The sequence below is a fragment of the Rousettus aegyptiacus genome, unplaced genomic scaffold (genome assembly GCF_014176215.1).
Source record: "Rousettus aegyptiacus isolate mRouAeg1 unplaced genomic scaffold, mRouAeg1.p scaffold_m13_p_15, whole genome shotgun sequence".
Taxonomy (NCBI): Eukaryota; Metazoa; Chordata; class Mammalia; order Chiroptera; family Pteropodidae; genus Rousettus; species Rousettus aegyptiacus.
In genome coordinates this window covers 24,286,997-24,413,306 of record NW_023416290.1, presented here as the reverse complement: position 1 = coordinate 24,413,306, position 126,310 = coordinate 24,286,997, and the positions used below count along the sequence as shown (strand labels likewise).

The following is a 126,310-nucleotide window of genomic DNA, read 5'->3' as shown; positions in this document are numbered from 1 at the left end:
CTTCTGGTCCTTTTTTTATGTTATGTACTTCAATTCTGAATCTTTGGCATATGGTTACCATTACAAATATGTAGAGGTTAGTTATATATATATATATATATATATATACACAAACACGCACACACACACACATACATATACATATGTATACATATGCATATGTATATATAGTAGTTCATTTTCTTCTGCACACGCCTTATCTCCATTTCGCTTTTGCTAATTTGCATCTTTGATTCCTCCCCTTTTCAGTTATTGTTGTTTCAGTTTGTCCCTTTGTATACTGAATGTTCATTACTCTCTTGCTATAGCAATTCTCTCCTTATTGATTAAGATTACAATGCCCTGTTCTTAGTAAGGGTTACACTCCTCTGCTTCTATGTGCCTGCTAGTCACTTTACTCCTAGTTACTCCTAGTATATTTTTGTCTTTTTTTTTTTTTTTAAAAATCTGAGCTGCCCTCTTTCAGTATTTCCTGTAGTGCAGGCCTCATACTGGAGAATTTCCTCAATTTTTATATATCTGGAAAGGTCTGTATTTCTCCTTCATATCTAAAAGAGAGCTTTTCTGGATACATTGTTCTTGCCTGGTAGTTCCTTTCATTTAATACTTTGAAATTGGATTCCACTCCCTTCTGGCTTGTAAGATTTGCACTGAGAAGTCCGAGGATAATCTAATGGGTTTTTCTTTATAGGTTACCATCTTTTTTTCCCTGGCTGCTCTGAGAATTCTGTCTTTGTTGTTGATTTTTGATAATTTTAGTACAATGTGTCTTGGCGAAGGCCTTTTTGGGTTGTGCTAATTGGGTGTTCTGTTGACTTCTTGAATTCCAAGCTCCAGCTCATTCTTTAGAATTTCTTTGGGAAATTCTTGTCAACTATTGTCTGAAAATACTTTCTAGTCCCTGCTCCTTTTCCTCCCCTTTGAGAATACCCATGATTCTTATGTCTCTCCTCTCCTGATGGTATTAGATCGTTCTTGTATTTCTTTCATTATTGTTAATTTTTTGGTTTCTCTCTTCTTCCTTCTGATTTATTTCTAGATTTCTGTCTTCAATACCACTGGATCCTTTCCTCCATTTGGTCGACTCTATTTCCCAAATAGTTTGCTATTTTATTTTTCAACTCTTGCAGCCTATTATTATTATTATTATTAATCTCCAGAAGAGCTATCCTGTTCTTTTTGAGGGTTTCAACTTCTTGCTAAAGAACTCACTGTGCTCATCTAGTTCTTTTTTCAATTCCTGAAATTGTTGATATAACTTATTTTGGAACTCATTGAGTTTTTTCAGAACTGCAATCCAGAATTCTCTGTCATTTAAGTCGTATATTTCTATGTCTGTAAGGTTATTTTCTCTTTTTCTCTTTCTTTCTGAGCTGCCTTGTCACCTTGGTTGTTCATGGTGTTTAGTGGGCTATTTCTCCTCCTGGGCTGTAACAGAAGTATATTCTTCTTTTTTTTCCCCCCAGAAATATTTATTAAATAAAGGTGTCTCTTTAGTGTGTTGCAAAGAAGGTACTTTTCTTTTGGTTTTCAGTAGGTGACATCTAAGCCTCTTGGATCCCTGCTTTATATAAAGATTTTTAGTGCCTTTTTCTTTCTTATAGATGTTTCATCATGCTCACTACTTTCAGTCTCAGTCCCTGTCAATGTTAGTGAAAGTTTTGGTAGCATTTGCTCAGATTCCCCTGGGGCACTGCAGTGTTCAGTCTTGGAGGATATTGGTGGAGGAGCCCTCTTGTTTGGGGGTTGGGAGCTGCTGCTCAGCCTTGGATTTTCAACTGCAATTGTTAAAAATCAACTGTTGTTTTCCTCCTGTCCTACTTTTCTGCTCTCTGCCCTGATGACTGGGACCGGCTGCCAGCTGCAGAGTTCACAGCACTCCCAGGCAGGAATGCTCAAGGAACTCATTGAACCTTCTCCCCTCCCCCTCCTCCTACAGGGTGTTCCAGTGGCTGTGAGAGGCAGCTTTTATATTTCTCTCATTGCAACAGCCAACACCAGGGTTCTACCTTTGATAGCTCTTATGCACAGATCCCATGTTCAGACATGCTGGTGTGCTGTTTGGGTGTTTTTTGTTTAGTTTTAGACGTTCAGCTTATTATTGTTTCAAGGGGAGAAATCTGGGGATGTTTCTCACCCCGACATGTTTCTCCAAACTTCAGGTCTAACATTTAAGTCTTTAATTCATTTTAAGTTTATATTTGATGTAAGAAAATCGTTTAATTTTATTTTTCATATATCTGTCTAGTATTGCCAACACCACTTATTGAAGAGACTGTCTTTATCCCATTGTATATCCTTACCTGTTTTGTCATAGATTGATTGACCATATAAAAAAATGTATTTCTGGGCTCTCTATTCTATTTCATATATCTATTTTATGCTAGTATCATACTGTTTTGATTTTTGTAATTTCGTGATATACTTTGATACCAGCAAGTGTGATACCTGCCCGTGACTTTGTTTTTTCTCTTGATTTGTTTAGCCGTTTGGGGTCTTTTGTTGTTTCATATAAATTTTAGGATTAATTGCTCTAATTATGAGAAAATGCCCTTAGTATTTTAATTGGGATTGCATTGAATCTGTACAGAATCTCTGCCTGTTGTTTGAGAGTTTAATTCATTTATATTTAAAGTTATTCCTGATGAGGAAAAACTTGTGCAATTTTCCTATTTTTTGTCTTATAGTTTTTGCATTTAATTTCTTCATTAGTGCCTTCTTTTCATATTTTTTGGTGTACATTATATATTTTCTTTTTGCTATCGTGGGGATTACATATACCATCCTAAATTTATAATATTTATAAAATGACACCAACTTAACTTCAGTCACATGAACTCCCCTCCTACACATCTCAATTTTCTTTTTTATATTATTAATGTCAAATTGTATCTTTATGTGTTATGTGTGCAAAACATAGATTTATAATTATATTTATACATTTCCAAATTCTGTAGAAAATGGACAGTGGAGTTACAAACTAAAATTTAAGCAATATTTTTATGTTTTCCCATGTAGTTACCTTTAGCAGAGAGTTTTATATTTTTATATAGCTTCTAATTACTGCCTGGAATCCTTTCATTTTAAACTAAAGGACTCCCTTTAGCTTTTCTTGTAGGATATGTCTAGTGGTAACAAACTTCCTCACTTTTATTTATTTGGGAATATCTTAATTTCTCCCTCATTCCTGAAGGATAGCTCTACTACATATAGAATTCTTGCTTGACTGTTTTTCCCTTTATCACTCCAAAGTTTCTGATGATAAATTAGTTGATATTGTTATTGAGGTTCCCTTTATGTAATAAGTTGCTTTCAAGATTCTCTCTTTGTCTATGTTTTTTGAAATTTTGATTATAGTGTGCATCAGTGGGTTTATCCTATTTGGAATTTGTTGAGCATCTTGGATTTGTAGATTCACATATTTCATAAATGTTAGGGAGTTTTTGGTCACTATTCAAATTTTTTCTGCATCTTTCTATTTCTCGTCTTCTGGAACTCCCATAATGTGTAGGTTTGCCCACTTTTTGCTGTCTATATTAGTTAGCTGGAGCTGTTATAACAAAATACCATAGAATGGATAGCTTAAGCAACAAAAATTAATTTTCTCAAAGTTTTGCAGGCTAGTAGCATTAGATTGCGGTCCAGTAGTGTTAGTTACTGGTGAGGAATCTCTTCCTGGATTTCTTTCAGCTATCTTCTGGTGTAGCTTTTCCTTGGTACATGAGAATGGAGAGACAAAAAGACCAAGTTCTTTGGTATCACTTCTCATTAGGACACTACCCATATCAGATTAGGCCTCACCTTTATGACTGCCTTTAACCTAATTACTTTCTTACTCCAAATACAGCCACAGGTTAGGATTTTGATGTGTAAATTAGAGGTCTACACAAGTATTACGTTCATAACCATGCCCCATATGTCCCTTATGGTTTTAAATTTTTTCATTCATTTCTATTCTGCTTCTCAGATTAAAAAATAATTAATCATCCTATATTTAGTTTGCTGTTTTTCTTCTGCTTGCTCAAATCTGCTATTGAACTTCTCTAGTAATTTTTTTTTAATTTCAGTTATTGGATTAGTTACCTCCAGAATTTCTGTTTGGCTCCTTGTAATAACTTCTACCCTTTTTTAATAGTCTCATTTTGTTCATATTTTATTTCCTTAATCCCACTTAGGTGGTCATCTGTGTTTTCCCTTGGCTCTTTAAACATATTTAAAATAGTTGTTTAAAGTCTTTGTCTGTTAATTCAATAGCTGTGATTTCTTGAGGATGGTTTCTGTCCATTTATTTTGTATGTTTGATTGATCCATTTTTTTTCTTTGTTTGCATGCCTAGTGATTTTTCTCCCTGAAAATTAGGTATTTGACTATCAAAATTGGTAACTCTGAAAGTCAGATTCTCCCCTTTTACCAGGGTTCCTTTTTTCTTTGTTAATTATAAGAGACCGTAGTAGTTTTGGTTTGTTTGGAGACTTTTCTAAACAATTTTCACAGACTATTTTCTGTTGCGTGTGATACCTGGGATCTCTGTTTCTTTAGTTCATGATTAGCTAATATTTGACTGAGATTTCCTTGAATACTAGGAACTGAAACAAACAAATAAGAAACAACACACACACACACACACACACACACACACACACACACACAAGAAAACAAATTCCACTCTACTTTGCAGATTGGCCCTGCGGTAGGGCAATCCTTCACTACTTACCTAGCTTATTCTGAGTCTAGGGATCAGCCAGAGTTAAATGTCTAACATCTTATGAAGACTTTTTTGAGCATGCACCTTGCCTGGACTTTTAAATGACTTTCTAAATTTTCAGAAATGGAGAATTTTGTAAACTGACTTAAAAAAATTTGGTCATTCACAATATATTAGGTTTCTTTCTGTTGATATTGGCAGTTTCTAAAAAATGCCTTCTTTTCCCAATCTTGTTAGTGGATAATTTGTTATAATAAAAGCACATATCATGTTCAATTCTGTAGACATAAAATTCATAAGACAATTTTTTTTTTTAGCAAGTAGGCACAAGAGCAATTGATATAGTGTTCTCTAAGTTCAAAGGTCTCCTAGCTCTTCATTCTTTTAGATTCTTAGACCACACCTAACCAATAGAGCCACCTACAGACAGATGCAAGATTCAGGTAATATCCTCAGAAACCATGGCTGGGTCCACGGTCATTTCATCACTTAGCTCCATGGCCATCCTAAAAGATGGAGGACAAGAGCCTGCTGTATTCTAATGTCCCTCGTATGCAAGGGTGCAGAATATCTCTAAATTATTTTATCCAATTTCTGTATCTTAAATTCAACTAATTTCACCAATAAAATCCTATTTTAACATTTATTGTACTAAGTTAGCCACTAATTTCACCAAGTAAAGCTAATTTCTGACATTAATTGTGCTAATTAGTAGTTTCTAGTGTTAAGAAGAGGTTAAGACATACAGGGGCTTATAGGTCAGCCTCAATAAAGTGGCCTTTCTTATAAAATGTAAGGAAGCGTGAATTCCAGAAAAAAACATCCCTATAGACTGTCTTAAACAAAATAACTATCCATGTTGTAGCGTTTTAAAGTAAGTCAATGACATCAAATCAGAGAAAATGACATGAGGAAGGGCTTGGGAAAAAGATTCTTTAGGTGTGGAATCTAGAACCAAGTTGGAGCTCGGTGGCCAGCAGGAGGGTATAATGACTGCAAGATGGGCCAGTGGCAACCATTGTGATGAGATTATGCTTATTTTCCTCGATATATATGATGCACATGTGGTAAAATATAAATGTGTTCTCTTTTTTTATACACAAATGGTATCTGTGTTAGTCATGGTTCTCCAGAGACACAGAACAAATCCAATGTGCATGTGTGAGGGAGAGAGGAAAGGAAAGAGGTGGAGAACGAGAGAGAGAGAGAGAGAGAGAGAGAGAGAGAGAGAGAGAGAGAGAGAGAGAGAGAGAGAGAGAGACTGCTATAAGACATTTGCTCACTTTATGGTATAGGCCCAGAAGTCCAAAATCTTTATTGTGTGCTGGCAGCCTGGAAAACCTAGATTCAATTCCAGTCTGAAGGCTGGTAGCCTGGAGACTCAGAAGAGCCAAGAATGAAGATGCAGTCCAAAGCCCATGTGCTGGAGAATTCCCTCTTGCTCTGGGAGGCTGATTTTTGTTTCTATTTGGGCCTTTGACTGATTGGAGGAGACCCATGCACATTTTAAGAGCAATCTGTTTTACTTTAAGTTCACTGATTTGAATGTTAATCTTGTAAAATACCCTCCAAGTTGACATATAAAATTAAAGATCACAATAGTATACCATACACATTTCTGTGTCTTGCTTTTTAAAAAATTTTAGTAAAATACACATAACATAAACTTTACCATTTAAACCATATTTAAGTGTGCTTTTCAGTGGTATTAAGTACATCCATATTTTTGTGCCACCATCAACACCATCCATCTTCAGAACTCTTTTCATCTTATATAACTGAAACTCTGTACCCTTTAAACAATAACTCTCCCTATACTCTCCTGCCAGCCCATTGTAATCACCATTCTACTTTCTGTCTCTATGAATTTGACTATTCCAGATACCTCATATAAATGGAATTATACAGTATTTATCCATTATTTCACATAGCATAACGTTTTCTTTAAAAAAAATTTTGCGATTGTAGTTGACATACAATGTTATATTAGTTTCAGATGTACAACATAGTGATTAGACATTTGTATAACTTATGAAGTCAGCATCTCAATAAATGGGGTACCCACTGACACCCTGTGCTTCCTGGGCTTGTATGTCTATTTTGTCACCAGGTTAGGAAAGTTTTCAGTTATTATTTCCTCAAATAGGTTTCCAATTCCTTGTTCTCTCTTTCTTCTCCTGGTAATCCTCTGATGCAAATGTCCCAGAGGCTTCTTAAACTATCCTCACTTTTTGGATGTTTTTGTTTGTTTGTTTGTTTGTTTCTGCTGTTATGATTGGGTATTTTCTGCTACCCTAGCTTCCAAATCACTGATGTGATTCTCTGTTTCATCTAATCTACTGTCGATTCCTACTAAAGTATTCTTTACTTCAGTTATGATATTCTTCATTTCTGACTTTAAAAAACTATTTTCTATCTACATTTTTGTTTTCTATCTCTTTGTTGAAGTTCTCACTGAGATCATTGATCATTCTTATAACAAGAATTTTGGATCTGGTAGATTGCTTGTCACATTTTCTTTAGTTCTTTTTCTGGAGCTTTGTTCTGTTCTTTTGTTTGGGACATATTCTTTGTCTCCTCATTTTGGCTGCCTCTCTGTGTTTGTTTCTATGTATTAAGGAGAAGTGCTACATCTCCCAGTCTTAGTAGAGTGGCCTTATGTAGGGTATCCCGTGGTACCCAGTGTCTCAGTCTTTCCGATCACCTGAGCTGGGTGCTCCAAGTATGTCACTTGTGTGGGTTGTGTGTTATTTCCTGTTATAGTTATCCCTTGACTATTGTTTTCACATCAGTGGGAGGGATTGATTCTTGAGATAATTAGTTATGAAGACTAGCCATGACTACAGTGGAGAAGTTGTTGTGTAGATATTGACATTACAGAGCAGGATTTGATCCGCAGAGCTCTGGCGCCTTCCTAGTCTGTCCTTTGTATACGTCTTTTTAGGGTATGGTTGGGTGGTTTGCTGCTCTGTCTGAAGCTGGCCACCAGGTATGTTGGTTGGTTCCGGGGCCTCTGGAAAGGGACTCTTTTGCAGGCCAAGTTCAGCCACTGCCTATGCCCTGTGCAGGTCTGAGCTACAAAGTGATCTGCAGATGCTTAACACTTGTGCTGAGCTTGGAGGTGCCAGAAGAGTATAAGCTGTGAACCAAGGTTGGTCGTTGCTAGTACTGGGTTTGGGACTACTTAGTAAGAAGCACAGGGGATGCCAAGGCCAGATGCTGCTTGTTTGGGTTTTGTAAATCTTTCAGAGATTTTAAGAATAGCAACAGTATGACTGAAGACAAGCCATTTGTATGGACAAAACACTGGAAGCAGCTTTTGAGAAGAGGGGTCTCAGGGAGTCACCAGGGTGAGGTGAATGGTGTTAGCTAGGTTGATGGAGACTCAAATATGGTGCCCGCCTGTGGATGTGGGGTGAGTGAAGAGAAAGCTCAACAAAAGAACAATGCCATCTGCCAGCACTTCTGTCTGAAAGAAAGCCACCACTCCAGCTCTCACTCTGAATAATTCAGTTTCTCTCTCTATGCCCCTGGGGCCTTTTTAGCTGCTTCCCCAGAGTTGGAACTCAGAGTGAGTAATTCTGTCAGTGAGTAAGTTCATAGGTGGGCTTTTTAAGAGGAACATCTGGTATTCCAGCAGCCCTCTGTCTCACTCAGCCATAGTCTCCATCATTTTGGCACAACCAGAAGTTGTGAGGACTTCTCTCCTTGGCAATGGAACCCTGGGCTTAGGAGGCTGGTGTGGGGCTGAGTCTCATTGCTCCTCAGGGGGAACCTCTACAGTCGAGATGTCCTTCTTGATTCTTAAAAGCTATGTGTGTGTGCAGGACCAGCCTGTTTCACATCTCCGCTTCTACCAGGCTCAATGTGGTTTCTTCTGTATACTTTAAGTTGTAGGATTTTTTTTTTTTTCAGCTAGACTACAGGTGATTCTCAATAATGGTTGTTTTTAGTTTAGTTGTAATTTTGATGTGGTTTTTTACAGGAGGTAACAAAGCATTTATCTACTCTGCCATATCGACTGGAAATATCATAATGTTCTTAAGGTTCATCCATGTTGTAATGTATGTCATAACTTCTTTTCTTTTTAAGGCTGAATTATATTCCATTATATGTATATACTACATTTTGTTTATCCATTCATCCACTGATGGTAACTTGGGTTTCTTCCCCCACTCCCTGCCCCTTAGATACTGTGAATAGTGGTACACTAAACACGGATGAGCAAATATCTTTTTAAGTCTCTGCTTTCAATTATTTTGGGTATATATCCAGAAGTGGACTTGATGGATCACATAATAATTATATTTTTAATTTTTCAAAGAACTGCTATACTGTTTTCTATAATGGCCACACCATTCTCACCGATAGTGAACTTAGGTTTCAATTTTTCCACATCTTTGTCAATACTCGTTACTTTTTATGTTCTGATTTTTGAAAGTAGCCATTATAATGAGTATGAAGTGGCAACTCATTGCAGTTTTGATTTGCATTTACCTAATCATTAATGATGTTGAGCCTCTTTTCATGTGCTTGTTGGCCATTTGTTAACTTTTTTGGAGAAATGACTATTCAAGTCCTTTGCTCATTTTTAATTGGTTTGTTGGATGTTTTGTTTTTGAGTTGTAAGAGCTCTTAATATATTTCGGGTATAACCTCTATTAGATATATGATTTGCTAATATTTTCTCCCGTTCCATTGGCTGTCTTTGTGTACGTTGGTCGTGTTTTTTGTTTTTTTCATCTTTATTGAAATATAATAGACAATTAGTTGCTTGTATTTACATTGTATAATTCAATGGGGTTTTTTTTCACTTATAGTTGGCATACAATAATATACCAATTTCACTTGTATAGCATAGTAATCAGAGATCCACATAACTTGCAAAGAGATCACCTTACTAAATCTAGTAACCCTCTTCCCCCTCACATATTTATTACAACATTATTAACCATCTTCCCCTACATCTACACTCTACATCTCCATATCTATTCTGCAACTATCCATTTGTACCTCTTAATCCCTTTACATTTTTGTTCCCCCAACCTCCCTCCCATCCAGATGTAGCTTCTCTACATCTATGAATTTATTTTCACTTTCATTGTTATTGTTGTTGTTGTTGTTGATTTTGTTCTTTAGATTCCACATGTATGTGAAAACATGTGATATTTGTCTCTATCCTACCCATTTCATTCAGTGCAATGCCCTCTAGGTTCATCAAGGCAATATCTTTTCCCATCCCCTTCCTTTTAGTCTCTGTGTGTCTTTTAATCTGAAGCGAGTCGCTCATAGGCAGCATATGTAGGGGTCTTGTTTTCTTATCCATTCGGCCACTCTATCTTTTGGTTGGAGCACTTAATTCTTTTCCATTTGAGGTACTTGTTGATAGGAATGTAGCTATTATCATTCTTTATTCATTTTTAATACATGTATGTTCTTCTTAAACAAGTCCCTCCAACATTTCCTGTAATACTAGCATGGCGTTGATAAATTTCTTTAGCTTATTTTTGTCTGGGAAGCTTTTTATCTGTCCTTCAACTCAAAATCATAGCTTTGCTACATAAAGTATTCTTGGTTGTAGATCCTGGGTCTCATTGTGTTGAATATTTTGTTCCAAGCCTTTCTGTCCTGCATGATTTCTTTTGAGAAATCAGCTGCTAGTGTTATGGGTGTTTCCTTGTAGATGACTAACTGCTTTTCTCTTTCTGCTTTTAAGATTCTCTCCTTGTATTTAAACTTTGGCATTTTAATAATGATGTGTCTTGGTGTGGGCCTCTTTGGGTTCCTGGTTTTGGGGTTTCTGAGCTTCCTGGGGCTGTATGTTTATTTCTTTCACCAGGTGAGGGAAGTTTTCCATCATTATTTCTTCAAATAGCTCTTCAATGTCTTGTTTTCCTTCAGGTACTCCTATGACATGGATATTTTTACCTTTAATAGTGTCCCATAGGCTCCTTAAATTATTATAGTCTTGGCTCCTTTTTTCTTGCCAATCTGATTGAGTGTCCTTGGCTTTCCCATCTTCTATATAGATCGTTTGATCCTCTTTTTTATTCACTTTGTTTATTCCATTTAATATACTTCTCTTCTCAGATAACGTGTTCTTCATTTCTGACTAGTTTTCTTTATAATTTTCATTTCCATTTTTATGTCTTTTATCTTTTTGTTGTTGTTCTCACTGAATTCATCCACACTTCTCTTAAGTTCATTGAGCATCTTTATAACCAGTGTTTTGAACTCTGCATGTTATTTTTCTTGACTCCATTATTCTTGGATCTCTGTTCTGTTCTCTCATATAGTTTCTGCTTCTTTGTCTTCCCATTCGGTGCCTTTCTTTGTCTGTTTCTATGTACTAAGCAATGCTCCTAAGTCTCCCAGTCTTATTAGTGCAGCTTTGTGTGGTAGGTGTCCAGTGGCACAGACCTGAGAGAGTTTCGAATGAAGGCCAAATTTAGTCCCACCTAGCCTGTGCCCTCTGGGACCACCTGTTAAGATTCAGCAAGCAATCCACAGATGCTGTGCTTATAGTTGCCTCAAAAGGCCACACCAGGAACTGAGGCCAGCTGTCACCAGTGTGAGTTTAGGCGCTGCTCAGCAAGGGAAACCTAAGAGAGGACACACCTGGGTGTGGCTTGGGTGGGGTGGTGAGGCGGAGGAGGTGGAGTTTCAGGGAATTCTCTGGGTGGAGTGACCTCTGTTATCCAGTTTGATGATGTCACAGCTCTGGCAGCACTGTGTCCACACACTTGGGGGAGGGCTCAACAGAGGAAATAATGGATACTGCTGGCACTTCTGTACAGAGTGAGTCTTGCATGGACCCTTCCTCCAACAACTTAATGTCCCCCTGTACAGTGTGCTGGTGCCCCCAAACAGCCAACTTGGTGCTGGTGCTCAGAGCGATCAAGTCCATCACCACAAAAGTCTGCTTGCAGACTCAGCCACTTTAAGAGGTGTTTGCTGCTGCCACAGCCTCTGTCTCAGCCACTCAAGACTGGGCAGCCTTGTGTCCTTGCCCTGTCCTACCTTCTGCCATTGCAGAGTGATTTCTTAGATTTCTCTTTAGTTGTGTGGCTAGGTAATCTAGATCTCAGGCAATTTTTCCTTGCTGCTGCTCCTTGTTTCTGTCCCAACTTTGATTTGGTCGCCAGAGGGATGAACAGAGCCTCTATCACCCACATCATTTTTTCCCGCCCCCTTGTTGTGTTCTTTTTTGCACAGAAGTTTAATATAGTCCAATTTCTTTATTTTTTTGTTGCTTGTGGGTTTTGTGCTTTTATTTTTATTTTAACTTTATATATCTTTGAGATATTTCAATATTAGTATATAAGGAGTTTATTCTTTTTATAACTGCAAAGTATCTATTGTAAGAATGTACTATAATTTATTCGTCTGGTCACCTACTGATAGACATGTACTTTGTTTCCTATTTTTTTCTTCAATACGTTTAGGAGTAATTTTGCACATATATCCACACTTGTGTAACTACATCTACACCATAACTTTCTAGTAGTAAAATCACTCAATCAGGGATTATGAGCATTTATAATTTTTTTGGACATTGTCTAAATGATCTCTTTAGAAATTATTCCAATCCACACTCTCATTAGCATTATATAAAATTATTTTCTTCCTTTCCAATGTAGTGTGTTAACAAACCTTTGAATCTTAGTGAAAAATGGTATTTCAGCATAGTTTAATTTACATTTTTTATTATAAATAGCTGTCCATATCCTTTGCCTATTTATCTGTTAAAATAATGAGTTTTCAGATGAATTTGTAGAACACTTTCTCTCTCTCCATATATGTGTGTATGTATGCATGTATATATATATGTGTGTGTATATATATGGAAAATTAAATTTACTAATATATTTTGCAAATATTTTCTAGTTTTTCACTTATATTTTCTTTATGATAATAAAAAAGATAAAAATTTCTTTTTTTCATATTTATAATATATGCTTATTATTTTTTTCCCAATAATTAAAAATATTTATTTTGGAAACTTGTAAATAATAGAAAAGTGTGGGAACCAGGCACACCTGCTTCCCCACACTCCTGGGTAACATAGATCAGAGGAGTTTCATTGGCCCCTGAGAGAAGCCTGAGTGGCAGGCCCAAGCAAGGGGCCAAGGACTGAAATCCCAAAGTGTTAGGTTGGCAGGGGTCTGCCTGGAGGCCTCCCATCTCGATGTCAGAATCTGAACAAGAGCCTACCCTAAAGCCCCTGGGCCACAGCCCTAATCCGCCACCACCCTAATCCAGATGCTCAGCTGACATTCCCCTACCCCCACATAACTCTATAAAAACTACACCCTCCAGTCCCGGGATGCGACTTCTCTGGCCCCCCTCTCCTCTTGGACCAGAGAACCTCGCCCGGGAGTGTTCTCCCAATAAAGGCTTGCTTTTAAAACTTCTCTCAGTGTGTCAAGCGTTTACCTTACATTTGATGCCAAAACCCGGGAGGAGATTGTGTCCCTTGGCCTCCGGGAGGCCTTAAGGGGCCTCTCCTCTCTTTTCCTCCGGGACCTTCACTGCCCACCTCTTACTGTTGGATAGGGTAAGTTCCCTTTCGGTCTCCCCACCCTCTCCAGGCCTGGCCAGCCGGGGCCCCTGTCCGTAATCATGACCGCATCAGGGTCACCCCTCCGTCATATTTGACCTGGTAAGTTACAAGAGACATCTCTAACTTTCCACGGTCCTTTCTGCCATTGGGTTAAATCAGAGTCTCAGGGATGCCTGATCTCTGGTTTCACCAGTCTGGGTGGCTGAGACCATGGGAGCCTCTAGTTCAAAACCAGATCCCAAAACTCCGCTTGGGTGTCTCTTAACAAATTTTAGCCATCTAGGCCTCGATCAAGATTTAAGACATAAAAGACTGATCTTTTACTCTACTGTTGCCTGGCCTAGATATCCGTTAGACAATCAATCTAAGTGTCCTGCTGAGGGTACTTTTAACTTCCAAACTCTGACAGATCTAGACACTTACTGTCATAGGACAAAAAAGTGGGCTGAAATCCCATATGTGCAAACCTTTGTTGCGATCTACGCTCCCGTCCCTCCCTCTGCTCTCAATGCTCCACTGCTCAGGTCCTCTTAGCTTGGGAGGCCCGCCCTAAGCCTTCCACTTCACTGACCCCTGACATAGAAGGTGAAGCTGCAACCGACTCATCTGCCTCACCTCTCCACGATCCTCCAGAAATCTTTTCTCCCACTCCACTCCAGCCTACCCCGCCACCTCCCTACCCTAGCCCCTCAGCTCCTCCTCTGCTGCCTGTCTCGCTGGACTCCACCACTCACCTGATATACCCTTCTCCTCCTCCGCCGCCGCCTCTACTTGCTCCATCCCCCGTCTCGGCCCATACCCGCTCTTGCTCTGCTCCTGCTTCCAACTCTGGTCTCCTTTGCCCTCTTCGAGAGGTCGCCAGGACTGAAAGTGTCATCTGAATCCACGTTCCTTTCTCTTTACAGAATCTCTCTCAAATAGAAAAGCGGTTAGGGTCATTTTCTGAGGAGGGTCCTCAAACCCCTATACAGGAATTGGTGAAAATAGCCTTTAAAGTTTTCAATGCCTGAGACGGCCGAAACTCGCCGCCAGGCCCGTCTCCACCAGCAGGTGGCACTCCAGACCGAGACCTTGGTAGCTGCCTTAAGGCCGATGGGGCCCCAGGGGCCAAGGAGCTGGGGTCGACCCCAAATCAACCCCCTCTGGGGCATGCTTTAAATGCGGCCATGAAGGCCACTGGGCCCATCAGTGCCCTAACCCACGGGCTCCCATGAAGCCTGACCTGCAGGCAGACAAGCCACTGGAAATCTGATTGCCCAATGACCGGATTGTGGACGGCACCTCCACGTGGGGGATCATCCAGTCACAGGCAACACCATCACTGGAACTTCTTGGGTTAGCGGATGACTGACGAGGCCCAGACTCAGGGACCCAGTTCACTCTCGTGAGCCCAGGGTAACGCTCCAGGTAGCAGGTAAGTCCATCTCCTTTCTAGTGCACGTGGGGGCTACCTTCTCTGTTTTACCATCTCACTCAGGTCCTACAGTCCCCTCACCTATTTCAGTTATGGGGATTGATGGCACAGCCTCATGCCCACCTAAAAATCTTCCATTTATTCACTGATGAACATTACCATAATTCCCCCACCACTGATCTCTTATCTACCTTCTCTCTCTCTCTTCGGGAGCTTACTCAGGCAGCACATGAACTCATGCCTCCCAGCCCCTACAACAGACCCAGCTACCAGACCAGCTTCTTCAAATGGTGATCCGCTGTCTCTGGGGGACCAGGTCCTTCTCAAGGAGCTACAGCCTTGGTCACTAGAACCTCAGTGGTCAGGTCCACACACTGTCATCCTGACCACACCGACGGCTGCCAAACTCCTTGGGTCATCAGTGCTGGTACCACCTCACTCACCTGAGCATGCTCCACCCCATGATTCATGGTCTGTTGAACCCCTGGCGCCCACCAGGATCCGTCTCCACCGCCAACCTTCTGTCTCTCCTTCTTCTCCTAACCCTTCGCCTTTCTCCAAGTAACCTAGCCATTGCCCCTACACAACCACAAGCTGCTCCTCCCTTCCATTGGCACTTTTTCCTCCGCCAGTCCCACCGAGAGAGGAGGAGGCACTCCTCTCTTGGTGGAGATCCACTCTCATTACCTTAATTGCACCAATTCTAGGGCCTATCCTTCTCCTCTGTATACTACTAATAATAGCCTCATGTGTACTCCGATTCATTCAGTAACGCATCCGCGAAGTCTCCCGGATCACGGTCAACCAGCTACTTTTACATCCATCATCCATCTGCTCCACTCCCCACCTAAGTCCCGGCCTCAGACCCCCAACCTTTTTGCCCCCGGTCAGTAGGAAGTAGCCAGATTTGACTCAGCGCCCCTATACCAAAGATGTAGGGATGTTAGGTCAGCGGGGATCTGCCTGGGGGCTTCCCAGCTTGACGTCAGAATCTGGACAAGGGCCCACCCTAAAGTCCTGGTGCCACCATCCTAATCCAGATGCTCAGCTGACATTCTTCATTCTATACTCTACCCCCACATAACCCTATAAAAACTACGCCCTCCAGTCCCAGGACGCGACTTCTCTGGCCCCCCTCTCCTCTCAGGACCAGAGAACCTCGCCTGGGAGCCCTCTCCCAAAAAAGACTTGCTTTTAAAACTTCTCTCAGCGTGTCACACTTTTACCTTACACAGAGGGAGAAATGCAGCTTCCAAAGCAGTGGGAAGGGCAGGGGTTTGTGGAAGGAAAATGCAGAAAGAACATCAGAAAGGCATCCTGTCTTGAAGGCTACCAGATAATTAAGTTAGATAGTTTGAACCTCTGACCCTCCTTTAAAAAAATTATCGAGGTGAAATGTACATAAAATAAAAATAATTATTTTAAAGTGAACACTTTGGTGGCATTTAGTGCATTTGCAGTGTAGTGCAACTACCACTTCCAATTTCAAAGATTTTTTGTCACCCCTAAAGAAAACGTCAGGTCCATTATGCAACCACAACCCATTGCCGCCCCTCCTTGCCCCATTTACATGTATATTTCATGTAAATGAAGCTACATTAAGTGACCTTTTGTGTCTGACTTCTTTCACTTAGTAAAAGGTTTTCAAGATTTGTCCACTTGTATGTATCAGTACTTTATCCCTTTTTTTTTTTGAATGAGTAATATATCCTTCCTCTTTTTTTTTTCTTTTGAGACTTTTCCAATTATTTTAAAAGTTATTTTATTTGCTTCCATTGCATTCTGGTCTGCATTTGATTCCAGGAGACTTAGTGAAGCAATAAATAAATACTTGGCCAAAAGAAGACTGGCAGCAGCAAAGCTCTCTGTGTAAAAAGAATCAGAAAAAAATCATCTGAACATATCCCTGCAGAGGATGAAAATCTTTTTCTCTACCCTCATATATTCTGTACCTGAGAAACTGAATTATATTAACAAAAGACAGATTAACAGGAGAAAGGGCACATTTTAAAATTAATCTTTATGTATACAGGAGTTTATGTAAAACAAGTAGAACTCAAAGAAGTGGTTAAACATGGGACTTATGTCATTTTTTAACTAAGAAAAGAGAATTTTGGCTTCAAGGGATGATAAATTGAAGGGAGGTGACTAGGAAATATGTGTAACTGATAGCATTACCGTTGTGGATGATCTAAATCCACTGTTGCTCCAGTGGCACTGGGGAGGACCTCAGTCCTTTCTGCCAATGCAGTAAAGAATTACAGATCGGCAAGGTTTAGGACAAGTCAGATTTATTGAAGTACATTTCAAGAGCAAAATGGGCTACATAAGAGAGGTCTATATCCTAATAGAGGTGGAGAGATCTGTGTTATATCTGGGCTGTAATAGGATGGTACAAGGGTGATGCCAGCTGATTGGCCTGTGATGTGATTTTAATTGACGATTGGCTGCTATATACTCTATTGTTAACTGCACATAATCTAACCCAGAATTCAGTCTGTTATAATTAGATTCATGAACTTCAGGGCATATGTATGATATTACAATGAGGCTACGGTAAAAGAAGTTCAGAGTACTCCTTACTGCACAAGGGTTTGTGGCTGGCCTAAACTGGTTGCTGTGTTATGGACATTTATTTCCTTGTATTCTAGGATGTAAGGGTATTGTTAATTGAAAAAAATGAGTCTTTTCTGGAAGGTCCTAGGGGCTACCTTTAGGTTGGGTCATCATTGTTGATATTTCTATGGTTACAGAGCTAGACCTTCGTTGCTGTCACTCATGGCTACCTAACTACCCAAAAATAGTAAGGGTAATTTTAGTAAGATTAATTTATAAAAACTCATCTCAGTGTTGATTCTAGTCTCTAGTGAGAAGAGTTGCTCGTCTTTTTCAAATGTGGAGGAAGAAAACCTTCACAAAGAGAAATTTATACCCTGCTTTTAGGCAGATAAGGGGAGGGCAGAAGACTTTTACTGTGTCTGCTGATTCTCAGTTGCCTTCAACTCAATATAATTCTTATCCCAAAATGGCATATCTTGGAGTGGCATATTCTGCTCCTCTTCACCTCTTCACTCCTTTTACATCCAGGTTCCATACAAATATGGGGTTTCTATATTTATAGATAACAAAGACTTTTTCTTTTTTCAGTTGTTCAATTTTAAGTTTTCCTGAAATCCCTTGTACTTAATCGAAAGATTGTGGGAACTAATTCCATGAAAATTTGAGAAATGATTGATAATGACTTTCTAGTTGCTCAAGGAAAGGGTTTATCTACTCAATATTTCCCTCTTTCTTCATAGGACTTCAAGGCAATCTGTTTCAATTTAATTATTTAGCAGGGTTCCATCCTTCCCTTCTCAGGTGCTGGTAAAACCTAGAAAACCCATTCTATATCTTAAAACTTCTGTTAGTTTTATGAAAGGATGTAGTGTGATGGTTTTGATAATTTATTTAGAAATGGTGCTTATAGTGCTACATTATATTGAGGAAAAAGTAGTCTCTTTGATTTGCTTTGCCACAGTGTGCTCAAATTAGGTCATCTATACAGATACTCATGAAGAGGTGAGAAAGTCTGCCCCACTCTAATTCATCTATTTATTTTATTTTATTTTATTTTATTGTTTTTATTTATTTATTTATTTACATTACTGGTCACTGATTTTATTTTTTTATTTTTAGTATTTACATTTTTGAAAGTTAAGTTTATTAGGATAACACTGATTAATACAATTATATAATTTTCAAGTGTACATTGTAATTTGACATCAGAATATTCTATTGTGTGTTTGCCACCCAAAGTCCAGTTTCCTTCAGCTACCATGTATTTGATCCCTTTTACTCACTTCACTCTCTCCCCCTCTACCCCTCTGTATTTGACCCCTTGACTCCATCTACTTCTCCCTTCCTCCCCTATCCCTTACCCTCTGGTAACCACTAGCCTATCCATGAGTCTCTGTTTGTTTGTCCTGTTTATTTGTTGCTTTTAGGTTTATACCCCACATATAAATGATATCATGTGATTTTCAACTTTTTCTGTCTATATCCATCTATTTAAATCTATTTATATCCATCTATTAAATTGCCTTTTTAAAAAGCAATAGAAATTATCCATATCCTATGGACAGAAACACAGATAGGTATGTTGGTTCACAATAGAGTGTATTACTTTAAATATAGGCCTTCAGTTAGACAGGCCTGGGTTAAAGTCTGAAGTCTGGCTTTGCAACTCAAGAGCTATATGATCTTGGACAAATTATTTACTCTCTCTCTCTGCCCCAGTTTCCTCATGTGTAGAATAGAGGTAATATTACTGTGTTATATTTGAGGTGGCAAAAAAAAAAAAAAAACATCCTAGTACAAACTGGCTTTAAAAAAAAAAGGAAATACATGGTTGGCATAACTAGAATGTTTATAGGTATATGGATTTCAGTCTTGGCTGGGTGCAAAGGCCACTTGGTATAGTCAGCTTTTTTCTCCACTGCTCAGCTTTGCTTTTCTTGGTCTCCTCAGTTCAGGCAAGTTTTCTAGAGTAGAGTTCCAGTGGCTACCACAGAGCTCATCAACCCCAAAGACAGATTCCCTTTTATAGTAAGACCACTCTGCACTCATTCACTGTGGGCAGGTGTAACATGTTTGCTTTGGTCTTGGTGTGGGCAAGGCCTGCCTTGTATATTACTGACTAAGAGTGGGATAGGGACCTTTCTCCAAAGGAAAAGCAGGGTGCTGTGACCCAAAAGGAAAGAAATGCTTGAAGGAGAACCACTGCTGGTACCCATCTAAGGCCATGGGCAGGTCAGAAAGTTTACCTGAGGTAAGGTATATAAAGCATTGATAGAGTAAGAACTTATTAAATAATCACTATTTATTATTATCATTTCAGGAAGAGGATCTCCCAAATATATTCATTTTCACATAATAAAAATTATGCATCTTAAAATTAAAAACCAAATGTACAGTATGATTTCCTCTTTGAAAAAAATCACACAAATACTGAAAGGACATATTTAAAAATAACAGTGGTGATCTCTGAATGATAGAATTATAGACAGATTTTCTTTTAGCAACATAAACTTTATTTTTGAATAAGGGCTATAGTGCAAAGCCACTAAAGACATAAAATGATGCACAGTGGAAACTCTCTTATTCTTATTCCTCCAGCAACCTTCCTTGGAGGTGAGCAATGTTACTATATTCTTGTATATCCTTCTAGATATATTTATTATATGCAATTAGCTTTATGTTTAACCTTTCCACAATGAACTTCTTACATTTGTAGTAAGAAAAGTTCACAAAATAATGAATACATGTCATTGATTAGATTGTGTTCCCTAAAAGAATATGTCAAAATTTAAATCCCCAGTATTTGAGAATGTGACCTTATTTGGAAATAGGATCTTTGGAGGTGTAATCGAATTAAGATACTCTTGTTATATTGGGTTAGAGTGGGCCCTTAATCCAGCACAGCCTTTGGAATGGGAGAAAATATTTGCAAATCACATATCTAATAGGGGTTATACCCAAAATATATAAAGAACTCCTACAACTCAAAAACAAAATATCAAACAAACCAATTAAAAATGAGCAAAGGACTTGCTATTTGCACTTCTTCCTGTCTCGCTATGAAGTTCAAAATGCTCTGTTTCTACCCCCAAATGGGTGGACTGCAATTCAATTCTGACACTAACTACCCAGATTTAGCATGGATTCCACAAGTTAAGGGCAAAGTCTATTGCAAGACTGTCCCTGCATCAAATGCCAGCTGCTAGTCTCGGGTGTGGCCTGTACTTCTAACAATAATTCAGAGCTTCCCACAATCTTCTCAGGTTCAATAATTCACTAGAACTAATCATAGAACTCACTAAGAGTGCTATGCTTACGACGTCAGTTTTATTACAAAGAATACTATAATAGTTAATTTTATACATCAACTTAACAGTGTTCTAATATTTGGTCAAACATTATTCAGGATGTATTTGTGAGGGTGGTTCTGGATGAAATTAACATTTTAATTGTTAAATTGAGTAAAGCAGATTGTCCTTTCTAATGTAAGTTGGCCCCAGCCAATCAGTTTAAAGCCTGAATGGAACAAAAAAGTGAACTCTCCAATGAGTAAAAGGTAGCTCCTCTTGCCTGACTGCTTTGAGCAGGAGAACTTAAGTCTTTTCTTCCCTTTGCACTTGAACTGAAATATCAGCTCTTCTTGGGTTTCAAGCCTGCCAGACTGTTGCAGGATTCTCGAAAAGAGAGACAGGACACTGAGGCTATAAGCAGGAAGCAGTGTTTATTGATGCTGGCACTGGCTCCTCATAGTCTTATCCAAAGGCTGAGCCCCAGTTGTAACATTACAGGTAGTTTTATACAGTCTTGTCATTCCTACACAGCTACAGATATAAGGAAGAACATCGATTGGTTGGCAAATTATGAGAAAACTGACATCAATTGGAGAGTCCTTGGAAGGACGGAGGGCAGTCAGGAACGAACTTGTTTGAGCAGGAAATGGCCAGGCGGAGTCAGGCTGCCACAAGACTACACAATGGAACTTACACCATTGGTTCTCCTGGGTCTCCAGATTGCTGCCTGCAGATGTTGGGACTTCTCAGCCTCCATAACCATGTGAGCCAATGCCTTACAATAAATCTCTTTCTCTCTCTATATATATACATTGTTTAAAAAAAAAAACAAAATTCAATTGAATAAATTTAAAGATCAAATTGTCTTCACTTAATGATTTATGAATTGGGTAGCATCCCATTTAGCAAATAGAAAGGGGCTTTGGAAAGCTGTACAAAATGAGAGGTATTTGTAGGCAGAAGTAGGTGGGAAAAGGAGGTTTCTAACAAAGAAAGTATTCCGGGCAAGGTCACCTTCCTTTGGGGGAAGAATGGGGGTCTATTATGTAGATTACCCACTAGTGCTCATCAGGTAATTCAAGACTGACTGGTTAAAGGTCACATTCCTGGGAGAGGCTGAAATTGCAATTAGCTCAGATATTAGGTCTTGGTTTGCTGACTTGGAGCTTAGCACAAGCGACTCCCTTTAGGGCCTGTTGTTTCTTTTTATCTTTAATAACATCCTATTCGTCCTATTTTTCTGGAGAACTGACTAAAAATGATACAGGTAAGAATAGTAAAATATAGAGATACACAGGGAAAGGTCTGAAGAGGTAGGGAAGCAAAGCTTCCATGTCCTCTCATCATGGAATCAAAGCATGTCATTATCCCAGCACATCAATGTGTAAACTGACCGGGAATCTCCATAGTCTCTGTGTCTAAAGATTTTATCAAGGTTTTATTACATAGACATGATTAATTATGTAATTAGACATATGATTGAACTCAATATCCAGGTAATGATATCAGTTATAATAATAGTTATATTTGTTCTTTGGATTTCCCTATATAGTCTAACAGTTTATGATTACCGAACATGTATAAGATAACTGTTAATACTTTTCATGGATTATGTAAATGTTTTACTAGATGCAAAATATAGAAAAATTAGACAGAAGGCAAAGTTTGGATCATGATAGCTCACAGGATAGAAATGATGCAGAGTGATTTCCACAATGAAGGCCATAAGACCTGACTGCTTTCCATTTATCTGACTTTCCTTTTTGGGAAAATTCAGTCTTAAATCACATCTCATGTTATAATATTGCCCCATCCTCAATGGTCCACAATTTTGACAAAAAAATTAATACTGAGATTTCCAAGGAATGAACTTTCCTAGCACTGAGACCACACTGACCAAAAGGTTGGTTATCAATCCATTGTTCTGATTGGTTTATGACCAAGAGGGAGAATAATGGATGAAAAAGTGTTTTGCAATAAAATTGACAAGTCCAGTGATGGAAAGTAGCCCCAGGCATATAACTTTTCTAGTAAAATGTTTATCTTTCTTAAACTGGCCAATCAGTTTTGTTCTTGTGCATATGGGTTAGTGCACCTTTGAAATGCTAGAGTAATCCCCTTTTTCAGAAACCTTACCTCCAAGGGAGCACATAATTTTGTTAATTATCCTATAATCCAATCCCTACTTTGCTTTTTTCCACCTTCATTTGATCTTCCTTAGTTCCCTCCTTAATTCTAGACCTATAAAAGAAACTGCAAATGTATTTTAAGGAGCATTTGAGATCTTGCTTCCTGGCAATGTCATCAGTTTGGCTCGAATAAACTTGTAAAAATTCTCTATAGGTTTGGATATTTCTTACATCGATACCAAAAATAGGGAGAGTATTACTGTGTGCTTTGGGTTGTAAACCCCCAAAATTATGTACTTTAGATAAGAACCCTCAATATTTTTGAGCTGTATTATTAGTGTGTAAAAACTATTTTTTAATACATTCATATTCACGCCATCTGTTCTTTTATCAGAACTGGAATTTCCTGAGGCAAAAATATTTTCTTCTTATTCTTTCATTTTCTTTCCTATAACATTATTTATTAATAAAAATAGTAATTCAATAAATGCTTACAGAGCAAATATTAAATCAATGCTGAAAACTTAATATTCTATTAATAGGACAATGTTTTCTCTAGGATAGACCTAGATTAATTTACTCATAAGTATCTTGGATCAATACCTATCTAATTAAAGACAGATTAAACCTATGGCCAGAAGTCATTAAAGATTTGCTTTAAAAATTCTGTTATTGGGGGGAAAAGTAAAAATAATAAAATTATTTGTATTTCTGGATACACAACTGAGGATTCTCTAAGTGTTTGTGTGCACCTGAAATGATACCACTCAGATGTTGTGTAAAAAGTGCTACTACAGTCATCTGAAATGAAATACACTTGATTTTCTACTAAAATTTGAGGAGAATTTTCTGAACACAGCCAATCAGTTCTCTGATTTCCCCAATTGTGATTTTGCACACTACTCTGTGATTAACTTAGCTAGGTAGAAATGGAAGGAGCACTCATATTATGGTAAATGGAAGTCAACAAACACACTGAGTCTGCAGGATGTGTCATGATAAAAGGGTTGTACATATAAAATCTTACAAAATCTACACATAATAGGTATTACATGAACAAACATGTTCTGCTAGTTAAAACTAAAAAATTTTAAAGAAGGTAATAAAGACATAACATAATGCAGAGAAATAGAAATTTCATTGGGAATTACTGAGTCATCTTAAACGGTTATTTTTTCAAACCAATGTCTCCAACTATTGATTCCTTCAGATTATTTAAATGAGGGCAGTATTTAAAGCTCATTTATTGTAAATATTGGTACATTTTATTAGTCACAAATTAAAAATTAATAATTTAAACTATTTATTCTTTATAACATACTCAGAGACTTGAGATTCATGAATATGTAAGAGAAGTAAGGGAAATCTTACTTTTTACTAAAATGAGATATACTCATGAGATAATTCATTGTCAAACTCAATAAATTATTTCATTGACGACAATATATTGGCACAGCTCTTTGTAGCAAACATAGAAGTAAAATTTTAATATCTAGTAGAAATTATGTAGAAAGAGCTAAGTAAGTCATATCATTTGATTCAGCTATTTCATTACTAGTAATGTATCCTATTTAATGGTTCCATATAAACAATAGTATAGTTACTGTAGATTTGCAAACAATGATAAATATTGGAAGCAGTTGACAAATGTCCAAAATTAGGAGAAGGGCCTAGAGTTGTAATAACATTTTAAAGCCTTTAAAATTATGAAGACTAATTGGAAAAATGTTTTCCTGAAAGTAGCAAGTAATGTATAGAATATAAAAACAACTATAAGAAAATGTGTGTATGTGACAGGAATATAAGAACCTAAAACTAGATATATTAAAGTGGCAAAAGAACTGCTGTAAGCGCTGAGCTGATTGAGAAAGGTGGTGAGACACCCAGTTGGAAGATTGCACTAGGGACTGACATGAAAATGAAACAGCAAGCACCAACTTTATTGTGGGGAGTGAAGTTTTATTGTGGGGAACGTGCTTCTGCTTCTGCTCTTTTGCTCCCCTTTCTTGTGCTCCCCTTCTCTTCCACAGGGGATTGCATAGCTCCACATATATCAGAGTACGATAGTGGCATTCAGCCACACATGTGTGATAAACTGAAGGATGTTTACATATTTTAAGTGCAGGAGCCCTACTACACTAATGTAACATTCTAAATCTGAGGTCCTATTCCTAGCCACGAGCCTGGATCACAGCCAGACCTGGGACCCACAACTACACATATTGACTAAATATTAAGCCAGGTTGTAGTCTGAGCCTGGTACATGCTGCTAGATGCTGAAACCTGGCTGATCAGCCATACAGCCAAGCCGCAGCTAAAAAGCAGGAAGATTCCTGCTGAGATTACTAACAAGTATTTACCCATACCTTTAATGCATGCCATAGCATGAAGGGAAAACAGGAAAACAAAGACTTTAAGCTGTATCCTACACAAGTTAAAAATAAACCCAACTTCTATGGCCATGCCACCCTGAACATGCCTGATCTCATCCGATCTAGGAAGCTAAGCAGGGTTGGGCCTGGTTAGTACTTAGGTGGAAGACCACCTAGAAAGACCAGGTGCTATAGGCATTTAAAAAATAAAAATAAATTTAAAAAAATAAAAAATAAATTAACCCAACTGTTCATTTTACTCTTTATTCCCTATAATCAGTAATTTTTCATAGACACTAAGAAATGGATAAAACCCAATTCCTCAAACACTTGAGATCTTATTCTTTGACTTTGAGAGGAGACCATGTCACTGCCTGTGTTACTTTATTTCTTCTCTAATAAACTTTCCTTTGTTTCTAAACTTGACTTGCTCCTTAATTTTTTCCTGCATGAAGCCAAGGACCCTCTATCAGTGGGCATAGAGCTTGAGTTCCCACTCGGGAGGATTTGTCCTGTCATGCATCACCATGATAAATTATTATTGTAGAACTATTGTAGCCACCAGCCCCAAAAAGACACACAGACCACGAGAAATCATTGAGTTATAGGAAACACACTCAGCCAGCTGGGTCTGCCAGGGTAGGGTTATGCAGACCCCAAATTAAGCAGCCCCAAAATGTAGAGGTATGGAGTTTTTAAGCTCTAAACCCCATTTTTTATTCTGTCTGAATACAAAAGTCTATTTTTCTTTTATTTACTAACTGTCAACCCACAGGTCAGTTGTGCAAGTGGGAGTACAGAAGCAGAAAGCTTATTGTTAGAATGTTATGTTCCTATGAGTGACAGCCTATGTTCCCATGGGCGATAGCCAAGCAGTAATTGTCTAGCCAGCACATTCCCCACTGGCCTTAGTAGAAAACTGAATCCTTGATTCTTTATGTGGAATTTGTTCATGGTCTCTATTTTGTAATACTAAAAGTTTAATAGAATTAATTCTCTTCCTTATATATGCAAACAAGAAATTGAGGAAACATGGGCCAAAAGTTAATAAGAGGAGGAGGAGGATTAAAGGTCCAGCTATAGCAGATAGAAGGGTTGTTAGCCATGGTGACCAATTGAACATCCTGTGAAACCAGTTATTTGATTCTAGTCTTTGTTTTTCCCTGGCATCTAAATTTCTCTGTACCACTCGTAAGCTCTCTTTAATTATTCCCTAATTATGGGCATAGAAGCAACAGGTTTCACCTAGAGCTATACATAATCCATCTTGTTCTAAAAAGAATAAATCTAAACCTCTTTTATTTTGGAGGACTACTTCTGCTAGTGAATTGACTTGAAGTTCTAGCCTGCTGAGCTCAGTTAAATTTAGGGGAGTTCCTATCTTGACGTAGTAAGGGGGTTTTGAATTTAGGCACAACCAGCAATCTTGTCTTATGTCTGGGGTGGTCTTATTTAAGACCTTGTGTATTGCTGTTAGCAAAGTTATTAATGTTCCTGGTTCTGATTGTGGCTGGTTGAATGTCTGGGCTAAAGAGGGAAAAAAGGAAGAAGTAGAGGGTTAGACTTATGTATGCTTGAGTCTTAGTCTTAAGGGCCCATCTTCCTGAGCTGTCCACTCTCGTGCTGCCTTCACATGGGAGTGATGAATCTATGATGGGATGCCATCTACTTTAACTGCAGTGGGCGTCGTCAGGTAGACAGCGAAAGGTCCTTTCTCTTTGGGTTCTAGTCCTTTGGAAGTGAACTTCTGGATCCACACAGAGTCCCCAGGCTGAAGCTGATGGGGAAGATCATCCCCCGGGGCTAAGTGGTCAGCACGAACCCGGGACCAAATCTCCTTCTGTACACTTTGAAGGGCCTGTAAAGACTCAGTGAAATCTACTTCCCAGTGGTCCCCCAGATAAGTTCCTCTTTTTCTATGTCTCAGTCCTTCCATCTTCCCTTTCTTTGGATTAACTTGGGCACAAGCCAGGCATCATGAGGCAATCTCTTCTGCAGTTCTTCTCCCTCCTTCCTTCCTACATGAAGCTGCTCCCATCTGTGAACAGAACTTCATCGGCCTCAGGGGAGTCTTTGAGGTCTGGCCTTAAGGAACACACAGCGTCAGTGAAATCTGTGCAGGCACGAACGGGGGTCTTGGGGTCTGGGTCTAGCAACAGATTGGCTGGGTTGATGACAATAGTTTGGATTTTAGCCATATGTTTGGCGTCATCCGGTGCCTCCCTGTTGTTGAACACCTTCTGTGCTATCTCAACAAGTTGGGACAGGTTCATTCCTGCAAAACCTTCTAATTTTTGTAATTTATGCCAGATATCAGGGGCTGCCTGAGTAGGAAAGGCTATATTAATTGCCTGGTGGTTCTCAGGGGCCTCAGGATCAATGTGGGTGTATACCCAGTACGGCTTTTTCAAGAAACGCTCCAAAGGGATTCCTGAGGTCCCTCCCTGTATAACTTCAGTTACCTTAGAAAGTTTATTTGGCTGACGAGCAGCCATCGTAATTCCCCCAATTAGAATCTGGTGGTACCAATCTAATGCCATTTTCTCTGCTTGAGAATTGTGCCCCCAGTCTGGGTGGGTGGAGGGAAATTTCTCCTCAGTCTGTTCCCTTGCTTCCTCAGCTTTCCTCCCCCCCCCACAGCTATCTTTTATGTTTCAGTCTGAATGCACCTGTGTTCTTCCGTGGTGAAGAGGGTAATTTAAAGCTGTTGGGAATCATCCCAGGTTGGGCAGTGAGTCTGAAAGACACTTTCTAAGAGTTCCATTAAAGCCTAGGGTTTCTCAGAGAAAGGTGGATTCTGTGCCTTCCAGTTGTACAGGTCACTAGTTAAGAAAGGCACGTAAACCATAAAGGGCCTGATTGTGTGTTGCCCCTGGAGTGGTGCTTCTCGCAAGGGGAGGATGGCCCAGGGTAGTGGTATTGGCTGGTGCCCCACCCGGAGCAGGAACAGGAGGCCCATAGGAGTTACTTGCTGGCCATCGGAGGAGGTGAGGTGCTATTTTGGCTTCTGTTGTCCTGGATTATAGGGTGTGGGAAGGTCACTGTCCTCCGGTGGAGATTGGAGGACTGAGGGACTAGGCTGTCTTGGAGATTCAGCTGCTGCATGTTTCGGGGTGCCCATAACTAAAACTCGCACCTCTAGAGAAAGGGCACACTGGCGGGGCCAAGGAGAGGGTTTCTGAACAAGGTTTAACCATTGATTGATGTAGGGAAACTGATCGGGATGTCCCGGGTCTTCCGTGACAATCTTCCAAATATTCCTCACTAAATCTCTGTCAAAAGAACCCTCTGGAGGCCAGTTTAAATCAAAAGACAGCCACCCAACTTCACATAATGTTCTTAGTCTGCCTGGAGAAAACTTTATGCCATAATTGGCTCCCTCTACAAACCCTTTTTTGAAATGTTGCAGGAGAATCCCCAAGGATGTCTTCTGTGAACCTGGGCTTCCCCCCATCACTTGCACAGAAAACACAAAACAGACACTCAGATGAGAACAATTACTGTGGTGCAGGTGGACCCAGTGAAGTTTGCCACCTACAACCTAGATAAGACCAAAGACAATAGACAGAACCCGATAACAGGGCAAAGGAGGTGGTGTCCCATGGCCTGGCCACGGTCTAGGAGATATGACTGCGTCTAGTTTCTCCATGGATGCCCAATGACTGGTAAACAGAAACAGAAAGGTACATTTTATCTAGACATCGAGGTCTCGGAGGTTCCCGTCGGGAGCAGGAACAAAGAGTATGTCCTAAAGATTGCATCCTTGACGATTGCATTGACCCCATCATGGCATTCAAGGACCCTGGAACGTCTCAGGTTGGCCACCCCTTTGAATTCGTAACAGGGACAGCAACCACTTTGGAGGCCAGTCCGGTCTTAGATCCCAGGGCTGCTCCCTAAGATCTCGCTGGGGCCTCCAAATGTTGTAGCCGCCAGCTCCCGAAAGACACACGGATCACCAGAAATCAGTGAATTACAGGAAACACACTCTTTATTCAGCCAGCTGGGTCTGCAGGGATATGCAGACTCCAGATTAAGCAGCCCGAAAATGTAGAGGTCTAATAGGCTTTAATTAACAATTCATGAATTGGGCAGCATACCATCTAGTATATAGAAAGGTTTTCTGAGGAGTTCTGTCTGAACACAAAAGTCTATTTTTCTTTTATTTACTATCAACTCACAGATTGGTTGTGCAAGTGGGGGTATAGAAGCAGAAAGCTTATTGTTAGAATGTTATGTTCCTATGGGTGATAGCCTATGTTCCCACAGGCGATAGCCAAGCAGTAATTTTCTAGTCAGCATGAAACTATAAATAAAATATTTAATGTTGTTATTGCTATCTTCTAAAAAGAGAGAAAGGAACTTAGACATCTAGGAAGTTTATGACTTTACATTAGAACCTCCCTCTCAGTGAGCTCTATATAGCCTTCACTGTGTTGCAGGAAGCGACACCTGATGAGGAAATTAGACGCTTAGACAAATTTGTTAGAGGAAGGAGAATTTAATGCCAGCAGAGCAGGTGAGGCTTTAACCACACAAAAGCATGAGCTCCCCTTGGTTAGATTTCTTACAGCTTATATACCTCTGCAGTGTCGATGTAAGAGGCGCTTATATACCTCTGCAGTGTCCATGTAAGAGGCGCTTGATTCCTTTGTCTGAGGTTCTATGTGCACCTCCTGACTCAGGAAGGGAGGGGGAGTTTTGGGTGGGGGCTGCAAGAGAAGCAATTCCCAACCACCAGACCTATCTATTTACAGATCCTTTCTCTTGTCAGTGCGACAAGAGTTTCCAGAGGCCATTCAGAGGTCTATAGGATGTGGTTAATCTATAATAGGCTGAGTCAGTCATTTCTGTAAGCTCTTCCTTTTGCATTTCTCAGATGCCTTCGCTCTTAACTGAGTCATCCCCTACTTTTAGCATACTTAGTTTATGTTATTTCAGTAGTTATTTATTCTTCCAAGCTAAGGACTTGAAAACTTAAAAAACACCAATATTTCTAATAATCCTCCTATATAATGAAAGAAAGAGAGTAACAACAAATTCCAGTATTATTTTGGGTTTCATCATTTCTTGTTTATTAAATTTAAGAATACTTCAACTCCTTAATATGAGGAAGGGGAAGAATGGATCCACTGAATTTTAACTTTACACAGCGGCAATCAATCAATATTCTATCAAATGGGAGACAGGGAATTGAGAGTCCCAAACATTTTAACCTTGGCCTTGTGGTGAAAATGCTTATTTGCAGAGTTCCGGGCTTAAATAAGCAGCTCTCAGAAGGTGGTCAAGAATGACTCTCATTTCCCTCATTAAAAAGAAACAAAGATCTTAAAGGGAATCACTTATGGTAAGCACCCCACCCCTGCCAAGACTTAATACCTAACACAATTGCAGTTTTGGCATATCCCAGTAGTGAAATTTTAAAATAATCTCTCTGGAATTTCTTGGTCAGCACTAGTAAGACAATCTGCATAATAAGACCCTGCCCTCCCTTAAGGGAAGGTGACCTTGCCTGAAATAATTCGCTCTTTAACTTCCTTGTCCCACTCTATTTCTGCCTGCGAAAATCTTCCATTTTATACAACTCCTTGAAAACCTTTCTATTTACTAGATGGTATGCTGCCTAATTCATGAATTGTTCATTAAAGCTTATTAAACCTTGGGCCAGTCAGGCCTTGGATCAGCCAGGCCTTAGATAACAGCCAGACTTAAGGGTCAGCCAGGCCTGGCACTCACACTGACCTACATCAGCTAGTTCATATGCTTGTAGGTGAAGGCCATGCTTAGCAGTGGATAAAACCTGCCAGTTGGGATGGTCTTTGTTATGGGTAGACAATTTTCCAGTAAGCCAGTTTTAAATATTTACTTCTGATTCTATTAACCAGGGTGTGGTAATCTGACCAAGGAGATGCTAACGGCCAACTGTTAACCAGGGTGTGGTGATCTGCTCAGGGATGTGCTGGCGGCTATATAAACTGCCTCTTCTGGGAGCTCAGGGCTGATCTCTTCTAACCCTGCGTGGTGGAGAGTCAGTCGCCGGCCGGCTAATAAAGGCTCACAATTCATCTCGATTGGCTCCGTGGGTCTTGGATTTGAACACACCACAACAGTCCTGAAAGTCTTTAGAATTACAACATGGAACAAAGAAATCTCTTGTGGTTCCCTGACAGTTCTTATTTAAAAGGTAAAAATGGTAAATTCTGTTCTGGATGTGCAACATTATCTCCTTTTGAAGGAATTTAAGTGGGACCTTTGCCTTTGGCTACTTTGTTCCCATGGGCTGAATTATACACTCATATCAGGGCCTGCATTTTAGCCAAGAACAAAACTGATATTTACACTTACAGTATATATACTTTTGGAGTGATTCATGGTTTTGGCTTCCTTACTTCTAGCGGTGATAAAATTAAAAATGGTCCTTATATCCAGGAATTATTAGATATTCTTGCCAGCTGCATTGGCTATCATCAAGGTTCCTGGGCATTCTAAACTTAATTCCCTAGAAGCTAAAGGAAATCACCTCACTGATATTTCTGCCATGCATACTGCTCCCAAAGGGACCAATAACCAAATTTTTATCATGGTCCAAAGGGATGTTTCCCGAAATGATGATCTAGAAAAATTCACTACAGAGGCCAAACAATTGGCCCAAGAAAAGGAAAAACAGAATTGGAAGTCTAATACCAATTAGATAAAAAGAAAGAACTCTAGTTTAGGCCAAGTAATAACCTAGTCTGACAGAGATTCTATAATTTCCATATTGAGCATTGTACATGTATTAAATCAATGGTTTGTTGATAAAATGATAACCTTTGAATTGATACTGATGGGGAAATAGTAAGGCTGCAAAAAGTACCTACTTTGCTTGCCTCACATGCCTGAAATAAAGTCCTGGGAAACCTGTCTGCACCATTCCTGGACACTTTAAATCACCCAATGAACCATTCGAGGTTTGGCAAATGGATTTCATATAGCTATTCCTATCTCAAATAAATATGTTTTAGTCATGGTTTGTATTTTCTGACTGGATTGAAGCTTTTCCTTATAGAAGAGGCTACTGCCTCTTTTGTGGCTTCTATTAGAAAAAATCATTCCTACCTGAGGAACCCACCCGCTCCCTTGCAAATTTTATAGTAACCAAGGAACTCATTTCACCAGTCAGATGATTTGACAGGCCTGTGCTGCTTGGCCAGTTTTACAACACTTTCACTGTTCTTACCACCCTCAGTCCTCAAATTATAGTCAGTCAATCACAGTAATGGTATCATTAAGATTCAACTGGCAAAATTTGTAGAGACCCCTTCCAATACTCTGGCCAAAGGCACTGCCATTAGTCTTTTTAAATCTCAGGCTTACCCCTTTTGGGACTCTTGCTTCTTTTGATCCACAGGTAATGAAAGGGGATATGCTTCAATATTGCAAAAGCCTAATTGCTTCTGTTGAAAATAACATCGATTTAGTAGAACAATCTTTCCATGATATGCTCCTGGGAGAGAAATACCTCAAGCATCATTTATTGCAACCCAGAGATTTGATCCATGGGAAAACACATTTCTAGAAAGACTCTCTTCAACTTCATTCGAAAGGCCCCTAACAGGTATTATTAACCAACCCTCGGCTGCCAAACTCCAGAGAATAGACTCTTGGGTTCATGTGTCACAGCTAAAGAAAGCACCAAACCCTGTTGGACCTGCACACCAAACTGTGACCTGAAAATAAATATTTCTAGGAATTGAAGTGGATTTCAGCTGATATCTTTCCCAAGACGACCTTCTTTCCCTATCTCATTCTCACTTTTCCTTTGCTCTCTTTTTTGGAAGACATTTCCTAATCCCTTGCAAAAGAGGAAAAACTTTCTGAATGTTGGATCTGTCATAAAAAAAATTTGGTCTGTTTATAATATCAGAGACCCCTTGGTCTTACGTGTAACCAATTTCTCCTGAGTCCTAGATGCCACTGTTCATTATACCTGCAACCCTAAGGATGATGGATGTTATCTATCAGATTAGGCTATTATGGCCAGGTGCTCGCATACCTTATTTCAACCTTTCCCAAGTTGTCACCATACTAACTCAGTGGAAACTTTTATTTTTGTCAATAGTACAGTCTTTGCTTCCCCACATTCTTTTCCTTGCCTAAATGCTGTCTCCCTGCACCCAAGTGTTTATGACTCTTTGCAAAGTTTTTTAGAAAAGGCCCCTTTAAGAAAGGATGGGCTTTTACAGAATGTTATCCCACCTCCTCTGACCCATGGCTTGAAAGGGTCAATCGTAAAATTTCACCTAATGAATTTATTAATAACTAGACCTCAATTGAAATTTTCTGCACTCCACCTGGTTTGTTTATTTGCAGTGGACAGCATTTCCCATGGGCATATGAAGGCTTAGATAGCTGAAAATTTGGAGGTTAATGTTTTTTGGGACATTTAATTGTACCTGTTAACATCCATAACAAATCAGAGGCCTCCCATTGATTCGCCTCAGTAGGCCTCCATAGCCACTTTAAATGGGAACTTTCAGGGGACATACATGATTCCTGGTTTGCCCTTGGGAGAGCTTTTGTCCTTTAGTCAGAGTAAACGCCAATGAACACATGATCAAAAATCTCTCCCTAATATTAGGAGAGCTATTTGATTCCATACCCAATGCAAATCAACCCAAAAACAATTGCTGGACTTGTTGGCTAAAGTAGTTTTAGACAAACACCTGGCCCTTGATTATCTACTTGTTGAACAAGGAGGTGTTTGTGTGATAGCAAATAGCACCTGCTGCACATGGATAAATACTTCTAGAGAGGTAGAAATTCAGTTATGCAAGATATGAACAAGCACACTAGTTACATCAAACTTCCCCTGACACTCTATGATCTTTTGATCTATTTCGCTGGCTGCCTTTAGGTTTGGGTGCCTGGTTTAGAAGCGTCATAAAACTAGATTTAGCATACTACTTTTAACTCTTGATTTGCATAGTTATTTTTAAGTTCTGTATCTGTTGCCTATGCAAATTCTGTAGAAATGATATACTCAGTAGAGTGAAGCTAATTCAGCGCTTCAAGATGATCTTCAATGCTTACGACATTGATAAAATACAGGCTTTAGATTGAAAGTGTTGGAGAGTTCTTCCTCCTACCCTTTCATGTTACTCAAAAGTGTCTCAATAATTTCCAATTCCTATGCATTTTCCCTTTGATGCGGGACATGGTGACCAGGAAACATCCTTCCAGGCACCAAGGGACAAAACTACTAAGTACAAAAAAACCTGACTCTTGATCAGCAAAACTTTTGAGGAAACATCTTAATGAAAAGGAAGGAATGTGAAAATAAATAAATAAAATCTCATTTAAAATAGAGGTGGGAAGCCTGAAGGAAGAGTTCTCATGCACATACCACTCATGGCAGCCTACATAATCAATAGGAAAAAGAAAGATAAGAATTATTTTGATGAGAGCACATTTTTTTAACATAGTAATTTTTGTCTCCTGTTTTTAAGAAAAGGAAGGAAGACTTTTCCCTGCCCCAACAACAACGTATGAACCAATGCTTGCAGTCAATGAGAAACTGCCACAACCTTGAACTCTCATTTTTCTCCAGTAAACTTTCATTCAAAACAAGCCTCCCCAGTTTCTTCCTAAAATCTAATAAAAGCTAAAGTTCCCTTTATTTCTTCAGACTTTCCTGTGATTCACCATAGCTTGCTTGTGCTGATTTGCGATTCTCTATTGTTCCAAAATAAACTCATTTTGCTGGTAAACAACTAGCAATTTCATTTTTTGAGGATGACATCGCCCAAAGTCTATAGTTTACATTAGAGTTTGATCTTGGTGTTGTACAGTCTATGGGTTTGGATAAATGTATAATGACATGTATCCACCATTATATTATCATATAGAGTATTTTTACTGTCTTGAAAGTCCTCTGTACTCTGTTTATCTCTTTCTCCCTTCCCAAGCCTTGGCAACCACTGATCTTTTTACTGTCTCCATAATTTTGACTTTTTCAGAATGTAGACTTTTCCACATTGGCTTCTTCTACTAAGCAATATGCACTTAAGTTTCCTCCATATATTTTCATGACTTAATAGTTGATTTCTTTTTACCACTGAATAATATTCCATTGCCTGGGTTCCCTTCATGTATGGAAGGACATCTTGGTTGGTTCCAGTTTAGATAATTATAAATAAAGCTGCTATAGACATTTGTGTGCAAGTTTTTGCATGGACAAAAACCTTCAACTATTTTGGGTAAATACCAAGGAGCAAAAATGCTGAATTGTATAGCAAGAGTATGCTTAGTTTATGTAAGAAACCACCAAATTCTCTTCCAAAGTGGTTTCACCATTTTGCATTTCCACCAGCAATGGAGGAGAATTCCTGTTCCTCCATAGATTCATCAGCATTTGGCGGTATCAGTTTTCCAAATTTGATCATTTTAATAGGCATGTAGTGGTATCTCTTTGTTGTTTTAATTTGAATTTCCTTGTTGACTTATGATGGAGCATCTTTTCATATGCTTGATTGCTGTGTGTATACACTCTTTGTTGATTTACCTTTTACAGCCTTTGACCCATTTTTTAAGTAAGTTGTTTTTGATTGTTGTGTTTCAAGAGTTCTTTTAATATGTTGAATAACTGTTCTTTATTAGTGCATCTTTTGAAAATATTTCTCCTATTCTGTGGTTTGTTTTTTCATTCTTTTGATAATATTTTTTCACACAACACAATTTTTTTATGTTAATGAAGTCCAGTTTATCAATTCTTTCTTTCACAGATTGTGATTTAAAAGTCATTGCATTTTTGCATGCAGATAACAATTTGTTCAAGTATCATTTGTCAAAAAGACTATCTTTTCTCCATTATATTGCCTTTGCTGTTCGTCAAAGATCACTAAACTTTATTTCTATGGGTCTATTTATGGTCTCTCTATTGTGTTCCATTAATCTATTTGTATATTCTTTCACCAATACCACACGGTCTTGATTACTGAAGCTTTATAATAAGTCTTGAAGTCAGGTAATGTCAGTCCCCAATTTTGTTCTCCTTTAATATTGTGTTGGTATTCTGTTTTTTGTTTTTGTTTTTGTTTTTGTTTGTTTTTTGTTTTTTGTTTTTTTCATCTTGGTATTACTTTAGAACCAGTTTGTCAATATCTACAAAATAGCTTCCTGGAAAGAACCAATCTCTTGATAATATTGAGTTTTCTGACCCATAAACACAGGATAGCTCTTCATTTATTCAAGGCTTTTAAAATTTCATTCATAAGAATTTTATAATTTTGCTTATATAGATGTTGTACATATTTTGTAAATTTATATGTATTTTATTTTGGGGGTACTAATGTAAATGGTATTGTGTTTTTAATTTCAAATTGCACTTGATCATTGCTGATATATAGGAAAGTGATTAACTTTTGTATAGTAACCTTGCATCCTACAACCTTGTTGTAATTGCTAATTAGTTCCAGGAGATTTTTATTGTTGATTCTTTAAAATGTTCTGCATAATCACATTTTTGGCAAACAAACACACTTTCTTTCTTCCCTAGTATAATGTTAGGAAAGAGTTGTGAGAAGGGCATCACTGCCTTGTTTTTGATCATATTGAAGATCTTCTAGTTTCTCACGATTAACTATAATGTTAGCTGTAGATTTTCTTTGTAAACATTCTTTATTAAGTTAAGGAAGTTCCTATTTCTGTTTTGTTGAGAGTTTTATCATAAACGGGTGTTTAATTTTATCAAATGCTTTCCTACATCTATTGACAGGATTATGAATTTTTTATCCTGTAGATATGAGGGATTACATTAATTGATTTTTTTTACTTCTGCCATTTTTTTTATTGTGCTAAAAAACAGATGACATTTGACATACCTCTTAACAAAAATTTACGTCTTCAGTGAAGTATTGTTGTACAGATGATCTCTAGAACTTTTTCTCTTGCATAACTGAAACTTATACCCACTGAACAGTAGTAACTCTTTGTTCCTTCTCCCCCCAGCCCTTGGCAATCACCATTCTACTTTCTACCCCTCTGAGTCTGACTCCTTGATGCCTCATGTAAGTGGAATCATGTAGTGTCTGTACTTTTGTGACTGGCTTATTTCACTCAACATAATGTCCTCAAAGTTTATTCATGTTATAGAATATAACAGGATTTCCTTCTTTTTAAGGCTAAATAATATTCCATTGTATGTATCTACCACATTTCCTTTTTTTTTTTAATCGAATTTATTGGGATGACATTGGTAAATAAAATTATATAGGTTTCATGTGTACAGCTTTGCATTCCTGGGGTAAATCCTATTTAGTTGGGGGTGCATATTTTGTTTAGGATTTTTGCATTTATTTTGAAGAGACATGTTGGTTTATAATTTTCTTGTAATTTTTTTTTTTGGTTTGGGTATTAGGGTAATGTTGGCCTCATAAAATGAGATATGAAATATTCTCTCCATTCTAACTTCAGAAGGAGAATATAGACAATTGGTATAATTTTTTCCTTCAATGTCTAATAGAATTTACCCTGATGCTTTCTGTCTTGGAAGATTATTAATTATAGATTCAATTTTTAAATAAATATAGACATATTCACATGTCTATTTCTTCTTCTGTGAGTTTTGGCAGATTGTCTTTATCAAGGAATTGGCTCATTGCATATGGGTTATTAAATTTGAGAACATAGATATTTTCTTAGTATTCCTTTGTTATTTATTTAATGTTCATAGGATTTGTAGTGATGCCACCTCTTTCATTTCTGATATTAGTAATTCATCTTTTTTTTTAGCCAGCTAGAGGGTTATTGATTTTATTAATTTTTACAAAAAGCCAGCTTTTGTTTTTGTTGGTTTTCTCTATTGATTTCCTGTTGTCAATTTCATTGGTTTCTGCTTTGATTAAAAAAATTTTTTCTTCTGTTTACTTTGGATTAAATTTGCTCTTTTCAGTTTCCTAAGGTGGAAGCTTAGGTGATTAATTTCAGTCCTTTCTTCTTTTCTTTTATTTTTACTTTTTATTTTTTATGGTGACATTGGTTAATGAAATCTAGTAAGTTTCAGGTGTATAACTTCACAGTAAGGTATATATATATTGTGCTGTGTGTTCAACTCCTACAGTTAGATTTCTTTCTCTCACTGCATATTTGACACCTTTTATCCCATCTACCTAACCCTCCCGCAACTACCTTTCCTTCTGGTAACTACTAGTTCATAGTTTATGTCCATGAGTCTCTGTTTGTTTGTCTTGTTTATTTGTTGCTTTTAGGTTCATATCCCACATATAAGTGATATCATGTGATTTTCAACTTTTTCTGTCTGGCTTATTTTCCTTAGCATAATTATCTCAAGATCCATCCATGTTGTAGCAAACAGTATTTCATCTCTTCTTATGGCTGAGTAATATTCCACTGTGTATATGTATATGTACCACAGCTTCTTTAGCCAATCATCTATCATAGGACACTTTGGTTGCTTCCATGCCCTGGCCGCTGTGAATAATGCTGCTATGCACATTGGTGTGCAAGTACCATTCGGATATGGATTTTCAAAGCTTCGGGGTAAATAAATACTCAGTAGAAGGATTGGTGGATCCTATGGTAGATCAATTCTTAGTTTTTTGAGGAACCTCCATACTGTTTTACATAGTGGCTGTATCAATTTGCAGTCCCACAAGCAGTGTATGAGTGTTCCTTTTTCTCTGCATTCTCTCCAACATTTATTATTACTTGTTCTGTTATAGCTATTCTAATAGGTGTGAGATGGTATCTCATTGTAGTTGTGATTTGCATTTCTCTAACAGCTAGCGATGTTGAGCATCTTTTCATCTATTTGTTGGCCATTTGTATGTCCTTTAGGGAGAAGGGTCTGTTCAGGTTCTTTGCCCATATTTTGGTTGGAACATTCATTTTTTTTCTGGAAGTCGTTATTAAGTTGTATGAGTTCTTTGTATATTTTGGATATCAGGCCCTTATCGAAGGTGTTGCTTGCAAATATATTTTCCCATTCAGACGATTCTCTCTTTACCTTGCTTATGATTTCTTTTGCTGAGCAGAAGATTTTTGGTTTGATTTAATCCCATTCATTTATTTTTGCTTTTATTTCCCTTGCCTTTGAGGTCAAGTTCACAAAATAATCTTTAAGTCCAAGGTCCTACGAGTTTAGTTCTTATGTTTTCTTCTATGCATTTTATTAATTCCAGTCTAATATGCAGGTCCTTAATCCATTTTGGGTTAGTTTTGATGTGTGGTGATAGATGACAGTCTAGTTTCATTCTTTTGCCAGTGCCCTTCAAATTTTTCCAGCACAATTTAATGAAGAAGCTTTCCTTTCTCCACTGTATGTTTTTGGCTTTTTTGTCAAAAATTATTTGCCTATATAAATATGGGTTTACTTCTGGACTCTTGATTCTGTTCCACTGGTCTGCATGTCTGTTTTTCTGCCAATACCATGCCGTTTTGATTACTGTCACTTTGTAGTATACTTTGAAGTCAGGCAGAGTGACTTCCAATACCATGCCGTTTTGATTACTGTCACTTTGTAGTATACTTTGAAGTCAGGCAGAGTGATGCCTCCAGCCTTGATCTTTTTTCAGAATAGCTTTGGCAGTTTGGGGTCTTTTGTGCTTTCCATGCAAATCTGATGATTTTTGTTTTCTATATCTTTAAAAAATGCCGATGGGATTTTGATGGGCATTGCATTAAATCTGTATAATGCTTTAGGTAACATGGTCATTTTAACTACGTTGATTCTTCCCATCCAAGAACATGGAATATCTTTCCATTTCTTTGTATCTTCTTCAATTTCTTTTAATGGGGTCTTATAGTTTTTATTACATAGGTCCTTCACATGTTTTGTTAGATTTATTCCTAAGTATTTCATTCTTTTTGTTGCAATAGCTAAAGGAATTATTTTTTTCTGCTTCCTCCTCTGATGCTTCATTATTCAAGTATAGGAATGCTATGGATTTTTGAACATTGATTTTGTATGCAGAGACTTTACTGTATTTCTATATAGAGAATCATGTCATCCACAAATAATGACAGTTTTACTTCTTTGTTTCCTATTTGGATGCCTTTTCTCTTGACTGACTACACTCACTAGGACTTCTAATGTTATGTCAAATAACAGTGGCGATAGTGGACACCCTTGTCTTGTTACTGATCTTAGAAGGAAGGTGTTTAGTTTTTCATCATTAAGTACGATGTTGGCTGAGGGTTTTTCATAGATGGCCTTTATGATGCTAAGGTACTTTTCTTCTATACTGATTTTGTTAAGTGTTTTGATCATAAATGGATGCCGTATCTTGTTGAAGGCCTTTTCCGCATCTAATGATATCATCGTATGATTCTTATTTTTTAATTTGTTTACATGTGTATCACATTAATCGATTTGCATATGTCAAACCATCCCTGTGCCCCTGGGATGAAGGCCACTCGATCATGGCATATAATCTTTTTAATATGTTCCTGTCTTTGGTTCACTAGTATCTTATTTAGGATTTTTGCATCTGTGTTCCTGAGAGATATTGGTTTGCAGTTTTCTTTTTTTGTGTGTTATCTTTACCAGGTTTTGGTATCGAGTAATATTGGCCTCATAAAATGAGTTGAGAAGAATTTCTTCCTCTTTAATTTTCCGGAAGAGTTTGAGGAGAATAAGTATTAAATCTTTGAATGTTTGGTAGAAATCACTGGTGAAGCCATCTGGTCCTGGATTTGACTTTTTGGTAGATTTTTGATAACTGTTTCAACTTCCATACTGCTGATCAGTCTATTTAAATTTTCCAGATCTTGATTCAGTCTAGGAAGGTTGTCTATTTCTAAGTATTGGTCCATTTCTTCTAGGTTATTAAATTTGGCGATATATACTTTTGATAGTATTCTTGTGTCATGCTTTGTATTTCTGCCATATCTGTTGTAATTTCTCCTTTTCACCCCTGATACTGTTTATTTGTACCATTTCTCTTTTTTCTTTTTGAGTCTAGCCAAGGGTTTGTCAATTTTATTAAACTTCTCAAAGAATCAGCTCCTTTTTGTATTTATTTTTTCTATCATTTTGTTGTTGTTGTTTTCAATTTCATTTATTTCTGCTGTAATTTTAATTTCTTTCTTTCAGCTGACTTTAGGCCTCATTTGTTCTTGCTATTCTAGTTTTCTTAAGATGAAGCATTTGTTTATTTGGGCTTATTCTTGTTTTTGGAGTTAGGCCTGTAATGATATGAACTTTCCTCTTATAACCGTTTTTGCTGTGTCCCCAAAGTTGATATGTTGTACTATCATTATCATTCATTTCTATGTATCTCTTGATCTCTCTTTTTATTTCTTCTCTGACCCAGTTATTCTTCAGTAGTATGTTGTTCAACCTCCATATATTTGTGATTCCTTTCACTTTCATTTTACAGTTGATCTCTAGTTTTAAAGTATTATGATTGGAGAATATGGTTGGTATGATTTCAACTTCATATATTTATTGAGGCTATCTCTGTGTTCTGGTATGTGGTCAATCCTTGAGAATGTTCCATGTGCACTAGAGAATGTATAAGCAGTTGTTTTGGGATGGAAGGCTCTGTATATGTCAATTATCTCCAGTTGGTCTAATGTGTCATTTAAGGATGTTATTTCCTGATTAATTTTCTATTTAGATGATCTGTCCATGTCCAACAGTGGGGTATTTAGGACCCCTACTACAATAGTGCTTTAGTCTCTTTCTTCCTTTATTTGTGTAATTGCTTTACATATTTCAGGGCTCCCTGATTGGGAGCATAGATATTTATGTTATGTCTTCTTGGTGCATGATTCCCTTTATCATTATGAAGTGTCCCTCTGTAATTTTCTTTACCTTTTTTATTTTGAAGTCTATTTTGTCTGATATTAGTACTGCTACTCCTGCATTCCTCTGAATGACATTTGCTTGAAAGATCATTTTCCACCCTTTCACTTGGAATCTATATTTGGAGCTGAGATGTGTTTCCTGGAGGCAGTATATGGGTGGGTTTTGTTTTTTGATCCATTCTGCAACTCTGTGCCTTTTTATTGGTGAATTCAGTCTATTTACATTTCGGACGATTATTGAAATACGAGGTCTTCTTATAGCCATTTTATCTTTTGCTTTCTGGTAGCTCGGTGTTTCCATTGCTTCCTTGTCCCTGTGTTTCTGTTTTCTTTATTTTGGTTTGATTTTTCGGGTTTTACCTCTGGTTCTTCTTGTTTTATTATATTCTTCAGTTCTGAATCTTTGGTGTATGGTTACCATTACGAATACGTAAAGGATAGTTACATATATACAGCTGTCCCTTTTCTTCTGTGTGTGCCTTATCCCCATTTTCCTTTGCGAATTTGGATCTTTGTATCCTCCCCTTTTCAGTCATTGTTATCTCAATTTGTTCCTATGTATGCTGAATGTTCATTACTATCTTATAACAATTCTCTTAATATTTAAGCTTATAATGCCCCATTCTTAGTAAGGAATGTACTTCTCTGCTTCTATTTGCCTGCCAGTTGCCTTACTCCTAATTATGTATTTTGTTTTTTCATTTTTTTTTTTTTTTGGTGAACTGACCCCTTTCTGTATTTCTTACAGTGCAGGCCTTGTAGTAGAGAATTCCCTTAGCTTTTGTATGTCTGGAAAAATCTTAATTTCTCCTTCATATCTAAAGGAGAGCTTAGCTGGATACATTATTCTAGGCTGGTAGTTTTTTCACTTAGTAGTTTAAATATTTGATTCCATTCCTTTCTTGTTTGTAAGGTTTGCATAGAGAAGTCCGAGGATAATCTAATGGATTTACCTTTATAAGTTACTGTTTTTTTTCTCCATGGCTGTCTTGAGAATTCTATCCATTTCATTGATTTTTGATAACTTTAATACCATGTGTCTTGGTGAAGGCCTTTTTGGGTTGAGATAATTGGGTGTTCTATTGACTTCTTGAATTCCAAGCTCCAGCTCATTCCTTAGATTTGGGAAATTCTCTTTCACTATTTGTATGAAAATGTTTTCTAGTTTCTGCTCCTTTTCCTTGCTTTCAGTAATGCCCATTATTCTTATGTTTCCTCTCCTGATGGTATCAGCTAGTTCTTTAATTTCTCTTTCATTATTTTTCATTCTTTAGTTTCTCTCTTTTTCCTTCTGATTCATTTCTAGATTTCTGTCTTCGATATCACTGATCCTTTCCTCCACCTGGTCGACTTTATTTCCCAAGCTTGCTATTTCATATTTCATCTCTTGCAGTGTGTTCTTCATCTCCAGAAGTTCTATTTGGTTCTTTTTGAGGGTTTCAATCTCCTTGCTCTGCTCATATAATTGTTTTTTTTTTTTTTTTAATTCCTGAAGTTGTTGGTATGACTCATTGTGGAACACATTGAGTTTTCCTAGGAGTATGATCCTAAATTCTCTGTCATTTAAGTCGCATATTTCTATGCCTGTAAGCTTCTTTTCTGGAGATTTTTCTCTTTCTGAGATGCCTTGTTACCTTGGTTATTCATGATGTTTAATGGATTATTTCTCCACCTTGGCATTTATGGAAGTGTATTCTGCTGCTTTTCCAGAAAGATTTAACATAAAGGTCTCTTTTTAGCCTGTTGTAAAAAAGGGCCTTTTCTTTTGTTTTCCAGTAGGTGGCATCTAAGCCTCTTGGATCCCTGGTTTATATAAAAGCTTAAAATGATTTTCTCAAAAAGTTTCTTGTTGATATTTAATCATGCTCGCTACCCTCAGTTTCAGTGCCTTTTAGTGTCTGTGACAGTCTTCGCAGTGTTTGCTCAGATTCCCCTGGGGCTCCAAGATGATTGGTCTCGGAGGATATGGGGGAGGCGCCCTCTGGGATGGGGTTTGGGGGCTGCGGCTCAGCCTAGGTTTTGCAACCGCAATCGATAAAAATCAACTGTTGTTTCTCTGCCAGCCACTTCCCTGCTTTCTGCCATGATGACTGGGCCCTGCAGCCAGCTGGCCAAGGAGATCTTACAGCTACCCCAGCATGATCAGAGAACTTGCCTTATGAACTCACAGCTCCTTCTCCCCTCTCCCTCTGCAGGGAGCTCCACATGCTGTGAGAGGCAGTGTCTTTATTTTTCCTAGTTCACTGCCTGACACCCGGGGTCCTGACCTATGGTAGCTCTTATGCGCAGGTCTCACGCTTGGATGTGCTCATGTACAGTTTGGGTGTATTTTGTTGAGTTTTAGATGTTTGGCTTATTGTCGTTTCAAGGGGAGAGATCTAGGGACGTCTTTCACTCCACTATGTTTCTGCAAAAGTCCCAAGAACCATCTTAGAGGCTGCCTACCAAAGAGAATGAACAAATATTAAAAGAATTCTATATGTGTCACTTCATATTAGAGGGTACAGCTGGGCCATCTGGGAAGAAAATGTAGCTGATACTCCAGATTCAGAAATTAAGAACAGGATCTTTCTTTTCCCAAGGCTTCTTACATGTGTAAGAGATAAGGTAAGTGTAAGTGTTCAGGACTGAATGAACTAAGAATCTGAGATGTAATTACCAGGCCCTTCCCGCCCCCAACACCAATCGCCCGGCCACCCCCACGCCCCGCCCCTGCATAACAATTACCACTAAAAGTTAGTTTCAGGCTGGTGAGTACCACTAAAGTAACATCAACATCTACTCTTAGGCCCGGGATTGTGAAGAAAACCAATAATGAAGAGCATTGACTGCAGAGTCAGGACTTTAAATCTCAGCTCTGTTGTAATTATTGATAGCTGTGCTCTTAGGAAAGTCTTTAAAATTGAGGTTAATTTTATTTCTTATAAAACGGGGATGATAGCATCAACTACTATTTCCTATATGTATGAAGCAGCTATTGAGAGCTATGATACTGTGGATGAAAAAGAGGCCACATACCAAATCTGAGCAGCTCAGGGGAGGCTCACATGGTAGGCCCTACAAACTCAGGAGGCCAAAATTAGCCACATAGGATGATCTGAATATAAAAATTCCTAACTAAAGCAGCTCATAGTGGGTAGTCACATCTTAGGCCTATAGCTTTCTTGAGATAGGTCCATCTTTAGTGCAAGTAAGCCTGTTTGTCGTCTTTCTGATTCTAAGATAACATACCCTTGGAATGTCAAAGTAATCCCTTCACCACACCAGAGAACAAGACCACAGAATCTCTCATTGTTATCTTGTCCCCCTACATACCATCTCTATGTGCTTTAAATGCTAATTATTAACTATCCTGTACCCACCAATGTAAAATAAATATGTATCTCCATTTCGCTTTGTAGCTAATCCCAGAGATTGCCCTGCTTTGCTTTCTCCCACCCCCTTAACTTACTTACCACCAATGGATTTCGTGTACTTCTTAGGTCTCCCACTTAGATTCTAATGTATAAAATAAGCTACAAAACTGCTATTTTCTGGATCATTTTCTTAATCCATTGAGAATTTGCTTGCAGGTAATAGTCGGTTTTGCTCAAACTCTTTAAAATGATCTAAACAATGATTACAAAACACTGAATGGCAACATTTCTATTGTGTTGCTTGTGTGAAAACTAAGGATGTAAAAATCTTTGCTTTTTGAATATAATTCTTCCTAATTACTTGGAAATTTTATACTCTTTAAAATGATTTAACAGATTTTAATCGTTTCACTATTATGCATAGCTCGAGTAAAATATAAGCTGACTTAATTCTTGGGGCTTCTTGAAATATTTTGCACAAGTCTTTTAAAACATTTTCAACACAGCTTTGTCAATGCCCACATTTTGCTATGGTTTTTAACAATGTACTTTAACATAATGAACTATTATTTCAATATTTAATCAATGTAAAATACTGCTATAGATGTTATGCACACATATTTATTTTTTAAAGCACACTAAAGGTTTGAAAACCAGCGCGGTTTTTTTCCTTACAGCACTACGTAAACGTTCGTGGTACCCGCAGCTGTGGTATTGATCTCAGTCCCACTGCACATGCCTTTTAAGTATTTTCACTTTGTCTTTTGCACCACGTTATGGTAATTGACTTAACTCTGTCGTTTGACCCTCCCTATAAATTTTTTCTTTAACGTTTTGTTTTGAATTGTGGAGTCTAGGAAGCTGCCCACGCAGAGACAAAAAACCATTCCCCTTCCCAGGTAGCTGAAGAACCCGCTGACGGGGGCGGAGTCCACGGTTACGAGATAAAGTTGCAAGGCAGGCCGGCCAGCTCGTTCCCGGAAGTGACGCAGGCGTCGTCGTGCGTGCAGACGGCTGCGTCGGCTGCAGGAGAAGATGGCGGTCTCCACAGGTCGGTTCCCGGCCGGGCTGTGGGCTTTTCCCCTCTGACCTGACTCTGACCCTCCGCCTGCTGCCGGCAGCCAGGCGCTGACCGTGTGGGTGAAGCCGCAGTGCGCCTTCTCAGATGTCACACTCCTTGATGAACGAAGCCCGTGGCCGCGGATGGTCTGGGTGTGACCGGCACGAGGGCCTTGGGCGGCCGTCGGGGGCGGCGAGTCGTGCTCGCGCATCGGCCGCGCGCTCGCGGGCTGGGGGCGGGGTGACGTCGGCGCTGACGCAGGGTCGGGCGGGTTCCTGTCCGAGTGCTGAGCGGTAGGCTGTGTGGGCGGGAAGAGCGTGTCCTAAAGTTGGCGGTGTCTGTGGGCGTGCAGGGTTTGGGGGTCGGGTTCCGGAGTTTGCTGGGTTGAGTTGGTGGGGGTGGTCCACTTCTGGACTCTTCTTGAGTTGGGTGGAGGAGGATAGAACTCAAAGAGAAGAGGACCGTTGCTTTTAGTAATAAAAAGAATGTAGAGGCGGCCATCCTTACCTGATTGAATTCGTGTTGTTTTTTTTTCGTTTAAGTGAAAAACTGCATTGCGAACAATAAACGTCAGAACAAGATGAAAGATAATTGAAGAAAAAGTGGTTACTTAGATAAACTGTTCAACTCTTCTGTTTTACTGAATACAATGGTTTCCTGTGAGCACAGGCTTTGAAATCACGTTTTAACGCTGAGGTTTTAGAAATTTGACCATTTAAAAAATGTTAACAATGTTACGTTTTACCCGTTAAAAATGTTTATGCGTATGATCGTTTGAAACCAGGTTATAGAACAGTATGACAATGTTTCACGCCATTGCATAATAAAACGAAATTTCAAATCTATATGTGCTAAAATGGAACGCTTCTGTGTATGATTGGTACTTGTAATATTTCTGGATATAGTCAACATTTTAATGAAAAAGTGTGCATTTTAAATCATTTATTGTTTACAGGTGTCAAGGTCTAACGATTTAAGCTAGCGTGAGGAACTATTTCATTATAATTGGGAGTCAGCCAACAAAGCAAGGATTATTTAAAAAGTGACGTTTTAATGTTACAACTTTACTTGCTATTTGAAATTGAGCGTGCTTATGAATGGGGCCATTTCTTTTTAAGAGTTGTTCTTAGTACCTACAGGTTATTGAAGATTTAGTAATGTGGCGGTGCATTTTAATTTTATAGTTTTAATTTTGTGGATTACTTTGTTTAAAAATGATTTTTTCTAACATAGAGTGAAAATATTTTGAAAAGACCAAATATTAGATGATATTAATGGTAGATACTTTTGTTAACCATGTTTAGTTATTTTAGAAAGTGAAATATAAATATAAAGAAGTTGCTGATAGGTTATTAACGTATCTCTCACCCCTGGCAACGACTAATCTTTCTGTCTCTATAGTTTCTGGATTTTCAGATGAATGGGATTGTATACATTTATGTGCTCTTTTGTGTCTGGCTTACTTAGTATAATGTTTTCAGGGTTTATCCATGTTATGGCATTTATCAGTACTTCATCCCTTTTTATGGCTCTGAATATCTTATTTAAATATACCACATTTTATTTTTCCATTTACCTATTGATTTGGTTGTTTCCACCTTTTGGTTATTATGAAGAATGCTGCTATATACATTTGTGTACAAGTTTTTATATGGACATGTTTTTATTTTTCTGGGTATGTACCTAGGAGTGAAATTGCTGGGCTATATGGTAACAATGTTTAAGTGTTTGTACCCGACTGTTTTCCAAGTGGAAACTGTTTTGTATTCCTGTGATTATTCCACATCCTCACAAACACTTGTTGCTTGACTTTTCTAGCTATCCTAGTGGGTGTGACACGGAATTTTGTTGTGGTTTTGATTTGCATTTTCCTGGTGACTGATGATTTTGACATCTTTCCATGTGTTTATTGGTCATCTGTATATCTTATTTGGAGAAATGTCTATTCAGATTCTTTGCTCATTTCTTAATGGGTGGTTTCTATTTATTTTTGAGTTGTAAGAGTTCTTCATGTATGCTAGATGCATGTCCTTTATCAGATATATGGTTTGCAAGTGTTTTCTCCCATTTTTTCATTTTCTTAGTGGTGTCCTTTGAAATGAAAAAGTTTTAAATTTTGATAAAGTCCAGTTTTCTGCTTCATTAGGATGCAAAGTCTGGCTTTTGGTATGTACTTTATCATGTGGCTGGCTTTTTGTTTTAAAAACATGCTGACATAACCTAAGTTCTAATTGCTTTGGTTATGATTATTTTACATGATTACCATTATGACAGAGGGGTAGGAGTCTAAGCACCTTGCCAGATGTGAGGTTTAATCTTACATTAAGAAAAGTTATATAGCCAGATATCAGGTATACTTCAAGTAGGTTATTCTTTATAAGTACTGTAATTATACCATAGATTTTTTCAGTCTAGCGACTGGGATGTTATCAAAAGTACAAACAACAGTGCATAGCTTGTAGTGTAAGTTATTCATTCTAGTGTCATCTGCTACCCAAATTATCAGTTTTGGTTTACTCAACCGTATTGATGTAAGTAGTTATTTCCTGAGTGGAAATATATAAATTATTGAAAAGTCTTTAATTTTCTGAAGTGTTTACCTTACAAGCAGTGATATGGAGGGATATTTACTTATTTTGTTTAATGTGGTATTGACTTCGGAAGCTAACTGCAGCTTCCTAGACTCAGATGAGAGCAGTTATATTCATTTAAGTGTTCTCTGTCAGAAGACCTCACATTTAGAGCAGGGTTCCCCAATCTGTGGCCTGTTAGGAACCAGGCTTCACAGCAGGAGGTGAACAGTGGTAAGCAGGTAAAGCTTCATCTGTATTTGCAGCCACTCCCCAGTGCTAGCTAGTATCACCACCTCAGCTCCACCTCAGATTATCAGGCATTAGATTCTCATAGGAGCACCCGTCCCTGCTGCCAAAGTGTTGGGGATGGCTGATAGAGTGTATGCCATTCATAATTTTACTTAGAAAGTCATGCCGGAGAGGAATCAGAGTATATTGTGTATTATGTAACTTTCCTCTACTCCCTAGTTTATTCTAAGGGAGTTATCTCTTCTTGGTTCTGAAATAAACATTTTTAGCTCTTCTGGAGAATGTTAAGTAACTTCTGTATTCTCCCTTGATGAGTGAGATATCTATAGTGTATCCAGCAAAATCTACAAAGCACAATTTTTGCAACAACTTACTGCATTGTATTCGAATGTGTCTGCTTATATGGTTGTCTTCATTCCACTGGAGTGTAAGACCTTGGGGAAAGGATTTTTTTTTTTTTTTTTTTGGTGTTCAGAATAGGCAAAACTGGCTACAGGACTGACTGGTCTGCCAATATTGAAAGACTGAAAGTAGCTTTTGCCACAAATTTACCGAGTGTTTTTTGAGTGCCTCTTGTGTCGTATTCATTTTCTTATAATACTGTTTCCATATATTTAATGAGAAAAATTGAGTAAAATCTGACTTCCCCCTTTATATAATGTTTTACTCATAAATTTTGTTTTTAATTTTCTAAAGTGAAGCAATACTAAAAGAATACTTAATGTTCAAATATGCTCATTAAATAAACACTAAGCTGTTTATTTCCACGTCTTGCTGAGTTAATATACAGCACATATATTTCTGAATGAGTTATTCATATAGTTGTAGTATTTTAAGGGATAGAGTGATTTTGATTGTAACCTAAAGAGTACCAGTAGCATGATTCATATTTTCCTGTACATGACAGATCCCCTATACCACAGGATTGAGGTACTTTGCAAATCCTCTAATCTCAAGAATATTCCACCTATGTTTGAAGATGTAGTACAGATGCTTTAGATGTACAATGTTTGTTTTGAATTTTTTCAAATATATTTTTATCTACTATATTTCATCAATTCTGACACAATTTATATCTGAAATGGGTATAGTTTAATTGGTAGTGTTTTTCAATTTTATAAAATACTTGTATAGTTGATGCCATCTTAGATTTGATGAAAGACAATATTTAGAAATCTGTTAAAAAGAACTCAGTGAGATGAATATATACCAGATTTTAAAATACTGGGTTCTGTAAACACGTTAACGTATTCTCATTTAATAATCGAATATTAAGCAGTTGTTATAAATTTAAACTTAAATGTATTCTGGTGAAATAATTTTTAATCTCATGTCAGTTTTTGAAGTATTTTAGGGAAAAAAGTTAAAGTTAAAATTGCTATACCTGATAAACCTTCATTTAAGCAGAAAGATGTTATTTTCTCTGAATTATATAAATGTAATTTTTAATAATATTTGTGTAATTTCACACTATCTGAGGTGATTTGATTTTAAAGTTTTGAAATGTAAATCATATGCCTTGATATGAGTATTTGTGTGGTCTTGTGGTCTTGACATTTTTAACATTATTCCTGCTAATGGTATTTACAATAGAGTTGTAACTTGTATTTGAAACAGCCATTGGGGGTTATGGACCCATTTAGGATTATGGGACAAGATTTTTTTGAGTAAACTGTGATAGAGGTTAATGATTGATTCAGTCAGATATATTCCTTTACTGATTGAGTATTTAGATGACAGGAATTCAGTTAGGAATTCCACTGATGGTGCCTGGAAGGGAGCAAGTACATATGGTTCAGAATAGAGGGCAGTAAAGTGATCATAGAATGTGACTTCATTTACTTTTGGAAGACTTTTCTTAGTTATTATTTGAAAATGTTCTGCCATTAATAACTTTAAAAGGTAAAAAAGTCCAGTGAGTTTAAAGTATCATTTGTAGGTTGTTTTTCGATCCATACTGACATAACTTTGAAAGTTTTCCATAAGTATGGTCAATGTGTATGTGTTAAGTCTTTTTTCATTTATACACAGTTAATATAATTCATGTGCTTTAAAATGACTTTATATAATGTTTTAAATATGTGATATAGTTCACCTGAACATATGCTAAGTAGCTCCTTTAAGTTTTGACACTGCCAGATGTTTTTGTCTAGGTTGGTTTTCCACCTGCTCTTCTCTCCTTCAGTTATCTGTTGTTGTGTATCAAATCACCTCAACACTTAATGGCTTCAAACAGTGATTTATTCTTAATCATGATTTGGGGTTTGGGGTTCAGCTGGTCTCACTTCACCTGATGATGGGTTGGGCCTGTTGACTGGGTGTGTTGGTTTTATTCCAACAGGCCACTGTGGTAGTATCAGGATGTAAGGGAGTCCAACAGGCCACCACAGTGGCCTGAAGGAATAAAAAGGCTAGGCCCAGAGCCGCACCACAGCATCACTTTTACCACATTTTATCAAAACAAGGGGCAAGGACAGCCCAGATTCAAGGGTAGGGGAAATATCTCTTGAGAGGGAGGTGGTGATGGCGGTATGTGCCTAGAAGAAGGAGGAGAATTATTCACAGTTGGCTCTAGATCACAGTCTATACCACTTGTGTTTTGTTCTTGAGGGCAAATTTAATACAGTGGAATTTTAAGTCAAAGCATATGAATATTTAAAATTTTTTTGTGTGTATTTGTCATTACCTCTGCAGCACCATGTAATTTCCAGTGATGTATAATGATGTATAATGTTATATAATTATAACAAAATATAATTTTTCCATAGATCTACCTACCTTGTGTTTAGCATGTTTTTAATTTTATTTTTCACAATTCTTTTAGCTCGCATATTTTTCTTGTTTGGTTTATTTTCTTGTAGAATTAGCAGTTGCATTTCATATCTATGAAATGTATATTGTCTCTTTACTACTCGTGATGTGTGTGTGTGTGTGTGTGTGTGTGTGTGTGTACCCATTTACTGCATGTTAAGTGGAACCTGGTTATTGATATTATTTATAGGGTTTTAATTGTTTAAAAATCAACTTGAAAATTTTATACCTTATATTTATTTTGCCTTTGTTTGATTTTTTTTCTTTAACTTCTTAGGTTAGGGTCATTTCTGAATCACTTTCCAAACGGAATGAAGGAAAGTCAAATGGGGAGGAAAATTAAATTCCACCTCTCTGGGAGGAATAACAAAGAATATCTGGCCATCTTTAATCTAGCAAAAAATATGATTCTTCACTATTTTGATAATATATAAAAGAATCATGACTTTTAAAGAAGTAAAACAATAAAAATTGCATAACACCAGACCTGCATTTAATCTTTGATTCAAAAAGCATTTTAGGTATATAGGTAGGTTATGTTTAAAAATCTGTGATAACTTGCTTTCATGTAATTTAAGAATCCTCAGTGTGGAAGGATCTTTAGAAATAATGTGGTTCAGCAGGGATTCCGAAGCAAAGAATTAAGAGGTTAGAGATTGTGGCAGAGACAAGGATTTTTCCTTCCTGCTGCTTTTTTTTGATTTCTTCCTAGTACACTAGCTCTCCCTCCTATACTAGACCCTTATGTGTTAGCCATTGAGATATGCTGAAGTAGACAAAAGGTCGTACGTCACTGAAGTAATTTAGTCCCACTAAATCCAAGTATGCAAAGTATAAAAAGAAAACACTTTTTGCCCAGATTTATCTGGCTAGTTTTGTGGCAGAGCAAAACTACTACTATATGAAAATTTTGTGTTTCCTTTTTTAATCTCAATACTTCTCATACTTTGATTTCTGTGTCTTGATTCCATATTAAACTGTAAGCTCCATGAAGGCTGAGACTGTGACTATCAGTGCTAGATCCTATTGGCCTAACATAGTTACTAGCTGGTAGTAGACATTTAATTTTGGTTAAATAAATAAAACCACAGAACTACAATAATAAAATGAATCACAATTTTCTTGAGGCACTTAACATTTCTTCCCTGATTGTCTTCCTGATTGGTCTTTCATCACAACTGATAATATTCTCCCATCTTCCTGCCTAATCCATGATGTTTATACTTAAAACCCCTCCCTGAATCCTCATTGATGCAAGTAAAGTCTGAATTTGTAAGTGCTTGCTCTTCCTGTGTTGAGCCAGGCCTTCCAGGCAATTTTTGGCTCTTTCCTCATTCGTACTTTACTGTCCCCAAATAGTCATTGCTTGCTATTGTCTCTCTCTCTCTTTTTGTATAGTATTACCCTTTCTTTTGAAATAAAAGATTTTAAACACCAGAAAAAAGTACGAATACACATACCCAGCTCTCTCAAATTCTAATAAATTATTCTTGCTTCAGGTTGTTTTTGAAGAACTAAAACACTACCTGAACCTTTCCAAGCACTAGGTCCGTTTTTCTTTGCCCAGAGGTGATCACTATCCTGCTTTTAGTGTGTATTCCACAGACATCTTTATACTTGCTACAAGTGTATATACTCATTAGCAGTGTAAAGGTCTTTTTATAAACAGTCATGTGCCACTTAATGATGGGGATATGTTGTGAGAAATGGTTGTGAGAAATGCATTAAGCAGTTTTGTTGTGCAAACATCGTATAGGATACAAATCTAGGTGGTATAACCTACCACTGTAATTTTATGTGCCTTTTTTTTTTTTTTATGTAACTGGCAGTGCAGTGTGTTTGTTTAAACCAATGTCACCACATATGAGCGAGTAATTCATTACACTGATGTTACAATGGCTATGATCTCCCTAGAGGTTAGGAATTTTTCAGCTTAATTGTAATCTTATGGGATCACTATCATATATGCAGTCTGTCATTGACTGAAATGTCCTTACGTAATGCATGAATATTCGACTTTCTTTTTAATTATGGTTAAGTGTAGATAACATAATATTTGCTATGTTAAATGCTTTTAACTGTACAGTGCAGTAAGGTTAAGTATATCCACACTGTTGTGTAATCAGTCTCATTTTTTAAATTTACAACACTGAAACTCTACACTCATTAAATAGCATGTTTTAAAATTTTTAGCATTGATTGATACTTGTAGCTCTAATTTTAATTGCAATGGTATTCTGTCATTAATTACACTGTTATACGTAGGTCGTTTCTAAAATTTTACTGTTAGAAATAATGCTTAGTGAGCATTCTTGTTCCTATCTTCCTGTGAGCAGTCAACATGAGTTTGTCTAGCTTTATGCCTAGATCTCTGTAATTATTATCAGTTTCCTCACAAAAGTAGTTATACCAGTTCTTCACATTTAGGCATTTAATCTGCCTAGAATTGATTGTTATGTACACTATGAGATAGGGATCTAATTTTATTTTTCCATATGGATAAAATGTTCTAATACCATTAACTAAACAGTTCATTCTTTTCCTATTTTTTTCTTTTGAATTAATTTTGGATTTATAGACAATAAGCAGTACAAAGGATTCCTACATACCTTCACCCAAATTCATCAGATGTTAATATTTAATGTTTTTGCATGTGCTTGTATGTGTGCTTTCTTTCCCTGTTCCCCTCCCTCCACACAGAAACAATATTTTTTTCTGAACCATTTGAGAATAAATTAAATGTCTGTCCTCTCCTACCGAAAATCAGGACATTCTCTTACAACAATAGAATTATCAAAATTAGGAAATTAACATTGATACAGACTTTTATCTATAGGCCCTATTCATATTTAGCCAGTTTTCCAACTAATGTCCTTTAAAGCAAAATATTACTATTTTTTTTCTGATATATGATTCAAGTTAGCATTTGATTGTAATGTCTCCTTTAATCTGGATTCCTGTTTTCATATATGCATGTATCTTTTGCAGCTTTTCTTTTTTATTAGTTCCTGCATTAATTTCACATTATCTTAATTTCTTTGGCAGATGATGAAGTCTTAATAGAGAAAGTATCCACTGTGTTTTCTTTTTCTTTAAAAATTTTTTCCAAACTCTTGCCTCTTGGATCTTCCATAAAAATATTAGTCAAATTCCAGGAACAGTGCTATTGGAATTTCAGTTTAAATTGAAAGAATCTGTAGATTAATTTGAGGAGAACTTTTTGCAGTTTCTCATGTAGCCAGATTGCTCTATTTATTCAGCTTTTTGATATTCATAAATTATGTTTTGTAATTTCTCCACTGACATCTTACATATTTTCACCCACTCTTCACTTGAATGGTTTCTTTTCTTTAGGTTTATCTGCAGACTTTCTTCTTCAGAGAGACCTTCTTGTCTCTTCTTTTGGGGTTCTCCTTTCTGGGCGTTCCCATAATGCTTTCACATTGTATTGTGCTGTTTCTTTAATTGCCCTCCTCTCATAGATTGTAAACTTCTTGAAGGCAAAGGTTCTAGTCCTGGTATTAAGTGCCTAGCACAGCAATTGCATCTAGTAGTCATCAAATGTTTATTGAGTGAAGGAATGAATTAATATAAAAGTGAATGGATGGCAAATATGGTTGCCCAAGACTTTTTTGCTTAGTGTGTGTTCCTCTATGTGGTGATATTTTCGTGTGTGTGTGTGTGTGTGTGTGTGTGTGTGTGTGTGTGTATTTTTTACGCCTATAGCACCCAGTCTTCCTAGGTGGTGTCTCATCCAAGTACTAACCAGGCCCTACCCTGCTTAACTTCTGAGATCAGATGGGATCGGGCATGTTCAGGGTGGCATGGCCGTAGACTGATAATTTCTTTTTTTAGAAAGATAAGAATCAGGAATTTAGGAAGATAATATTAAAACCAAAAAATATTTTTGGTATTAAATTTTTGAAAAATCAAACTATTACTCAGAGAACTTGTATAAATGCTTCTTGTTAATATAATTTTAAGCACTGCAAAACCAGAAGGTGAAATTTTAAAACTTTCTTTACAGTCTTTTTATTCATATAGCAAATTTCAACAAGTATTTTTTGAAAAATATATACTGTGTTTTAAGTTGTACATATTTTGTTGTCTGCCTAATTTTTTCCCCCTGGATTTTGAGATGCAGTATGCAGTAACAGAGTGTTGAATCCGGGTTGGGAAGTTTTAGTTTTGACTCAGCTACTAGTTTGCCATAATCTTGGTCTTTGTGAAATGTGGATATTATCTGTCAGTCATACCTCAAAAGATTTTTCCTGTCTTCAGATAGATGGCAGTTTCATTCATAACATTCAACCTAATAATTTAACCCTTAATTTTCTTACCTTGTGAAATGATAACAGGTTATAAGCTGAGATTCAATGAAATACTTTTGCCTGTATAGCTTATAGCAAATGTCTGCACATAGGAGGTGATCAATAAATGTTATTTTTAGCCAGGTCTTCTTGTTGGGGGTTTGAGAGGAACACAGTATTTCCAGAGTAGGGCAGGAACCAGAGAACTAAAATTACAGGTGGGACTTTTCATGAGTTCCATCTTAATAACATGACCCCTCAGGTTTGTTGAAGTGTCAAACCCATGTGCCTGAGAGAACTCAGTTGGGGGCAGGTAAGCAGCTTGGCCACCCAATAAGCTGGATGTGAACCTGGAAGGGCCAGTCATCCCACTGTACATGCGCCCAGGACACTCTCTTCTTTAGTTGTTTAGACACTCTGAGCAGTGGGGTGAGGGAACAGGGACCTATAACCAATCTGCATTTTGATGAGGACCAACTAGTAGGATTGGAAAGCAAGTAAGACAAAAAATTTATTCCATTCCTATAAACGTTTGTTTTCCTTTAATTTTTGAGTAGGGATGATTCATCTGGTCAAAAAGTGCGAAAGAGTGTACAGCGAAGTCTTCCTACCCCTGTCTCTAAACAAGGCTAATTTTCCCTGGGAGCATTTTAAAATGATACTTGATTGTGTTTGACATAGAAATACTCACATTCATTAGCAGGAAAAAAGGGAAGTAACAAAATTATAAGTCATATGATCTTATTTTGGGGAAAGATAAACCATATATTACTATGTATGGAAAATAATCAAAATAAATACACTAAAATGTTGACCATAATTGTGAATTTATTGGGTTTTGTACCTTCCAGACTGTTATCGTCAGCTGAAATTGAAATTTGCACTGCCCTCTTCAAAACCATACGTCTCATACTTTTTTTTTTAGTGTTCAGAACTGTCTTAATTTTGTTGATTAGTTGCAAGCTGATAGTAATTTGCTTTAGTATTGTTTCTCATATGTTTGCGTATAGATTGACAATTTATTACTGTTTTAGGTCTTATTTATGCTTTTCCCCCCTATAACTTGAAAAGTAAAAATTTGAGTTAAAATAAACAGCATGGCAATACTCATTCTCATATTTATTTGGCAATCTTTATGCCTTTTGGTATCTTGGGAATCAAAGGCAAATGATTAGGAACGTTGATATCCTTGAGACTAAAAACTGGAAGCATGTTTTCAAGGTTGTTTGCAGTCATTGTTTTGCATATGAATTATTTATGGTTTTATCTCTTATTAGTAGAGGTTCATTGTAATGTAAAGAGGAGACTTAAGTTAGTAGCAAGTCAGGTGACTTGGGTTTTTTACCTGGCCTGGACAACCAACTAGTAGTTAAGTAACTTTAGGATTATCACCTAACTTTACTTGGTGATAATTTTCTGTCCTCTAAAGTATAAGGTTTTGGACTGGATGATCTCTGAGGTTTTTCTGGATTTAAAAATTGACAACATTTAAAGAATTGCAGCTAGAAAGGGGCTATTTTTTTTTCCTTAAAATGAAGATCCAAGACTAAAGGGATTAAAATATTTAAACCTATTAAAAAATAACACATATATACACATATAAAAAGGACAAGCAGAACTATAGAAAAAGTCTCATAGATATAAGAGATCTAGTGGGCAGCTAATGTACACACTGCAACTTTTGTGGAGCAACATCCCCATCTCGTGGCTTGTTCTCTTCACACAGGCATTAGCAGTTGGTTGAAATAAAAACCAGAACGCTCTAGTCCTGAATCTGAAAATATAGCTCATTTTGTATTCGCTTTTGATTTTGGGTCTTAAACTCTAAAAACAAAACCTGCTATAGCCTTTAAATATTAGCATTGCCAATAATTGATCCATTAATCTTAGAACTGTTTTCCCAAAATGCTATATGGAGATGATGAAAAGTTTAGCAGTGACTACTAGGTTTATCACTTTTATGGTACTTATGTAAAGAGAAGCCTTAGTTATACATTGTTTACTTTGTAGTTTTGGATGCTCATGAAGATCACCTTACTGAATTGGTTATAAAAAGGAGGCAACAAAATTCAACACAAATTTAGAATTATTCTTGGGGAATGATTTCATAACGCTAAGGGTAATCAAGCTTGTTTAACATTAAAAAGCAATTCGATAGCATTATATTGTGGAGATGTAACTGTACAGCTATAGGAAAATAGCAGATGTCCCAATGTTATATGAATACAGACTTATAGCTTAGGATAAAATTTCCAGGTGTTGTACAAAACACTTTTATTCTCACACAATTTAGATGGAAGTAATTAGAAGTTTTATATAAAATAAACTTATAAAGTGATCATAACCAACATTTATTGTTTCAGGTGGATTACCTTGTTTAAATGATTCTGTGAGGTAGGAACTATTGTTGTTCTCACTTTTACAGATGATGAAACTGCTGGGGGTCACATGTCAAGTGGGCAGTAGAACTGGGATCTGGACCTGGGCAGTCTGACTCCTAGATCTGAGCCAGGATATGCTGCCTGTGTAACTTGTAGCACTACATAACTTAATGGTTAAAAGAGTGACTTCATTCTAGAAACTGGTAGGTCACATAACTTCTTTAAATGTCAGTCTCCACAACTGTAAAATGGGTGCTTTTAGGATTAAAAGGGATAATTTATTTAAAATAGCATACAGTGTATGGCAACAAATGGTTATTAATAATCATAGTAGTTGTAATAGTGACTACTCGTTTTTGTGATTTATTACAGCTCTGTATTTCTGTGGCTCAAGATTTTTCAGACTTTTTTTTTTTATAAAACAGTATATTAATGTGAAAGTGTTTTTCTTTTAAGTTACAACACATATTGGATTTTTATTATATATCCAGAAAGGTTACTGTGAATTAGTAAGTGAAAGAGATGTTTTGGTTTTCAGCAACAGACAGAAGTTATGCAAAATGACAATTGCTTTAAAGGAGATGACACTTCTTTCCTGTTCCGTGTGTGTGTGTGTGTGTGTGTGTGTGTGTGTGCGCGCGCGCGCGCATGAGAAAGTAAGAGTGTGCGAGCGAGTGCTCCTGCCAGAGCCAAAGAGAAGATTCAGATGTCATTTACCTAACTTTTTCAGGACTTGCAGGACTTGTTCAGTGGGGTTGGAGGGTGTTTCATGTTAGATGCTATTGTGAACAGGGAAGACCACGGGGTCCATTTTTTTGAGAGGCCAGGCCAATAATCCTAGTGAAAGATTGTGATAAGTTGGAAGAATCATGGCTTGATTCCAGAGATCAAAATGATGGCAAACACCAACCAGGTTCAGTGAGAATGAGGGAGTGGGAAACTGAAAGGCTCGGAGATTCTAGACAGAGGAAGATATATGTGGTAAGATTTTAGAAATAAAGAGTGATGAAGTTAAGAGATAGAGAAGTAGAAGTGTGAGAAGGGTTTATGGATTGTGTAATATTTGCTAGGGTTTGGGCAAAGGGGTGAAGGTTGTGTCCTAGGATATTGATATATTTATAAGGAAATTTGTTTTCAAATCAAGCAACTCCTCAAGTGAGATTAATGATTATGCGCTGGTGCTGACATGGGAGAGGTATGACTCCATTGCTTAGAGATGAGAACAGAAAAGAGACTGACTGGGGACCATGGATGGGGCTGCTTTAGCATTCTGGAAATAGTACCTTGTAGTGCATTTAAAAGATAGCATAGCCCTAATTCTATTCTTTAAAAATTATTAGAGAGTATGTGTTAATGAAATTAAACTTTGAACTTTCTGGTCGTGCCTATTTATTTGATGTAGTATTTTCTTTTCAGTTGAGACATTTTATTTTGATTTTTTAGCCTTTTTTATTTATACTTAATTATCTTTCATTTCCATATTCCCTATCTTTTTTTTTTTTTTTTTGATGTAGTGTCTTGGCTAGGATCAGAAATCTCAACTATTCACTGTAATGATTCCTTATGATTGATTTATGTTAGTATAAAATTGATAATTAGGAATTTATATACATGTTCTGTACTGCTGTTAATGTTTGGTATGGTGCTTTCTTTAGCATTTTTATTTTGAGAGGTTATTAGATTCTGCATTTTCTGGGTAGTATGTTTTTTAGAGGCAATATTGTCCTTTGGGGAAGTAATTTTATAAAGGTTAATTTTGAAAAAGTGATTTTGACTGTGTGTAGCTCTTACAGTTATGAGCTTTTTACATTTACACTGACATTCTTTTGTATAGGAGTTAAAGTTCCTCGTAATTTTCGCTTGTTGGAAGAACTCGAAGAAGGACAAAAAGGAGTAGGCGATGGTACGGTTAGCTGGGGCCTTGAAGATGATGAAGATATGACACTTACAAGGTGGACAGGCATGATTATTGGGCCACCAAGGGTCAGTGCTATAAATTATATATTTTTTCTATTAATATTTATCTTCACTTTAGAGTAAGCATTTTATTTTATAATGATATCAAAATAAGTAATTATAACTTCTGAGACAATTCTTTTTTATTTGTTTTAAATATTTTTATTGATGCTTCCTGTGTGCAGGGTATACGTGATTTTCTGGAGTTTGGGGGGGAAAAGATTGATATGGTCGTTGCCATCAAGGTGTTTGCTGTTTAGTAGAGAAGACTGAATAAATACAAATGACAGATTCTACATACAGCAGAGAAAGTTCACTACAGGACTTTAGAATATATTTCTTCTAGCTGGAATAATTGAGGAAGGCTAAATAAACAGTGGAAGAAGTTGCCTTTGGAATGAGCCTTAAAGAACTGACTGGTAGGATTTCAGAAAGTGGTAATGGGGATGGAGAACATTCTAGATAGAGAGGAAAAAAGGTGAGGATATGGAGGGGATATTTGGGAAGAGCAAACAGTCTATTTTGACATATTACTAACCCACTATGTGTAACCAAGGGTTTCTAAATTCGTTCCTGTTAAGTGCACATTGCTATTTGCGCTCTGATATTTGGCTTACCATGTAAATGATGAAGATGATGGCCTCAGTTTCTTCATCTATAAAATATGAGAAGGCTGTGAGTCTTGCATATTTTCTAGTATTGCTGGCAACATGGCCGTTGTATTTTATTGGGTCTTTCTCAAGTTTATGAAGTTTTATTTTTACTCAAATTTTTCCTAATTGGAAATTTTTTTTTTACATTTCATTTCTTATTCAAAGTTACCATTTACTGCATTCCCTGCGCTGAGTCTTTGAAATATGTGTTATGTTTGACTTGTTGAAAGAACACACCTTTGAAGGTTTTTTTAGTCTTTGGTTTGCATACCATTTTCCACTTCGTGAGAGAACATTTCACCTGTTTTTCTGTTTGGGAGAGTTTAGATTTCCTGTTGATTATTACAAAAGAAAAATGGATCAGGTAATTAGCAATGTTAAAGAATTTTACATTTATTATTTAAAGAATAAATTAATGTATGTTTTATATTTTCTGGTATTCCTTTGCAAAATTCATGCACATTAACGAATGAACTCTACTACCCTCACCTTGCTCTGATTTTTCCATAAGACATTTGAGGAAGGAAACAATATTTATGGTTAGAATTTTGGTTGTGTTTTATAACTTGGTATTTATAATGGAAACCTTGATTTTCACTGTGAACATTGTTACCATGGTCTGTTTGGTAAAAAAAAAAGGTGCTTATGAACGTTCTTACTTAGTGAGTACTTTGAACACATGACAGTCTGAACTTGATGGAGTATAAATTTGAAATTATTTAAATTTGTTTATTTTCTAGCTACTACCTCCAATTGACTTTAAACTTTAAGAATGTGTTGGAGCTTGTATCTGAGTTCTTCAATAATTCTTGTAGGCTGTTTCATAGTACAGTACCCAAATGTAGAAGAGCAGCTCCCACTTGATTTCTGACACAGTTGTGGTTACCAGCGGGACTCCTCTGGGCTGGCTTCCTTTACTGGTGTCACTGCACTGCATGGAGCTCCCATCTCTAGGCTGTGCCCAGTGAGGGGCAAGATCTGTTCTGGCTTGTGGGGAGGGTAGCGCTGGCTGGATAAGGGGGACATAGACCAGCTGCTGCCATAGACTCCCATACCAGCCTTCTCTTCTAATGGGTCCTCTGCTTTCTATGAGTGGTGGTCTTGGAGCATCTTTTTTTTTTGGTGCCAGGAAGAGGCAGGAAGGGAGTACCATGCAAAGGCACAGTATTCTTTCTGAGTCAGACTATTCACCACTAAATGATTTTCTGCTCTGCAACTTCTCTCCAGTTATCTCCCTCACTGAGGCAAATGGGACTGGGTGAAGGTGAGTGGTCACAGCACTCATTAAATTACTTGGTTAACTGGTTTTTTTTATATATTACTGATTAAGATTGCTGTTTTTTTGTGTGTTATTCTTATATCATTTTGTATTTATATGATTAGCAATTCTGTTTTTCCATATATGTTTGTGTGTGAAATTTTCTGAAGCAATATTTTTTAGCATTAGAGGTTTAGTTACTTTTCCTTATAAGTGTCCTTGTATCTAATTGGAGGTATACCTATCTTTAGAAGTTTTGAGAATTGAATTAACAATTAGACAATAGGAGAGTACCTGGCTATAGTATGTACTTAGTAATTACTAGTTCCTTTTACTACTCTGTTTTCTGTTTTATTTTAATCTTTTGTTAGATAATAGAAAGACTTGGCTATTAATTTAAAATTTAGAGGTGAGAAGAAAAATTATTGCAAGGCGTCAAAAGTTAGGATGATGTTTAAGCGCTGAATAGGCAGGCTAGCTTAGGGTTTTTTAACCTTTAAAAAATTGAGTAATTTACATAGAGTGAAATGTATAGATCTTACCATGAGTTTTGACAAATGTACTGTTACCCACACCCTTAATGAGGTACAAGAACATATCCGTCACTCCAGAAAGTTCCCTATTCTCCATCCCATTCCTATTCCCACTGCAACTACTACTTCGTGCACCCTCGAGCTGTTTTGACTGTTGTAGAAGTTTGTATATATGGAATCATGCACATACACTTACCAGTCTGCTCCTTTCGACTCAGCATAATGTCTCAGAGATTCCTCTTTGTTGTTCCATGTAGTAGTAGTGTTTCTTTTTTATTACTGAGTAGTACTGACTGTGTGGATATACCGTAATGTGTATCTCAGTTCTCCTATTCATGGGCATTTGGATTTTATCTACGTACTGGCTATTACAGATAAAGCTGCTACGAGCATTCTTTACAAGTCTTTTTGTGATCATATGTTTGTTTCCATTTCCCTTGGGTAAAATGTCGAGGAATGAATTTCTAACTCGTAGGGTAGGTGTATGTTTACTTATATTTATAAGAAAATGCCAAATTGTTTACAAAATGGTTATGCCATTTTTGACACAAAGCAAAATATGAAAGTTCTAGTTGTTTCCACATACTTTGAGTATCTTTAACATTATGGAATTCCTTGGGGTCTTGTTATTATTGGTGTTATTATTTTTATTAAATCCAAGTTTTTTAGAGAGGCTGATATGTGTCCAGATCGGAAAACCACAGACTCAATGATTTCCTTGAGATCTGTCTGATTTTAGTCCTTTTTGTGCATATCAAAAGTACTGGACATATTGAAAATGTTTGCCATTAAGCTTGGATGAGTTTTATACAACAGTTTTTTTTTTTTTAATATCCAAATATTTAATGTCTATACAAGATTGTTGCGTACATTTTAAACTACAGTAGTTTAATATCCCACATCTGATCTCTACTTGGGAGTAACTCTCACTTAAGGGAAAGGAAGCTGTGGATCAGTTTTGGTAAATGAAATCTGTAGACCAGGATTCCTCAATCCCCAGTCTGTGGACCGATATCAGTCTGTGACATGTTAAAAACTGGGCTGCACAGCAGGAGGTAAGCGACATGCAAGCAAAGCTTCATCTGTATTTGCAGCCGCATCCCAGCGCTAGCATCATTGCATCAGCTCTACCTCAGATCATTAGGCATTAGATTCTCATAGGAGCTCTGGTCTCTAGTGCCAAAAAGGTTGGGGACTGCTGCTGTAGACGGATGGTTAGTTGACCCCAGGCTTATTATAGAAACCAACAGGCATTACATTTGTTCCTTTCATTTATTTTTTACTTTCCTGTTTTAATGGTATGCCAATTAGTTAACCAAGTGAACAAAGCCATAAAGACAAAGAAGAGTTAATTATACACATGAAAATAAGCCCTGAATAATCTAGAAGCATTAAGTGTGGTAGCTTTAAAATGGCTTTTTATAATATGGTAATGTTAAACTTCTCTATTAAGAAACCCTATTTTAAAATGATATAGAACATAAAGGTTACTGTTTTATCTCTGAATTCAGATAATAGAATTTAATGAGCCACAAAATTAATGAAGTAGTTAAATATAACTAATAAGAGCATGAAATAATAGTTTTATTGCTGTAAATTGGTATTATACAGTGTTTTCCCTTTTGCTAGGAGTTGATTGCCATATAAATGGAGTAACCATGTAATGTATTGTTCAACCAAACCCTTTTGAGAATGAAAAGAAGCTCTATTAATATTAATACTGGAATAATAGGAATAAACAGAATTATCCTGGACAAATGGGACCCTTTATGTATGCATGACAGTCAAGTAGTCCCTCTGCCAACAATGTGAACTTTTTAGTAAAATCTGCATTTAAGTGGTTTGCTTTTTCCTTTTAATTTGTTCTAGGCGTTGTTTGTATCTCAAAAAGCAAGTTATGATCATTTTGATATGACTAGAATTATAAAAATTTTTAAGTATACTTGCTGCATTTTTTTCTAACCATACTTAGAAAAGTAAATTCTTGATCACATACAGTAACATCCAGTACATTCACATTGTACTTTTCCTCTTTATTAGCACTTGAATATTATTATTTTTTTGCCTTCCAGACAAATTATGAAAACAGAATATATAGCCTGAAAGTAGAATGTGGACCTAAATACCCAGAAGCTCCTCCATCAGTTAGATTTGTAACCAAAATTAATATGAATGGAATAAATAATTCCAGTGGAATGGTAAGTTAAAGTAGTCATTTTTTAAAAATTATATAACCTATAATATATAGTCAGGAGAAGGTTAAAGGGAAAAGGACCTTTGTTTAGCATAAAGTCTGAAGAAGTTTATATTATGTTGTTTATTTTTTATAAATCAACCTATCCTTAAAAACCTTTATGTACCAGCCTGTATAGATGTGATAGTAATACTTCTCTTAGGGTTTTATTAATTGCTTCAGTAGTGATATTTCATTGAGTCCTTATTTGGTAAAAAGATGACCATTATTATTTTTTTTGAATGTTAGTTTTCTTTAGGGTTAAGTTATATTTGGTGAGATTAAAAGGAAGAATATTCATGAAGAAGAGGCTTTTCTTTGAGAAACAAGTATGTCTGTATTGGAACAGTCATAATTAAGCATTGTTTATTTAAAGCAAATAAACCAAAATGATACATTCTACCTGACTCACGCAAGAAAGTAGAAATAGCTGAATTTCCAATATGAGTAGATTGTTAGATTCATGTTAAGACTAAAGTTCAGGCTCTCAAGGTGCTATGCCAAGAGCATACTCACATGCAAAATACAAGTTAAGAAGCATAATAATGTAAAATGAACATCATTCGTTGTAGGAAATAGAATGTTACCAATATCCTTAACTGGTCATGTGCTCCTTCTCATCCATCCTTTGTTCTTTCTCCAATGGTAATTAACATCTTGAAAATTTTCTTTTATATTTTTAAATTTTTCTTTATAGTTTTACCTAATATATAACATATGTACACCTATCTTCCCACCCTTCCTCTTCCTTCCTGTCTGTGTAGCTATCAAAAACCATGGATTTATACCAGTACCTGCAATTCTGTTCCAACAGTACAGGTCTTATTCCAACTTTCATCTTTCCCATATTTTAATTTTCTCCTCCAACAGTGAGAAACTTGGCTCCCATTGTCTCCAATATATTTACTTAAATTTGCTCAGTTCTCCTTGTATGTAACCATACTTCCGGCAACAGGTTGAGCCCAGAGCACACAGCTAGCTGCCCTCACCCAGCCAACCAAGTATACAGGCCCAAAGCTGGGCCCCAGATAGGCTCTCACCTTCCCACTGGGTGCACTGAAAGTATGACCCAGAAAGAGGAGGAAGATGGAAAGGTTATTAGAAATCTCAGCTCTGGACCTGCTGAGTCTCTCTCAAACCTCCCTACATGCTGTGTGCCAATTCATAGCTGGGCCCTGAGAGTCGTCCCTGTCATTCTGTCAATCTTTGTAATTTATCGGAGTATTTAGTCCATTTACATTTAATTACATTTATAGTAATTATTGATTCGTTCAGATTTAAATCATCTTATTTTGAGGTTTCTATTTTCCCTTGTGTTTCTCGCCTACTTTTGAAATGATCATTATCTCTTTTCATCCTGTTTCTGTTCTTCCAGTGGTTATTCCTGAAATTACAATGTAGATACTTAACTATTTCTGTCAGGTAGTGATGAGATGTGATAGAAGCAGGATTAAGAAACATTTTGAATTTACAGAAAGGATATTGTTTAGGGAATTTCTTTTGTGTCATAGCATTGCCTTTATGAGGAAGATATTTTTGTTAAATTTCTCTACCAGGAGTAACTTTTCTTCTCAACTACTGTTTGTTTTCACATTACAGACTCCATAAATTAAGTAATTGATGGTAGGTTCTGCACTATTGTGGGAACTAGGAAATTGAGGATTTAGTTTCAAATTGACTTTTACCAATCTCCAACAAACATTTGATGACCTTTGTTTAAACTCATTGGCTTCTTGTTCACCTTTTGACATTTTGTCTCTCTTTTGCTCTCAACCTATCATTAAGTCCCATCAGTCTTTGTTGAAAATGTAACTTGAATCAGGTCTTATATTTCTGTTTACACTGCCACCAAATGAATCTTGACTATCATCTCTTGTCTGGCTGGACTTTTGCAACAACCTGCCTGATTCTGTTTTTTTGTTTGTTTGTTTGTTTGTTTGTTTGTTTTTTATCTCCTCTAGTCTTTACAAGGTAAGCTGACAGATGACAGAGGGGTCTTTCTTTCTAAAACACTAATGGTGTCATGTCGCCTTTGTGTTTTAAATCCTTTAATGACTTCAGCCACAGTGTGCACACTTCTTGCCATGGCTCATGAGGAGCCGGCAGGGTCCACACTGCCCTGCACACCTTTCCCTTGGCCTTAGAACCTTTGCACTTTCTATTTTTCGTGTCTGGACATCTGCACTTTGGCTAACTTTTATAGGTTCTCAGCGTAAATGTCACTTTCTTAGAGAAATCTTTTCTGGTTCCCCAGTCTGAATTATGTCTATGTTACTCTATTATAGTCACATTGTTATTCTTTTTCTTTGTAGCAGTTAACTGTAAATGTATCACTTTTTCCTTGCTTTTGGTGTTTTTTAAAGACTGCATTATAAATAATTAACTCTGATGTGTCTTCCAGTTTCCCCTTTGCTCTTTCTTAGACGTAGTCCCATCTTGAATTTGGTGTTTATAATTTCTGTCCATGATTGTTGTGCTTTAACTATGAAGAATGTGTGTATGCCTCTATATTGTTACCACTTTTGGGTTGAATCATATGTCAGTGATTTTTGAGATCCATTCATGTTAAATCATGCAAACTAGATTGTTTCTTTTTATTGCTTAATATTCCATTATTCACTTGTTGGGCATTAGGGTTTTTTTTTTTTTCTTCAGGTTTTACTGAAAAAATTGCTATAATGAACATTCTCGTAGAGCATTCTTGTACCCTAAGGCAGTGTTTCACAGGACTGGGTATTTGTTTATTGGTTTCAATATTTGTGAATATTTTTGTAAAATATAATAAAATTGAAATACTAGGAAAGCCAAATGAAAAAAAGCAAATATAAGCTCGGATTTTTTAAAATAAAAAATCCTCTGTCAAATTGCTGTAGAACTCTCTAAGCACTCTCAATTTATATGTTTATCTTGTCATGGATAAGTAAAAATCGGTTCAAAGCCTGGAATTGTTCCATGGAGCATACATTTTGAGTAGCACTTACTCTAGGGTATAGACCTAGAAGTGGAATGTCTCCTGAGGTGTGGGACTTGTCTTCAGTCTGATTGAACATTGCCAGGTGGCTCTCTGCAGGGCTCTACCTCCATGTCTGTCCTACTAGCTACGTGTAAGAGTACCTTGTGAATGTTCATTCCCACCACACTTCATGTTGTCCAGCTGGAATGGGATTTTTGGAAACAGAAAAATAAATACTGATTTTAATTACTAGAATGTAGGTATGTATAGAGGGTTAAAGTAGGGTGAATATATTAGATGTGTTTTTTCTTGGTTGGTATCTAAGAATTTAAATGATTACTTTTTTAACAAGTAAATGGCACAGAGTTTTACATTGATCATTGTTGATCACGCCAGGATAATTTTTATATATTTTGAGGTTATTTAAGTGCCAGATGAATTATGGATATTTCGTTAGTCATTTTAGTGTATAGTTATTTAATACAACTATTGTCAAAATTATTCTTTGTGGGTGGTTAGTGCTGTAAAGTGTATATTACAGTGCTTTATGCTGTGAGGTGTCAAGTTTCAGAGGTTATTGTATATCAAAGACTGATAAGCTGCAGATTTGTTCTAACATGATATTTGTTTTCCCATCCTCTTTTCTCCCTCCTCCCTATTCATCTATTTTTTTTTCAAAAAATTTTTTGCTTTCTTGTTATTTTATAGGATTTATAGTCACATGTTTATTTAACTGTTTTTTAACTTTACAGCTGGAAGTATTTGCTTTTGCTTCAAAAGTAACTTGGTACTCTCTCAATCTATTTTATAAACTTGTTCGCTTGTGGAATTTATTTAGAATAGGCTAATGGGGTTGCTATTCTTTTAAGTTAAAGCATTTAGAATTAATCTTAATATTCTTATTGTTTCAGTTACTTGTAAGAGAATTATAAAAATTATTATTTTTTTTATTTTTAAAGTTTTATTGTGATATAATTTACATAACCATAACAATTCATTCATTTAATGTATATAACTCAGTGTTTTTTAATAGTCACAGGGTTGTGGAGCCATTACCATAATCCAATTTCAGAACGTTTTTGTTTGTCTCAGAGCAAACCCCTCACCCATTAGTTGTCGCTTTCCATCCCTTCTCCCCTACCCCAACCACTAATTTACTGTCTTTATAGATTTGCCTCTTCTGGATTTTTTGTATAAATGGAATTATGCAATATGTGTTCTTTTGTTACTAGCTTCTTTCACTAACATAATATTTTCAAGGTTCATCTATGTTGTAGCATATATCAATACTTTCTTTTTATTGCTGAACACTATTCCATTATATAGCTAATATCACATTTTGTATATTTGGATATTTATTACCTGATGTACGTTTAGGTTTTTCCACTTTTGGCTATCATGAATAATGCTGTGAACATTTGTGTACAAGTTTTTGTGTGGACAAATATTTTGTTTTCTCTTGAGTAAATACCTAGGAGTGGAATTGCTGGATTATATGATAACTCAACTTACCATACTCAACTCAAGTTTTGAGAAACTACCAGACTGTTTTTCAAAGTAGACATAATCATTTTACATTCCCACCAGCCTCTGAGGATTCCAGCTTTTCCACATCCTTGTCAATACTTGTTACTGTCTGTGTCTTTTTTATTATAGCCATCCCCATGTGTTGTGAAATGGTATTTCATTGTGGTTTTGATTTGCAATTCTGTAATTAGGCTAATGATGTTGAGCACATTTTCAGGTGCTGATTGGCCATTTGCATATCTTCTTTGGAGAAATGCCTATTCAGATTCTTTGTATATTTTAAAAGCAGTTTAAAACAACAAGGATTTATTATTTCACAGTTTCTGTGGGCCAGGAATGTAGTTCAGCTTTCACTGGGTCCTATGGCTCAGGATCTCTCACAGCATTGCAATCAAAATGTCAGCCTGTGTTGTGGTCTCATCTGAATTCTTGGCTAAGGAAAGATTCAATTTCAACCTTAATTTTTTGGTTGTCATCAGTATTTAGTTCTTTGTGGATTTTTGGGCTGAGTTTCTTGGACTTGTTGCCCAGAGGTCATCTTTGGTTCTTTGCCATGTAAACCTCTCTTCAGGGCAGTTCGCAACATGGCAGCCGACTTCCTCTGTGTAGCAAGAAGTAAAAGCAAGAAATATCAAGGTAGAAGCCAGAATATTTTTGTAACTTAATATTGGAACTGACATTTCAATAGCCTACTCATTAGAAGCAAATCATTAGATTGAACCCTTACTCGAATGGAGGAATTACGCAAGATGTGAATATCAGGAGTTGAAAATCTTCGGGAGCCATTTTAAAAGCTGCTCTCTTCGTTTAGGCTTCTATAACAAAAATACCATATACTGGGTGGTTTAAACAACAGAAATTTATTTCTCACAAGTTCTGGACTCTACATGGTAGTATGGTTGGGTTTTGGTGAGAACTCATCCTTGATTATAGACAACTGACTCATCCTCACAGGAAGTAAGAGTGGGCTCTAGTCTCTTTCTCTTCTCAAAAGGTCACTGATCCCATTATGGGAGCTCCACCTTGATGACTTCATCTAAACCTAATTACTTCCCAAAGACCTCAGTTCCTAATACAATCCCTGTGTAGGTTAGGGTTTAACATGAATTTTGGGAGGAACATAAACATGCATTCCATAACTACCACAGTCTTCCTTTGCCTACATTTTTAATTGAGATAGTCAGCTTGTTATTACTGAGTTGTAAGAGTACTTTATAGACTAAATATATGATTTGCAAATATTTTTTCCATTCTATGAGTTGTCTCTTTGTTTTCCTAATTGGTATGGTTTGCGATACAAAAATTTTTAATTTTGACCATAGTCATTTTATCTAGTTTTTCTTTTGTCAAATGTACTTTAGGTATTATTCTAAGAAATCATTCACACATGCAATGTCAGAAAGATGTACTCTTCGTTTTCTTCCAAGAGTTTTATAGCTTTCATTCTTAATTTAGCTCTGTAATCCATTTTGAGTTGCTTTTTGTGTATCGTGAGAGTTAAGGGTCCAACTCCATTCCTTTGCATGTGGATATCTGGTTTTCCCAACACCATTAATTAAAGAAACTGTTCTTTCCTTATTGTGTCTTCTTGTCAAAGATCAGTTCCCTGTGTATGCATGATGCATGGATTTATTTTGATAGGTTTATCTATCCTTATATAAGCAACACTTTGATTACTGTATCTTTGCTGTAAGATTTGAAATTGGCAGAACTTGATTCTTTTTCATACTGTTTTGGCTATCTGGGTACCTTTCATTTTCGCATGAATTTTGGGATCAGCTTGTCCATTTCTGCAAAAAAAAAAAAAAATTGAATCTTTGATAGGGATTGTGTTGAATTTGTAGACCACTTTGAAAAATATTGTCATCTTAACAATCAGTATTAAGTCTTATGATCCATGTACACGAAAACTTTCCCTTTGTTTAGCTATTTAATTTCAGTCAACAATATTTGCTAATTTTTAGTGTACAAGTCTTAAATTTTTGTTAAATTTATTCCTGTGTATTTTATTCTCTTATTCTATTGTAACTGGCATTATTTCCTTTTATTTTCAGAGTGTTCTTTGCAAGTGCACAGACATACAACTGGTTTTTGTATGTTGATCCTGTATCCTGAAGCCTTGCTGTACTTATTAACACTAATAGTTTCTTTAATGGATACCTTAGGATTTTCTGTGGACAAGCTCACGTCAACTGCAAATAGAGATAATTTTATTTTTTTTCTACCTGGATGTTTTTCATTTTCTTGCCCGATGGCCTGTTTAGAATCTCCAGTACAATTTGTTTTTCTTTTTTTTAGTATAGTCTTGAATAGCAGTTATGAGAATGGAAATCCTTGTTTTGTTTCTCCTCTCAGGGGAAAGTATTTAGTCTTTTACCATTAAGTATGATATTAGCTGTATATTTTTATAGGTGTTCTTTATTAGGTTGAGGCAATTTCTGTTCTTTGAGTATTTTTATCATGAAAGGTTATTGGATTTTGTCAAATGCTTTTTTGTGTCTGTTGAGATAATTATGTTTTTTTCTCTATTTTATTAATATGGTGTATTACATTGACTTTTAAAATGTTGAACCAACTTTGCATTTCTTGGGTAAATACCACTTGGCTATGTTGCATTTTCTTTTTTAAAAGTTGCTCAAGGTCACCCACAGGTGAGAATTTATGGGCTTCTCAGGTCTTTCATGAGCCTGTGCATATGGTAGAACTTTTCATAGGCTCTATGGACATCTGTAGATGTCCTTCAAAGTATTTTGGCCACCTTCCTGTTTGCTTTGTTATTGCCTCTCCAGACAGCAGAGATGTTAAACAATTGACACTGATTTAAATGCCAGGGATAGGGGTGGCGGTGGTGATGGTGGTGGTGGTGGGTGGGTGGGTGAGAGAATAAGCAGTACCTAGTAGGTGAGTTCTGAGGTCAGATAAAAGCCCTGTGAATGGCATTTTCCAGGGAATTCCTAGATAGTTCAAGTGATGGCAGTTACCTTGGAATGAGGCTATCACCCTTCTGTCAGTCTTCCACTGTGTAATATTAATTTAGGATGGTGCATAGAATACATTGGAAAGAAAAATCCGAAAGCAGAGATCAGGCTCACAGTTCTTTCCTAAATCTCAAGAAAGGTAATTGCTCAGATTTGTGGTAGTGATATTGGAAATGGAGAGGAGCCTTTCAACCTTGTTTCATCAAGAAAGAGTTGGTAAAGATGTTTACAGTGTAATTATTTAGTATAATATTTGATTATTACTAATGACCAAAGTTCACTATAGTTTATTTGTAAAATATAGACAAGCACACACAATAGACACAAATTTTTAGGATACACCTGTTAAGGAATATTTTTCCTAAATATTATATTTGTAATGTTAACTTTTGTGAAACTAGAGCCAGGCGATGAATTTTTAAAAGGACTTATTTAGTTTGTTTAATAAATTGATGCCATAGTACTTTAATCTTGGTAGTTAATTTTAACTCTTTTTTTCTCCATTCAGGTGGATGCACGGAGTATACCAGTGTTAGCAAAATGGCAAAATTCATATAGCATTAAAGTTGTACTTCAAGAGCTTAGACGTCTAATGATGTCCAAAGAAAATATGAAGCTTCCGCAGCCACCAGAAGGACAAACATACAACAATTAATTTTAGTGGATCTTAAACTTGTCTTAAATCAACAATCTTCTCATGTTAATATCTTGATTAAATATCACAATGCAAAATACCCACATATTAAGTAAAAGAATTCCAGCTGGTAAACATGACTTGGATACATGTAAGAATATATTTAATATATGTACACCATTATGTTTTCAGGTAACAGGAGGAAAAATGCAGCACAATTTTTTTTAAGGCACTGTCATTTAAACATAAACCTGAGTATTCAAAATAGAATTCAGGTTTACAAGATGAAAATATGGTGAGAAGCATCAGATAGCTGTGGAAGCACGTGTATTTCTAAAAAGTAGAAATCTCAAGACGGAGAAAGAAATGGCATGCTTTATCCATCTTGCTTAGTGACAGAGTTTTCAGTTTAAATTGTCTAAAGTAGCAGGTACAAGCATTTTGTCACAAATTATTTTAATTTTTGGAGTGTGGGTATTGACTACTAGTAGTATCAAAAATATGTGCAGGATTGTTTTGATACCTGTATTTATAATAAAAAATGTCGTGGGAAAGGTCGATGAATTTCTTTTAAATGCTGTTCCTGTGTGTGACATGTAACAGACATGGTAAATATTTGTTTACAGTTTTGTTCGACAAACCATGCATTTAAGTTTAAGTGAAATCAACAAAAAGGAAATAGGTGTATGGATATGTGATTTCGAGATTAAAGTTAGTCTTAAAATGTAAATAAAATGTGGATCGTGTCCTCAGAAACTGTGCCATTTCTATTATATTGATGTGGTGTATGTACAGTACCTGGCTGAGGTATCAGAAATTGGAATTACTGTACCTTTTCATCCATACACACCTTTTATTATTTATCTTATTTTATATACTTCTTTTGAATTGGAATTTGCAGAGTATTTCAGAGAACAAATGACCTGATTAATTTCTTCTTTGGAGAAGGAAAATCCCAGGTATTATATTTTGACTTTGATTTCACCAGAAATATATTAAAAAGATGTTTGAATTCTAGCAATATTCATAGAGTTATAGATGGCCAGTTATCCAAATGTACATTCCATTTTTTTCTTCATAATATCTTAATTTTTCTGTGACATTTCTTTCCTCAATGCTTTTAATGCTAACTGGGATTAATTTTATGTATTCCACTTAATTTCCACTTTGGCATATATGTAATTCTGAACTGATATTTCATTTACGTTCTGCTTTTACCAAAGTGATGTGAGGTTTTAGGTCACTTTTTCATTTCAAAGCACTGGGTATACTGTTTTGTTGGAAAATACTCTTATGGAATTCACTGAAAAAAAATAGTTGGTCAGGTAACAAGGACAAATTTCTCAAACATGCTCTGACATGTTTTTCATCAAGTTCATTTATATTTAAAGCTTCGAGTTGCCTTTTCTTGGTCAATAATGCATTAATTAAAGTCTGTGACAACTTGTCTAAACTTAATTTCAACATGGCTATTCTATTTTAATTATCAAAGATGTTTAAAAAGCTTTAAAATGACACAATAAATAGATACAAATTAGTGCATATGTGATTTGTTAAAATAGGTTGAAATGGAATACATACATAAAATTTTTAAATGGTTTAAGGAGATTGAATTTGAATTACACTAATGTCATATGTGAGTCTGATGGTAACGGGTTGTCTAGTCTCTTTAGTAACTTTTCCACTTTGAAAACGTGTCTTCTCATACACAGGAGTTAGTAACCATTTGCTTGTTGTTAAATTATATATTGATGGGCTGAGAATCTGGGTATCTTGATCTCTTTTCCTCTTTCCTTTCCTCATATCCACTATTGTGAAGGTTTTTCCTCCCCAAGTGTATGTTGTTTGAGTTGACCCTATAATGTTTATTTCTCTCTTGTTTTGGGGACTATGGATCTCTGCTGAAATCTGCATGCCAATTAGCCAATTCCAAAGCGGATCCATTTTGCATGTTATAATCAAGATGTACATGGCAATCTAAGACACACCGGTTGATTATGGGAATTAATATAGAGCCACTCTTAATTGTAGTAACATTACTAAGGCAGTAGTTTTAAAGCTATTTTTCCCTTGTATTATAAAGTAGCTAAAGTAGGAAGGAGTGTATAGAATTAACTAAAATGAACTGTAAAATTGCCTTTGAAATTTGTTTAAAAGGCCAGCAGGTGAGACCCTAGGGGATGATCTTATATTAATAAAGATTAGTAAAATAAAATTCTTATCCTGTTAGGTCAGTATTATGTTTTAATGGTTTTAATTACTAATTTTCAGAATTGCTAATTAAAAATGTTTATTTTAGTTTTTTATAGTAATAGCATTTGTTCTCATGGAGGTTTTAGAATTTTGGATAATAAACTTTGTAAGGACAGTCAGTGGTATTTTAAGTCTTTGGCGTGTAAAATACAAAAACTTATAATTTTAGATAATCCTTTTAAAAGAATTTATCACACTTCAAATTTGGGTAAATGACTAGAGAGTGAATTTGTTTGACTCCCATAAAATGTTAATCTGGATTGCTTAATACAAACTCATTGATTTAAGTCTTTCTCATTAAATACATATTGTTATTGATAAATACATGTGAAATTCATGTTTTTCTGAAAATTTGGGAGACAAAGCTGGAAAATATTAATGCATTTTTGTTAGTAGATTTCGTATGTATGGCTTTGGGTTGTTCTGGTAGGTACATCGTGAAATTATAGACTTTGGTCAAAACTTTTAAGTCTTAATGAACACATAGCTATGTTCTTAACATATTAAAGACTAAATACTAATGATAAACTCTAATATGAATAATTGGATTTGGGTGGTATTTAAGGAATTTTTTTCAGATTTCCTTTTATAAGTATATTTTTTTGACATATATATGTATCATAGTATCTGTTGCTGGTGAGGATCTAAAAGGCTCTGGTTATATTTTTCTGATAAGTGTCAATATAAGTTTTCAGTACCAACTTGATTGATTTTTGGTTATATTCACTAAAGAATTCCAACTGAAGATTTTGGAAAGTATACATTTTGTATATAAAATGGAAACATAAAAAGGAATGAATGTGATATATTATAGAATTGATTGGAGGATTAGCAGTACATTCCAACCCAGTACTGTGTTTACTTAAAAGCAGGAAATGCATGGAAATAGAATACCTTTTATGCTAAAATTAATATGCCTTATAGAAGTTATAAAGAGTAGATGGAGATCTTATAGTTCATACTGAAAATGTTGACTGTTTTAAAAAGTAGGACATTGGAAGTAAAACACCATAAGTATTTTCTGAAGAGAAAATTAATGAAGTATTTCATGAAACTGAAAATAAATTGACAAGTCAGAACCATTATTTTAATAAAGGAGTTTTGGGAACTCCTGGAGTGAGCGCATGATAAAAGAAGATAATTGAATATGAAGAGGTTGCATGGCCTTTAAATTCTTTAGAGGATATTCTGACCTGAGAAAATTCCTAGGGGCTTGTTTATTTTTACGTGTAGTCCATAAGGTCAACCCAAGTTTTTGGCAAGTTCATTTACGAAATTAATAATACAAGCTAGCTAGATCTCACTTTCTTAACTTGGAAAGACTGTAGGAATTATTAAGTGAATAACAAATACCATGTAAAGGTTGTGATCCATATGCTGTCAAATGTGGATCTTTTATTTTGTTCTATGAGCAGCTACCTTACTAGAAATCTTGGCAGCAAAAGATATAAAAGCAAAGTTAATATTCTACTTCCAAAGCAAGACTAATAGTCGGCACTAAGAAATCAACAGTAATGAGAAACCTGTGGTCAGTAAAAAAGCAAATCATAGAACTGATTGAGAGTGAAAACTTAGTTGCTTGTTCAATGCAGTAGTTGAGTAAAAAAAAAATATTCAAAGATTATAAGGAAGCACTTAATAATTAAGTGTATATTCTTCATCTAATATCATAGCTTTTTTTTTTTTTTTAAAGACAACAATAAGCTTTACAAAGTAATCTGGAAAATTTACATTATAATGTGATAGGAGATTTAAACAGGACATTCTCATTAAAATGTAAAATTTGTTATATTATTTTTTGGGTTTCAGAGACATTCTTTTACAATCGTGGTAATTGGAACTCCTTTATTACACAGGGGTGAGATTTTATAACCTTTGTAGTTTATCAGCCTTTATTTTAAGGAAGAGAAGCAGATTTTCTTCACAGTTGATAACTGACAAATGTATTTTACCCCTTCTCAAGCCTTGCTGGCCAAATAAATAATGATGGTCAAATGTCCAGATTATATCCATTATCATAAATTATCTTTCTATTGTTAAAATTTCAAAAATATGCGTAATTGTAATGGCTATATAGACATTTAAAGTGGACAACAGAGTTTTCTTCAGTTATCTTAATACTCAAGTGAAAATCATAAAGTAAATCAAAAGAAAAACGTGTAATTACCCAGGTTTCTTAATTTTGAGTAGTGTATAAGTTTCTTTAAGTAAGAAAAACTCTTGTGGACGTAGTATTGTTTTGAATTATTTTTGTTTATTGTTTAATGCATAAAAATAGTGCAAATATGTAAACATGCTCTAGCCTTTATAAAATTGAAAAATAGATTACACAGAACTACACAGTAATTAAAATGTAAAGTAATATAACCTTGAAGATGTTTTATTGACTTAATCTCTGCTTGAAATATAAGTTGGCATTGCCTCTTCCTGACTTTTTTTTTTTTTTTTTGCTACATATGTATTGTCGTGTGCTGTTGGACCTCAACATTTATTTTTTCTCTTGCTGAACTGCTAAGAAACCATCTTTGTCATTGTCATGTTATCTGATCTTCGTTTGGTATAAATATAACTATAAGCCCACCTCTTTATTTTCTATTAGCCAGAAATAGTACCTTCATCAAACTAAAACTTCTTAGTCTTTTTAATTCCACTTTGAGACCACAATTGTCTGAACCCTCGATTATGAAGAAATACGGTGGTAATTCATATTGCCGTGGTTGTGACTATGTAAGAATAATTAAGTGATGATAACTTGATGTATTAATAACATTATTTTAAATGAGAGTAACATTTTAATCAGTGATATAAAGCTAAATGGTGTGATCTCTCCACCTCAGTGATAAGGGGTGCTGAATATACTTAATGGTTTAGAAAATAAACTGCAGTCAAAAGTAGCCCTTCTCTGTGACTTCTGTGCCATCATTTTCTGGTTAATATCCATCTCTGTTTCTGTCAGCTTGTGGTCACCTCTGTTATTGTGACCAGTTATGTTCTGTTGCTATTGAGTGTATACTTCCTTTAAACTTCCTTAAGCTCTTTCAGTTTTGTTTTCCCCATTATCTTGAATGTGATCCTCCTCATCTTTGACATCAACACTAACCAAGAATTTGAAGACTACTCTTGAGAGATTGCTTCAGTAGCTTGAACCGACTTTTTTCTACCCCTGTGCCATTTGTTTACTGCCTTGATGTTTTTTCCTATTCTACCTGGGTACTCTCCTTTATCACTCTGATTTCAGATCTTTTTCTTAACCTATCACTGTTGCCATCCTTGACAACATTACCCTTATGCGTTGACATTTTTGGCTTTATTAGTTCTTGGGTGTTGAGGTCCAAACATCTAACTATGGTGGTAGTGGCCATCACTTAATACAATTGTAAAATGTATAAATTTATTTTTAAAATTTAATTCTTTGAACTAAAAAAAAAAATCACATCACTAAAGTATATTTTTGAAACTAAAACCAAAAGTTGGATGGTTTCTTATTTGAGATTATTAAAAATGCTACTTTTTGTGTATTTGGCTACAAAGAAATGTCAATATCATTTATTTGAATTAAAAATTATTGAAATTACAACTACCAGTAACTAGCTAAAACATCACTGAGTTTTATTTGCCAAACACATTGGATTGCTTGTTTTGAAGCCCTCTCTGTGTTAAGACTTTATGAAATGCTACTTATTTAGTACATGAACGTAGGTGATAATATTGAGTTTATAGGTAAATAATAATTTATGGTCAACTCTTTGTTACTGAATGGATGAAGAACCTGGGTCCTCATCTGGCGCTCCTTGCTGATGATAGTGCTTAAGTGCTCATTAGCAATAAGATTCTCAGCCGAATTGGATAGTTATATTGATAAATGAAAAGTAGTAGGTAGGAAGCTAGTACAAATCTTGGGGCAAATAGCATTTTGCCCTATGCCTTATGACTTTGGGCTAGTTTGCCCCTGTAATCTTCAGTTTCTTCTGTAAAGGCCAGGCTTACCCTGCAGGGTTGTGGTTTCATAAAATAATATGGTTTTAATCACAGTCTGATGCAGAGTGATAAATGACAGCATTAAAAATATCAAGAACATTTAGTCTTTTATTAAAATATTTGCATCCTGTGTAAAGTGTGGGCTGATTTTTAAAGAAGTTATATGGTAGTTCATTAAACTAGTGCATTCTGAATGAAATTTCTGCTCATGGTTTAAGATAAACAGACTTCTGGCTGTTAGTCTGGGCATACCTGGCACTCCTGACACTGCCTCTTTCCCCAACTGGATGCAGTGGCCCTAGTGGATCTACTTCTAGATGGATGCAGTTACTTTGGCACCAATATCAGGTCTTTAGGATGAAAACAGTTGGAAAGAGGTAAATTATTTATAATGTAAAAGAAGTTTGTAAAGCTTAAGCTGAAAAGCCCACATTTTTTCCACCACACTCTAAGAAAACTTTATATATGCCAACTTATGTAAAATAAGTATATGTTAAGACAAATGATTAATTAGGAAAGATATATTATGCTTGCCTCTTCCGTCAGCTGAGGAACCCCTTGCCTCCCCCTCCAAAATGAAAGAGTCTAGAGTTTCCACATGTCATTTTGTGGGTATATCCAGGCAAATATCAAGAGTGGGGTTTTTGTTTTACTAATCTTCATCTTCTGGGAGTTGTATGTAATCTTGTTCCTGGGTAAGTTAAGATCTCAGTAAATGTTTATTGGTTTTTATCTAGTCAAAGTTAAAATGTGGATTGTTAATGTTACTAATAATTTTCCTGCCACATGTTAAAAGACTAGCTTTTAATCTTGGCGTCATCACTGACAGTCTTGTGATTTTGATCAGTTGATTTTCATTTTGGTTAGTTATATTAAATCATTAATTCAAAATTGTATTAGGTTCCTACAGTCTACCAGGCATGTATACAGTTGTGTCACATAGCCTCTTTCCACAGGTTATAATCTAGTGGAGCTTAGTGATAGGCAAATAGGCAATTTAGTGAAAATTACCAAGAGAAGTGAAGTTTTGTTATTTGGGGAGCATTCAGAATGAGGGCAATTTCTAAAATAAGATTATTGAACAGCTACAAATCATGATTGATAGCATGCGTTTTAAAATGAATATAAACCATACCTAAATACCCATTTGCTTATCATTCTTGGTGTTTGGTAATCTGTAATTATTAAAGAGTCATTAAAAAATTATTAGACTTTGGACAGCCCACAAATTCTCTGCTATAGTTTTCTCATCCACAAAAAAAGGAAACTGAAGTAGACAAGTTCTGAAACAACTTCAGTGCTAAGTTGTTTGATTTCTCAGTTATGATCTGTGTTCTAAGCAGCATAGAATGCTTTACTCTGTACCAAACATTGCTGGTCCTGCAGAGGACACACAGAATGATAGTTTTATTTACATGTAGTGTACAGTCTCTTTTGAAAAGTTGTAATTCATTGGCATAGACCAGTGCTGCTCAGATTTTAATGATATTCCAGGCATTGTTAAAATGCAGATTTTAATTCAGTAGGTCTGGAACGGGACCCGTGATTCTGTATGTCTAACTCCCAGTGATGTCCTCACTAGCATGGAGTGTGTGCTGTCCACCACTGCCAACTTCAGCCATCTGGTGGTGTTGGCATAAACACGGAGTGAAAGAAGTAATTAAGCAAACTACTGGACAACATCACAGGCCAGCTTGCAGTGAGAGGGAAAAGTGGATGTTGAGTCCTCTGTAGTTCTCATTACTGCTAGAATTGAGATTTCTTTTTAACTCCATATATATTTCTTAAATATTTTTAAATGACCAGGAAAAATTGATACATGATAGATAAAAATAGACAATAGATATTTTTCAATTTAATAATTTACTATGTAGTTAAATGTGATTTAAGGTTATTGTCAATGTCTTTTGAATGATCTTTTCTTTTCATTCCTTTTTCTCTGGTTCTGAACTTAGGCATATTCTTTGTAGGGGTAGGTAGAAAGCCTCTTCACGCATTCCAAGCACTACACACCTTTCTCTTTCGGAGGTATCGTCATTTTATCTAAAGCCTTCCTGTTAGCTTTTTGGGTAAATATAACTATTCTCTAATCTTGAAATTATTTTGAGAAAAATTTCTCATGTAAAAGTGATGGCTCTAAATATTTGATTACCACTGGGTTTCAGATGTGTTCCCTGGGCAAGGAAGAAGTCAACTACTTGTCAAGAATAAGCTATGTTAAAGGTGAATCTTAGTAGAATCAGAGATAGGAAGTAGTGGCATCATAAGCCACCTTTGTTTTAGAAAATATTTTCATCACTGAAAAAGAAGCCTGTTATCAAATATACTTGTTTTCCGATTTGTCTCTAAGCAGAGTAAAGGTGCAAGTAAAAACTTCACGGTGCGTTTGGGAACTTTGTTATCAGCTCAGTTTCTAAATATTTATGTTCTAGCTTGCATTGAAATTTTAATATGTATAATTTGAAACTAGTTTCAAAAGCATTGTTGTAGATAACCATTGTCGCATCTTTCCTTTCATTTAAGGAGGGACATTGGCCATTTCCCCTTCTGGGGACAGATGTGTGTGATACAAGGAAGAGGAGGTACTGTGAACCATAATTCTCACTTTGAGGGTGAAACCAGTCTGAGAGGACAAGCTGGCCCAGAGAGACAACATAAGAGATTTACAGACAGGACAGTGGTTTTTTTCAAGTGTGGCTCCTGTCGCCTCTGAATCCCAGCTTTACTCCTCTTTCCGTGGTCATTTCCATGTGAGCTATTAATATGCTTATGATTGTTTGTATTACTTTCCTGTCTAATACAAGTTTACAAATTAAACTAAAAGAAACTTGAAGTTTTGTTGAGGTAATTTATTTATGAATTCATTCAGTGTGGGTATTGGCACACACCTCAGTGGCCCAACAGAAATACAGGACTTGACATGAGTAACAAAGTAACCATGTAGAGGTTGGACAGCCCTGCAATGGACATGTTGGACCAGCATTGGATATGTTGGACCAGCCTTGGACAAGTTGAGGAAACCAGCCTCCCTTTGAGCTAACTTGGTATGAAACACTGTCAAGTAGGACTCTATCAAAGGGTGGTGACCAATAACCTTATCAGATCCTCTCTCCTAAGCTTGAATGATCTATGCACCTATGGAAGGTACTACCTGGAGTTGAAACTTCACATGTTGGATAATGGTGCCATGTTGCTCTGCTGCTTCAGGAAGCCCACTCCTTTCCAGCTTTGAGAGTATTGGGCCAGAGACCAGGATGGGGATGTGGTTCTGTTATACTTACATTTCCGTGATCTTTTAATTTATATTCCTCTTCAATTGAGGTATTAATTACATACCATAAACCACCATTTTAAAGTGTACAAATCAGTAGTTTATAGTAATCCCTAGAATAGTGTAACCATCCCAGAACATTCCAGAATGATGGACATATGGGCTGTTTCCATTTTTGGCTATTATAAATAATGCTGTTATTTATAATAAATAAATAAAGCATTAGCATACAAGTCTCTGTTGACACATTTTCATTTGTAGATACCTAAGAGTAGAATTGCTGAGTTATATGGTAACTCTTTCATCATTTGAGGAACTGTTTGGCTGTTTTTAGAAGTAGCTGTGCTACATTACTACCAGCAATGTAGGATGTTTCCAATCTCTATTGTCAACACTGTTTCTCTTTGATTCTAGCCATCCTAGTGGATGTATTTTATTGTGTTCCCCCCCCCCCAATCATTAATGATGCTGAGCATCTTTTTGCTAACTGTGTATTTCTTTAGAGAAATGTCAATTTAAATCCTTTGCCCATTTAAAAAATTGGGTTCTTTGTAGATTTATTGTTGAGTTACAAGAGTTCTTATATATTTTAGATACTAGACCAGATATGTGGCTTACAAGTATTTTCTTCCATTCTTTAGATTGTCATTTTCACTTTTTTGATAGTATTCTTTGATGAACAAAAGTTTAAGATTTGATGGAGTTTAATTTTTCTTTATTTCTTGTTTGGTTACTTGTACATTTGATTTAATATCTAAGAAATCATTGCTTAGTCCAAGGTCATTATGGTGGTTAGTTTTATGTGTCAATATGGCTAGGCTATAGTAACCAGTTATTTAATCAAATACTAATCTGGTTGTTAGTGTAAAGATATTTTGTAAGTGTGATTAACATCTACAATTAGTTGACTTTAAAGATTACTTTCAGTAATGTGATTAGGCCTTACCCAATAGTTGAATGCCTTAAAAGCAAAATTTGAGGCTTCCTGGGTAAGAAGAAATCGTGCTTGAAGACTGTATCAAGTTCTGCCTGAATTTCCAGTGTGCTGGACTGTTTTATGCATTTCAGACTGATCAGCACCCACAATCATTTGAGCCAATTCCTTAAAAATATCTCTTGCCTATCTCCATCCATCCATCCATCCATCCATCCATCCATCCATCCATCATTTATCTACTATTGGTTCTGACTTACACAGTAACAAAAATTTATTAATGTAGAGAAATTGGAACCATCATACATTGCTGATAGGAATGTATTGCAGCCACTTAGAAAAACCAGGTAGACATTTCCTCAAATGATTAAAACAGTTACCATTATAACTAAGCAATTCCACTCTTAGTTATCTACAAATGAAAACGTCCACACAGAAATTTGTACACTAATGTTTATAACAGCATTATTTAGTAGAAGAAAATGAAGATCTATGTTTTCTTCTAAGAATTTTATACTTGTAGCTTTTACATTTAGGTCTGATCTGTTTTGAGTTAATTTTTGTGTATGGTATGAAGGAGGGTTCCAAATTCTTTTGTATAGTGGATATCCAGTTATCTCAGTGCCATTTGCTGAATGGTCCTGGTATCCATGTTGAAAATCAATTGGCCATATATATGAGTTTATTTCCAGACTCTCAATTCTATTCCATGGATTTCTATGTATACACTTAATGGTAGTACCATACTGTCTTGATTACTATAGCTTTGTAGTAAGTTTGGAAATCAAGATGTGTGGGTCCTGCAATTTTGTAAGTTCTCAAGAACAAAGAGACCCTATTCTGTTTTTTTTTTTTTTGCATTTCTATATGAATTTTAAGATCAGCTTGTTCATTTATGTGAAAAAGTTGAAATTTTGATAGAGACTTCATTGACTCTGTAGATTATTTTGGGAAATCTTACCATTTTAGGACATTAAATCTTCCAACTATGAAGATGGGATGACTTTCTATTTATCTACTTCAGTTTCTTTCAACAATATTTTCCAGTTTCAGTGTACAAGTCTTGCACTTTGTAAATTTATACCTATGAAATTCTTTTTGATGTTGTCGTAAATGGAATTGTTTCCTTAATTTCATTTTCTGGCGATTCATTGCTGCAACTGGTTTTTGTATATTGATCTTGTATCTGATATATATCATATATATCTATATATCTCTATCTATCTATATCAGATATATATGTATATATTGCTGAAGGCTCCCTGAAGAGAACTAATCTGTACTCTGTAGGCCTAATCTGTTTGTATCTGAATTTGATTAATTATATATCCCTAAAAATCTCAACTTTTTACTACTTTTCATTAGTAGCCTTTACTTCCCATTAATGATCAGTACTGTCAGCCACAACAATCTGTCAAAGTCATATGATGAACCTAATTAGTTATTAGACTTTAACTGAAGTCTAATTCCTCTCCCAAATGTCTAAACTTTTGCTTCCTTATTAGTTAGGTATATGCTTAAAACAAAAGATGTATATCAAGGTACAAAGTTCCCATGTAGGGTATGAAAATTAAGCACATGCAATAAACAAAGCATTATAAAAGTTAACATTCCATGTTGCCTGAGTTGTGATGATTTTGGAATAGTATGTTATAATTTTGGATCTTCTAATTCCTCTCTTTGGTGATTCTGAGCATTGGTATAATGTACTTAAAAGTTTCTCTAAAATTATATTAAAGATCTTTTAAAAGTTGTGTTCACAATACAGTTCCATGGTTCACTAGAAGTCTTAAATTGAACCTAAACTTCATTTCTCATCCATAAAATGGATCTAGTATAATCACTTTTCAGAAAGTTTATGAATATTAAATGGAATAATATATGTAAAGAAATTAACATGTAGGAATATAATAAATGTTATTCTTATTGTTAATATAAATAATTGTGATAACCATACCTATTTCATAGGCTTTTCTGGAGATTAGATAATAAAATAAATGGAAAATTTTTAAAAAGTTGGTATTTTACTTTACATTTGATATTTAGCATTTAGTGTGTGTGGGTCTGTGTGTTTATGTGAGGGGATGGCAGGGAGGTCTTTTGAGATTAAAACCTCCATGTATCATTTTATCAATTGTATCATTCTTGATATTGGAGCGTGATTTTTGACACTTGAACTACTTATACTCACTTTTTTGGGCATTTTTTGGTAACTTACCTCCCTCTTTTTCAAAACTATACTGAACTATTTTAAAGTAAAATATAGACATTTTAACATTTTACCTCTAAAAATTTCAGTATTTATCTCTTAAAGATAACTTGGTTCCTGCATAGCCAAATTATCCTTATCAAAACCATTAATTAGTAATCATTTTAAATTGATATATAATTGACATATAACATAGTTTCAAGTGTACAACATGTTTTTATGTATGTATATATTGAAAAATGATGACTGCAATGAGTCTGGTTAACATCCCTTACACACATAGTTTTTTGATGTAGTCCCATCATTTATTTTAGCTTTTACTTCCCTTGCCTTTGAGGTCAAATTCATAAAATCCTCTTTAAGTCCAAGGTCCATGAGTTTAGTACTTATGTTTCCTCTAAACATTTTATTGTCTAGGTCTTACATTCTGGTCCTTAATCCATTTTGAGTTAATGTTGGTGTGTGGTAATAGAAAGCACTCTAGTTCCATTCTTTTGCAGGTGGAATTTCAGTTATTCCAGCACCATTTATTGAAAAGACTTTCCTTTCTCTATTGTAAGCTTTGTCTCCTATGTGAAAATTATTTGCTCATATAAATGGGGGTTTACTTTTGGACTCTCAATTCTGTTCCACTGGTCTCTGTCTGTTTTTCAGCCAATAACATGCCATTTTGATTATTGTTGTTTTGTAGTATAATTTGAAATTAGGCACAGTGATACCTCCAGGCTTGTTCTTTGTTTCCAAGATTGCTTTCGTTATTTTGGGTCTCTTGTGTTTCCATACAAATCTGATGTTCTTTGTTTTATTTCTTTAAAAAATGCTGTTGGAATTTTGATGGGGATTGCATTAAATTTGTATAATGCTTTAGGAAATAAGGTCATTTTAAGTATGTTGATTCTTCTAATCCGTGAACATAGAATATCTTTTTTATTTTTGGTGTCTTCTTCAGTTTCCTTAATGTCTTCTAGTTTTCATTGAATAAGTCCTTTAAGTGTTTCATTAGATGTATTTCTAGGTGTTCCATTCTTTTTGTTGCAATTACAAAAAATGTTTTTAAAAAATTTTTTTCCTGACAATTTTTTATTAGAGTATAAGAATGCTGTGGATTTTCGAACTTTGATTTAGTAACCAGAAACTTTACTGTATTTCCTTATTATTTCTAGTAGTGTTCTTGTGCAGTCTTCAGTGTTTTCTATATAGAGAATCATGTTATCCATAAATAGTGAGAGTTTGACTTCTTCATTTCCTATTTGGATGCCTTTTTTATCTTTCTCTTGCCTGATTGCACTTGCTAGGACCTCTGATGTTATATTGAATAAGAATTATCATAGTGGACAGCCTTTTCTTGTTCTGATCTTATAGGGAAGGTTTTTAGTTTTTCATCGATAAGTATAATGTTGGCTGAGGGTTTGTCATAGATGGCCTTTATTATCTTAAGGTACTTTCCTTCTATACCAATTTTGTTAAGTGTTTTGATCATAAATGGATGCTATATCTTGTCAAAGGCTTTTTGTGCAACTGCTGATATGATCAATTAATTCTTATGTTTTAATTATGTGGTATATCACATTAATCAATTTGCATATGTTGAACCATCCCTGTGCCCCTGGGATGAAGCCCTATTGATCGTGGTGTATATGTTGCTGTATTTGCTTCACTAGTATCTTGTTTAGGATTCTTACATCTGTGTTTATGAGAAATATTGGTCTGTAGTTTTTTTGTGTGTATATGATATCTTACCAGGTTTTGATATCAGGATAATATAGGCCTCATAAAATGAGTTAGGAAGTATGGCCCCCTCTTTGATTTTTTGGAAGAGTATAGGGGAAGAGGTATTAAATCTTATTATTTTTTAAAAAAAATTTAATTAAGTTATTGGGGTAACATTGGTTAATACAATTATATAATTTTTCAGGTGTACATTATTTGACATTTGTATATTCTATTGTGTGTTTACCACCCAAAGTCCAGTTTCCTTCAGCTATCATATATTTAATTTCCTTTACCCAATTCACCCTCCCCCTAAACCCTGTATTTGACCCCCTTAACCCCATCTACCTCCCCCCTCCTTCCCCACCCCACTAGTAACCACTAGTCTATAGTCCTCTGGTAACCACTAGCCTATAGTCCATGTCCATGAGTCTCTGTTTGTTTGTCCTGTTCATTTGTTGCTTTTAGGTTTATATCCCACATATCAGTGATATCATGTAATTTTCAACTTCTTCTGTCTGGTTTATATTGCTTAGCATGATTATCTCGAGGTCTATCTGGGTTGTGCAAATGGCATGGCAGTATTTCATCTCTTCTTATGGCTGAGTAATATTCAATTGTATATATGTACCACAGCTTCTTTAGCCAATCACCTATCGTAGGACACTTCAGTTGCTTTCATGTCCTGGCCACTGTGAATAATGCGGTTATGAACATCGGAGTGCAAACATCTTTTTGGATATGGGTTTACGAGGCTTTGAGGTAAATATGCAGTAGAAGGATTGCTGGATCATATGGTAGATCAATTCTTAGTTTTTTGAGGAACCTCCATACTGTTTTACATAGTGGCTGTATCAATTTGCAGTCCCACCAGCAGTGTATGAGGGTTTCCTTTTCTCTGCATCTTCTCCAACATTTGTTATTATTTCTCCTTTGGATTATGGCTATTCTAACAGGTGTGAGATGGTATCTCATTGTGGTTTTGATTTGTATTTCCCTAATAACTAGCGATGTTGAGCATCTTTTCATCTATTTGTTGGCCATTTGTATGACCTCTAGGGAGAAGGGTCTGTTCAGGTCCTCTGCCCATATTTTGATTGGATCATTCATTTTTTTTCTGGAAGTCGTTATTAAGTTGTATGAGTTCTTTGTACATTTTGGATATCAGGCCCTTATCGAAGTGTTGCTTGCAAATATATTTTCCCATTTGGACGGTTCTCTCTTTACCTTGCTGCTGATTTCTTTTGCTGAGCAGAAGCTTTTTAGTTTGATGTAGTCCCATTCATTTATTTTTGCTTTTACTTCCCTTGCCTTTGAGGTCAAATTCATAAAATCCTCTTCAAGTCCAAGGTCCTTGAGTTTAGTTCCAATGTTTTCTTCTATGCATTTTATTGTTTCAGGACTTATATTCAGGTCCTTAATCTATTTTGAGTTAATTTTGGTGTGCGGTGATAGACAACAGTCTAGTGTCATTCTTTTGCAGGTGGCTTTCCATTATTCCCAGCACTATTTATTGAAGAAGCTTTCCTTTCGCCACTGTATGTTTTGGGCTTTTTTTTTTTTGTCAAAAATTGTTTGCCCACATTAATATAGGTTTACTTCTGAACTCTTGATTCTGTTCCACTGGTCGTGTGTCTGTTTTGCTGCCAATACCATGCTGTTTTGATTACTGAAGTCGAGCAGAGTGATGCCTCCAGCCTCGTTCTTCTTTCTCACAGAGGGACAAGGAAGCTTGGAAACACCGAGATACCTAAAAAAAAAAAAAAAGATAAAATAGCTATAAGAAGACCTCATATTTCAATAAACACCTGAAATGTAGATCGACTGAACTCACCAGTAAAAAGACAGAGGGTGGAATGAATTAAAAAACAACACCAACTACACGCTGCCTTCAAGAGACACATCTCAGCTCCAAAGAAATATATATAGACTCAAAGTGAAAAGGTGGAAAATGATATTTCAAGCAAATGGCATTCAGAGAAAAACGGGAGTAGTGGTACTCATGTCAGATGACGTCGACTTCAAAATAAAAAAGGTAAAGATACTGAGAGACCCTTCAAAATGGTAAAGGGAATCATGCACCAAGAAGACATAACACTTATTAATATCTATGCTCCCAATCAGGGAGCCCCAAAATACGTGAAGCGACTACTAACAGAACTAAAGGGAGAAACAGACCAAAACACTACCGTAGTAGGGGACCTAAATACCCCACTGTCGGATATGGACAGATTATCCAACCAGAATATTAATAAGGAAATGACATCCTTAAATGACCCTTTAGACTAACTGGACATAATTGAGATTTACAGAGCCTTCCATCTCAATACAGCTGCTTATGTCTTCTTCTCTAGTGCACACGGAACATTCTCAAGGATCAACCACATACTGGGACACACAGCCTCAACAAATATAAAAGGGTTGAAATCATACCAAACGTATTCTCTGATCATAATGATTTGAAACTAGAGATGAACCGCAAAAGGAAACCAGGAAGAACCACAAGTACATGGAGATTAAACAACATGCTACTGAAGAATAACTAGGTCAGAAAAGACAGAAAAAGAGAGATCAAGAGATACATAGAAATGAATGATAATGACAGTACAACATATCAAACCTTCTGGGACATGGCAAAAGTGGTCATAAAAGGAAAGTTCATATCATTACAGGCTTATCTCCAAAAACAAGAATGAACCCAAATAAACAATCCAATGCTTCATCTTAAAAAACTAGAAAAGAACAAATGAGGCCTAAAGTCAACAGAAGTAAGGAAATAATCAAATTAGAGCAGAAATAGATGAAATCGAAAACAAAAAGTGATAGAAAAAATAAATGCAACAAAGAACTAGTTCTTTGAGAAGGTTAATAAAATTGACAAAACCCTGGCTAGACTCACTAAAGAAAAAAGAGAAAGGACATAAGTAAACAAAATCAAGGATGAAAGAGGGGAAATTAAGACTGACATTCCAAAAATACAAAGGATCACACAAGAACACTATGAAAAAGTATATAACACCAAATTTAATAACCTAGAAGAAATAGACCAGTACTTAGAAAGATACAACCTTCCTAGACTGAATCAAGAAGATCTGGAAAATCCAAATAGACCGATCAGCAGGATGGAAATTGAAATAATCAACAGAAACCTACCAAAAAGTCAAAGTCCAGGACCAGATGGCTTCACCAGTGAATTCTACCAAACATTCAATGTCTTCCAAAAAGTCGAAGAGGAGGCCATACTTCCCAACACATTTTATGAGGCCAATATTACTCTGTTACGAAAACCTGGTAAAGGTGACACATTAAAAGAAAACTATAGACCAATATCTCTCAGGAACACAGATGCCAAAATTCTAAATGAGATACTAGTGAACCGAATATGGCAACATATTAGAAAGATTATACACCACGATCAAATGGGCTTCATCCCAGAGGCACGGGGATGGTTCAACATATGCAAACCAATTAATGTGATACCCTACATAAGCAAATTAAAAAATAAGAATCATATGATCATATCAAATGGATACAGAAAAAGCCTTTGACAAGATACAGCATCCAGTTATGATGAAAACACTTAACAAAATTGGTATAGAAGGAAAGCTCTTTAATGTGATAAAGGCCGGTTAGGACAAACCCTTAGCCAACATTATACCTAATGGTGAAAAGATAAAAACCTTCTTCCTCTCTAAGATCAGGAACAAGGCAAGGCTGTCCACTATCGCCACTCTTATTCAATATAACATTGGAGGTCCTAGTGAGTGCAATCAGACAAGAGAAAGACATACAAAGCATCCAATGGAAAACGAAGAAGTCAAAGTGTCACTATTTGCAGATGACATGATTCTCTATGTAGAAAACACTAAAGACTCCACAAGAACACTACTAGAAACAATAGCAAATACAGTAAAGTTTCTGGATACAGAATCAATGTTCAAAAATTCATAGCATTCCTATACTCAAATAATGAAGCATCAGAAAAAGAAGTAGAAAAAATAATTCCTTTTGCTATTGCAACAAAAAGAATAAAATACCTAGGAATAAATTTAATGAAACGTATGAAGGACCTATATAATGAAAACTATAAGACTCTATTAAAAGTAATTGAAGAAGCTACAAGGAAATGGAAAGATATTCTGTCTTCTTGGATTGGAAGTATCAACATAGTTAAAATGACCATATTACCTAAAGCATTATACAGATTTATTGCAATCCCCATCAAAATCTCATTGGCGTTCTTTAAAGAAATAGAACAAGAAATCATTAGGTTTGTATCGAAGCACGAAAGATCCCGGATTGCCAAAGCCATCCTAAGAAAAAAGAACGAGACTAGAGTCATCACTCTGCCTGACTTCAAGCTATACTACAAAGTGACAGTAATCAAAAAGGCATGACATTGGCAGCAAAACAGACACACGACCAGTGGAACGGAATCGAGAGTCCAGAAATAAACCCATATTAATGCGGGCAAATAATTTTTGACAAAAAAAGCCCAAAACATACAGTGGCGAAAGGAAAGCTTCTTCAATAAATAGTGCTGGGAATAATGGAAAGCCACCTGCAAAAGAATGACACTAGGCTGTTGTCTATCACCACACACCAAAATTAACTCAAAATAGATTAAGGACCTGAATATAAGTCCTGAAACAATAAAATGCATAGAAGAAAACATTGGAACTAAACTCAAGGACCTTGGACTTGAAGAGGATTTTATGAATTTGACCTCAAAGGCAAGGGAAGTAAAAGCAAAAATAAATGAATGGGACTACATCAAACTAAAAAGCTTCTGCTCAGCAAAAGAAATCAGCAGCAAGGTAAAGAGAGAACCGTCCAAATGGGAAAATATATTTGCAAGCAACACTTCGATAAGGGCCTGATATCCAAAATGTACAAAGAACTCATACAACTTAATAACGACTTCCAGAAAAAAAATGAATGATCCAATCAAAATATGGGCAGAGGACCTGAACAGACCCTTCTCCCTAGAGGTCATACAAATGGCCAACAAATAGATGAAAAGATGCTCAACATCGCTAGCTATTTGGGAGATGCAAATCACAACCATAATGAGATACCATCTCACACCTGTTAGAATAGCTATAATCCACAGGACAAGTAATATCGAATGTTGGAGAGGTTGCGGAGAAAAGGAAACCCTCATACACTGCTGGTGGGACTGCAAATTGATACAGCCACTATGTAAAACAGTATGGAGGTTCCTCAAAAAACTAAGAATTTATCATGAAATCTATTTTGTCAGATATTACAGCTATTGCTTCTTTTCTCTCGGTGGCAGTTGATTGGAGCATTGTTTTCCTCCGGTACACTTTGAGTCTACCTTTGTTCTTGAAGCTGAGATGTAAGTTCTGAAGGCTGCATCTAGTTGGATTTTATTTTTTGATCCAGCATAATATGCTTTGCCTTTTCATTTATGAGTTTAGTCCATTTACATTTAGGGTGATTATTGAAATATGAGTTTTTCCTATTGTCATTTTGTCCTTTATTTTTGGGTAACTCTGTTTCTTCATAGTTGCTTTTCCTTCTATATCTCTCTGATATTATAGTTTGGTGGTATTCTATGATTTCTCTCTATGTTTCCTCTTTTTTATGTTATGTGTTTCTGTTCCTGTTTTTTTGTGTGTGGTTATCATCTGGTTCATGCAAAGGAAAGTTTCATATATATAGTATTTTTTTTTCTTCTGATCTCATCTTTATCCACTTTTGCAACATCAGTTTTTTTACCCCTCCACTTTTATGTTTTTGTTGTCACAAATTATTTCTTTTTATGCTGTGTATTCATTTCCAAATTACAGTAGCTATTGTCTTATTTTTCTTCTTTTTAAAATGTTTCTACCTCCTTTAACCTTTATGTTATATTTAAATGATTGATACCTTATTCTGGAAAAGGATTGCAATTTCTCGCTATTGTTTGTTAGTTCTCTTGTTTGTAGTTTTGTATCTTCTTGTCTTTTCGTTTCAGGCGAATAACCCCCTTTGGTATTTCCTGTCATGCAGCAACTGTGGTGGTAAATTCCCTCCGCTCTTGTATGTCTGGACAGACCTTTCTTTTTCCTTCATATCTGCAGGATGACTTTGCTGGACATATTATTCTTGGCTGGTGATTTCTTTCTTTTAATAATTTGAATATATGATTTTACTCTCTCCTGGGTTATAGGGTTTCCGCTTAAAAATCTGATGATACTCTCATGGTATTTCTTTTATAGATCACCACCTTTTTTCCCCTGGCTGCCTTGAGAATTCTCTTTTTTCTGTTAATTATTGATATATTTAATATAATGTGTTTGGAGAAGGCTTTTTTGATTGAAATATTGTGTTCTTAGATTTAAGGATCCAGTTCTTTCCATAATTTTAGAAGTTCTTGTCAATTATTCGTTTGAATAGCTCCCTGTTTCCTTCTCTTACTCTTCTTCTTCTGATATATCCATTATTTTTACATTTCTCTCTTTAATAAATTCAGATCTCATAGAGTTTTTTATTTTTTAAATTCTTGATTCTCTTATACCTGAGTTATTTCTAGATGCCTATTTTGTATATCTCATTTTTTTTTTTTTTCCTTTAGGTGGTCTTCTCTGTTTTCTAAGCCCACAAATTCATTCTTTCTTCATCTCTTTTGTTCAATTCTCAGCTCTAGAATTTCTGTTTGGTTCTTTTTTATAGTTTAAATATCTTTGGTGAAGTGTTTCTTTTGTTCACTGATTTTATTTCTGAGTTTGTTGAGTTGCCTTTCTGAGTTTTTTTGTATCTTGTTGGAAGTTTTTCAAAACTGCAATCTTGAATTCTTTGTCATTTAAAGGACAGTCTTTCATGTCTTTAAGTTTATTTTCTAGAGATTTTTCATTTTCTTTCTTAGCTGCCTGTTACCATGGTATTCATGGTATTTGAAGAATTATTTCTCTGCCTGCGCATTCGTAGCAAAAAAACTGCTTATTTTATTTTATTTTTTTTTAAAGAATTTGACACTTCATTGGTTGGCAGGTTGATAAGTAAATGTCTTTATTTTATTTTTCAGTAGGTGGAGCTGAAGCACCAGTTTTTATTTTCTCTTATCTACATTGCTTTAGGGATCTCCGTGGGGCAGTGTCACTTAGAATTTGGAAAACACTACATATTTCCTGAGCAGGTAGGCATCTACTTTAACATCTGGTCACCTTGGTGTTGGGGCATCACTCCTGTGTATTGGAAGTAGTGGACTATGGGTCTTCTGTGTGTTTTTGGCGCCACTTCCCTGTAACCAGAAGGTGCTAGCAGGGATGCCTCAGCTGCCTCTACAAGGCTGTACTTTGATGGTTGGGGGATGGGTGGGCGGGGGCAAGTGTGTCCCAGTGTCCATGGTTTTGCCCTTTGTGGTTTTTGTAGCAATGAGTACAAACCACTTAGGCTAGAGAATTTTACTTCCAGGGGTGGGCTGGGTGGGTTTCTACATCTGCAAATTTTTTTTTTTAGTGCAGATCTCATATTTGGCCATCCTGGCAATTCCTGTAGAGTGAGCCAGTCAAATTTGCACAATCTGAGGCAACGGCTAGTGGTGAGAGGTCTTCCACACACTCCCCAATTTTGTATCGCCAACTGGGCCAAGTCAGGAGTCCCAAGTAAGAGTTGTACTTCTTGGTTGGCAGGATGCAGCATAGGAGGTTATTGCTAAAACTGGATCTGCTATGGAAGAGACATCTTAAAGGTAAGCTAAATAAAGAAAATCTGAGTAAGATTGAAAATATAAATATAGTCCTTTATTATGGGTAACAGCCTGGGCAATTCAGAATATTAACCTAAGAAATTGTGTGACTTGGCAGTGCTCAGGAAAAAGAACTACTTAAAAAAAATTCTCTCTCTGTTTCTTCTGTTGGTGAACGTAAGAGTAGAAAATAACCAGACTGACTTGACAATAAGCAGGCTCAGCAGGACAGTCATTTGGGAGAATTCACCAAGGCTAATGCAAGACTCATAGTGAGAAAGGAGCTTGACATAACACATTTTCATTTATTATTTTCCAGAAAAGCTTTCTCTGCTAGTTATAGGCACATGTGTTATCTTGGCCCTTTGAGAACAAAAAACCATATGTTTGTCAAGAAGGGTTTTGTTAGTAGACGGTTTCCTAAAAGAAATAGAACATTTTCTTTTCTTTTTTTTTTTTTTTAACTTTTGGTTTAGCCTGCATAAAAGTTGCAAATTTGCAAAAACCAGAGTTGTTTAGCATCAGGTGCTATGTAGATGTAAAAATGTGTGAATATATTTTATTGCAATTATCTGTCATTATATGATACAATAGAAATCAGGACTGCCCACAGGATTTAGTGCTTCATCAAGTGAAGGAGTCTAAATTGGGTGAAGCGAATGTGTGCATAATAAAAAAAAAGTCCTAAGAAAAGACTAATTTAAAAACCAAATTAATGATCTCAGAGCATTTAGATGCATTTCCTTTTTGACTCTCTTGAAGGATTTACTTTTTATATCATTCCATGAGCACATAAGTGAAACTTATGTGATACAGTCACAACAAAGGCCTCAGCCACTCTCACACACCACTTGGGAATGTGGGATGCTCTTTCAGAGTTGTGCTAATTTGGGGCAAGGGGCCTAGGCCTTTATATCCTTGTAGTGATAGTCATGGATGGTTCAGGCTGTCTCCAGGAACAGGGTATGATGCTCTGTGGGCAGGAAAAGCTTACCCAACTCTAGAATATATCTATTCCAGGCAAGATGAAACCATCCTCTCCCAGAATGGGAAGGGTCCAATGGACTTGCCCCAAAGTATCTGGCTGTTCGTCTCAGGGATGGAATTGTATCAGGGATCAATATCGGTTGCCATCATTGACAATTTGAACACTCAGCAACAGCAGTTGGAAGACTGACCTTTCTTGCAGAGAAGAAACTGACTGCGATGATGCTCTGAAGCAGGTCAGCTCTTTACGCAAGCAACCACCGAGGGCCAAACCCAAGCAGCAGTCACTTGCTGACTGCTCTACCCACACCTTGCATACGGACACCTCTGTTGTGTTTTCTCTTAATGACATCCCCCTCTACTTCTTCTGAAGGGACCTTGAGCCCTCCACAGCCAAAATTTCTTGTAAGACTTCTCCACTCTTGCTGTCTCCGGCTCCTCCTGTCCTAATCAATGCCCTCGTCATGTCTCCATCCATTCCAGTAGGACCCAGCTTCACTTTGCCACCAAAGTTTGCAATCACTGATGTAGCTCTAGTGAGCTCTTTTTTCCTATATTCCAAGGACTTACTTTAGTTGACTCTAGGTACATAGTCAACTATTTCTTCCTTCTTGAAAAATTCTTCCCTTAGTTTCATTGAAACCACACTATTGGTTTTCTTCCTGCTTCTCTGGTTGCTATTCTTCAGATTCCTTTGCTTGTTTTTCCAAATATAAATGCTGCCCTTCCTCTGTCTTCTGTACTCTTTTCTCAGGCTATTTGTGGACTCCTGGGACTCTATTACTGTCTTACATGTTTACCTTCAGACAAAAAATCCTGAGTGGCTCCAGGTCCTCAAATAAATGTATTTGGCATTTCCTCTTATATATCTCATTTCTTATTCAGCCTGTCCAAAAGATAGCCTCTCACATTCCCTGCCTTCCCTTACAAATGACTCCACAGTTTACTCTATTGGTCAAACCAAATATCCAACAGTCATCTTTGGTGCTTCCCTCTCCTTTTATCCAGTCACCATATTCTGTCTCCAAGTCTCTGCTTAATTCCAACTCACCTCATTACTCCAGTCCACTGCTCTTTCGCTGTCTCACCAATCTACGATGGGCCTCTAACTCTTGACATCTACTCTTGTCCATCTCCAATCTTGGTAACCAGAGTAATTTTATTTAAAAACATAAATCTGATATATCCCATCCATACTTAAAGCTCTTCAATGTTTGCTAGTTTTCTTTAGCTCGGATTCTATAACTGACCTAAAAGCCCTGCACGACTTTGCTTTCTTCTTCAGCCTCATCCTGTGCCACCTTCCAGTGTGCAGTCTTCATTTCATTCATTAACGTACTATGCTTTTTTCCTGCCCTAAGGAATGTCATACACATTTCCACTATTTGGAAAGTGAAAATATCTCTCCCTCTCCTACCTGCCTCTCATCTATCATTCAGGTTTTCTAGATTAAAGATCACTTCTTTGGATGTTGCTAGGATTTTGATTAAGTTTACATTGAATGTACAATCAAGTTGTGAAGAACTGATATTTTGAAAATATTAAGTCTTCATACCTAGGAACATAGAATATCTCTTCATTTATTTAGATCTCTGTTTTCTTTCATCAGTTTTATAATTTTCCTTATTAGATTTGTATATAGTGTGTATATTTATATCTAAGTATTCATTTTTAGGGGTGCTAATATAACAGAATAGTTTTCAACTTTTAATCCCACTTGTTTATTGTTAATACAGAGAAAAGTAATTTGACTGTGTTTTAACTTTGGATCCTACAATCTTGCTATTTATAATTATTTATTAGTTCCAGGAATTTTTTTAGTTTTCTTTCTCTTTCTTTTTTAAATTCCAGTGTTTATTAAAATTGCTGGGGTTACATTGGTTTAAAAAATCAGTTAGGTTTCAAGTGTACAATTCAATAATGCAACACATGTATATTGCATTGTGTTCATCACCTAAAGTTAAATTTCTTTCTGCCACCAAATATTTGACAACCTTTACCCCTATCTACCTCCTCGCTTCCCCGCTTCTCCTGGTAACCACTAATCCACTGTCTGAGTCCGTGAGTCTGTCATGTTTGTTTATATCCCACATATGAGTGAAATCATATGGTTCTCAACCTTTTCAAATATCAAGCTCCATCCATGTAGTTGCAAGGGACAGTTTTCATCTTTTCTTATGGCCAAGTAATACTCCATTGTATATATGTACCACATCCTCTTTATCCAATCATCTATCAAAGGACCCTTGGGTTGTTTCCATGTCTTGGCCATTGTGAACAACGCTGCTTTGAACATCAGGGTGCATGTATATTTGCAGATAAATGGTTTCAGGTGTTTTGGGTAAATCCCTAGAAGGGAGATTGCTAGGTCATATGGTAATTCTCTTCTTAGCTTTTTTGTGGAACCTCCATACTGTTTTCCATAGTAGCTGCATCATTTTACATTCCCACCAGCAGTGTATGAGGGCTCCTCCGCTGCCCGCCCCACCCCACCGACAACCTCTCCAACACTTGTTATTATTTGTCCTGTTGATGTAGAATTTGTCTATTCTAACAGATGTGAAGTGGTATCTCATTGTGGTATTGATTAGCATTTTCCCAATAGCTAGTGAAGTAGAACATCTTTTCATATGTTTGTTGGCCATTTGTATGTCTTCTTGGGAGAAATGTCTGTTAGGTCCTCTGCTCATTTTTTAATTGCATTTTTTTTGTTGTTGTTGTTGCTATTGAGTTATATAAGTTCTCTATATATTTTGGAAATTAGGCCATTTTTGGAGGTGTTGTTTGAAAATGTATTCTGCCATTCGGATTGTTGCCTCTTTGTCTTGTTGATGGTTTCTTTTTTGCTGTGCAGAAGCTTTTTAGTTTGATGTAGTCACATTCATTTATTTTTTGACTTCCCTTGCCTTTGAGGTTAAATTAATAAAATCTTCTTTAATTCCAACGTCCACGAGTTTAGTATCTATGTTTTCTTCTATGCAATTTGTTGTTTCAGGTTTTATATTTAGGTCTTTGATCCATTTGAGTTAATTTTTGTGTGTGGTGATAGATAGCATTCTAGTTTCATTCTTTTGCATGTGGCTTTCCAGTTTTCCAACTACAATTCATTGAAGAGGCTTTCTTTTCTCCATTGTATGTTTCTTTCTCCTTTGTTGAAAATTATTTGTCCATATATACAGGGGTTTAATTCTGGATTCTTGATTTTGTTCCATTGATCTGTGTGTTTGTTTTTTTCTTTTTTTTCTTTTTTCTTTTGCTAATCCCATGCTGTTTTGATTATTGATGGTTTGTAGTGTAAATTGATACCAAGTAGAGTGATACTTCTGGCCTTGCTCTTTTTCCTCATGGTTGCTTTGTTTATTCAGTGTCTTTTTGTTCTTCCATACAAATCTGATGATTTTTTGTTTTATTTCTTTGCAGAATGCTGTTGGAATTTTGATGGGGATTGCATTGAATCTGTATAATGCTTTAGGTAATAAGCTCATTTTAACTATGTTGATTCTTACAATCCATCAACATGGAATATCTTTTCATTTCTTTGTGTCTTTCTTTAATTTCTTTTGATAATGTCTTATAGTTTTCCTTGTATACATCCTTCACATATTTTGTTAGAATTATTCCTAGTTATTTTTTTTGTTGCAATTGCAAAAAATGTTTTTTCCTTTTTTCTGTCTGAAAATTATTTGTTAGAGTGTAGGAGTGCTATGGATTTTTGGCTATTGATTTTGAATCTTGGAACTACTTGTTTAATATTTTTAATTTTTAATTTTTTTTGGTGGAGTTTTTAGGGTTTTCTATATAGAGAATCATGTCATCTGTAAAAAGTGACAATTTGACTTTCTTATTTCCTTTTGTGCTTTTTACTTCTTTCTCTTACCTGATTGCTCAGGCTAAGGCTTCCAATACTGTATTGAACAATAGTACTGATAGTGGACAGCTCATCTTCTTTCTGAACTTAGAGGGAAATTTTTTAGTTTTCACCATTAAGTATGATGTTAGCTAAGGATTTGTCTTATATGGCTTTTATTATATTGAGGTACTTTATTAAGTATTTATTAAGGTATTTTATTAAGTGTTTTAATCGTGAATGGATGCTGTATCTTGTCAAATACTTTTTCTGCACCAATTTTTGTGATCATATGATTTTTATTCTTTATTTTGTTTATGTGGTGTATCACATTATTCAATTTGTATATGTTGAACCATCCTTATGCCCCTAGAATGAAGTCCACTTGATCATGGTGTATATTTTTAATGTGTTGTTGCATTCAATTTGCTAGTATTTTATTTAGGTTTTTCATATCTGTGTTTATTAAAGATACTGGTCTATAGTTTTCTTTTTTTGAGTTATCTTTACCAGGTTTTGGTGTCAGAGTAATGTTGGCCACATAAAATGAGTTAGGAAGTCAGTCTCTTCTTCAACTTCTTGGAAAATTTGAGAAGAGCAGGTATTAAATATTTTTGAATGTTTGGTAGAATTCACTGCTGAAGCCATCCAGTCCCAAACTTTTACTTTTCAGGAGGTTTTTAATAACTTTTTCAATTTCCATACCATTGATCAGTGTATTTAGATTTTCCAATTCTTTATGATTCAGTCTAGGAAGGTTATATATTTCTAAGAACTTGTCCATTTCTTCTGGGTTATTAAATATTGTGGCATATAATTTTTCATAATATTGTAGGATCCTTTGTATTTTGGTGGTATCTGCTATAACATGAACTCTTTCATTTTTTATTTTGTTTTTGTGTCCTTTCTCTTTTTGACTTAGTAAGTCTAGCCAAGTGTTTGTCAATTTTATTAATCTTCTCCAAGAACTAGCTCTTTGTTGCATTAATTTTTTTCCATTGTCTTTTTGTTCTCAATTTCATTTAATTCTGCTCTGATTTTAACTATTTCCTTCCTTCTGTTAACTTTAGGCTTCATTTGTTCTTCTTTTTCTAGTATTTTAAGATGTAATATTAAGTTGTTTATTTGGGAGCTTTCTTGTTTAAGATAGGCTTGTAATGAATATGAATTTTTCTCCTATTATCACTTTTGCTGTTCTCCAAAAGTTTGATATGTTATATTTTCATTCTCATTTGTTTCTATGTATCCCTTGATCTTTCCTTTTATTTCTTCCATGATCCAGTTGTTTTTTAGTAGCATGTTGTTTAATCTCCATCTATTTGTGGTTCTTCTGGCTTTCTTTTTATAATTGATCTCCAGTTTCAAAGCATTATCACCAGATATGCTTGGTATGATTTCAATTTTCTTAAATTTGTTGAGGCTAGTTTTGTGTCCCAACATATGGTGTATCCTTGAGAATGTTCCATGAAGCATGTGTAATCCGATGCTTCGGGATGAAAGGCTCTCTAAATATCAATTATGTTCAATTGGTCCAATGTGTCATTTAAGGATGACATTTCCTTATTGATTTTTCAGTTTAGATGATCTATCTATAGCTGACAGTGGGGTATTTAGGTCCTCTACTATAAGTATGTTTCTGTCAGCTTCTCTCTTTAGTTCTGTTAGTAGTTGCTTTATGTATTTTGGTGCTTCCTGACTGGGAGAATATATATTGATAAGTGTAAGGTATTCTTAATGAATGATTTCTTTTGTCATTATGAAGTGTCCATCCTTGTCTCTTGTTACTTTTTTTTTTTTAATCTTGAAATCGTTTTTCTCTGGATGCCATTTGTTTGGAGCATTGTTTTCCACCCTTTTGCTTTGTGTCTGTATTTGTCCTTGCAGCTGAGATTTGTCTCTTGAAGGCAGCATATGGTTACGTGTTGTTTTTGATCCAATCTGCAATTTTGTGCCTTTTTATTGGTGAGTTCAGTCCATTTAAATTTAGGGTGATTATTGAAATACGAGGTTTTCCGATAGCCACTTTATCTTTTTTTCTGATTATCTTCATTGTTTCTTTGTCCTTGTGTTTCTTTCTGTTATTTTAATTTGGCGGTGTTTTATGATTTTTTCCTCTTTTCCCTCATGTTTTATGTTATGTGTTTCAGTTCTGGATTTTTTGTTCATGCAGAAGTCCTTTTTCTTTTGCATGTGCTTTATCTCCATTCTCTTTTGCAGATTTGGATCTTTACTCCCTTCACTTTTCTATTTTTGTTGTTTCGCATTATCCCTCTTCATGCTGTAAGTTTATTTCTAAGTCGCAGCAGCTGTTTTCTTCTTCTCTTTTTAAAGTGTTTTTTTTTAAACCTTTAACCATTACATAATATTTAAGCTTATAGATACTCTGTTCTTAATAAGAGTTGCACTTTTTTTTGCTTCTGTCTGCCTGTTAGTTATCTTACCCATAGTTATGTATTTTTTTTTTTTTTTTGGCTTTTTGTTTTGGGTACAATGACCCGTTTCTGTATTTCCTGTAATGCAAGTCTTGTGGTGGAAAATTCCCTCAGCTTTTGTATGTCTGAAAAGGTCTTTATTTCTCCTTCATATCTAAGGGAGATCTTTGCTGGATATATTATTCTTGGCTGGTAATTTCTTTTTTTCAATAGTTTGAATATTTGGTTCCACTCCCTCCTAGCTTGTAAGGTTTGTGCTGAGAAGTCCCATGATAGTCTAATGGGTTTTCCTTTATAGATTATTGTCTTCTTTTCCTGGTTGCTTTAATTGTGCTCGTTATTAATTTTTGATAGTTTTACTCTAATGTGTCCTGGAAAAGACCTTTTTGGTTTGAGATAATTAGGTGTGTTCTGTTTTCTTCTTGGTTTTGAAGATCCGATTCTTTCCTTAGATTTGGGAAATTCTTATTGACTCTTTGTTTGAAAGGACTCTTTGTTGCCTTCTTCTCTTCTCCTTCCGATATAGTCATTATTCTTATGTTGCTTTTTCTGATGGTGTCAGATGGTTTTTGTAGAGTTCTTTCATTTTTTTTTTTAACTCTCAAGTTTCTTCTTCTTTCTGTATCATTTTCAGTTTTCCGTCTTTGATATCACTAATTCTATCCTCCATCTGGTCCACTCTATGTCTTATGTGAATTCTTTATCTCCAGAAGTTCTATTTGGTTCTTTTTTTAAAGTTTCAATCTCCTTGGTAAAGTATTCCTGTTGTTCATTGATTTTGTTTCTATGTTCTTTGAAGTGTCGATCAGAATTTTCTTATATCTCATTGATTTTTTTCCAGAAGTGCAATCTTGGTTTCTCTGTCATTGACATTCCATGTTTCTATATCTTTAAGCTTATTTTCTGGAGATTTTTCATCTTCTTTCTGAGTTGCCTTGTCACATTGGTTGTTAACGGTATCTGATGGACTATTTCTCCAACTAAGCATTAATGGGAAAGTAATCTGCCTTTAAAAAAAAAAAAAATTATTAGTGGTCTTCTTTATCAGGTTAATAAAAAGAGGGTTTTTTTTTGTTATTGATTTCAGGTAGGTGTCTCCCAAGCCTCTTTCACTGCCAAAGCCTGCTGGATTTCTGCTTTGAGGTGAAGAATACCCTTTTTCTCTTGGGAAAGGTGTGTATCTCCTATGTGTTCTGGTTGCCTTGGTTCCAGGGCTCCATCCCCCTGGGAGAATGGGAAGGGTCATGAGAGCCCTTTGAATGGGCCATGAAGAGCTGGTACTGCTCCTACTGTCAGGTGTGCAATGCTCTGCTGCTTCCTTGTGAATCAGCCTGATTGGATGGGGGTGAGGTGGATTGGGACAGGCCAGCTTTGTGCGTGACTGTTTTCCTTCCAGTAATACTGGCCGAGGCTCCAGCAGCTTTGCATTTATACCCCCTCCCCTATCCCTGGAACTATATGCTGTGTATGTTTCAGTTCTGGTTGCACAATATCCCCTGTGGCTTGGTGCTAGCACTGGAGGGTATGAGTGGGTGAGAGTGTGCTCTGGGATGGTGGGGAAAGACAGCTAGGCTCTGTGACTCAACTTTCTGCCTGGCAAAGACAATTGCTAAGACACAGGTGTCACCCCTCCACTTTCCATCTCTGCTCTGCTCTCTGCCCTGCTCCCTAGGCTCTGCTGAGTGGGATATGATTATCCCTCAGGCGGGACTGTTCTGGGCTTGAAGATCCAAGAAACCATCACATTGTTCTCCTTTCCCCCTCACCCTCTGGGAGCTCTGGACTGGGGCTGCTCTTCACAGCACCTGGCTTTATTTATCTTTTTTTTTTTTTTTTTGCCTCTCTGTATTGCACGTGAATGGCCAGCCTTCAAATGCTCTAATGAAAAAGTTCTCTCAGATGTGTTTTTGTGCAGGTTGGGTGTTATTTGTTGGGATGTTGCTGTTCAACTCCTTGTAGTTTCAAGGGGAGAGGGATCAAGGGAGATCCCTCATGCTGCCATGCTTCTGAAATCACTTCCCCTGGGATCAGGAATTTATTTTCTTATTATTTGGGATTTTCTACATAGATGGTTATGTCTTCTTTCCCAATCTGTATACCTTTGATTTCTTGTTTCGTTATGTTAGCTAGGTCTTTAAGTACAATGTTTAATAAGTGTGATGAGAGGGAGAATTTTTGCCTTGTTCTTGATCTTAGAAGGAAAGCATCTAGTTTCTCACCATTAAGTATAATGTTAGCTGTAGGTTTTTTGCAAATGCCCTTTATCAAGTTGAGGAAGTTCCCTGCTATTCCTGGTATTTATCACAACCGGGTATTGGAGTTTGTAAAATGAGTTTTCTGCTTCTACTGATATAGTCATGTGATTTTTCTCCTTTAGCCTGTTTACATGATGGGTTACTTTAAATGAATTTTAAATGTTGAACCAGCCTAGTATGCCTGTGGTAAATCTCACTTGGTCACAGTGTATACTTCTTTTATAATTGCTGAGTTCCACTTGCTAATATTTTGTTGAAGAATTTTGCATCAATGTTCATGAGAGATGTTGGTCTGCAGTTTACTTTTCTTGTAACATTTTTTATACTGTTTGGGCTGATGCTGGGCCCGGTGTTTTGAAACTATCTGGGCCTGGTGTTTTGTTTTAATTATTGGTTCAATATCTTTAATAGATATAGGCCTATTCAGATGAAATATTTCTCCTTGTTTGAGTTTTGGTTGTGCCTTTCAAGTAATTGGTTCATTTTATTTAAGCTATTAAACAGTGTTTTTTATAGTATTTCTTTATTAATCTTTTAATGTGTATGGCATAATCAATGATGGCCTCTCATTTCTGATACTAGTAATTTTTGTCTTTTCTCTTTTTCTTGGTTTGCCTGGATTGAGGTTTATGAACTGTATCGATCTTTTAAGAGAACCAGTTTTGGATTTTGTTGATTACCTATGTTAATTTTGTTTTCAAATTCATTGATAACTGCTCTAAGTTTTATTATTTTTTTTCTTCTGCTTGCTTCAGGTTTATGTAGCTTTTTTTCTAGTCTTGGTCTTATATTTAATGTTTTGAAATCTGCCCTCAATCACAAAGTAAAACAGAAAGTACATTTAGTCTCCCACTAGTTGGATTAAGTAAACACATATGCTTTTGGTTATTATTTTATTTTTCTCTTCTAAGCATCCTAGACTTCTGTGCTATTTCATTAGATAGTCATGAAACCTTAACAATAGATAGGGAAAATATTTGGGGGCTTAATTTCATGTATCAGAATGAAACAATGCTATTTTATACTATTTATAAAAAAGAAGACAGTTTCAAGTTTAATATTTAATATGCCTGAGCGTATCATAAGGAAAAACTAGATGAAAGAAGAAAACATCATAGCAAATCCATTTTAAAGGCCAACATTGAGATAGCAGATATCACTTCTTTCTTTTACTTTCTTTTATTCTTATTATATGTCAATATAAAATCCCTGATTTAAAAACCAGTGTTTACATGGCGTTGAGGCTTTAGGCATTGTTAACAGGTTTCCTTTCATTATACTTCTTCCACTCTGGTTTAGGGTACCCTGTTTTTCAGTGTCTGGTAGCAGCAGAGCTTCTCTGCAGCATTTGATTTTGGAGTGCTGCAGGCAACTTTGGGTGATGGTCCTACAAAGCTGTGTCTTAAATGTTAGGGGAAATTAAAGAAAAGTGGTTAGGGGAAATTAAAGAAAAGTACCTTACCAATAATGTTAGAGATGAACCTATTTAAATGTCTTTTGAGGAAGAAATGTCAACTCACTTAAAGGAAAAATTGTTATATCAAAGATATAAAAAAAATAACAAATTCTTAGGGGAATATGGAGGTCATTAAAAAGAGAGCAGAAATAAACTGCAATTTAAGAAATTCTTCAACATTTTTACAAATTGACGTGAAACTACTGATGCAGACATCTCAGGTGTGGACTCTACTGCAAAGGTAGAGATTGAGAAAAGTAGAGGAGTGATTGATTGCAGGGTCTCAGAGACTATTTATAGGTTTCTGGCTATTGATATAGTTGGTCTGAGGTCCTAGAGGCTGGCTGCCTAGGCAGGTACCCTTGAACTAGACCTTCGATATTACTTTGCTCACTCTACCACCAGGCCCCTCCCTGCTCACTGCACACCTAATCTCTATATTGTAAAAAAAAAAAAAGAAGTATATATTGTATATGCTGTGCATTTATCTCAAGATTGCAACCTTATAGGTATTGTGAGGATTAAGTTAGATCATGTGTGTGTAAGGGCTTTAATAGACACCGATATTAGTTGCTAAATCAGTCAGTCTGAGGCATACCTGAATAAGCATTGTTCGAAGAGAGTTGAATTAAGGCACTGATTACCAAGGCTGGGAATCCTCAGTGGTGAGCAGTAGCTCAGGCAGGTGAGGTCTGGGCTAGGTATATGTGACAGGCAACGGCCATCGGCCACAAGAAGGCAGAGAGGCCTGGAGAAGATTGCCCTATGGTCAGTACCGGAGACCTCAAAGTGGGGCCACACAGCCCCCTCGTCTCTCCTGCCAAAGCTACCTCCTGGGTAAACGCACCAGGAAGTTTACGGTGGTGTTCCTAGTATAGTGCATGGTAACAAAATTCTTGACGGTAGCCCATGCCAATGTGGTCCATGCAGTCAGCCTTCCAAGGTGCAGAGTAGGGTATAGAGGTCAAGAGGCAACCTGCAGGGTCAAATGGAGGATATCAAGCACAATCAGTAAGGATTTCCTCATGATTTTGTTAGAATATCATGTAAAGAGCCATCAATGAAATAACGCTACTTATAAATCTTGTTTTCTTATTTCAGAGTAATGATAGACTGTGGTATTACCCTGTGGTTTTCAAAGATATTGTTAGCTGAGGGACCCAGTGTTAAAACCAGATAACCGTGGTTTGTCTCTAATTTAATTGGGGTGGTTTCACTCCTGGTTTCCTTGAAGCAGTGAGGAGTTTGGAATCAGTTGATTTAAAAATCAGATCTGACATTTTGGGAATTTTTTTTCATTAGGTCGAATGTTATTATAGTGAAAAAGCAATTTATAGACTCCCATGGTCAATTGTACTTGTCTCTTCCCCCAAATATCGATAATATTGATCATCCAGTATGGCATCCACTGGAAAATAGTGCATTAAAAAATATATATATATATATGCTATGAAAAATGTATATGGTAAATTTTTGCCATGTCTGCATGTCTCATAACAGGAAGATAGTTTTAACTCTGTAAGTATACTCTGCTAGATTGTTTGTGTCCATTAGCATCTGTGATGAGAGAAAATAAAATATAGAGCAATATCCTCAGTTTATACTGACATCCTTCTTTGTTATATCTTGAACTTTTTAAAAAAATATTTTCTTTTTCAATTTCAGTTGACATAAAATATTATATTAGTTTTAAGTATGCAACATAGTGATTAGACATTTATGTAACTTAACCAGTGATCGCCTTGGTAAGTCTAGTACTTATCTGATACCACACATAATTATTACAATATTAACTATATTCCCTATGCTATACTTTACATCCCATCCCTATGACTATTTTGTAACTATCAATTTGTACTTCTTAATCCCTTCCTTTTTTTCATCCACCCCCAACTTCCTCCCATCAGGCAACCATCAAATTGTTCTCTGTATCTATGAGTTTGTTTCTGCTTTGTTTGTACACTTTTTTTTTTGTTCTTTAGATTCCACATATATGTGAAATCATATGGCATTTGTCTTTCTCTGTCTGATTTACTCCACTCCACACAATATCTTCTAGGTCCATCCATGTTTTTGCAGATGGCAAGATTTAATTCTCTTTCATGGGTGAGTAATGTTCTGTTTATATGTGTACCACCTCCTCTTTGACCATTCATCCACTGATGAACAGAAACCCAGGTTACCTCCATATCTTGGCTATTGTAAATAATGCTACAACGAACACATGGATTCACATATCCCTTCAAAGTAATGTTTTGAGTTTCTTCAGATAAAAAACCAGAAGTTGAATAAATTTTTTTGTCTCTTTTTATAGCCTTTGTTTTAAAGTATATTTTGTCTGATATAAGGTTTGCTACACTAGCTTTTTTTTTAATTTCCATTTTTATGAAACATCTTTTTCCATCCCTTTACTTTCAGTCTGTACACATCTTTCAATCTGAAGTGAGTCTTTTGTAGGCAGAATATGTAAGGGTCTCGTTTTCTTATTCATTTAGCCATCCTATGTCTTTTAATTGAAGCATTTAATCTATTTACATTTAAAGTACTTATTGATAGATATATAGTTATTGCCATTATATTATTCATATTTTTTAACTTTTTCCTTCTTTTTAAAGAAATCCCTTTAACATTTCTTATAATACTGATATGGTGGTGATGAACTCCTTTAGCTTTTTCTTGTTCGAAAAGTTCTTTATCTCATTTTCAGTTCTAAATGATAGCTTTGCTTTGTAGAATAATCTTGGTTGTAGGTCCTTATTTTTCATCACTTTGAATATTTCATGCTAATCCCTTGTGGCCTGCAAAGTTTCTGTTGAGAAATCAGCTTCTAGTCTTATGAGAGCTCCCTTGTAGGTAACTAACTGCTTTTTCTCTTGCTGCTTCTAAGATTCTCTTCTTGTCTTTAATCTCTGGCATTTTAATTATGATGTTCTTGGTGTGGGCCTCAAGGTTCATCTTGTTTGGGATTCTGTATTTCCTGGGCTTGTATGTCTATTTCCTTCACCAAGTTAGGGTTGTTTGCCATTATTATTTCTTCAAATAGGTTTCTAATTCCTCTCTTTCTCTCTTTTCTCCTTGATGTTGTCCCAGTGCCTCTTAAAGTATTCTCATTTTTTTTGGATTCTTTTTTTCTTTTTGTTGTTCTGATTTGGTGTTTTCTGCTATCTTATCTTTTAAATCACTCATTTGATCCTCTACTTCAGCCAGTCTACTACTGATTGCCTCTAAAGTAGTGTTCATTTTGACTTTTTTTTTTTCTGTTTTCTATCTGCCTTTTTATGTTTTCTATCTCTTTATTGAAGATCTCACTGAGGTCATTGAGCATCCTTATAATTAGTGTTTTGAACTCTGCAGCTGGTAGATTGCTTGTCTCCACTTTCTTTAGTTCTTTTTCTGGAGCTTTACTTTTTTTTTTCCATTTGGGATTTGGGACATATTTTTTTTGTCTCTCCATTTTGGCTTCCTCCCTGTGTTTGTTTCTATGTATTAGATAGAGATAAATGTCTCCTAGACTTAGTAGGGTGGCCTTATGTAGTAGGTTTCCTGTGAGGCCCAGTGGTTCAGTCTCCCTAGTCACCTGAGCTAGTTCTCCAGGTGCATCTTTTGTGTGGATTGTGTGCTCCTGTTGTAGTTGAGCCTTGGTTTCTATTTTCATGTCAGTGGAACGGATTGACCCTTAGGCTAATTGGTTGTGAGGACTGGCTGTGACTGTGATGGAAGTGCCGTTGTTCCAGGGCTGACCATACAGAGCAGGATTCACTTTAGTGGAATTCTGGTGCTTGCCCTGTCTGCCCTTTGGGTGTGCTGTCCATGGAAGAAGCTTGGTGGTGCTTTAACTTGGGCAGAAGCCAGCCACTTGGTATTCTGGCTCCCAGGCCTCCTGGGAGGGGCCCTACCTCAAGTCAACTTCTGCCACAGTCTATACCCTGCTTGGGGCCACCTGGCATTAGCTACCCAGCGATCTGCATATGGCCACCACCTATGCTGGGCTTGGAGGTGCCAAACCTTGAACTGAAGTTCCTCTTCATATGTATCTGGTACCTTTCAATCTGCTACCCCAACACTGGAACTCAGAGTGAGTTAGTCCCTCAGTGAGTAAGTTCATAAGTGGGCTCTTTAAGAGGAATGCCTGGACTCCAGCCACTCTTTGTCTTACTTAGCCACAATCTCCACTGGCTTTCATATCCAGAAGTTTTTGGGACTTTTCTTCCCAGCACTGAAACCCTGAGCTGGAGAACCTCACTCCTTAGCACCACCATATATATTTATACAAACACACATACATAGTGTGGTTCTGTAAAACTGACACTATTCTGAATCATTTCTCTGCCAATCTGTTGAAACTCAGATACATGAGACTCAGTTAAGGGACATCTTTTTGATTGATCCTTCTTTGCTCATTCACTTATTTCTGCTGGGTCAGGGAGAGCTCTTTATGATCTTGGTGATAATTCCTACAAGGTCTATGTTACCTTGACCCAGCCATTGTTACCCTTTTCTTTTAGGTTTTTGCTTCTTTTGTTACTGTTTAATGTGAGAGTCAACTTATAGATTCTTCATCTACAATTAATAGAACAGGTTTCAAATCTCCATGCAGCATAAAAAAATGTTAATTGCTCATATATATTTTTTTTCTTCCTTCTTTCCTTTTAGAATTGTGGCTGGCCTAAGAGAATATGCATATTGCTATCCTGCTTTTCAGATTTATTGCTGTCAGCACTGATGGACAAGATGAGTTTTGAGATTTGAAAGAAGGACTGTATAGTACATGAGCAGTTAGAGTAAAATATCATTTGTTTTTAGACCAAATTGGTATGACTTGGATGAGCCTTGTTTTAGAGTAAACTGTACCTGGGCCTCCGTAGTAAGTTTTTAGTTCTACTGAGATCTCTCTTTTTCACTTTCTCTCCCTACTTTCGGATTATTTCAGATGCGCATGAGCACAGAATGTGAATTTCAAAGAGAGGGAGTCATGAAAGCAGGTCTACTCATGTCTTGCTCTTCCTTTCCTTCTGGTACCCCTGTGATGTGAATCTTGTTACGTTTGATGTTATCCCATAGGCTCCTTATATTATCTTCATTATTTTGAATCTTTTTCTTGTTGCCATTCTGATTGGATGTCCTCCATTACCCCATCCTCTCTATTGGCGATTTGATCCTATTCTTCCTCCACTCTGTTGATTCCCTCTAATATATTCTTCACCTCAGATATTATATTCTTCATTTCTGACTGGTTCTCTTTTATAATTTCCATCTCTGTTTTTATGTTTTTTTTAAATATATATATCTTTGTTGAAGTTCTCACTAAGTTCATCTACTCTTCACCTAAATTCCTTGAACGTCCTTTTAACCAGTGTTTTGAACTCTGCATCTGTATATTGCTAGTCTTCATTTTGGTGAATTCTTTTTTTTTTTTTTTTTGAAGTTTTGATCTGTTCTTTCATGTGGGATATGTTTCTTTGCCTTCCCATTTTGGCTGCCTCCCTGTGTCTGTTTCTATGTATTAGATAGGTCTTCTAAGTCTCCCAGTCTTAGTAGAGTGACACTATGTAGTAGGTGTGCTATATGGGGCCCCTTGCCACAGACCTGAGAAGGGTCCAGCTGCAGGCAAAATTCAGCCACAGCCTGTGCACGTCTGGGGCCACCTGGTAAGAGTCACCAAGCAATCCACATATGGCTGTGACCCGTGCTTGGCATATAGGTGCCTCGAGGGGTCAACTCTGAACCCAAAGCGGGCTGCCACTAGTTCAGGATTTGGGGCTGCTCAGCAAGAGGTACAGGGCCAGATGCCAAAGCTAGATGCTGCTTCTTTGGGTTTTGTGAGCCTCTGAAAGATTTCATAAAAGTTCACAGCAGAAGCCAAGACAGCCTGTTTGAATGGAATAAGATCATTGAAAGTGGCTTAGGTGAGCCCACAAGTTGCGAGAAGTAGAGTCTCAGGGAATCCTCTGGGTAGAGTGACTTGTGTTATCCAGGTTGGTGGCATCTGCATCTGCAGGCTGGAAGCGGGGAGGGCTCAACAAAGGAACCATGGCTTCTGCCTGCATCTCTGTCCAGGAGCAAACCACCTCTCCAGCTCTTGCCCTGAAGCCTGACAGTTCAGTGCCTCCCCATATGTCCCTGGTGTAGCCCCCTCAAGTAGCTTCTGCCTTCTATAGCCCTCCATCTCACTCAGCCTCAACCTCTGTTGGTTTTCACAGCCAGAGGTTATCAGGACTTCTCTTCCTGGCACTGGAACCCTGTGCTGGAGAGCTCAGTGTGGGCTGAGACCCATGATTCTTCAGTCAGGGGAGGAGGATCTGCCGCCAAGACAGCCCTCCCCATTCTGAATAGCCACTTGTGGTTGTAGGACCAAGTCATTTCTCATCTCCACCCTGCCTACCATTTTGAGGTGACTTGTTATTTGAAGTGACTTAGTTGTAGGCCTTCTGTTCAGCCAGATCCCTGGGAAATATGCATACTGGTTGCTCTGTAGTTTTATTATAACTTTGATGTGGTTGATAGAGGAAGTGTGTATAGCTTTTACCTTCTATGCAATTTTGAATCTCTTTCCTAATGTTTTTTAAAAAGATCAAAATGAGAAATTTTTATCTTCAAGTTTATTTAACCCCTTGTAGAAATAAAGTTCTGTGGAATGTAGAGTCAATTTTAGTGCTATCTGAATGCTATTGAGGAGGAGAAGAGTGTGTAACTCTGGAAACTCCATTCAAGGGTAAACATTTAGTGAGTTTCCATTATACACACAACAGTATAACCTAAAAGTTACCTCAGGTCTCTTGACACCTTGAAATCTATAAAATTAAGTCTGCACATCAACAAAATTAACAATGAGGCCAGAGTTATCCTGATATCAAAACCCAACAAAGACATAAATAAACTACAGACCAATATCTGTTATGAATATAGATGCAAAAATTACTAGCAAACCAAATCCAGCCACATATCAAAAGGATTATGTACCTTAACTAAGTGGGATTTATCCTAGAAATGAAAAGCTGTTTCAATATACAAGTCTTTCAATAAAAACTCTCAGTAAAGTGAGAATAGAGGGAACATACCTCAACATAATAAGGGCCATATATGGCAAACCTACAGCTAACATCATACACAATGGGGAAAGGCTAAAAGCATTTTCCTTAAGATCAGGAACAAGACAAGGATGCCTACTTTTACCACTCCTCTTCAACATTTTTAGTCTTAGCCACAGCAATAAGTTAAAGAAGCTTAACTACATATTGTAGTTGTTTGAGCCACTGATGATTCACCAGTTTAAGGCTCTCATCTTTGACTCCAAATGGCTTATCACAGGAACAGAATTCCAAGAATTCTGGTGCCAAAAAATTGTTACTACAATTTTCACCTTATTACACTTAAATTTCAAAGCAGGTAAAAGATGTATTCTTAAAAAAAGTCCTTTTTGTGAAATTCTCATCTGAAGAAAGAGACATATAAATCCCAAAGTTTGTTCGAAGAAGCTTTAAGAACAATTTTTTGCTTCACATTTTAGTTTGCTAGAGTTAATGAATTTATCTAAAGCCTCAAGCATTTAGTAATTACTGATCTGATTAGGGAGAAGCATAAACTTTTATATCATTCAGTGCACTCACAATCCTTAGTTGAGCATTGTATATGTAACAGTAAATATGCAATTTTTTTTTGGTGAGTAAGCGATGATGGTAATCCTATTGATCACTGTTGAAGGAACAATTTTATCTGGATTTTGTGGATAACGTAAAGTGAACTAAATTTGAATTTGGGGAGGAAAATGAGTAGATGGGGAACTTGAAGGGATATGTGGTGGTGAATGTGGCAAGTGGTGGTGGAGGCTTGCTAGTTTAAGATAAAATCTGTACATTTATTGGCTTGTTTATTTATTGAACATATATTTATTGAGTGGCTACTATATGCAAGGCAACATCGAAGTCCTGAGTGAGGGGTGGTGGAAGGCGACGGTAGGGAGGAGACAGAAAGAAGGAGCAAAGTGAGTGAGGAGTGGGGGAGTTAAGGATACGGAGGCATATCAGACCTTTGTAAGGTATTGGAACTTACTGTTACACATTCTATGGCACATTTATTGTATAATCAGTGCAAAATCAGGTGTAGGCATAAGTCAGGGTTGTAAGTAAAGTTGTAGTTCTAGGAAGAGCTATCAGACAATGGAAGTTCAGCTGTTTGGATGCCCATGATCTGAAGTTTAACTGAGATGAAGCTGATTAAGGTGAATTTACATGATTTAGATCAATAGGGCAGAGAAACCATTTTGTTATCAATTCAGGCTGCCAGCAAGAGTAGACATAAAGCTTGTTCTTGAGGGACCAATAATGCCCTGGGGTTATTTCAATACTTGTGTGACCTAAAGGTTTTGAATTGTCTCCCCAAATGCCCTTTTTTTTTTTTTTTTATGTTGCCTACCAATAAGTTCCAATTCTTCCAAATGGAAGTAAACACAAAGTGAAATATATAATTTTGAATGTGAGAATAAGGAGGGTACAGATAATTAAATGCAGAACAAGGATTGCTACATCTGTCAAATTCTATAGCTTAAGGGGATTTCAAGAAATAAAAGATTTTCTTTAGTACTATTTTTCCAAGGAAAGAATTTTTAGTAATTTAATCATGTTCTGAAAATCTCAATTTTAACCCAGATGATCATCAGACATCAGACTCATTTTAACAAATTCATTGATTAAATATTAGTACATGGTTTCTATACACCATTCTAATCTTTAAAAAAATAAACCCCAACAAATCATGGGCTCATTAGAGGCTTGGAGAAGGTACTTCCTTGTGTTTGTACAATTTTAAAAAACATAAATGGATTTATTCTGTATGTAATATTCTGTGTATTGCTTTTTTAAAAAACCTAATAGTATGTATTACCTTTCCATGTAAATACAGTCATGGTATAGTACTCCCCATTCTTTGAGTAGCTCCATTATAATCACTTTGAGCTCTCTACCATATTGATACACATTCAGGTTGATTTTTAGTTTTCACTATTGCTGATAATGCTGATGCTGCAAAGAATAAATTTGCATAAATATCTTATGTATATGTGCGGATATTTCGACATGAGAGATTTCTGTGTGTGAAAATTTACATCTCATTAAGGTTCAATCTGTTTTTCCCTAACAAATGGTGACTTTGAGCTCCTTTTCATGTCTTTACGGGTTTCTTCTAGGAATTTTACTCTTTTTTATCCTATATTATTTTTTTGTTTTCTTCTTTGAAAAATGTGGTTTGTATGAACTATTTATAAGTTTTACATATTATCAACAGATTTTATATGCAGTGAAAACAGTTTTTTACAGACTGTCACTTATTTTTTACTCTGCTTTTATTCTCTTTTATCATTCAGAAGATTTTAGTTGTCTGCCATAAGGTAAGCATTTTCTCTTCCTTTCCAATATTCTTTCTTTTCTTCATCTGTTGCATTTTTTAATACCCTCACACTATGATAGATAGTAGTAATGGCAGTGGGCAACTTGTCTTGTTTCTACTTCAACAAGAATGCATTGTTAGCTGTCAGGTTCTGCTAGATATCCCTCATCAAGCTAAGTTTAATTGAAGACACTCTCTCTTCTTATATTGTTAGCTTGCTAAAAGTTTTGATTAGAAACAGGTGTGACTTTTTATTAATTCTTTTATGGAATGACCTGTATCTGGTGCGTCTTATGATTTACGAGGCAGTGAAAATAAAACAAATGCTCAGGAATATGTTGCTTTTTGTCTTTCAACTCTGCATGGTCTCCTTTTTAGGAGGATTCTCTCCCCCACCATACTCCACTCTCCATCCCCAACATAGAGGCAACCTTAGGCTGTATCTCATCTGTCTAGGAGTCCAGACAGCTTTTTCCTAGGTGTTCCCATAGAATCTTGGGGCTAATGCTTGTTCAGTATTGGGCTATATTCCACCCAAGAAATGAATCACAAGAGAATCTTATTGGCTAGATCCTTTCACATGTTCATCCTGGAGCCTAATGGTGGGCTTGGCCATACCCATATCACATGGACTAAAGGTATGATGGAGGTATCCCTCCTTGGGAAACTGATGGTCTGGGCAGACAAGCACAAAAGGTGTTCACGACTGTCTCCTTTATATTAACAACCCATGTTGACAAGTTCTTGGTTTCACAAGCCCAAAGAGAACTGGTTCCCTCCTGCAAAGTTCCCCCTTCCTATTATTTCTGGAAGTCCTCAGAGGAGTGGCTTATATGTGCTTACAAACATGTCCATAATCTCTTTACCCATTGCTCCTTAGAGAATATTTTGGTGTGTGCCAAAGATGCCTACCCCAGTTCTCTCACAACTGCTGTGGTCTGATCTGAAGAGCAGATACTATCCTATGGCTGTGGTGACTCACCTGTCAGAAAATCAAAACTGCAAGGCAAGTCTATAAGGCTTTTCTGCCATAGTTTTTATTCCGTGATACAAATCGTGGGACTACATGGGCTGTGCTTTCCATAATCTTAATGGTTGAGGACATAACATAAAAAAATTGAGGGATGATATCTTTGATGTTGCTCTGAAGTGCGTAGTTGCCTACAATGACTATTAATGTTAGGACCTTTCATAACCCTTTCCTTCCAACAGCTTTTTGACACTGGATTTTCTTATTTTTATTTACGGAAAGGGGAAAGGAGAAGGAAGGTAATTTGAAATAGTCACCAAAATACTATGTTTTTTATCACTCACAGTCATATGAGAGAGGAGAAAGGACCTCCAGCTTTTATCCCTGGACACAGGACCACCACTTTCTTAGGCTTCTGTTTCTCCAGGTTCCTCCTCCTTCTCCAGACTTTACAACAACAGATCACCCACTATGGATATCATAGAAATTCATCTCATAGCATCTAGATACCTAGAAATGAATTGAACAAACTCGTGCGAACTATGTTTAGTTAAAATTTAAAAACCTCATTGAAAGATGTTAAGTATATATAGAGATTGTGTGCATGATTCAAAACACTTGATATAAAAATATGTCATTTCTCTTTGATTTATACAATAGAGTATGAATCAAAATAACGACAGGTAAAGCTTGGGATGTTGATTCAAAAATTCTTATGGAAGATCTAATAGTTAAAAACAGTAAAAAACAAATCTGAAGAGACAATATAAAGGGGGAATATTATTCCTATAAGTTATCAAGTTCTCTTATAAACCTACGTGAGTAAGAAATAGCAGTAGGAAATAGCTCAATTAAAAAAGGGAGACAGAGCCTGGAAACAGACCTGCATGCCTATGGAAATCTGATCTGTGGCAGAAGTATCTTTGGAAACAGGCTCAAAAGAATGGACTCTTCTATACAAGACACAAGGAGGAGAGATTAAAGAATGGGAAATGAATTAGATGCACTGCTGCACTCAAAAAACAGTTTTAGATAAATGCAAGCCCACATGGGAAAAGCAAAATTCTAAAACTTTGACAGAAAATATATAAGAGGCTGTTACAGGTTGAATTGGGCCATTCCCCACCTGCCCCACCCAAAATATATTAAAATTCTGACCCCTAGTACTTCAGAATATGATTCAGTTTGGAAATAGGATGTTAAAAGGAGGTTATGTGGGTGGTCCCTGATCCACTATGTCTGGGGTTGCAAAGGAGAAATTTGAACACAGGCACGAAAGGAAGACCCTGTGAAGACACAGAAGATATCTACTTAACTGAAGTGATTCAACTGCAGCTAAGGAAGGTCAAGGATTGCCAGCAAACACTAGAAACTGCAAAAACAGCAAGGAAAGATTATTCCTCAGAACTTTCAGAGGGAGCATGGCCCTGCCAGCATGTGATTTCAGACGAATGGCTTCTGGAAGTGTGAGATAACAAATTTCTGTTGTTGTAAACCACACAGTTTGTTATGGTAGCCCTAAGAAACTTATACAGAGATGATCTTTATGACCTCGGGATATATTAAAATATCTTAATATACTAAAAGCCCAAGTTATAAAGAAAGATACTGATAAATTTGACTATATTAAAATTAAAAATTTCTTTATATCAAAAATCACCATAAATGAAGTGAAAAAACAAACTAAATACTGGGAGAAAAAATTGCAACTCATTTAATATAAATGAGAGCTGAATTCAAGAAAGTACATAGTAGTATTGTGTATAAATGCAAAACTCGTGGGATATTCATATAATGAAATAAATATTTGTGTTTTGTTGAAGAGAATATTCTTTGAAATACTTTACTGATTCTGACATACATTTTAAAATTATCTGTCCTCTGCAAATATCCAAATCTCTCCGAAGGATTTTGCAAAAATATTACTATTCTTAGTATGCTAATGTGTGGGAAGAAGAGCAGAGAATCTTTTATAATGAAGGAATGGTTTTAAAAAATGTTGAATCCTGAAAGTTACAGATTTTCTCTATGATAACTAGACCCTTACCCCACAATATGCTATTTTAATACACAGAGCAGGATAGAACACTGGTTCACAGATGACATATTGAGCTCTGTTTGCCTTGTTTTACCTTTACTGGACTAGAAGAGAAAATGAGATATATAAATCATCATTTTATAGCAAACTAAAGTAGGAGATTTTATCAACCAAGACAAAGAAATTCTAGATTTTACAGACTCTGTGGAACACCTTCCTCTGCTAACCTGGGGACTAACTAAAGAGAAGGTGACCTAGTCATTTACAAAGTAACTCAGGATTGTGACTTACCATTTCTATGGGACCTGACAGGTTGGTGACAAGCCCCTCGGACCCCCTTCTTCCCTCCAGTGCCCTTGGCCAGGACAGAGGTGCCCCTGGCCTCAACACAATTGGAATGTAATAAAAAGTAATCTTAAGCTGTCTGAAGATTCTGAATTTGTGTGTCAAATTTTTAGGTGAAAATGATTGAGACGGTCTAATTTGAAAGGTCATTTATATACCAGTGACAGGCAGCAGTGACAAAATAAGAAATTTGGATCCTGTTCATTCATTACTGGGTCATTTGACTTGATGAAAAGCTAAAACATTTAAGAAATCATGAACAACACTTGTATTTTTCAGAAGAGGAAAGGACAGTTTTATGAGTGGCGATAAAATGTTTTAAATCAATCATTCTCTTTTAGTGAAATATCATGTAGGATACACGATTATGTTTTTCTTAAGGTGGTCTCTTTTGATCTTAAAGGACACCGTGTATTCCTTTTCTGAACTTTTGCTCTCCACTGCTTTCTTTGTTGCCCCACTCCTTAGCAGAGTCTTTGCTTCCATAAATGTTCCTTCCATTCTGTTCTTTCTCATTTCTAGGACCTCTGGGTTCCATACTGACACATTATAATTATATTGAGGGGTCCTTTTGAATCCTAGAAGTCTAGGAGAGAGATAGCTTTTTTAGAACAGTGAGATTGTTAAAAAAAAAATTTGAGTTCTCAAAGAGTAAGCATACTCTAGACACTGAGTGTTCTGTGAAAGTTTCTGGTTTGTGAGTTTGGATCCTAAGCATGGAGGAACCTCTGGAAAATGCCTGCAGACCCCTGGGGATGCCATTTTAACCTAGATGTTTTGCTCTAACTGTGAAACAATCAGTAATCACATTAGAGAAGTTTTGATTCTTCTATAAATACAAAATTTCAGTTGCCAAGAAATAGATTCTTATGATCTAGGCCCATTTTAGACCAAGTTCAATCCAAACCTGAGGGTTTTAGAGGATGCCTTGGGTGTTTGCCTAAATCTCGAGGCATTTGTTTTTGGTTAAACATTCCTCTGACATATTTACTATATAGACAAACTCATACCTTTGGTCCATTGCTTCCTGGGACACTGGTGACATACCAGGGCTTCTGCTGACTATGATGGTTGCTGAAAGAGCCTTGACTGTTAAGCCAGGAGCCCCTTCTCAATGCCACTTTGACGTATGAGCTGTGATCCTTAGGTGAGGGAGAGTGGGAGGTTTAGGCAATTATTTGGATGGCTGAGCTCACCCCAAACCACAGATGCTCGCTTGTTTGACTGAGTTACTTGGGTGCTTTATTTTTGATTTGGTGATCTGGTCTGAAAGTGGTGAGTCCAGGAGACACACCCAGACATGCCCTTTTGAAAAGAGCATGACAAATGCCCTTTCCCAACTGACCATATAGCACAGCAAGGACAACGAGTTAATGTTTGTAAATGGTTCTGAAATTCTTAGGTGAAAGATACTGTATAAGTACAGAACATTCTAATTATTGTTTTAATACATCTAGATAAAAACCTGACAGAATCACCATGAACAAACTTTTGGCCAAGGCTTCTCAGAGTCTAATCAACCAGTAGTTTCAGTAACCAGAAATGTTTTCTCTGCAGTGACTGTCAGGCTCCAGGGAGCAGCAAGTCTTTCATATTTTGTGACATTCACCAAGAAAGTTTACATTAAATAAATGCATATGGAAAGCTCATTGATGGTGTTTCTCAAGAAAAATATTTGTTTTCTTCAGTTTTGCTCCATCGAGCCTAATATTACTGAAGGAATTTGCTGCTCTGTCACCATGCACTGTCAGTTTTCTCAAGAAACTGGTTAAAACAAAACCAGGATTTTACAGGAGGATTGAATTTTTTGTTAGTTTATTCAGCTGACTTAGCATTCAGAGTCATTCTTTTTTTTTTCCTTTTTATAGATGCACTACAATTTATTTATGCAGTAGCTTATTTGTGGACGTTTGGATTTTTTCCAGTGTTATGCTCTCCAGACTGCTTCAGTGAACATCAGATTCATTCATTTTTTATTCTGTTTTTAGAAACCTTCAAGGTAGTTACTTAAAAGAGAGATTTCAGAAAATGTTATAACTATAATAAAATTAGGACCGTTTCTCGGCTTTGTCATCCTTTTACAAAAGTCAATCTATAAAGTTTTTTATACTGTTTTTACTCAAGAATAGCTGTTCAATTTAAACTTTATTCATGTTCACTGCAGCTTATAGCTGGATTGTCCTCCACACGTATGTTCATGTTGGTCAGAGGGCCAGGGTGTTACTAATGGCGAGTGACCCTGGTTCCCAGCCCAGGGCTGAGTAGAGGAGGGCACTAACTTTTTGTTAGCTGAATTCCACATGAGCTTTATTCTCTGTGTGGAGCTGGTGCTGTTAACAGCAAACTCTGTTTGGCTCTTCCCTGCATTGCATTTGAGTCTCTGTGTCCCCATGCTTTCCCCTGGCTCCAGATGGATGGTGGAGACACGTCCATGGCTCTATGCAGAGGGGCACTTGTGCTGTGGCCAAGGCCCTCAGAGGTAAGGGTTTGCCATTGGAGTTCTGTGTCCCCGAGTCACCTGTGTGCAAGTGTCTCCTTTTTGACACTCTGAATTTTGTGGTAAAGAGTCAGGTTTAGGCATCTTCCATTCCATGTGAACATAGATGGATATGAATAGACCTAACGGTGTAGCTTTTCCTACGTTCTCAAAAAATATTCTCTGGTTAAAACTTATCATGTATACATATTTATTGTGAACTTTTCCTCACTAATTCCATTTGAAATATCTGTTAAGACATCGCTGTTTCTTTAAATATGAGCCTGAATAAAGTACAGAGGAATTATACTAATGTGTTTCTGAGGATAATCTTGAAGTAAAATAGGCAGGAGCTAGGAAGTAGTATGTTTCTGATAAGTGAAAAATCTTATTTTCTTGGGCTGGAAAATAGTTCACAATCAATATAGGTGAACTGGACATGCAAAGATCTGACTGCTTCCTGTCTAGGCCCTGCTAATATTCAGGAGTTTAAATCAAGGTGGAATATGGGGTGAGTGGATGTCAGGGTGCTGTTGCATGGGAAGCCTATGACATAAGTCACTGGCAGGGACTTCAGTCTGTTCTGTATTTAGTTACTTTTAACTTCCTTATATGTTTTAGGTCCAATTCATGCTCTCCTTTCCTAATCTCTGTCCTTTGGTAAGATGAAACATTCACAGGGAAAAAAGACAGAGGGTGACTTCATGTGTAAATTTCCACAATTTACACAAAACTGTCTGCCTTTGGAATAAGCTCTGAAATGTCCCTGATCCTGTCTATATTAGAACTTTAATTTCTAGTGGGTTTTATTTATTTTATTTTTATTTTTATTAAAATTATTGGAGTGAAATTGGTTAATAAAATTAAATGTTTCAAGTGTATAATTCAATAATACACCATATGTATATTGCATTGTGTGTTTACCACCCAAAGTTAAATTTCCTTCTGCCATCATATATTTGAACCCCTTTACCCCTATCTATCTGTCCCTTTGACCCCTTCCCTCTGGAATCACTAATCCACTGTACATGTCCACATATCTGTTTTGCCATGTTTGTTTGTTGCTTCCAGTTTTATATCCCACATATGAGCAAAATCATATGTTTATCAACTTTTTCTGTCTGATTTATTTCACTTAGCATAATTATCTCAAGATCCATCCATGTTTTCACAAGTGGAAGTATTTCAGCTTTTCTAATGGCTGAGTAATATTATATTGTCTATATGTACCACAGCTTCTTTTTTAAAAATTAAGTTTATTGGGGTAACATTGGTTAATACAATTATATAATTTTCAATTGTACATTATCATTTGACATCTGTATATTCTATGGTGTGTTTACCACTCAAAGTCTAGTTTTCTTCAGCTACCATGTATTTGATCCCCTTTACACATTTCTACCCCTTTCTCCCCCTATATTTGACCCCTTTACCCTGTTTACTTCCCTCCTCCTCCACCACCCCACTAATAACCACCAATCTGTAGTTCTCTGGTAACCACTAGTCTATAGTCCATGTCCATGAGTCTCTGTTTGTTTGTCCTGCTCTTTTGTTGTTTTCAGGTTTATATCCCACATATAAGTGATATTGTGTGATTTTCAACTTTTTCTGTCTGACTTATTTTGCTTAGCGTGATTATCTCGAGGTCCATCCATGTTACTGCAAATGGCAGTATTTCATCTCCTCTTATGGCTGAGTAATATTCCTGTGTGTGTGTGTGTGTGTGTGTGTGTGTGTGTGTGTGTATATCACAGCTTCTTTAGCCAGTCGTCTATTGTAGGACACTTTGGTTGCTGCCATATCCCAGCTACTGTGAATAATGCTGTTATGAACATCGGAGTGCAAATATCTTTTTGGCATGGGATTTCAAGTCTTTGGAGTAAATACCCAGTAGAAGGATTGCTGGATCATATGGTAGATCAATTCTTAGTTTTTTGATGAACTTCCATACTGTTTTCCATAATGGCTGTACCAATTTGCAGTCTCACCAGCAGTGTATGAGTGTTCTTATTTCTCCGTATCCCCTCCAATATTTGTTATTACTTGTCCTGGTTGATTATAGCTATTCTTATGGGTGTGAGATGATATCTCATTGTGGTTTTGGTTTGCATTTCTCTAATAGTTAGCGATGTTGAGCATCTTTTCATATAGTTGTTGGCTATTTGTATGTCCTCTAGAGAGAAGTGTCTGTTCAGGTCCCCTGCCCATATTTTGATTAGATCATTTGTTTTTTTGTTATTATCGCCACAGCTTCTTTATCCAGTCATCTGTTGTAAGACACCTCAGGTACTTTCATGTCCTGGCCATTGCGAATAATGCTGCTATGAACATTGGGGTATATATATCTTTGCAGATAAATGTTTTCAGGTTTGTGTGTGTGTGTGTGCACGTGTGTGTGTGTGTGGTGTGTGTGTGTGTGTGTGTGTGTGTGTGTGTGTGTGTAAATACCCAGAAGAGGGATTGCTGGGTCATGTGGTAATTCTATTTTTAGATTCTTGAGGAACCTCCATACTATTTTCTATAGAGGCTATACCAACTTACATTCCCACCAGCAACCCAGTGGGCTTTAAAACTCACTTCTCTTCAAATAGCATTCTTCACCTGTTCTGTCATTTCCTTTTTTTATACTTTTGAATGATGCATAGATCTTGGAAAAGAGGAAATGTTCCTGATATGTTCAGAATTCACTTATACAGTTTAGTAGCTTCCATCAGTGTGGAGATCTGGAATATTTTCTTTTTTCCATACTAATCATTTTGGGAACCAGCAAAAAACTTGAAACCCTCCATCTCACTGCAGTTAATCTCCATAGGGTGTGAAAAGAAGAAAAAAAAACCTAAGGGGTCAAGAGCACATGCCCTGCAGGGTTTTGAGTGAGACAAGGTCTGTGTATTGTTTTTTTCTTTTCAAGAGGGTATTGATGTCCTTTATCTGAAGCCCAGTATATCAAAGCATTTTCTTACCATTTTATAAACTTGACTATTTTCCACAGTCTCCTGCAAATACCTTTCTGGCTCTATCTTGTGTTAATTTTTACCTAATTAAGCTATTATACTTAAGCATAATAGTAATATTTTAAAAAATTTAAAAATTTTTGGTTATAGTTGACATTCAATATTATATTAGTTTCAGGTATACAGCATAGTGGTTAGACATTTATGTAACTTACAAAGTGATCCCCCTGATAACTCTAGTTCCCAACTGGTACCATTTATTGTTATTACAATATTATTGACTATATTCCCTATGCTGTACTTTAATATATTCATGACTATTTTGTAGCTCTATTTGTATTTCTTAATCCCTTCACCCTTTTCATCCAACCCTACAACCCCCTGCTACCTGGCAACCATCAGTTTGTTTTTTGTACTTGTGTGTTTGTTTTTGTTTTGTTTGTTTATTTTATTTTTTTAGATTCCACATATATTATATGGTATTTGTGATATTATATGGTTTTTGTTTTTCTCTGTCTGACTTATTTCATTTAGCATCATACCTTGTAGGTCCATCCAAGTTGTTGTAAGGTAAAATTTCATTCTACCTTATAGCTGAGTAATATTCCACTTCTTTAGCCAATCATTTATTGATGGGCACTTGAACATAAGGGTGCATATCTTTTCTCTTTTTCTTTTCTTTTTTTCTTTTTTCATGGAGGGGCCCAGTTAGAGAAGAGAGGCCGATAGCCAATAGCAGACATCAAATGCCTGACATGCAAGCCCACCAGCCATTAGATTTGGGTTTCCTGTCTTTTTTTGTCTTTATTGAAATATAAGAGACAATTAGTTGCTTGTATTTACATTTTACAATTCAATGAATTTTTTTCACTTATAGTTAGCATGCAATAATATACCAGTTTCGGTTGTACAGCATAGTGATCAGAGATCTACATAACTCACAAAGCAATCACCCCACTAAATCTAGTACCCATCTTCCCCCTTACATATTTATTATAGCATTATTAACCATCTTCCCCTACATCTACACTCTACATCTCCATATCTATTCTGCAACTAGCCATTTGTACCTCTTAATCCCTTTGCATTTTTTTTATCCCCCCAACTTCCCTCCATCTAGTTTCCCTCTAAATATTCTCTGTATCTAGGAGTTTATTTCTGCTTTTGTTGGTGTTAGATTCCACATGTACGTGAACTCATGCAATATTTGTCTTTCTCTATCCGACCCATTTCATTCAGTGCAATACCCTCTAGGTCCATCAAAGCAATATCTTTTCCCATCCCCTTCCTTTTAGTCTCTGTGTGTCTTTTAATCTGAAGTGAGTCTCCTGTAGGCAGCATATGTAGGGGTCTTGTTTTCTTACCCATTCGGCCACTCTATCTTTCTTTTGGAGCACTTAATTCTTTTCCATTTGAGGTACTTGTTGATAGGAATGTAGTTATTACCATTCTTTATTCCAGCTTTTGATACATGTTTTGTCTTCTTAAAGAAGTCCCTCCAACATTTCCTGTAATGCTGGCTTGATGTTGATAAATTCCCTTAGCTTAATTTTGTCTGGGAATCTATTTATCTGTCCTTCGACTCTAAATGATAGTTTTGCTGGATAAAGTATTCTTGGTTGTAGATCCTGGGTTTTCATCACATTAGATATTTTGTGTCAAGCCCTTCTGTCTTGCATAGTTTCTTTTGAGAGATCAGCTGCCAGTCTTATGGATGTTCCCTTGTAGGCAAACTAACTGCTTTTCTCTTGCTGCTTTTAAGATTCTCTCTTTGCATTTAGCCTTTGGCATTTTAATTATGTCTTGATGTGG

The 126,310-nt window shown here is 36.3% G+C and overlaps 1 protein-coding gene and 2 pseudogenes across 4 annotated transcripts; 2 read left to right on the top strand and 1 right to left on the bottom strand.

The window, feature by feature from the left end:
- The first annotated feature begins 25,111 nt into the window (after positions 1–25,111).
- On the top strand, positions 25,112–25,230 carry LOC118612099 (annotated as a pseudogene).
- A 20,898-nt stretch (positions 25,231–46,128) lies between these two features.
- Positions 46,129–82,252, top strand: UBE2V2 (ubiquitin conjugating enzyme E2 V2). 4 transcript variants are annotated; one of them, XR_004954608.1, is made up of 5 exons: positions 46,129–46,248; positions 60,416–60,564; positions 65,054–65,179; positions 73,181–73,457; positions 82,061–82,252. XR_004954608.1 is itself a non-coding variant. In XM_036232866.1 (4 exons), exons 1-4 carry the CDS (start codon positions 46,233–46,235, stop codon positions 73,325–73,327), a joined length of 438 nt encoding a protein of 145 aa, XP_036088759.1. In that variant the 5' UTR covers positions 46,129–46,232; the 3' UTR covers positions 73,328–81,824. The 4 variants fall into 4 exon arrangements, 3 of the variants coding, with proteins under 3 accessions (XP_036088759.1, XP_036088760.1, XP_015977200.2); XM_036232866.1 differs by lacking the exon at positions 82,061–82,252 and having other exon boundaries at positions 73,181–81,824; XM_036232867.1 differs by lacking the exons at positions 46,129–46,248; positions 82,061–82,252 and adding an exon at positions 55,939–58,784 and having other exon boundaries at positions 73,181–78,453.
- On the bottom strand, positions 55,608–55,726 carry LOC118612361 (annotated as a pseudogene).
- Positions 82,253–126,310: the final 44,058 nt, after the last annotated feature.

Excerpts from the sequence above, each read along its gene's own strand:
- UBE2V2 (XM_036232866.1), top strand. Across the intron at positions 60,565-65,053 it reads TGATTATTGGGCCACCAAGG|ACAAATTATGAAAACAGAAT; the intron begins GTCAGTGCTATA and ends TTTGCCTTCCAG. Across the intron at positions 65,180-73,180 it reads TAAATAATTCCAGTGGAATG|GTGGATGCACGGAGTATACC; the intron begins GTAAGTTAAAGT and ends TTCTCCATTCAG.